Genomic DNA, 122,000 nt, shown 5'->3' with positions numbered 1-122,000 from the left:
AGCTTCTAGCACTGCAAGGTAAGCACCTACCTTTATAAAACAGGCTTTTCGTGTTTCTTGATTCCAATGTTTTTAACCCATTATAACCCAGGGGTTTCAAAAAGTGAGCCAAATGCAGTGATATCTTCAATTCCACTGAAAATTGTATCAAGGATTGTGGGAAAAATAAAATCACCGCTTAAAATGGTTTTGAGAATGAAAATATCTCGTGCAAAAAAATTCGTACGCTTAAATAAAAACAACAAATTTTAAGTTGTTTGACATATTTCTTCGGATTTTCTGATAGACAACACTTCTTTTACACCTGTAGGAACGTTTTGTCACATAATGGAATTATTAGCACGTATTCCAACAATAAAATTCAATTAAATGTATTGCTTACTTTTCAGCCGCCATTTGCCCCAACTATACATGGTTCAAAAATGTAAACAAAATTATAAAAAATGGCAGTTGTCTTGTTCCACAATGAAAAATGAGATGCAATGATCCCATTAGTGCAATAATAAAGCAGTTAGATGCCAAAATTCTGTAGTAAATACGCGTAAAACGATGGATAGTTCTGCGTATGAAATTTCATACGCTAGGATATAATGGGTTAAGGAAAAATAGTTTTGAACCCCTACTTGCACTAGAACAAAGTTGGACGTGAAAGGGTTAACTCGAAGCTTCGCTTGATCCATTTAATTCGCCCTCTTAGCCATTTAGCTCCCAGCTGTCCTTTTGTACTCTATAATTCTCAACCGTGGGTTGGTTGGTTTGACGTTTCCGGAGAAAACGTTGCTTCTGCTTTGCTGGCACCCATACGACCATCGCTAGCGCCTCGACGCTACCTACTCAATCTAGTCCCCGGCGATGGATCTCGCCTACTTATGGGTTTTCTGGTAGGATGCCGAGGTCGGTCCTGCGATTTCTGGTGAAAAGTGAGGTCCGCTACACTGGCACCTTGACAAATCGCAACCATTGCGTCGATGTGAACTACTCGAGCTAGCACCCGGCAGTTCTAGCTCACTCTATGGGGTGTCCGACAAGGGGAGGTTATTCAAACTACCGACTCCGGTCGTTGATCTCTCCTCAATTTCTTCTGCAGCTCCATTAGTGTCTGCTAAACTACTCCACTAGCGTAATTCACGTTATTTTGTATTTGCACATAACTTCTATGGCATTCTCTACGCTTAGAACCCGCAACTAAATTTGCACTTCCTCGCATTCTCACATAGCTCCGATGTTTTCTCTACTAGCTGGAACACCCTATCTTAGAGTCAAGAGACTACCCCAGCCAGCTCATCTGCGCTGTGATTATTTAATCATAGATGATCGTCAAGCATTACTCCTGACAATACAATCACAAATGTTATTGCGATTCCACCGGTGTTGGTCTTTTTTTACAATGGAGAATACAATTTACGTACTAAGCTACCACACGGAGTGTACTGGGGGTATGTCGGGCTCTCATGGTGACGCCGCCATTAACACCGACTAAAATCCATTGGGCTCCACCATTGTTCCCCCCAGGAACTACCTCTCGGTATTACTTCTGGGGGGATGGCTGTACTTGATGTACTCACTCACTCTCGCCACGCGTTCATACGTCCTGTATGAGGCTTACTTGGGTGCTCTCTCTGTCACACCTTTATTCACTCGATAACACTCCAAATGAGGCTTACTTTTGTGCTCACCCATGTGAGGCTGACTCGGATGCTCACCCTTTTGCTCTTCTGCCACGCCACGAGGCATCGACAGTTAAGTCCCAACATACTACGCTACGACCCTCCCATCTTGGCATGAGGCAGTCCACATATACGCCTATGTACTCGCTCTTCTGCCTCGCTTCGATGTGGCTGGGTTTACCCCTTACGCGGTTGCCAGTCGCTGTGCAAAACCTGCCTCAGCATGAACAGACCATTCACTCACTTTTCTGCGCTCGGCCTTTTTTCGCTCCAACTAACCAAACACTAGTTAGTCGTGCCCATCGTCTGTTGCTCGGTGTGCCAAATTATCTGTAGCCTACAGGCAATCTGGGTGGTTGCAGTCGAGACTGCGTTCCACTTCTCCACCGATTGACACATCCGCTGAATAAGGGTATCAGGGGTTGTGTCCCAGCCGCAGACGTCAAACATTGCTCTACCTACCTTTCGAGGAGCTATCCCACTCACGCTGCCATCTGGCGACCGAGGTCACCCTGCTGCGCTCACGGGCTCCTCTGTTTCCACGTAGCTCGAAGCACTCCTCATCTTCCCGAATGACCAGCCCGACTGGCATCATGCTCGCTATCACGCAGGATGCATCGTGTGATACCGTGCGGTAAGCAGATATCACTCAGAGGCACATCACGCGGTAGGTGCTCTCCAGTTTCTGTAGGTAACTGGTTACCCTCAGTGCTCTTGATAATGACGGGCCACCATACCTGAGGATAGATACGGCAACGCCTGCCAGTAGCCTACGTCTACTGGCGCACACCTTTGAGCTGTTGGACATCATCCTCGATAGAGCCGCAACAGCAGTCGACGCTCTCGTGCATGTATAGTCGATGTGGCTGCCGAAGGTCAGCTTGTCGTCTATGATGACTCCGAGAGACTTCAGACTCCGCTGTGAGGTGATCACGTCTTCTCCCACATGGATAACTGCATGTTGTGCCGATTTGCGGTTGTTGACGATAACTACCTCCGTCTTATGCTGAGCGAACTCCAGGCCTCTCGCGCTCATCCATTCCTCCACCGTGTTGATTGCGTGTTATGCAGTTAGTTCTACCTCAGGGATTGACTTCCCATAGACCTCCAAGGTTACGTCGTCGACAAAGCCGACGATCTTGACCCCAGGAGGGAACTTTAGTCTCAGAACCCCGTCATACATGAGGTTCCATAGCACCGGGCCTAGGATCGAGCCTTGCGGAACTCCGGCGGTAATGGGAACCCTTTTCTGACCGGCATCGGTATCGTATAGCAGTACTCGTTTCTGGAAGTAGCTTTTCAGGATCCGGTACAGTCCCACCGGTAGGCTAAGCCGGTGTAACGAGAGCGCGATGGCATCCCAGCTTGCACTGTTGAATGCGTTCTTTACGTCAAGTGTCACTAACGCACAGTATCGAATACCTCGCCTTTTTCGTTGGATCGCTATCTCGGCAGTCTTTATCACTGAGTTGAGAGCGTCCACCGTGGACTTACCCTTCCGAAAGCCAAACTGGTTGCTTGGCAGGCCGTCCGTACCTTCTGCGTACAGGGTTATCCTGTTGAGGATGATCCTCTCGAGCAATTTGCCAGTCGCGTCGATCAGACAGATTGGTCTGTACACCGATGGGTCGCCTGGCGGCTTCCCGGGCTTCGGCAACAACACCAATTTCTGCCTTTTCCATCTATCGGGGAAGCGGCACTCGTCAAGGCATCTCTGCATACCTATGCCTGAACATGTTCGGGTTCGCTATGATGTTTGGAACTCCATCCGGCCCTGGAGCTTTGTACATTGTTAGGGAATTAGCCACTGCGAGTAGTTCTTCATTCGTCACCGGAGCCACCATTTCAGCCGCGCCCGCACTGTCTCGTGGTGCAGGTGGCCAGGGGCTTGTGGTTCGAGACGGGAAGAGTGCTTCGATAATCGTCGCCAACCGGTCCGGAGACCGTTGTGGGGGTGAAGAGCCTCCTTTGGTCTTGGCTATCACGATTCTGTAGGCGTCACCCCATGGATTCGCGTTGGCACTCTTACACAGGTTGTCGAAACACGCTCTCTTGCTGCTTTTAATGGCCTTGTTAAGGGCCAATTTTGCAGCTCGAAACACTTCACGGCGGTTCTCTTTTGCATCCTCGGTACGGTGCTCTTTGCATCCTACGTCTAGCTCTGAGACAGGCTGATCGTAGAGCTGCAATCTCGGCACTCCACCAGTATACCGGGCGTCTTCCGTTTCTTGGCATGGTTTTCCTCAGCATAGTGGCGTCGCACTCGCGTGATAGAACGGCTACCAGCGCATCCCCGCTCAGACTGTCGGTGTTGGCCTCCAGTCCCAGGGCCACGGTGAAAGCGTTGCTGTCGAAGTGATTGGACTTCCACCCGCGTACCTGACAGGGATCTCCCGCCCTCGGATGCTGCACACCATAGTTAATTCTAAAGCGGATTGCTAAATGATCGCTATGGGTGTAGCCCTCGTCAACCCTTCATTTCATGCCTGGAACCAGACCCGGGCTGGCAAATGTTACGTCAATCCATGCCTCCACCCCGTTTCTACGGAATGTGCTAGCGGAGCCATTATTAGCTAACACAGCGTCGAGTTTCGCAAGCGCCTCCAGTAGCCGGTGGTGGTCTGAGCCGGATGAAGTGGTTTGCAGTTGCTGACTTTCGGCTACCGCAACTCCCAAAGGCAACTGTAGCACTAGAACGTCATTATACATAATCTTCCAAAGCTTTGAGTCAAGTATAAAAACTTGTAGCACTCCCGCTGTGATCCTAGTCGATTTCTGCCCCGAATTCGTGTCGTAGTCTATCATTCGATTCGAAAATAGTTTTTCAGAATATAGCCTAACTATTGGTGTACTTGCATTTCGTGCATTGACGGATCTATATTCTCTTAGCCGTGGACGTTAAACGCATTGATAACGGGTGTTCAATAAAAATGAGAATTTTTTCGGTCATGTAGTTGAAAAACCAAAAGTTTTTTAAACGATTTCAGTATTTTTTATTAAAAACATAATGTTTATTCTTCAAAAAACCTTAATGAAGATTGAAGAAGAAATCGCTGGTCAGCCGTACGACGCAACTTAGTCGCGATGCTCTACCCTAACTTATATATTACTTCGAGGGGTGTTGCCGACTTGACGCTGGAATAGTAGCTGTCATTTCCTGGAATGTGGGTCTTTGAGAGCGGAAAGTAACTTTCGTCGTCCAGCACGAACGACGTCCCGCGGTATTTCTTCGTCATCCACCGGCACGATCGTATTTTGTTGAAATTCCCCAAAATTGATTTCAAATAATCATTGCTTGAGCTTCAGAAAACTTTTCTAAAATGTGTTGTTCTACAACTTCGTTGTAAACAGTTAAATTCAATCTCTAACCGTTAAAAAGTTCAATTTTAGATCTAAAAGCTTAGAAGTGCTCTACACAAAAAAAAATGAATTTTATCATTGACGTAATTACAAACATGACATAATTTAACAAACCGTAATTCATGAAATGACGAAACATTACCGTGCTTCGTTTAATTTTACATGAAACATATACTTTATATGCGCAATGACAAAAAATTAAACTTGCTGCCATTCAGAACAAACGCCTTATATGGAGTAAAATAACATTATTTGCGCAATTCAATCTCATGTAAAATTGAAATCAAACGTAAAACTTTGTCATCTTTGATGCTCGTATACGTCAGGGTCAGGAGACGCAAATTTGCACGATTTTTTCTAGGTGTGTAGCTAGTTAAAATATTTACGTTCTGGACCATTGTTCAGTGTGTACACTTTGAAAAGATGGCGAAGAACACAGTTAATCACAGTATCTTGCATTGGCTTGCTCAGTCAAACTACATGTTTCGATTTCACTTGCTTTCATCAGTTTGAAAATGAACTCCTTTTCTAACTCCTTTCTTTTAGCCTGTTACTAAGTTAATGTCGGATTCTGATGAGACGAGATCGAAACGCAAATTACATAACTAATTTAGGGTGGATGTACCAATAGTCGCATACTTAAGGAAAACTTTTGCTAAAAAATCGATGAATAGACCTATGGGCAATGTTAATACATTAAACGAAAGCTTTCAATCCCTACTTCATATAAAAACAAAAATATAAATATGGTTTAATAACTAATTTATGTATTCAAAACCGCTTGTACCACTATAGGAACACATGTACCAATAGTGGTGCAAATCCCATTGATTTCTTATGGGACTTGCAACTATAGGTACACTATATCAACTATAGGTGCAAGGGAGCTCTAAATTCAAAGAAAATCTTTTTTTTTCAATAGTCATTTGAGCAAATTTCAAACATAACAGTTTTTTTGTCGCATAATTTCAGTGCGATGAATCGATCAAAAAATATTTGTTGATGGTTGGTACCTTAGAACTCACTATAAAATGAAAACGGTTTGAGATACAAAGTTAGTATCTTCAACAAAGTTGCTCAGAATTGATTATTCTAGAATATTGCAGAAGAAAGTATCATTCTCTCTGAACTATAATTTGTAATAATGTCTACAACTTTGACATTTTAAGGACCACCCTAAAACCGTTTCAGCCAAACGATGTAGTTTGTCACGCACAATAAATGTTCTAAGACACCAAATCTCTAAACCTAAAGATGAATGCGTTAACAATTGTTTCCCGCTAATTTCGCTTCCTGCACCACTGTGCATTGTCAAACCACGAGTATAAATCAAAATTGTGAGCCACATAAGAAATAGATTTTTTCGGCTTTTAAGCTTAAAATACTTGTTTAATGAATAAAATTATAGAGAGTTATGGAGCCGCTATTGTTTATATAGTAAACCAACAGTCTTACAAATATTGAAGGAAAAGAGATAAATTTTGCTTCTCATACCAAAGAAATACTGCATGAAACTTGCTGTTTTATTATTTCCGGGCTGCATTTCACCATTAAAGGGTTAGCGATTATAGTTACTGAACTTGCGTACAACTAGTGATCAGTTGGCGGGAATGTAGCATATTGAAAGGCGTATTCGGTATATTGTTTTGAAACGTTTCCTGCCGGGCGTTTAAAGATTGGGCGGGCTTTTTTGGAATTTGCTTTTTGGAATGGCATGTTTAAATGGATACAGATGATTTGTCATAATAGATCTTTGGACGCGTATTGATAAAATGCTTTTGAACAATTTTTAAAAGTGATCGCAAATAAGAGAGCAATTTTTTTTGAAAGTTTGTTTTGCTTAGGAAAAATTGATTGGAACAAGTGTTATTATTATCATACAACATTTTCTCTTCGAGGGGTTGGTGTCCACTAGAACGTTGATAACACTATTATCTTTCTTCAGACAAGCCTTGCCCCTTTTTCATTTCATGCCTTTTCAAATTTTAAACTTTTTAACTTTATGTTTAAGCTTTTTAACTTGTGTTAAATTTGTAATTTCTCATCATTCTAATTTGGTAACAAACATTATTGAATTATTTGTTTGAAAGTAACGACTCGCCTGTGAGTATAATAGTATGTCTGTAATAAGTTTTTCAATGTATATTGTCAATATTTAAGAGTTTGTAAATTTATCACTGAAGTGTCGATCGCCCACCTCGCCTCATCGGCCGGTTTTACTCCTAGTTGTGATTGGTCCCATCACAACTAGGAATAAGACCGACCGATGAGGTAGGTGTTTGAATTATAAAAAACTGATTTAATCCACCTAGCAGTGAGATGAGACATTTCTTACACATTTCACTATTGGATTAGTTTGCAGAACACACGAGAAGTAGACACCCAATTAGAGGTGGGATGAAAACAGTTTCTAGTCTTGCACGAATAAAATCTTGAATAAACTGAATAAATTATAGAAATCAACAAAACGACTGAAATAAAAAAGTAAAGCAAAAAATGAAACAATAGGTTTTTAAATTCATAAAATGAGTAGAAAAATTAATGGAAATCATTATAATTTTGATCCAAATCCATGAATCAAGTTAGATTAGGTTATTACATAAAAATTAAGATTATATTTAGAAATAGTTATAAGATTAATAGAATAAATTGACTCATACTAACAAATTGAATGAAATAAAACGAATGACTGAACATGAAATACATAAAATTAAATATATGAATAAAATGAATCAGATAAATCAAATGAATCAAATCAATCAAATGAATCAAATGAATCAAATGAATCAAATGAATCAAATGAATCAAATGAATCAAATGAATCAAATGAATCAAATGAATCAAATGAATCAAATGAATCAAATGAATCAAATGAATCAAATGAATCAAATGAATCAAATGAATCAAATGAATCAAAATAAACCAAATGAATCAAATGAATCAAATGAATCAAATGAATCAAATGAATCAAATGAATCAAATGAATCAAATGAATCAAATGAATCAAATGAATCAAATGAATCAAATGAGTCAAATGAATCAAATGAATCAAATGAATCAAATGAATCAAATGAATCAAATGAATCAAATGAATCAAATGAATCAAATAAATAAAATGAATCATATGAATCAAATGAATCACACGAATCAAATGAATTAAATGAATCAAATTGATTTAATTCATCAAGTGAATTCAATGAATCAAATTAATGAAATGGATCAAATGCAGGGGTTGTAATTCTCTCTCACTCACGCGAGAAGTAGCTTATCCGATGTCCAACTTTTCCGAGATAAGATGAGTCGCAAAATTCTCCGTCTCCACAAATAGCGTGAGAATGATTTTCCGGATAAAATTTATTTGACTTTTTCCTTCTCACCGGAGAAGGTGATAAAATTTTAATTTCGTGGAAATCAATAAAAACTTCAAAAAATACACTTAATTACAAAGAAAAGCGGCAAAGAAGTATGATGGACTTGTTTTATCGTGTTTTGGAATAACGACAGCAAAGTAGGGAACGCCAAAAGGATACCGTGATAAACTCATTCACTCATTCTCCGGCTGTTTTATTTATCCGGAGAAGTTGTGTGAGTGCCAATAACTTTTCGTGTGAAAATGTGAGTTTTTATTGTCGCAGTAGCAAACTATCCGGGCGCATTTACTCATATGAGCGATAAATGCAATGCCTGCACATGTGCTTTCAAGCCCCTAGAACAGAGAACGACAGAGGGAGAATGCGATTCGTGAATGAGACAGGTAGATATTTCAAAGTTTTTATTTGCATTGAAGTAAATAGTGTGAAATGTCTAGGCTATGTGGATTGCATAAAAGCCGTGTTTGTATTGTTTCGTTCGGAATTCTCGTGCAGGAAATATGGATAAATAAGTCCTATACAGACCAATATTGTGAAAAAGAAATGGTTCAAACTACTCAGTATATCCAAATATTGACGACGATAAGTTAGAAGACACATTGTAGTTGCATCCCCCATCGAGAGTGGGTACTTTGGGGACTTCTTTTCTTGGATCTAATTTGTGAATATTTTTGGTCTTTGATCCGCTATTTTTCATGAAAGTTCGTACCAATACAACGAATGTGCAGCTGATACAATTCATGGTTCATTCGCCTGCGCAATGTTCCGTCTTCCATCTGCACGCCACCATAGATGGTACGCAACACTTTTCGTTCGAAAACTCCAAGGGCGCGTTGGTCCTCCACGAGCATAGTCCAGCTCTCGTGGCCGTAGAGGACCACCGATCTAATCGGCGTCTTGAAGATAATCAACTTCGCGCGGCGGCGAATTTTGTTCGACCGGAGCGTCCTCTGGAGTCCAAAGTAGGCACGATTTCCCGCTATGATCCGTCTCTGAATTTCTCTGCTGTTATCATTGTTGTCGGTTACCAGTGAGCAATACATGAATTCGTCGACCATCTCGATTTCGTCACCGTCAATCCGAACTCGGGTGGGAGGTTCACATTGTCGTCTCTAGAACCTCTTCCTCTCATGTATTTTGTCTTTGAAACGTTGATGGCAAGACCAATCCTGCTGGCTTCAGCTTTCAGTCTTTGAGTATATATTTCATTCAAAATTCAATAGAGATACGAATAGTTTAAATATCGCACGTGGAATGTCTCTTTTGAAAATTTCCATCGTCAAACTTACATATTACCCAGTTAAGCCAAATATTTTTCTGATATAGCCATGAACTTCCTTAATTATAGTGTAGATACAAAAAATAGTTTTGTTTTCTCAAACCTTCACCCAAAACGTACCCGGTAAGATTCGCTTACATTAATGCAATAAATACGAGCAAAAATTGCAAGCGTTCTGGTAATGTGCGAAAACTGCAAGAAGCTTCCTTGCGTGCAATGCAAGAAACAGAAAAAACGAATTTTGCCTATGTATTAGCGATGTATGTGTATTGGTGACCAATATGCGTTATAAAAAAAGACTGTTGGCATTGAAAAATGAACCCCGCACAAACAGATAGCTAAGCAATACTTTATCCACCCAACCATACTACCAGATAGTAATAAGTGGATAAAAGTCATATATAAACACTTGGATGATTTCACGATTAATGAAAAAAATAAAACACCCACCCTTATTTGAACTCAGGCTCTTGCGCATCATAGCTCTAACTATAAGCACTGATCTGTCCTTACACGTAAAAACAGGACGTTAAAACTCGTCACATCCGCCATTTGATGCCGTCTCGTGTGTAATGAATAAACCACAAAACTGCGTTTGATGATGTTGATGAGGAATGAATAAAAAGTAGACGGAAAATAAAAACTCGCCCTGCGTTGCTATACCAACCAGCATAGGCACGTGAATGTGGTGGTAATCCTTTGACAGTGAGTTGAAGAAAAGTATGTACGTATAGAGAGAGATGAAGTGGTTTTATATGCTTGCAACAATTGCCAGCGGCTTTCACTGCGAAATTGCAAGCGATGCTAACATTATTTGCAAGTGATTGTCGCTTGCAATTATTGCAAGAGATTTTTGTTTTGGGTGTTCGCAATTACAATTAATAAATATTTCAGATTGGCAGAAGATCTTACCACACAACTTAGAAATTCATACAGAAATAGCTAGATAGATGCGATAGAAGAGAGACAGAGAGAGAAAGAAAGAGCGAAAGAGAGAGAGAGAGAGAGAGAGAGAGAGATGGCGGGGGGCCTGTGAGGAATGGCAAATGATGGTTAATGCAGTGACATTATTTTTATAGGTATATTATTATGATATATTGATTCTTACATTCTTATCATAAATAATGTAAGTAGTAATTTTTGCTCCATAACCAGTATAACCTAAATCTTGCAAAAGAGCTAAATTTTCGCTAGATTTTTGGGCTTCAAACATACAGTTGCTTTCGGTGACGCCACAAGTATAATTATATTAGAAATCTTTTATCTCACTACTAGGTAAATTACTTGTTGATCTGTGTATTGATATACCATCCAACATTTACCTCATGATTGAACGCAATGCCTAATCCAAGGAATAAATACTAGAACTCAATGTTTCTTTATCAACGCATTATTTTGTCTTTGAAGTGAACTTATATATTGATTTTTGAGAAATAGCTAATTTATTATAAAGATGATACACAAAATGTTCTCAACATCGAATTCCTTGAATCACGTAGATGTGTTTTCATACCCCGATATTCAAAATCGGTTTAGTTTTGCCCCTAAAATACCAGTAAAGCAATACTCTGTATGTAACAATCTCATTTTTAATTAGTGGAAATTGGTAAGCGAGGACTAAAAATACAAAATGTTCAATATCTCCGCTGCTCGTGCACGGATTTAGACAATCTATAGCTTTTTAGAAAGGTATTTTTACAAGCTTTCTATTTATGTGCAGTTTGTGGGACAAAATAGTATTGCTTGAAAGTTATTTGCGAAAAACCTGCTGTGTTCTGACAAAATCGCCCATATCTCAGAAAGTAAACAACATATCGAAAATCAAAAATAATAGTGTCAAATGGCAACGTTAGGCCTTTCATTTGAAACTATTTTCATTAAGATCGGTTCAGCCATTGCTGAGATAATTACATGACATTTTGTACATACATACATACACACATACACACACACACATACAGACATTGTCTCAATTTGTCGAGCTGAGTCGATTGGTATATGGGACTCGGCCCTCCGGGCCTCGGAAAAAGTTTTCAAAGTTTGAGCGAATCCTATACATTTCTTTTGTAAGAAATGTAACAATTACGACATCAAGCTTCTAGTTACATAAATGTTGAAAAAATTATAAAATCCACAGCCTCTACTGTATCAAAAATAAAATGTGTTGATTAACGGAGTTGATTCTGTATGCTCTGGCTTTATTGGCGGCCGAATATCTTTTTAGGCGCCATAGCCCAGGAATACCATAGGGATTAGTGCATTGGGCAGAATAACCAAATATTTTTTCACATCCATTTAGCCTTTTCATATTCCTAATCTTATCTAATCCGTTGGACATAACCAAACATTTGAGTGCAGCATGAAGGACAACCCTAAGCAATTTGTGTCTTACCTGCAAAACAAAACTTCCTCCGGTGGTATCCCGGAAAGCGGGAACCATCGAAACAGGACAGCAACGTCCCCTGCGGAGTCAGCGAATCTATTTTCGTAATTCTCTCAAAACGTGCTAACTCCGACTTTGCCTTCAATCCAATTCCATACATCGGGCGTTCTTCAAAGGAGACATCTCGGACCTCTTCTTTTTGTGCTATTTGTGAACATTCTCTGCAGTGAATTGTCGTCTTCTAAGTGGAATGAGTGTAAATATTCAAAACAATCAGTTTCAAATGAGTACACGCTCCGATTGAGTATTTGTTTTTTTGTTTAATACATCAACAGGCATATCAAAGACCTAAGTATGTTGGCCTTAATATTAATCTTATTTCTAACAATCAAGTCGTACACAAAAGTAATAATCACACAATAATTAAAAACAAAGAATAAAAAGGTCAAGTGTTGTTAACGGATTGATTAAAAAGTCTGGATAAACGTATACGCAGAGTTTGTCGAGAAACGTTGAAATCGAATGCTGGTTAACCTGGTTAAAAATTCGTTGCAGACCAGTGATGGCTACATACATACTATAATTAGTGCGTCGGACTGGTAATCGGAACATACTGTTGTTGCTTAGTGCTTAGGTGCGACGTTTATGTTGATTTGTTCCAAAATAGCTGGGGCATCTATACGACCTTGCAGAGTGTCAGCGATGAACAAAGCTCTTGCGGTATTCCTTCGAACATGTTGAGGTTCTAGTTGAATCAGCTGACACCGGTTTTCATAGCTAGGTAGTCGGACAGGTTCTCTCCGCGGTAATCTACGGAGCGCGAAACGTAATAAACAACGCTGCACACTTTCAATTCTCTCAACGCCATAATTATAGTTTGGGCTCCACTCTTCAGGGCAATATTCTAGAATTGATCGGGATAAAGAGCAGTACAGCGATTTGAGACAATAAACATCCGCAAAGTTTTTGGCTATCCTGAAGATGCATCAAAGTGCTCAAGACGCTTTACCAACTGCATAGGAGATGTGTTGTATAAAAGTAAGTTGAGAATTCAGAATCACTCCCAGATCCTTTAAGTGACTGACACGCTCGATTTCTGTTTCTAGTTCGTATTGCACCAATCAGCAAAGACTTGAATCAGCTGTTGGAGAAATCTGCAATCTTCAATTGAAAGAATTAGGCGAAAGATCTTGAGGTCATCCGTGAAGAACAATCGTGGAGTCTTTAGAATTAGATGTACGTCATTGAAGTAAATCAGAAACATCAACGGTCCCAAGTGGCTTCCTTGAGGTATTCCAGACGTAGAAGTGAATGTAGCTGCCTGGCATTCTCCTAACAACTGCTATCTCTCGGTCAGTGAGGTAGGATCAAAAACTGCAAAACACTACCATTTATTCCAAATATCGCAATTTTTGCTATTGCGATATCGTGGTTTATCTTGTCAAAAGCGGCAGATAATTCGGTGTAAACAACGTCGGTTTGAGCGCGACGTTCCATACGCTCTGTTATGTAGGATGTTCAACATAACAGGTTGGACTCAGTTGACCGTCCAGGTGTGATGCCGTGTTAATCGTCACTTAGGTATTGGGATTGTGATTGAATACTCGATGAGTTCTACTCGCGTAGAACGAGTTGCATCCGTCAAGAACGTAGATGTAATTCTCGACCGTAAGCTACGCTTTGCCGCATATGTTTCTTCCGTTATTGTTAAAGCTGTAATTGGACTTATCAAAAGCAACATTCGCGATTTCAATGATGTTTATTGTCCAAAAACACTATATAACATACTGGTACGTAGCTTTCTAGAATGTGGATTTACTATTTGGGCTTAGTACCACACCCATCACATTAACCGTATCGAACGGGTACAGAAGCACTATATCAGGTTAGCACTTCATCGGTTACTGCGTTACTGCGAAACAGGCGAATCTTTCTGTAACGACTTTTTATTTTCGACCTACTAGCAGACAACATAGACTCTCCTGTGCTTCTAGCAAAACAAGACATCAACATTGTGGAAAATCTTTCCAGAGGATTGATTTTTACGACGCTCAACTCATCGCACGCAGTACGACCTGAATATCTCATTGGATGTTTGTGTAAACTCTTAAACATTGTTATCATTTGTTTGATTTTAATCTTAATAAAGAATCGCTTAAATTAAAAATAGGTTTAAGTTGTTTATGTTTATCGTTATTGATTATTTCAAAAAATAGTTACAGTTTATGACTACGAAAATACACATTCAATCGTTGTCATGTCACACAATAATTCGTCCTAGAGCAAAGGTTGCGTTTATTGCCTTTCGTGTCAATGCCTTATCAAAAGTATCACAAAAATTTGTAGAGACCGAACTGCCGAATCACTCGCCATGCCTTGGCTTTAACGCTGCGAATAAACTGTTATGCTATACTCACTGGTTTGAGAGAACGTTATTGAAACAATCTTCCCCATCAGACAGTGCCATCAACACAACAATCAATATGCGAATATTTGGCATTTCTTTCAAAAGGAAGATAAATTCAAACCAACATCTGATTTTCAACCTATCGTTTATTATTATTCTAACATTCTCGGAACAGAACCTTCAAGTATGGTAAGAGTCAATGCGAATCTAGACGAGCTAGAACGAATCCAGCGACCTAATTAAAATAAGTTACTAATAAATTATTATCGTTCTGCGCTCAAGTCTTTGAACCGAAATGTTTCCAGAACATGCACTACTATCGGAATAGGGAATTCGCTTCAATAATAGCGAGAATCGACATATTCTCGTCACTGTAGATCAATCAACTAGCAACTAAATTCATGAACCTTAACCCTAAGACTTCTAATAGTTTAGTTCTCGTTTCTACTTGACTATGTACACGGCACCCCCTGCGAAACGTCAAATGGCAGTTCGGCACTAGGCAAACTCCTTGCCCATCACTTTCTCGATCCAAGGCACAAATTTCTGAATATTTGTGTACACTCCGGGAAGATGCTCCCGACCGCAACCGATTCCCCACGACACCAACCCGATCAGCGTCTTTCTGCCATCCAGCGTTAGCGTCAGCGGCCCTCCCGAGTCTCCCTGGCAGCTGTCGCGACCACCTTCCTTGTAGCCGGCGCACAAGAACACCTCGTGGATGGTTTCCCTTCGTCCAGCCGCTCGGAACCATCGTTGACAGCGTTCGTTCGGAATCACCTCAACGTCAACTTCCTAAAAATGAAACGAGCAATTATTAGGGTGCGGTATCTGTCGAGTATCGTCAGGAACGGAACATACCTGTAGAACCGAAGGAACTGTACTTTGGCCGTGCCTCGTTCGACCCCAGCCCGCAACTGTGGCCATCTTGCCGACCAGTTTAGTTTGCTTCGGGGGGAGACAAACCGGAAGGATGTGCTGCCGAAAGACCACCTTGCGGTCAAGTTTTACCTGGAATTGAGAGATTTAGTACGAGTTGGTGGAATTTTGATAGCTTGAATATTAACATTAATTATTTATAATCATGACTTTCAATAAAAACGAAGCCTTAGTACTACATTTCGTTGCGAAATTTTACCTTCTTTTTCAATAGACTTCGCGATTCTTACTGTACAGGACAATTGCAAGGTTAGTGTTATGTATTAAGGGGAGGGTAAGAGTTTCAGCGTTAAAAAAAACAATTCTTTCACGATTTTTTTTTGGAAATTTGAGTGAAGAGAATTGAACAAAACTTTTTTACATTATACAGTTCAATAACATTCTGTAATTTTTACATACAAAAATTTCAACAAGCGACTCGGTGACAAAGCTTTTTGTGGAACGTCTCCGGAAAAAACACGATTTGCGGTGTAACTGTCGTTCAAAAACTGCTGAACCGATTTATTTCAAACTTTGCATACACTTTTTATGGAAAAAAACCTTACCTCTACGTTGAGTTTTTGAGATAATTTTTCATAAAATTGCGGAATTTTCCATGAAAAAAGCAGTTTTTATTTGAAGTTAGTAAAAAAAAATTCCCTCCTTTTGTAGACGAAGTTCAGTTCGTTCAGAATAATTTATAACATAATTACAATTTTTGCCCATAGTGGAAATATAGGGATTAAAAAACAGGCTAAAATAACATCAAAATCCACGCTAACTCTTTACAGGGTATTCACAAATAGTTCTTCGGGTAAATTGCGTTTTTTGTGACTATAAAAACCCAGAAACAAAAAAAAAGTTATAAGTATAAATAAGAATTTAGGGAGTTCATTTTAGAAAACGTCGCATAACTTGAGAGCTATGAGTAACAGAGACGATTTTTTTTTGGCAAAATTTCTGAAAATACTCTACTCTACAATTATGCTGAAGCCCGTCAAGCGCTATCTCTTTTGATTTTAAAGTTAAATTTTATATAGCCTACTATGATCAAGTTTCTTAAAAATATATTATTGCCAACAGATGGCGCTTTTCACGCACGCACACAAACATTGTAGAATATGAAAAATCTCAAATAGGGACAGTTTTAACCTCAAAACAGTGTTTTGGACCACTGTGTGTTGGGAACAGGTAGTTGGATCGTGTTTCGGGAAGAGACCCTCGACGATTATTTTCAGATTACCTTGGCACATTTCGGCTGGCGTCGACATTTTCGCCCTCACGACTCGGTACACTTCGGTTCGAGGATTGGCGTCTACTTCTCGGCACAGCTCCTTGTGGGAATCTATCTTGTTAAGCTTATACTACCCTCGGCCCTAGTTTGCCGAAACATTGCCTTGCGCTCCTCTCAATCTCTCTCCGATACTGTTCTCTGAACCCGCCTCTTGGCTCTGAGACAACCAGCGCGTACCATACTGGGCGTCTTGTTCCACCAGTAAGCTGCACGCAGTCTATTGCGAGGCTCAAGTTTTCGCGGCATTGCGGCGCTAAAAACTGTCTCAATCCTTCTTGTTAGTTCAGCTTCATCCACGTTCTTCGTCTCGCTGACCGGTCGAAGTGCCTCAACGAAGACGTGGCTTTTTTCTTCTACTTTTTCTCACCGATCATCCTCCTCCGTGCTGCAACAGAATTCCGTTGGCCAATACGCTAACCGTACCATCATTGCACAATCGTACGACTAACTTCGCTACTTGCACGATACTCCCTCTTGTGTTGGTTACTCTATTGCCCCACTCCACAGTCCAGGCATTGAAGTCACCACCTTTAACCGGCTTTCGGTCAATCAACTGCTCGGTTAACTGCTCTTGTATAAGTACTCCACCATCTATCTTGAAGGAGCGTAACAGTTGCACACGAAGACGCCGTTGATTTTGGCAATCACGAAGCCTGCGTATGATCATTCTACTACTTTGTGAGTGGGGGATCTGTCCATGCAACTGTTCCCGATCAATTCGCCACCCAGTTACCGTTATTACGGGGGACTTGATGAGGCTATGCAATCAAAGCGACGTCACATATAGTTGCTGTCATAGACTTCCACAACAGTTGCTGAGCGATATCACAAAGATTCAAATTTATCTGGGTTATCTCTATTAGGGTAATAGGGTATAATACGCCTCTTAGATTCCCAGGATTCCTAAATTATCTAAAAAGTAAAAAGGACTGATAACAGTATCGTGTCATGAAATCAACGTACTAAGTTAGTTTGGTATTTTTAATATGTTGCAAAACAACAATATACACAAAAGTTTCAAAAGAGCTACTACTTTTATGTAATCTTCCACTTTTTCCAATAGCATTACAACCAATTAGAAATAGTCGGATTCGATAGAACTATTTCAAGTAGCTTACTAGAATGTTATAGTTACTCTCTTAATTTATAGCTTGGCTTAAAACTATGTGTGTGTGTAAAATTATTCATGTATTCACAACAGCTCATCACCGGCCAAAACGCCCCACCCATTGTTGTGGGGCATACTCACCGATTGTTGTGGGGCATACCGTCCTCTTGTTGTGGGGCATATTACACTTTCACCGGGGGCATTTTGCCCTGGGTGAAAGAAAAAACTAGAATTTAGGCATCTTTGAAAAATGTTTAATTGTACTTGTATCGGGATGTTTTTTAATAAAAAATGAATCGGGTACTAATTTCTAACTAATATAACAATAAATTAGAGTAGTTAGTGAGAAGATCATAGCGTCGAATGGTGAAATATAGCTATTTTTGCTTAAGGGGGGCGTATTAGACCTGTTTACCCTACAGTTGGCCTGCAGTCCTTCTCTTGTAGGCAGGGCATTTTTAGCCACCCGCCCGTTGGTCTTTTCCGTCCTCTGGAGTTCAAAGCATACACTTCGGCCTCTGCGTGCAGTCTCTGGCAAGATGACACCTCTCTCCGTATTTCCAGCACATCCTGAATCTATCCGGGGCTTTGCAAGCCTCTGGCAAATACCCAACGCTCAAACATTTGCAGCATTTTTCCGCTTGTTTGTTGACTCGTGGGGCGACTCTTAGTGGTCATCTCGACCATCCGACTGTCACTTTGCCTACCTCCAGCGCCATGTCAGCAGCGATTACCGATAGACGAGTCATCGTTGTCTGAGTTCCTCCCTACCGCTTCTTTAACCGGATAGTCATGTGCACCTCGCCCAGGTTGCTCGTCTACCGTCGTTATCTTATTCAGGTCCTTGCATACAATTACCATCTCCGGGTTTAAGACTTTAACTTCTACCTCTTCAGCTATTTATTTTGGTAATAATCTAATTTATAGTCCAGCTGTTAATCGTGGGATCCTTCTGTAACTCGAAGAGCATCTCGCCTTATTGGGTATGCCTGATTTTTTACCACGGTTTCCCCCACATCCCTAATCTCCGGATCCTCTCTCACCTTCTCGAGAAGCGCTGTATACGTCGTTGCGTTATTGAATTTGACGAGCACGACTTTTCCTTTTGACAGCTTTGGATGAGCTGGGGGATTTCCTTTCCACTTCTGCTGCACTTTTCGCTCTTTCTTCCGTTTTTTTCTGTTTCCCGGTTTTTTCTTTCCGACCTATAACGGCACTTCAGCTTTCTTCTTGTTAAGTGTCGCCCTTTCCTTCGGCAGTGAGTGGTTGGTTCGATGAAGAGTTCCAGATAGTGACGAACGAGAAGAATACAGCCAGAAGCCGGATGTTAGTGGATGGTACACGCCTCAACATTGGTACGAAGAAGCGAGAAGTGCCGAGAAACGAATCCACCGCGAAAAGATAGGCAGCATGAAGAAACTGTGATTGCTGAAGCGCAAGAAAGTATGGGTCGGATTGATATGCGGAGATTTTATGAAACTGTCAACAATGGCCGAGAGGGCAATTTGCTGACAGACAAAACAATGTTGGCTGCCTGGTGGAAGAAGGATTGTGGTTTTGTTGTGTGGCGGAAGTGAAAGTGTATCTAGGAACAGGATAAGCATTGAAAATGACGAACAAGCTGTGGATCCACCAAGGCTAGACGAGGTTAAGAACGCTATACGTGAGCTGAAAACCGGTAAAGCTGCTGGGAAGAACGCGATCCCGGTTGAACTTCTCAAACACGGTAGTGAGCAGCTGAAACAAATAATCTACCGCATTATTCTAAGAATATGGGCGGATGAAGAATTGCCTGCTAGTAGCTAGATGAACTCAATTGTCCCATCTACAAGAAAGGGATTTTGCAGACGATATTGATGTAATTGGAATCGATCGTAGATCATGCCTTTTTAGAGGGAGATAGGCATAGTCATCAACTCAGCCAAGACAAAGTACATGGTCGTAGGTAAAGAGAGAGTCTAGCGGTGTTGGTTCCGAGGTGGTGTATTATGGTGACGTGTTTGAAGTGGTCGAAGAATTCATTTATCTTTGTTCACTTGTGACTTGCGACAACGATGTTTCTCGTAAGGTAAAAAGGCATATTGTAGCCAGGAATCAGGAATCAGAATATATTGGCTTAAATGGCACATTCGCCGTATATAGTCGGGGATTTGGGCCTTGCCGTGTGTTTTCATCATTTCGTAAGCGGAAGGAAAGGACAAGGAGGTGTGGGGAAGTAGAATTGAAAGGGTGGAGCAAATATCAACACAAAAACAAAAATAAACAACAGGTAAGTTAAACTCTCAAGTAGTTCAACTTGCCTGCGAATAAACCTAAAGCTCTTTACCACATTGGATGAGAAACTATAGTATGTCTCTGAGTTTCAGTCGTCCAAATATGGTTTCGTCTATATAAAGACGGCCGAAAACTCGAAATCGCAATTGCAATACCGCTGGACAGTTACATATCAGATGATATGATGTTCCGTAGTCGGATTCACAAAGATCACATGAAAAAACTAAAAACTAGTTGCCATGTGATAATTGAGTTTGCAGTGGCCGGTTAAAGCCCTGATCAGCATGCCGCAGTGGAGCTTCGAAAAATGTAGGAGAAATCACTGGGCACGGTTGTTCTAGATACGCCTTTGTTTGGCGACACGTTTGTAGATTTCTCTAGTAATGGCGGTGATCGGAAGAAGCTCAGGACCGTATTTTACCTTTATCCAACTTGTCGAAATTGGCAGGGCGGGCTCAGGACCAACGAAGTCAATCGCTGAACCTGCCCTGGCCAATTCGTCAGCCCATTCATTTCCAGTTTCCGGACACCCAGACAAGGTAGATAGTGTTGGCAATGCTTAGTTCTTTAATTTGGATTCAGCACGCGATCACTAGCTTGGACCTTGATTTGTCTGAGCTAAGGGCCTTGAATGCAGCCTGACTATCGGAGCAGAAGTTTATAACTGTGCCGGACAAACTCAGTTGGAGGGCCGATTGTACCCCGCACATAATCGCAAAGATTTCTGCTTGGAATTCAGTACAGTATCTACCTAGTGAGTGAGATTGTTCCAATCTCATTTCACGACAGTAGACACCTGCATCAGCACGTCCCTCCTTCAGAGAACCGTCAGTGTAACAGACCACTTGCGTTTGTTGTTGTCTTTCCATTGTATACCGTATTATAATTTAAGCCTACACACAAAAAATAATGAAATTTAAGCGCCATGTAAATCAATACGAATGTAAACATACAAAGCTTGCATCAAAAAGTTGATTGAAAATTACATTAAAATCAATGCAATCAATTGGGGCATCAAAAAGCATATAATTTTACACTCGCATTCGTGTAATATTACATGTCATTCGTTTTACAGAAATATTCGAGTAAAAAACATTGAAGTGCATTGGTTTTCCGTTTAATGGAACTGTAGTTTTCAATTCACGTGTGAAATTATAATAAAATTCGTTCAAGAAAGAACGTCAAATCGTGTGTATTTGTGGGGGAACTAATTTTACATTTATATTCATGCTCCAGGTATGTGCATGAAAACAAACTTAAAATTACAAAATATTTTTTTCTTTGTAGAATAAAGATAGCTTAAAAGCCGATTGCAGATACATACAAAAATCTACTAACGAACATTTGACTAAACGTTGAAAAACACAATGGTGGCATACCTAAATGTCGAAAAATCATGGTGTTACAATAAAAAATTGGTCAACTTCTACTTGACTACAAACACTTTATACACAGACTAGCGAAGTGTCTAAAATTGCAGCCAAACGGACTGTCAAAAAGTGCAGCCAAACGAGCATGAGGGTGTTGAGAGGGGAAGTACAAGAGGAAGCCCATGCAAAGCTTATGGGAGCTTCCGTGATGCCAGCTTACATTCATGGTTGCTAGTTTTACTGTTTTTCTCTCCGCAAGTCTGTTATATAATGTGTCTGTATACTTGACGCATTTTTTTATTCGTGCATTAAAAACCTGCGCACCTCTCATTTTAAAAAGCGACTAAAAGAGCCGCCCTGAAGAAGTACTCCAAGATTGGGAGCTACTTGCTGCGACAACACTACGTTCATGTTAACCAAGTCTATAAAAGACATCGAGGCGTTGCCATGCCGATTACTAGCGAAACGAGCAACGTAAGTTGAAGTCAGAACCTTAAACATTCTGGAAGCATGTAAATGAGCAAAGAAAGGAATCCGGGTTGCCTTCAACGATGAGCTATGGAGGACCTATGAGCTCTAGATTACAGGAGATTTGCCAACTATTCTCTGAAAAGTTCGCGAGTGTTTTCTCCAACGAGAAACTGACACCGACCCACGTTTCACGCGCGGCTCTCATTGTACCTCAATCATACCAGTCTTTGAACTCTATCAATATCGACACTAATATGGTACAATTGGCGATTGCAAAATGAAGGCTTCAACCTCGGCAGGCCCAGGTGGTATACCAACTATTATTTTAAAAAAATGCTTTGCCGGTCTAATTGAACCTCTTTGTCATCTGTTTCAATTGTCACTAACAACCGGAGTATTTCCCGAACTCTGGAAATCCTCCTTCATGTTTCCAGTTCACAAAAAAATGTTAAAAAGGTTGTTGACAACTACCGTGGTATTACAACGCTAAGCGCAGTTCCTAAGATATTTGAAATGGCTGTGTTGGAACCCATCTCCAGCCACTGCAAACAGTATATCTCCGAGACTCAGCATGGATTTATGCCGAAACGTTCAACATCTACGAATCTTCTGTCGTTCACAACATATGTGACAGATGCCATGTCGGACGGCTTTCAAACTGACGTTATCTACACGCACCTTTCAGCTGCTTTTGACAAGATTAATCACGCTATTGCAGTGGCAAAGTTGGATAGATTTGGCTTTGGTACTAATATTCTCCGTTAGATGCAATCGTATCTCAGTGAACGTCGTCTAGCAGTCAAGATAGGTGATTGTGTATCCGAAGAGTTCTTTGCTTCATCTGGTATTCCGCAGGGAGCCATCTCGGTCCGTTGATTTTTCTTCTGTATTTCAACGACGTCAACTTTTGTTTAGAAGGACCACGGTTGTCTTTCGACGACGACCTCAAGTTATACCATAGAATCCGGAATACTGATGATGCAGCTTTCCTTCAACGCCAACTGGTAACCTTTGTGGAATGGTGCGAGATCAACCGAATGACCCTAAACCACAAGAAATGTACGGTCATTACGTTCTCGAGGAAAAAAAAACGCCAATTCGATTCGAATACTGTCTAGCTGAATCCATGATTGACAGAGCGAATTGTGTTCGGTTTTTCCTTCGTCGATTGCTTTGGAGCAACCCTCACCAGCTGCCAAGTTACGAAAGCCGGGGTTTGCTTATTGGACTCGATACATTGCAAGTGCGGCGGGTTCTATTCCATGCTATGATGATTTGGGATATTTTGAAAGATCGAATTGATTGCCCCGAGCTTCTCAGTGCGATAAATATGAACGTTCGCCATGGCGCCCTTTGCAATAATTTATTCCTTCGATTACCTCTTCGCCGGACTAACTATGGAGTTAACGGTGCCATCATTGGTTAGTAGCGGACCTTCAACAGAGTGTCATCCGAGTTTGATCTTCATATTCCACGTAGCAGATTACAATTTGACTTTTTAAAAAGATTAAGAAATTATCATTAGGACCACACTGTGTCTGTTGATATTAATTATAAATAATTAAATAAATAAATAACCAAATAAATAAATAAATAAATAAATAAATAAATAAATAAATAAATAAATAAATAAATAAATAAATAAATAAATAAATAAATAAATAAATAAATAAATAAATAAATAAATAAATAAATAAATAAATAAATAAATAAATAAATAAATAAATAAATAAATAAACAAATAAATAAATAAATAAATAAATAAATAAATAAATCAATAAATAAAGATGTATGCGTGTAGCATCATGCCTACTGTTTGATTTTGACATTTACTCTTCAGTTGTGAAAATGGCACCGAAGCAAGAGGAGTAACGAATCAAAATTTGATTCGCGCATCGCGAAAATCCGAACTACACGCACGCCAACTTGGCAACATTGTTGAATGTGACCACGCACGTTTGTCGACAGCCAGGAAAGCTGGATTGGAGAGAATTCGAAAACCGAAGCCCGTAACAACGCCGAAAAGAGTGGCTAACTGATGCATCAAGAACCCCAACCTCTCCGTTCGAGATGTCACAAACAAACTGAGAGTGTCGTCGACAACCTGAGAATATGAACCCTCCCGCCCAATAGAATATTATTCGACAATTGTCAAGCGAAACCTCATGAAGACGCGAAAGACAGTAATCAGCGAGATGCAGTTCAAGGCAAACTGTAAACTTGACACGCTACGACGTTGAATGAAGTGTGTAAATGATTAAACAAGACTTATTGATCGCAAGAATCAATTAATCGATATGAATGTAGCGAATGCGTTGTCTAGATTGGTTTCACAGTCACAGCCAAATCTACCGTTTGATGAATCCGATGATCAACATCTTCTATATTTACTGGATGCTGGTACCATGCAGCTTTCGTGGAGTGAGATTGAAAGTGAAGCCGAGCAAGACGCTGAACTTTGTAATGTCCGCTTATCGTTGATATCAGGCAAATGGGATGACGGTCTTCGTAGGTACGAGTCACAAGCAAAAGACTTGCGATCTTTCGGTGCACTGATTTTTAAAGGTGATCGAATCATACTCCCCCATGTGCTTAGCAATGCAGCACTGATTTCAGCTCATCAAGGACACATGGGTACGGCTACGATGAAGCGTATTCTAAGAGAGTATTTTTGGTGGCCAAATATGAGCAAAGACGTTGAAAAATTCACAAGAAACTGTGAGACATGCCTCTTATTATCACGAAGAAACCCTCCAAGAAATACCACTCAGAAGCAGAGAACTTCCTGAAGATCCCTGGGAAAAATTGCAGATCGATTTTTTTACCGACAAGCAGTTTGGATTTGGAGAATTCCTGGTGATAGTTGACACTTATTCAAGGTACGTACATGTGGTGGAAATGAAAAGCATAGATGTAGACAGCACAAATGAAGCTTTGAATAAAATTTTTGCAACGTGGGGATAACCGCTATCGATCCAAAGCGATAATGGCCCCCCTTTTCAGAGTGACAAGTTCATCAGGCATTGGGAAGATAAGAGAATAAAGGTCAGGAAATCAATCCCGTTAAGCTCACAGTCTAATGACGCAGTTGAGAGGCAGAACAAAGGGATTAAGGAATCTCTGGCAGCTTCTAAACTGGATAACATACATTGGAAAATTGCACTAGACAAACACGTATATATGCACAATAAGGTGCGACCGCTCTCGCGGTTGGGAGTTACACCGTTCGGATTGCTGGTCGGATGGAAATTCCGAGGCTCGTTTCCATTTGTTTGGGAGGCAGAAACAAAAGCAATGTTGGATCGAACTGATATCAGAGAACGCGACGCATTATATAAGCTGGAAAACAAGAAATATGCAGATGTTCGACGAGGTGCGAAGAGCTCAAACATAACAATCGGTGACAGAGCCGTTATGGTTCAGCAAAAACGAAACAAATCTGATCCAAAATTTGGGGTTTATCGATTTTCTGTTATAGCGAGAGATGGAGCGAAGGTAGTTGTCAGAAGTGATAGAGGAGCTCAGTATGCACGTAACGTACAGGACTTAAAAAAGCAGTTGATGCAAAATTCACAAACGATGGTCAGATCGAAGGCACAGTAGAGGAGGTCAGTTGATGTAGAGGATTTGCCACAGGTGCTTCCAGAACGAGCTGGGCAACAAATGGAACAACAAACAAAAAATGACAAGCCTAAGAGAGAAATGAAGAAACCAAGCCGGTTCAAGGATATGGTATTGTACTGTATATTTGAATAAAACTTTTTTATTATCATGGGTACTATACGCCAAGGAGATTTGTTATTTACCTATAAATACAATGACCCTTAAGTTTTTTTGTCCATAACACTTTTTCGAGAGTAGGGGTACTGGGAGATGTAGTGAAAGGATGAAGTATTTGAAATGATCCAAATGATGTGTGCTTAAAAAGCTTATTGGAAGTAAACGATGACGTCACAGAATAATCCCACCTTGTGTAAATCTTGAACGCCAGTCTATATGCTTAGAGTAACCATAAAAATACACAAGACAGTTATATGACTAATTTCAACACGAACGGATGTGTCGCGTAAGTGTTCAAATATCCGAAAATATTTGTGAATTTCCGTGGGAGCGCGAAAATATTCCGAAAGATGGTTTGATATCCATTTACCGGTCACGACAACGTTAATTGAATTAACGATTTAAAACTAGATCTAAAAATTTTAATGGCGGCATTCAAAGTGCATATATTTTCACTGTTCACTTGGAACTTGCAACCAGCTACGTTCCGCATGCTAAAACGGGAGACATAACTGCGCCAGTTGTAGTGACCGGGGGATGGATATCATACCATCTTTCGGAATATTTTCGCGTTCTCCCGGAAATTTACAAATATTTTCGGATATTTGAACACTTACGCGACACATCCGTTCGTATTGAAATTAGTCATATAACTGTCTTGTGTATTTTTATGGTTACTCTAAGCATATAGACTGGCGTTCAAGATTTACACAAGGTGGGATTATTCTGTGACGTCATCATCTACTTTCAATAAGCTTTTTAAGCACATATCATTTGGATCATTTCAAATACTTTATCCTTTCTCTACACTTCCTTAAGGGGGTCCTCTTATATAATTGTGGAAGAAAGTACCTAATGTTTAATATTTTTTTTTTTGAAGCAGTAAAATAACTTTGACATGTGCGCTATTCTACAAAATGTCGTCCAAAATGGTGGCTTTCTTCACACAAGATTTTTCGAATCAGCGGGCATTCGCGTTTTTGAACCAATCAACTTCAGGTTTTGCCCTCCTAAAAGAAGACAACATTCTCAGGCGCCTACAAATCTCAAGATTCGGATCATTAACGATTTTTTAGAACCAGCCAAAGTGGAAAAATGATGCGAAAAAAATGCATGAACTAATGGATCAACCGATGCATGATACTATCAAAGCAGGGAGTTTGATCTAGCACGCCTCTCCTACCAGATCGCGCAAATGCCCCGGGCTATATTGCATTGTTCTTGAAATGTCGTGTTTCGTCGGAATAAAGAAACAAGGAATAATAAAATCGTTCACATACCGTTTGAATCAATTAAACATAGGCAACACTCCCGACTTTAGGCTTTACGGAGCTTGTTGCTTATGTTAAGTTACTTTTCTTACAGTATTTTCAAATTAATTCAACAAACGTCAAATCTAAAAAAAAAAACAAAATCTCGGCAGCCGGCTGTCCAGAGCAATAAACACATGATAACACTTCTGAGAATTGCATATATCGCATCATTTATCAAGATGAATCCAGATTTGTGTAACTCTTTACCCCATCCTACTAACAAAAAGTCCTTCGCGTGGCAAACGTGGAGCTGCAGAGAGGTATACGCTGTCTTTATAACAACGTTTGTTACACTAACATTGCTTTCCTCCCCGATGACTGCAAGCACATGGTCGGCGATGTTTTTGGCATTTCAACGTATAGAACTCTCTACACGTGAACATTGAGAATGAATAGCTACACCCAGGCCCTATTCATTGATTCTCTGTGCAATTTCGCTTGTTCTAGTCAATTAGGGCAACTACGAATTGTACGGTCATTATGCTCAAGCTCATGTACAAATGGCATGAACTTGTAAAATGCTCCGTTTCCTTTCAACCGTTTGAGTCAGACCATTGATTAAACATAACAAACCAACAGCTTCAGTTTGAAGTTATGACTATAGGAATAGGGTGAAAATGGGCTCTGAACCCTATATCATTAATTCGAATGTTGTAATAAGTTATTTCCTGTTTAACAATTCGCCTTTCAAAAATTTTAACTCCCGTGTCGTAATCCCAAATTGAAATCCTTTGATAGCGTTTAATTTCACGTATTCGTGAATGACGGTGCATTAATAATTAGTATTGTGTATGCGTCACATGTGATTTAACAAACCATACCAATGCAAGATCGTTGCGAAAATCACTCGGCGAATAGCTGGGGTGAACCTCCTTCCGCTCGATGCCGTACTCTTCGTGGTTCAACCGTTCATCCTGATCCCGAACATCCCACTCGCCAAGCCGCACCTTCAGATTGCTGTTCGGAGTCCTGGAAGAGAAAAGCACTGGTAAATTCTTCCCCAATGTTATCAATCAACGTCAGCCATATTATACGTAGCGACACAGTGAGCAGCCGTCACGACCCAACGATTGGAGACCAGCGCTCCTCCGCAGCTCAGTTTCTTCGTCAGGAATCCGGTTTTGATAAGGGCCGCCTGCCACGGATGCGAACCGAAGCCGGTTGAGTGGCCACCTACTATTCGGTTGGTTCTCGTGTACAACTCACCGCAACCTGAAGAGAGAAAAAATATTTAAACTTACTTAAAAAAGCAATTAACGTCATACAAGAAGCAACTAGAATCTACATATTTAGGATATTATTTAACAGAAAAAGTGAAAATTTGAAGTGCGATAGTGCCATTGGTTATGCTGGTGCTCGATTTTTCAATCGCGGAATAAGCGTGATAGAGTTGAGATAGTACTCGGTGCTGATTGGTATTAGCAGTGTACTACAACTACAATAGATAAGCTCGGCTTGCCCAGAGGATCATAAAGGCTTAAGTGCATCGAAGGAAAGAAGTACAGGAAAGCGGGTTGCTGTGTAACCAACTCTACTGGGTCTAGCAAAGATTAACATCGTGACGGGGAAATACCATTTTCGATTCCATATCCATCGTCTTCATGCAGGTTGGAACCCTGGTAGCTGTAGATGGAAGAAGGTCGCTGTACCAGTGGACCACTACTACCGGTGCCGCTGAAGATCGATCCCACCGTGGTGGGTCTCGTTCCGAAACTGAACGGTCGATCGCTGTAGATAGCGCTGGCCGTTGGACCATGCTCGCTTTCATCGTGTAGCGTTCCTCCAGTGAAATGATGCTGCGGCGGACGATGATGGTGGCCAAATGGTGTGTTCAAACCGTTTCCCAGCTGATTACTATCGTAACCCCATTCGGGTGGAGTTGTGCTGGTAACAGGATAGTGCTGGTGATACGACGGCTTCGGATTGTAGCTGCCGGGGTTAGAATAGAGCGGCGTTTGTGCCGGTGTCGTCTGGGGTGGACGATTCAAGTGACCACCGGAGTGCGGTGAAGTAGATGAAGATGACGAAGACGATGATGATGACGGATAGAAGTCAAACAGATTGATTATGTCACCTAGACGTGGAGTGAAGTATCGGTTCGAAAAGTTAGGTTGTGAGTAAGTGGTTTCCGGAAGAAATGCAATTTCATGATAATTGTTCATGAATAACAAAAATGGTAGGGAAAAAATGCACAAAATTTACTCCCAAAAGGAAAATTGTACTTAAGGGTGGTCCAACATTATATATATTTATATCTTTGTGATTCGAATCATCTGATCAGTAAGTAGTAGAGTGGTAGTGGAGTCAAGTAGGTCAGTTTTCTTTGGCGAGTTCGTGCGATGGTATTTTTGCGCTGATTTTGACAAACAAGCACTCGTTGGAAAGGTTATACATCTGATAACGTTTTTATGCTTGGCTAAATATTTTTCAAGCTATATTCAATAAGGCGATACTTTTTCGATGTTTTTAAAATCTGGGGTTACGATAGGTCACTATATTCGAGGTTAAATAAAACAATATACACATCTACTATGCTATATTTCACCCTAAGGAGGAAAATTTGGTAAAAACCAAAATTTCTCACTAGGGTGAAAATTTGTTGGTAAAAACCAGTCTTTGTACAGGAGGGCACAAATCCTTATTTCATACTATGTTGCGTTTCGGCTTCGCCTCTTCAGAAACCGACACTAACGTATTGTCGGAATAGATTAGCGCCGGCTTGACGCAAATCCCTTAAAACTAAAACACACTATGTGTTTTAATCAAACGACTGATCAAACGTGATGTCCTGTTCGAGCAGAAGTTCTGTTTATGCCGATGAGACACAAGTAAAGCCGAAACTTGTCTTGGCTTAGCAGGCCTATGCGAAAGCACTACGCTATATTTCACCCTAAGGAGGAAAATTTGGTAAAAACCAAAATTTCTCACTAGGGTGAAAATTTGTTGGTAAAAACCAGTCTTTGTACAGGAGGGCACAAATCCTTATTTCATACTAATCTATTCCGACAATACGTTAGTGTCGGTTTCTGAAGAGGCGAAGCCGAAACGGAACATAGTATGAAATAAGGATTTGTGCCCTCCTGTACAAAGACTGGTTTTTACCAACAAATTTTCACCCTAGTGAGAAATTTTGGTTTTTACCAAATTTTCCTCCTTAGGGTGAAATATAGCATAGTGCTTTCGCATAGGCCTGCTAAGCCAAGACAAGTTTCGGCTTTACTTGTGTCTCATCGGCATAAACAGAACTTCTGCTCGAACGGGACATCACGTTTGATCGGTCGTTTGATTAAAACACATAGTGTGTTTTAGTTTTAAGGGATTTGCGTCAAGCCGGCGCTAATCTATTCCGACAATACGTTAGTGTCGGTTTCTGAAGAGGCGAAGCCGAAACGCAACATAGTATGATACACATCTAGAAAAACAGCACTTCAACATTTATTTGAAGAGTATGAATACGGCAGATTATTTCAAAATTAATACCACAAATAATGAATGCAATCCATTGACGCCATTTAGGTACGTACATGAGGGAGAGGCAAATATAAAAAAATCATGAAACCGCGGAATTTTTTTTTGAAAAAAAAACATGTTTTTCCAGCAATTGCGTCTGATTTCGTATTTACAAATTACTTCTTCGGTGCCCTCGTCGTCGCCAGAGAGTGATCACATTTACGCTTCGGAACATAATTTAATTTATTTTCCTTCTCTTTTTCGATCATGTTTTTTCGATTAACTACTTCAGCAATACCTTAAATTATTGTATTGTTAACTCACGCGAAATATCTGATGCGCTTTCATTGATGACGAGCACTTTTCTTTTCAGATGCAATTGCGTTCTTTACGTTCTCTTCACTTCGTTCTGTCGTTTTTCGCACGAAATTACGCACAATATTCCTGTCAAAATAATTCAAATTTACATTATAGTCGTAACATATAGAGCCCCCAAACGGCTGGCCAATCGTGACCCCATGCGTGCGCTCGTATTTTTTTTTTCAAGAACAGAAATATCAAAAGCCAAGACAATACTCGTATTCAGCATTAATTTTTACGTAAGGAAAAACTCACTTGACATTTTTTTACATTGATTAAATTTACTGTATTGAAGACGAAAGGCAATGCGTTTTCGCAGAACAACACGCGAAAACATAAACGACGCCGTAACTAATACAGCTGATCCACGATAACAGCCGAAATGACAGTAGTCAACAATATTCTCTACGATGTATCTAATTCACAAAACACGAACGACCTCTGCAATAATATAGTAATGATAATGCCCTATACCTATTGTATCCCCATAAATATTTGTCTCCATTCTACTCTACCAACTTGGGGCCAGGTAGACGGAAAATATGTCAGTTACTGAGAAGAATTTTTCTAATTTTGCATTTATATCTAGTTGGATGGTTTAAGAATAATTTTTCATTTAGCCTAATTAAACTTTGGGGTTGGAAATCGTTTGATATTAAGGTGGTAAAAAAGTAGGTGGAAAAAAGGTTTTTCTAATTTTAGTGTTAGTTCAATCTGCCAATTTCCATACAACTATTCGAACAACATTTTCCTAAATTTTCATTCCAAACTATTTTGGTAATTGAGCAGTGAATCTTCAGGAGGCACCTCGGAAAAATTCAGTGTACACCATACCTCAATTTCTCATGGCACAATCGTATTGAAATTTTACACAGTTCTTCTCCACATAATTTCCCAGGTAACTACGGAGATTTCACAAAATTATTATTATTATTTTTACTAGAACTTTTTTAGCGGAAATCGATTCTTTGGCTTTGTTTTCGACGAGGCGTTTCTGGAGATGCAGAGCCATTCACTAAATTTTGGGTATGTTGCAATGAAGATTTGAGCATATATTGTTCAATTGGGGCATTATTATGTGGGAATCGACTCAAACTCTCTGTATAGCCACAGTATTTTTTTTAAGATCTGTCTTTTTTTACCAAATTAATCTAAACCCCAGCACGGTGTTCCTAAAACCGTTATTAACAAAAAAATGACCACAAATTTGTCATACGGCATTCGAAAAATACAGTATCCAAGCATCTTCTCAGTGAATTTCAAAATGATTCATCGGGAGATTCGAGAGTTTTTGCGATTTGAAGTTTTATGATACGTTTCATAAGGCTACCAGCAAACACCCACAAAAAATATTTGTCTACACACCAAAAAAATCTGAATTTTATCGTTGACGTAATTGCAAACATGACACAATTCAACAAACCGTAATTTACGATATGGCGGAACATTACCGTGCTCCGTTTAATTTTACATGAAACGTATACTTTACATGCGCAATAACATAAAATTACACTTCCTACCATTCAGAACAAACGATGCATGTGGAGTAAAATTACACGATTTACGAAATTAAACGTCATGTAAAATTAAAATCAAACGTAAAACTAAGTCATTTTTGATGCTCGTATATGTCAGGCTCAGGAGACGTAAATTTACAGTATTTTTTCTAGGTGTGTACTTATTTAGTATATGGCATTCGAAAGATATAGTAATCAAGTATATCTCCTGTAAGTTTGAAAATATTTCATTGGCGGTATCGAAATTTATAACGGTTTGGATGTGGTATGCGGTCATAGTTCGTCGCTGTTGTGCTATCTTATGACAAGCGCCATTTAGCACATTTCGAGAAAAACGATTTTTAAAGTTTGAGATTGAATATCTTGAAACTTATAAATGGTATATACAATCCAAAGAAGACAATTGATGCTTCTATCTATTCTGCATTAATCTCTCAAATATTACGAAGATCGGTTGACTATGTTGCGAGTTTTTACTATGAATGTAAACAAAAGTCGCATTCACACGTGTCATAGGCGTGTATTGATGACAAAATTTGTATGACGTGTCATAATTGTGCATGGAAAATTTTCCATAGAAAAAAATCATCAATTTTTAACTTTTAATCATATCTTTGCGTTCAAATGGTCTATAAGCAATCGGTGAAATGCATTTTGAAGAAAATGAGTCAGGGAATCTAGATAAAGTTGTTATTTTTGATTACAGTGTTGCGAAATATGCTTTATTTCTAGTTTACGTTGCGTTGCGTTGCGTTGCGTTGTGACGATGATTTTGGCGGATTGCACACTGACTTCATCATGTTTGACTGCTGATTATCTAATAAAAGTTGCTTAGGAAGTGGTAAGTAGGAATTCATACCAATCCGACCCATATTAAAACCTCAACAGCATGATAGCCATCATTGCCGGCCGCCCCCATCTCCATCGTTCACGGGGAAGGATAAAGGATAAGGTAGACGGGAAGTGTTGATGCTCCACCTACTTAACGGAAGGACGACGATTCATCAGACTCTTCCATAGGTGTCGCGGAGTTGGTGGTTTGGAAGGGTATCAGGTCTAGGATTCGCTCCAAGCAAACGATGCGACCTGTAAAGCATGTTTTATTAGGTAGTTGTTTAGTTAGTCTTCGAGTGCACGATCACTCGAAAAAGAGATGATCTTGTTTAGTTTTTGGTTATTTTTAAACTCTGGGCAGCCGGCTACCGAGAGTATACTATGTTCCCTAAACAAAAGCAATTTGAACTCCACACGGCCGACCGTGGGAGTATTGCCTAGAAAAGCTGATCTTATCCGCGTAATGGGCCGGATCACTATTTATTGCAACAGTATTTGGACATAATTCGCTACTTCTTCTCTACGATATATTTATTGGCTTGAAAACTACCGAGTGATAACACATTATACAGGCAAAAATAGCGAGAGATGTTATAAATCAAGGAAAGTATTTCTTATTTTCCATATCGGATTGTTTGTGGAATACAAGTATACGAGCGATAATACCGAACACTGAAGGGAAATATAAAGGATTGTTAACCTGATGCACGGGCTTGTTAGCAATAACGGAGCTTTAAATTAGGTTCATAAAAACAGACGCGGCGAATTTTCAATACGTATTGACCCGTGTTCATAGATACTAGTCAGATTAGTCGTATTGGGGCTAATTTCCGATCAACTATTCATTTTGACGGCAATGTTTTCTCGACTAGATCTGTTCGCACCCTCTCATTCTGTTCGCACCCTCTCATTCTGCGGTCTAAGGACCAAATATCATCAATAGACTTAGACTCGCGTGGAGGCATGAGATAGGAAACTTGTAAGAATTTTGCTATCCCACCGTTTGACTACCAGAATGGATGGGAGAACAGTAATACTAGCAAATACCGACTACCATAAGAGCGGTGCAAATTTGAACGAGTGACGTAGAGTACTGCACTGAAAAAAGGACCAGGAGTGCGATTTTACGAAGTTTTAGCTTCCGATGGCCCTACATTTTCTGACAAAGTGAAGTTCTTGAATGTTGAGATTTTTATTACTGTTTAGAAAAGCAAAAGTATCATAAAGCTAGTGTCAGGCCTTCATGAGACCTCAAGGAGTCACTTTTGGAGGTATTCGTAAATGTAGATTTGTCAGTAGACGGTTCCAAATATAATAGAAAAATACCTAATTTAACACAACTACAGATCACTTGCAACATAAAAAGCTTTTTGTGAAATTCGACAGCTCCATCTTAGGCCAATTCAATAAATTTCCTACATGAAAGTTTCCATTTTTTAAAAACGGTTTTTAAACCAAAGCTTTGGAAGTTAAACCTTGGCATGGAAGTGCCGGTATATTAATATATTCTGTTACTTAGTGTAGAATTAGATTTCGTCATTTACGGCTAATATACAACCGCCAGAAGAAACTTAAAACGTTGGTACACAATCAAGAAAGGCGAATCAGAAAAGGTGAGTATATGTCAGTGATTCACTAAATACAGACTGGAAAGAGGGTAATATGGAAAACCTTAAGGTCCGTCCAGATTAAGTCTTCGGTACGGAGCAAAACGTCGGCCTAGGAACTCCTAGCATGTTGTTAGTCGCCTCTTACGACATGGGAGCAGTTCCCAGAGGTTCTATTCTTGGTTGAAATAGTGCAAAAAGATTTCAGCCCGCCGGACACCACACGGCTTCGAAATATGCTTTATTTCTAGTTTAAAAGAAAAACTGTGTTTTTCTCACAGCTCGTGTAATTTTCTTTTGAAAATGTTTATGCTCTTGTATTCCTCAGACATTTTCACACATAAAAACATCTAAAACTTTAATATAACTTGAGCAAATCCCTAGATACAGTGATTTGAAGCAAAAAACTCACAATTTCTCACCATGTTTCTAGCTATATCTAAGTAACCAAGCAAAATTTCAAAATTCTGAAAACGCCGCTTTGTAGAGATTTTTTAAACAAATAATGTGGCATATCTAACTCAGTTTACCCCAAAATGGCGTTTGTCATAAGATAGCACAACAGCGACGAGATGGGTTTTCTACCAAACTTCTAGCGTGAATCCATGTTTGTCCATTGACTACTTAGATCGTTTATACGTGTCGCGGTTTTTAAAGGAAAACCTTACCATTTAATTACATAAATATAATGTACAAAAGGTGTTATTTATCCCAGTCAAAAAGGGCAAATTGCTGGCTAACGGGGGACTATTTACCAACTCGAATGAGCTAATTGCCCGTCATTTTTTAGCCGCTCTACCCGCCCTTAAATCGCCCCCAAATCGCCCAGGGAACGCGCCATTTATTCGCCCTTAATTGCCTAATATGAAAATTACAAATATTACTTATTTTCGGATTCATTAGCTATTCACATAAACTTATCACTACACTAGGTAATCACCACCAAACTATAGGAAGAATCAATGGTGAAACTGACATTGCACACCAAAACTTACCACAATCTGACTTTTATTAAGAGTTTAGGTCAGATATCTTGTTCCACTATATTTACACACTATTCCATAATTTCCCACATTTGTTGGCTAAATGAAGTGCACTAGACAAACAAAATACAAGCGAGAACACGTCAATCGTTTAAAAAAACTATTTTAAGCTTAAGCTAAACATGAACCGCCATGTTTGAAAAAACGCAAAAACAACCAAGTCCTTTTCAGCCGCCAGAAAATTTGTCTAAGTGTTGAAATTGCCTTTAAATCGCATTCGCAAATTGCATTTGTTCCTAGGGGCAATTAGCACAGGCGAGTTGAGTTAAACGTCAAGCTGTTTAAATCGCCTGACCATTTCGTCCGCATAATTTTTGACAGGGATATGGTGCACTGAAAAAATATGAAAATAGGGTTGTCTCCCAAACATTAAATATAATGCGTAAATTTAAAAAATGGATAAAAGTTGGAATGTTTACTTCAAAAGGCCGTATCTCAACGGTTTGTTCACCGATTCTAGTTATTTTCTCATTATTGAACAGGTAGACGTTTCATCGTTAATTTCATTAAGAAGAATATAAAATAGAGTTGCTTACTTCAAACAATAGACAACATAGTTATCCTCAACTATATGTATCACTATTTAGTGAATATCTTTATATTCAAAACGACGACCTATCAATTTCTATACATTAGATGAATGCAACGAACGCAAATTACAAATCATGGAAAAATAAAACCATAAATTTAAAAAAATCTGAAGGTATTTGCTGATTCCGATCAATTTATGTTATGATACGGTTTTTGTTGGAAATTTTATACAATCGTGATTCGCTGGTTGGGTTGATAGATGTCAAAACTGATCAAAGGGGATGTTATTAGTACAAATTCATCTGCTCATATCTCTAACTATTGTCAGTTTTATTGTCGGATTGAACTTATCATGAGAATTTGACATTTAGATGTTTATACAGCAATTGCAATGTATATAAAAATGGATGGAAAAATGGATAGGCCACTATTTTTAATACAAAAATATTCACTAAATAATGATATAACATATAGTTGAGACCAATTATATTATCTATTTATTGATGTAGACAACTCCATTTTATATTCTTCTTAATGAAAATTAACGATGAAACGTCTACCTGTTCAATAATGAGAAAATAATTAGAATCGGTCGACAAACCATTGAGATATGGCCTTTTGAAGTAAACATTCCAACTTTTACCCATTTTTTAAATTTACGCATTATATTTAACGTTTGGTAGACAACCCTATTTTCATATTTTTTCAGTGCACCATATAAATAACACTTTTTGTTCATTATATTTATGTAATTAAATGGTAAGGTTTTCCTTTAAAAACCGCAACACGTATAAACGATCTAAGTAGTCAATGTCACGCTTGAAGTCTGGTAGAAAACCCATCTATGACCGCATACCACATCCAAACCGTTATAAATTTCGATACCGTCAATGAAATATTTTCAAACTTACAGGAGATATGCTTGATTACTATATCTTTCGAATGCCATATACTAAATAAGTAGACAAATATTTTTTTGTTTATAGAGATAGGGCCAAACCCGTGGGTGTTTGCTGGTAGCCTTATGAAACGTATCATAAAACTTCAAATCGCAAAAACTCGAATCTCTCGATGGATCATTTTGAAATTCACTGAGAAGATGATTGGATACTGTATCTTTTGAATGCCGTATGACAAATTTGTGGTCATTTTTTTTGTTAATAATGTTAATGTTTAAGGAACACCGTGCAGCCTCGGATGACATAAAATCACGTGTATAAAACAAAATGATAGAAGTAAATGTAAAGATTTTTTTTTGCCTCCTGCTTGCTAGGAGTCGGGCTTACCACCCGAGTCTAGCAGCATGACCGGTAAGAGATCATTACCTTCGTTCATGCTCATATGAGACTGCTTAGAACAAGTTTTCCATTCTAAGTTCTAAAGAAACATGTTCCAGGTGTAATGGAGCACATAGAGCAACTGAATGCTCTTCAACGGGTTTTGAATGTGAAAATTGTGTAAAAAAGTATAATTCTCATAAAATGAATTTGGACTAAAACCATCCGCATTTAGTCAGAAGTGTTCAGTATATCGATGACTGCTAATAACGAAAAAAGCAAAATTTTGTCAAGTGAATACCAACTAACAAAAGGGATGCTGCTAAAATGTTGTATCTAAATAGGAAAGGGTTATCCACAAACTTTGTTGTAATGCGACATAACGTAGAAAACTAACGTCCATCGACGAAATAAGAAACCGAAATATTACTGAGTAAAGTTTGCTATTCCGTTGGACATTACCAAATATCTCAAATAAAGGTACGACAATTACGTCAAAAAATCAAATTAATATTGTAACATTTTTGAGAAAAACAGAACATGGAATAGTTCAATTTTAAGACGATAAACTCAGCAAACCAAATAAATTTCAACCCTTCATAATATTTTCGCTTCTAAATAAAAAGGTCCAATTGAAGTTCATCGTCTCAAAAATGAAGAATGTTTCAATATTTAATATTACAACGATAAATATTACTTAAAAATATCATGTCTATAAACCATGTCTCGACAAACATATGATTACGGCCTAAAAGCCAACTGTCAAAATCCACTTTGAATGGAAATACCGCACAAACCGTTACATGCCAATCACAGATGTTGGTAGTAAACGAAAGAGAAAAGTTTTCTCTTTCATAAACTGTTGTGAACTGTGTTCAGCTAGTAACGGTTTGCTCGGAATTTCCATTAAAAGTGGATTTTGACAGTTGGCTTTTAGGTCGTAATCATATGTTTGTCGAGATGTCATCTATTAATGCTTCTTTTTCTCTATTTCTGACAACTGAAGAGCTCGATAGGCTCTATGAACGATATGCAAAAAATTGCAAAATTTTCTTGTTGAGAGATATAAAAGAAATGTATTGGAAAAAACAGCTCATGTTAAAAAGAAGGAAAATATCCATAAAATGTTTAGACCAATAATAACAAATATTGTAAATACAAGAATCAATCAATAGTATTCAATTTTAAACAAACACATCACATTCGTTACTAAGTAAGTCGTAACTACATGTATAGGGGGCCCGGGGCTATTAAGACAGTGGGGGTAAGAAAATGGCAAGGCTTTCTGACTATCGTACGGATTCTTGGAACCACTATTCTGAAACATTAATTTTAGGATTTACAACGTGTTTCTTCTATTTGCCATTTTCAAAACAAAAATCATTGTAATGGAAAAACCGTGTTTAGCAACAAATAAAAATGAAAAAGTAAAAGGAATTGGAAAGCTTGAGGCTCCTATTTTATGGAATGATTTTTGTTTCGGCGAAAAAACAGGTATTTTCGAGACGCTCACCACTTTTGCGCGAAATGAACGTACGGGGCCATTCAGACCCCCTATTCCGTCAACCACCGTTCAGCAGCTTGCGGCTGCGTACACCATTGCACACGCCACAGCAAAGAAAGTACATGGGCTGCCATTCGACAGCTGTGACATACCAGATTAAGTTTTTGTAAGGCTATTTATTTATTTTTTTGCTTCTTAAGGAGTGTCTCTTATAAATATTTCATAGGTAAACATAATTCCATTGTAAAAATATTAAAGAAAAATGACGGTCTAAATAGCCCCGTAGGGAGGTCAGAATCGCCCCTACATTGTAAAAGGAGGGAAAAACCCAGATGTTTGCATATCGTCGCCTAGCGCTGCCATTGAGTGGTGCAAATGAACTTTTTATGGCACCAACATGCAGCTAAGGTTTCAAACTAACAATTAGCACCTTTGACAGGTAAATTTTTTCACATTTATGATGTGCTTAAGTTGGTCCGAATAGCCCCGGGTTCCCCTATCTATTACGGTTAATCAATCAAATCGATTGGGCTTCTTGTAAGTAAGTGCATATACTTTCGAAACAAAACCTTTCGGTCCAATGACATTTGGAAACTCGGCATTCGGCCAAATGGCAGTTGGGCAAATGGCAGTCGGCCAAACTGCAGTCGACCGAAGAGACGCCTGAGCATCCAACGGAATGAGCGGTTAGAATGGTCAGAACGAATCCTCTATTAGTGATCAGGATCACAAGCGTGTAGTGAAAGTGTTTAAGCGGAAACACAATGCTTCGGTCTGTGATAAGGCCGAAAAGTTGAACCTGTCCAAGTCTTTTCTTCAGATAGCCAAAGACCGGGAGGGACAGCCTACGTACAATGGGCAGAATGATCCAAATCGTGACGAACGGCAAAATACGGTGGGAAAGTCATGGGCCTACACCCAGATGCTGACGAAGCCTTCCGGGGCTACTGTTCTTCATCGCCCAGCACAAGTTTGATATTCCGGAGGAAGTAAGGAAGCAGAAAGTTTCAAAGTTTGCTAATAAATACATGATTTGGCAAGAGATCTGCTCATGTGGCAAAATCTACCTCAAGGAGTGTCCACACAAGCGTCAGCATCCTCTAGGACCCCCAACGCACCGGAACCAAGGCCCATCTAAAAATGCTGTGCAATTATGAAGCAGGTACTACGGAAGCATCCTAAGAAGGTCAAATCTGAGGAAGACATGAATAAAAAGTGGGTTTTTGTACAGAAGAAGTTGCAGCCAGATGTTGTACAGAACCTAATGAGTGGTGTTAAGCGGCTATGGCATTGAAGTTGAATGAAATAAATATACCAAAAGCTTACTAATGGGTTATATTTTATTGTCTGAAAGTTTGCAAAGGATCGGTCCACTAGGTAATTTTTACAGCGTTTTTTTCCGTGATGCAATTTTATGTGCGACACCCTTTATATTCAATGCAAGATCGCAAAATCCTTAAGAAATTTATTAAACCTAAAGCTAATTCCTCGTAGTCCATAACTTTTCAAGTTTTAGAAGAGCAGCCTGAACAAATTTCTGAAAAATTTAACAGTTTTTTCGTGAACCGTGTGCAACTGATCAACCAAGGTATTGAGCTGGTCAATATATAAATCTGTGGAAATAACCCAGCCGAATAATAATAATTGTAGATTTGCGGAATTTCACCCAATCACTTTTGAAAAGTTGACAAATATTTGTTTTTTTCTTGGGAAAATGGGTTTTTGTCAACGCAAAAATATGTAACCCGTCAGGGTAACAATTTAGCACTGGGTGGAAATATACCTACTTGTGCGTTCTCTCTCTCCTTAGAGTGTTTTGTTTATGTAACATAATGCTGACCACTGTTCCTTATGATCTTTAATTTTTTATTGTAAATGTTGTTTGTTTTAGCTTTTGTGAACGATTCTGTTGGTCTAATTATGTGTAGAAAATTTTGTTTCATACTTCTGTATAAGTAGCATAGGGTTTAGATAGGTTACCGCTCTCCTCTTGCTAAATTACGTGTGCGCTGGTTATGCTGACCATAGCGATGACAGCTATGCGGCGGTGCGTTTTTTTGTGTTTGTTTTTGTGGAGTGAAGAAGGCTGCCATCGTAAAAAATAGACAATAGACAGACGTCTGTTTACAAGGTTTTTCGTGACAGTTTTCCGCCTAGAAAACCGTTTAGGTTCGCGCGTGTGACGGCAAGCTAAGACCGTCGAAATGTCTCGTAGTTCGGGTTACGGTGTCGGTTCGCCAACAGGTAGGTTAACGGTTGAGGAGTGTATTCGCTTCCCCGGCTAAACAATAAGGGACCGTGACATCGGCCATTCTCGCTGCAGAGGATAAGTCAAACGAGTCAAGCTCTCCTTCGTCAAGGAGAACGAAGCAAGGCGGACAAAGGTTCCTCCTGGGAAGTACACTGCGGTGACTTCCGGGATCGTTTACGGCGAGTAGACGATCCGGTGATTTATCACCACCGTCGCTAGGGAGGTTCCAAGTAGGGTTCGTCGTGGTGCGGATGTGGGCGGTAAATGGATAGTCCGCACCGCAACCGCAAAGAAATAACCGCACCGCGCGGTAATGCGGTAAAATTCAAGTATTTTTAAAAATTGTGTTGAATTTATTCATTTATTGTTGATAAAATGAACAGGGGGGGGGGGGTAAAATGAACAGGTAGCCAAATCAAGTCAATGTTAGTTAAATTTAGAACAAACTTCACAGAAACGTGACCTGCCAAGTATTCAAAGGATATTGAAATAATTTCTTTTGATAAAAAGCTGTCGAATATGAAATAAATATGATGAAAACCAAAATCGGCATTCATGTTTGTCGCTGATGATTCGGCATGTAGAATATAAGGTTTTTTGTGGTGAAATTTTAATTTTAATGTGAAAATGGTGTTACATGACAGTAGTTGAACCTCTTGCAGATATTTCACAGCAATAAGTAGGGATCAGGACAAATCGGCTCAATCGGAACGGCTGTTTGAAAATAAAATGTCTTAGGGGGTAAAATGAACAGGTTGTAGTGCGGGTAATATGAACCATCTTGCTGCTCCAAGTACCAAGCCTCAAAATTAATCGCTAAGTTCAAGTTGCTATATCTTCACTGTTCTCCAAAAGATCCTTAAAGTATAAACACCTATGGATAACCCCAAGTTTATAGATGTGTTTCCATGTCACAGAATTGTAAATTGGTTAGTATTACATGAAAATTTAATTTTTCCGTGACAAGTTTTTTTGCCTACAAAATGCCCTGTGTGTATGCAATGCTCATGAGCCGCTGGGACATTAGCATTGCTCGGAAATTGCTTTTCAACGCTAAGCATTGCATACATACAGAACATTTTGCAGGTCACTAGAAGGTGTTCATTTTACCCACACGCTATAAACATGTCTCTTTTTTGGACATGTTTTGAAATCAAGAATAATGTTTGAAAACTTGTGTTTATGTCGACATATTTTCACCAAATATGTACAAAACATGTCTAACAAGAAACGTATAAGGTGATTGTAGTATCTCAATCACTTATAAGTTAGAAAATAATGACTGCTTAACGTGTTCATTCCACCACCAGTTCCCCTATAATAAAGTGTTATTCTTATTTACACGAAAATTAACTTTAATGGACTCCTCAGAATGTAACATTTATGAAAAATTCAACTTTTGCGACTTTTATAAATAAAATGCCCTACATTTTAAGACTAATACTTTCGAAACAAGGTAAAACATTGTCATTTCTCTAAATATTAGCATAGCGCTGTGTCCTATGAAATGTAGCTGTATTTAATCATTATGCATACAAAAACGTTCTTCCACAGCAATTAATAGGAAAACTTTTAATTTAGTTTTAACCCGTTTATTGAAAAAAATGGAATAATGCAGTTGTTAAACTCGAGCGTTCTGACAGAGGAGTTTTCCTAATAATAGCATTGCTAAGCTTTATTAATTATTTTTTAAAGTGAGGTTGCGGTAATACCGCGCGGTAAAAGCTCATTTCCCACACCGCATCCGCCGGAAAAAAGTGTCTCTCCGCACCGAAGCTTTTGCGGTGCGGGTGCGGTAAATACCCTATCTTTGTTGTGTTACGAAAATCCGAAATTCTTGTAGAGGCGCTTAGGCCGCCGTGAAAAGAAGGGTCCGCTAGGAAAATTTATATAAGAACCCGAGTAGTGGGCAAACCCCTACTTTCAAATGATACTGCATTGCTTTCATGTCATCGGACAGGATCTGCTAGACCTTGTAAATGAATCGCCACACCCAAAATCCGACGAGTATGTTTCTATTACTTTTAAGTAAGATTCTATTGTTTCTTCGATAACAGACCACGCAATTGCGCATTGCGGTTTTAAACTCATATTCCCGCAAAGGTAGTAAACGGTGGAATGACGAATTTCGGTTGCTGTTCATGTATGTTCATCACACAACCAAACACTCTTTCAGTATGTGTCAACTTCGGCTCTGTTCGTATGTAGGGTAATTCGGTCGATTTCTATGATAGTATTAGTATCAACTAGAGAAAATCGAAACTCGTCTTTATCCATATTGTGTTTACTTCGCATGATGCGCAATACATTGACAAGCGAAGTGTTACACACTTTCGAACAATCCGACGCGGTAATATCTGTAGTATAAGAATTGATGAAACATGAGTGCGGCATAGAGAAGATTTGAATCTGTTGGTATAGCCGTTTAGGGAATTTTTTGTTTGTATTAAACGTCTTGCTATTAGAGCATTTTTTTCTTATTACCGTAATGGTATTACGGCCGAGTTTTGGGTGCACAAACTGGGCACGTGTCGAAAGTTTGGAAGGGATAAATTTAACGTGAAATTCTGTGTGAAGTTTTATGCGGAATTTTTGGCGAAATTTTATTTAAATGTCGTAAAATTTCACGTTGAACTACACTTAAATTTTCGGGCGAAATTTAACGCAAACTTTCACATGAACTTTCACGTGACTTTTCGCACGGGATTTCTCTTCAAATTTCAAGCTGAGTATCACGTGAAATTTCAAACGCAATTTCACGTCAAACTTCAACCAAAAATCTCACGGGAAACTCCACGTGAAACTACAGGTGTAATTTCACATGAAATTTAACGTGAAATCTCCAATCACTTCGCGTAAATGTCGTGAAATTTGAGGTTAAATTTCATTTTGAATTTCATAAGAAATTTCACGCGGCCTTTAGGTGAAATTTCACGCGGAAATTGATCAGCGGAAGATCACTGTGAAATTTCGCAATAGATTCCACGTAAAATTTTGCAAGAAATTCCAGATGATCACTCATGAAATTTCTCCTAATCTTACATGTAATTTGCACATTAAATTTCGCGTGAAATTTCGTGTGAAATTCAGCGTAAAATTCCGTGTCAAATTTCGTGCGAAATTTAACGTGAAATCTTCTGTCGTTTCACATCAAAGTCTACGTGGAGTTTTACACGGAATTGCACGTAAAATTTCGCGTTGATGCCATAGAATTTCATATTTAATTTCACTTCAAATTTCACGCGGAATTTTACGTAAAATTTTTCCACTGAATTTTGTGGGAAATACTGAATTAAAATTTACGCGAACATGCATTATTTCGTAATTTCTCGCGAAATTCCGCGTGAAATTTTACGCTGAATTTTGCGTAAATATCGTAAAATCTCAAAATAAATTTCAAGCGGGTTTTCACGCAAATTTGCGAAATTGCACGTTAAATTTCACGTGAAATGCTGCATGAAATTTCACGTGAAATCGTGCAGGAAATTTTTCGTGAAGTTTCACGTGTAATTCAACTCCGAAGCTCCGCGCGACATTTAACTGAACCTTCACTAGACTGTCCAGAAAAATAATGAATTTTGGAAAACTCAATCCGCCCACCCCTAAGTCGATTTCTAGACCCGTTAGGAGTATTTGCTCCAAATTTGAAGCAAATCGGGCAAGTCTAGCTACCGGACAAACATGCCTGAAGTTTGTATGAGATTTTTCGACAATTTATATGGATAAAACCCACTAGATCGCATTTTCGCCGCTAGGTGGTATTGTATGCATCGTAGTATCACTGTAAAGGAAAATAGGAAAGATAATTTTATTGTCTACAACTTTGTCGATGACTGCTGGTCAATCCGGCTTTGTTAACAGAAGTTAGTAAACTTTTAACGAAGTGATGTCTGATTAACCCTTAAATGCGCAATGTTGTTTTAAAACAACATTGCGAAAACCATCTCAAAATTATCATAGTAACGTATTAAAGCTGTGAGATAATTTTCAGAAAATTTGAAAAAAAATTGGTTTGCGCTTTTAAGGGTTAAGTTTTGCATGGGGCCTAGCAGTGCATGGTTGTGTATCAGCACTTGATTCCCACGAACTATACATGGTTGTTAAATTATGGTTAGATTTAACTGAATAGTATTTTCAAAATAATTATAGTACATGATACGAGTTATGTCTTGGTCAGAAAATTTTAGTTCTACTTGTAACCGCATAGAGGTCGCCAACACTAACTTTTCATTGAAGAGAGATGGAATATCGAGATTTTCGGAAGAATTACTGAAAAATCCCTGTTCTACAACTTTGTAGAAGACACCTAATTTCTATCTCTCTCCGCTGACAAGTTAGTGTTAGCGACAAGCTATTGTGCTAAACCGAACCATTATTTCACAAAGATGTTTAGTTCGTGAGAATCGAGTACTGAAAGACAACCATGCACGGCCAGGCACCTTGCAAAAATGACTCAGACATCACTTCGTTAAAAGTTTCTTTTAACAAACCCGGATTGACTATCAGTCTTCGACCAAGTTGTTGACAGTAAAATTATCTTTCTTGTTTTCACTAACAGTGATACTACGATGCATACAGTGCCACCTAGGGGTATAAATGCATTCTAGTGGTTTTTTAATTGTAATCGCCGAAAAATCTCATATAAGCTTCAGGCACGTTTCTCCGGTAGCTAGATTTGTCAAATTTGCTTCAAATTTGGAACAAGTACTTCTAACGGGACTAGGAATCGACACAAGTCATCTCGATAGGAGTATTTTTTTCTTGTCACTCTAGCCTTCACGCTAATCTCCACGTAAAATTTGACTTGAAAGTTAACGCAAAAATCCACGTGAAATTTCACGAGGAATTCCACATGAAATTTCACGTGAAATTGTACATGGCATTTCATGTAGAATTTCACGTAAAATTTCACGCCGATTTCCACGCAAATTTTCACGCGGAATTTCAGTGAAATTTCTTGCGGAATTTCAGTAAAATTTCAGGCGGAATTTCACGTTGAATTTATCGCCAAATTTCATATAGATGATTTCATATAGATGATTTTCCGAAACCTTTGATTAGGGGTTTGCTCCGAAACACAAATCGTGTCTCCGTTTTTAAAGTTAGCGTCAATCCGATGCCAAGATCCAAGAGCCAAGTCGAGTTATATCATCAACGTCCAACCTAATAGCTAACTCAAGACAATCAGAGATATTCCTATCTGGTAACATCCAAGAATTCAACCCGTTATCTTGCTATATCAGAAAGAATCACCAAGCAACATACCCAACGAACCAACTCCGTTATTACCACTATAACTGACGATAAACGAAATATGTCCTATTGTCGAGCAAGGCCAACACAACTCCATCATCAGGTCCTGTTCACTGCAAAAGTCTAAATGCTTCGATTAAATCTGATAAGCTCTTAATCCCTTTCACCATGTTCAATTTCAAGATAGTCTCTGTCTGCCTAGCCCGCATGTTTCAGACTTCTGTTGACAACTCGTTCTTTTTTAATAACTTTAATAAACAAGTATCCCATAATTATAGAAAACAATAACTTGGTGTGAACCGATCTTAACAAAAGTAGTTTCAAATGAAAGGCTCAACATTACCGTTTGACACTATTATTTTCGGTTTTCGATATGTTGTTTACGTTCTGAGATATGGGTGATTTTGTCAAAACATAGCGGGTTTTTAGCAAATAACTTTCGAACAAAGCAATGCAAACTCACAAACTGTACATAAGTAGCTTGTAAAAATACCAACAAACTATAGATTGTCAAAATCCGTTTACGAGCGGCGGAGATATTGAACATTTTTTATTTTTATACCTCGCTTACCAATTTTCACTAATTAACTCATTCATGCCCATGTTGTTTGTGGACAACAACCTTTTTAAACAGCTATAACTTTGCTGATTTGCTCACAAACCAAGTAAGGCTAATAAATATGACTATTGCCTTTCAATGGAGTATTAACAGTTACAAGGATCATCTCCAGAATTGAAGTTATTGCAATTAGTCTGATTGGATTCCAATGAAGCGGTGCTGCCAGGGACAGTTTACGTTGACAATGGGAAATGAAGTTTTCATATATCGTTGTTATGTTACAATATTATTGAAAACTGATAAAATATCAATTTAGAGTGTCTTTGGCTACGTTTTTCACGTAAGTGGACAATTGTAAATATTCTAGGTGAATTGCATTGAGCATTGGATGGTAAAAATTGAGCAGCTTCCAGCACTGCAAGGGAAGCACCTATCTTTATGAAAAAAGACTTTTCGTATTTCTTGACCCCACCGTTTTCAAGGAAAAATGGTTTTAAAACCCTACATGCACTAAACTCTGATCAGTTAATTTTTTTCATGCATCTTACTCAGAAAAATCATTTAAATTATTTCATTCACTTTTTTCATACTATGAATTCAATATTAATTCGTCAAAAGGGCGAAAGTGTTTTTTGCAAACAAACTTGTTTCGCTCATTAGTCTGCTGCAGAGTGAAATTTCATGAAAAATATGCGTTAATGTAAATTTTTACCCTTCGTAGAAGTAATTTCAATTGCTTTCTGCTTTGAAATTATAGTAAATTAAGAGAAACCATCAAAATAAAAGTTTGTTTACAAATCTTATTCGCCCTTTTGCAAATTTAATATGGAATTCTATTCATTTTATCCAGTTCATACATGTTATTCAGTTTCTTGATTTTTTCAGTTTCATTTATTTCATACAAATTATTTATTTGCCACAATTTATTTTTTCTAATAATTTATAACCTTTTATCATCGTTTAATTTTTCATTTTATTCAGTGCGTTTTATTCTGCTCATTTTCTTATTTTTGTTCATTTTATCAATTTCGTTTTGTTTATTTGATTCGTTTGTTTTATTTATTCATTTAATTTATTTTTTATTTTAATCATTTCATTCGTTCCATTTATTTAATTCATTTGATTCATTTGATTCATTTGATTCATTTGATTCATTCGATTCATTCGATTCATTCGATTCATCTGATTCATTCGATTCGTTTGGTTCATTTGATTCATTTGATTCATTTGATTCATTTGATTCATTTGATTCATTTGATTCATTTGATTCATTTGATTCATTTGATTCATTTGATTCATTTGATTCATTTGATTCATTTGATTCATTTGATTCATTTGATTCATTTGATTCATTTGATTCATTTGATTCATTTGATTCATTTGATTCATTTGATTCATTTGATTCATTTGATTCATTTGATTCATTTGATTCATTTGATTCATTTGATTCATTTGATTCATTTGATTCATTTGATTCATTTGATTCATTTGATTCATTTGATTCATTTGATTCATTTCATTCATTTCATTCATTTCATTCATTTCATTCATTTCATTCATTTCATTCATTTGATTCATTTGATTCATTTGATTCATTTAATTCATTTAATTCATTTGATTCATTTGATTCATTCGATTCATTCGATTCATTCGATTCATTTGATTCATTTGATTCATTTGATTCATTTGATTCATTTGATTCATTTGATTCATTTGATTCATTTGATCCATTTGATTCATTTGTTCTTTTCTTTAATTTTACTCATTTTGCGATCAGACACCACTTATTTATTTTATTGAATTTGTTAGTTTGAGTCAATTTAATTTATTCTATTAACTTTAAAACTATTTATAAAATTTTTTTTTTGCCAAATCTTCCTTTTTTATGAGCTAATGTAATTTGATTTATATTAATCATTCTATTCATTTTATAAATTTGAAAAACTTTTGTCATTCTCATTTTGTTTATTTTTTATTTCGTTCTTTTTATTGATTTTTTATAAATTATTCAGTTTATTCGAGGTTTTCGTGCAGGACTAGAAATTGTTGTGTGACTACTTCGAATGAGTTCTGCAAACTAAAACATGATCCAACAGTGATATGTGCAAGAAATGTCTCATCTCACTGCTAGGTCGATTAAGTTGGTTTTATTCATTGAATTCACGTGCTACATTTCTACTTAGTGCATCCTACTTTGATTCTGTCCAAACACAGCTTAAATCAATGTAAATATGTGCCGAATGCTCTAGCGCCGCGGTTCTCAACCTTTTTCGTCCCGCGGACCCCTTCGTAATCACCCAGAGATGCTTATCTCCACGTCCTTAAATTCCATTTTATGTGCTACCTAAATATTACTTTTAGTCTTCTAAAAAAGCTTCTTCCGGGATAAAAATTCTTATTCGCGGACTCCTGGTAACTATTTCACGACCCCTAGGGATCCGCACACCCCAGGTCGAGAATCGGCATATCGAGGACACATTGCAACTCGGAAACTCTCTCTATTCTGTTACAGTGCACAGTCATAAATGATCTAGTAATCTGGCACTACTGGGAAACGAAAAAAACAATGGATTTAACCTAGTGCTAATTTGGGTACTAGTTTAGATACATCGTCTAAGCTGGACTCAAGTTAGTGCGAGTTACTGACGAGATGAATTCGAAAAATAAAGTTCCAATATTAACTAGCTTATCTTTGAAAATATCCAAAACAAGGAAAGTTTTTGATTCACATTTTGTTTCAAATCGTATACGACCGAAGGTAGAAACTTATTAGCAAAAATTTGTCGAAATCAGAGACAATGAGAATTTCGTGTTTAAGCCGAGGCTGATAGCATTGAACAACAGCGATAGATTACTGCATTCACCAAAAATTCTTTTCACCCAAACTAGTCAAGATCAAAAACTCAACACAATGTTGACAATGTGACAAATCGGTTATCCGTGTATTATTCTTCGATATCTCAAACAACTTCCAAAACCATTCAATTCAATTTCAAGAGAGCTCGAGGCTATTTTTCTTTTGATTGCTTATTAGCATTATCATCGCACATAAGACGAAATTACCCAACCACAACACTTACTCGTAAAATTAACAATTCTTATGTTAATAGAGACACGCATCCGACTCATCACTTATATTTTGGTGCTTGTTGATTCAGTTGTCAATAGCAACAAGATTAGATCACTCATTCATATATGGTGTTACTGCAAGGTTGTACTTCTTGAACCGAATCCTGATGCATCAATTAGCGTTGATGTTCAGTGTTCACGCTTTGCCCATATGTTTTGACATTTGCTAACCATGTTGTGCGTGTGTTTTGATGAATTATGCATTACTATTATAAGCCATCTCGATCACACCTTTGCTGTAGATCGACACTTGTACAATTTAGAAGATACTTGGCGATAACTAGGGCGTGGAACTTATGAATACTGCTAAATGTTGTAACATTGTCATTGGAATGGTTCGTGACCTTCAATAAGTAGGAGCTGTTCCGACATCACAGCCGTTGAATAAGCTTACAAAGATTTATAGAATGCAACAAGCCGCATAAGTATTTCATACATAGTTAGTGTAGGACATTTTGGAAAATAAATTTTGAGTATGCTTAAGGCTCAAGTTACCTCAAGGCTTGGTAGTATGCGTAAGAAAAATTTGTGTTCAGCTTTGCCACCGGATTATCCATTTAAACCTTTTTAAAACTCTAAAAGAAGAATATCAGTCGATTTATTAGATCATCACGATTCAATTCATGCAAAATACCTGCTGGAAAAACCATCGGCTTAGCTGGATGGTGCTTTTGAAAAAGTGGCTGTGATTTTTTATCACACTACCACACCGAGCTGGGGTACGCAACACAACTGCGCAATGAAAAAACCACAGCCACTTTTACAAAAGCACCATTTAGCTAAGCCGATGGTTTTTCCAGCAGGTATTTTGCATGAATTGAATCGTGATGATCTAATAAATCGACTGATATTCTTCTTTTAGAGTTTTAAAAAGGTTTAAATGGATAATCCGGTGGCAAAGCTGAACACAAATTTTTCTACGCACACTACCAAGCGTTCAATTCTAACACATGCTTAAAAAAGGTAACTTGAACCTTAAGTACTGTATAAAAGAAAAAAAGCGGGAGAAAGAGATTCTATCGACAAACAGTTGTATTCTGATTTACTTAAATTATTTCTATAATCAATTTCACGGTCACACAGTTATTTCCGATTCATTTTTTCCACCAATGCTGCAACAGCCAGACTTCTTGTTATGCAACGGTTGGAAGTGGGCCATTGTTTTCCATCTTTCGCTCGCAGAAAAAAATGCGTCGTGCTACGAATTCAATTGTAGACGCTTTTCACACTCACTTTTAAATCAAAAGCCTCAATTCGCCGTGCTCGTGCATGGAAGGTTGAACAGACTGCGTCGGTGAGATTTGGTGCAGCTCCAATTTCCGCCTTTTTTGCAACCAACCGTAATAATCATCATCATCTCAATTTTCATAATCATGATTAAATGCGGAGGCATTTATTATTATCATTTCCATGTTGCTTAATTTGTTTTACTTTTTATTCTTTCCCTGTGGCTGGAGAGAAGAAACCAACGCAAGGTTGTTTTTTTCTTGAAAAGAAATACGAGAAACGAAAACTACGGCGAAAAGAAATGCACCGAAGTTGTGGTTTTCTGCCCGCCAGCCACCCCATTTGACACGGACGACGAACTCGAAAACTGCGTCGTCTGCGGCTGCCGAAAATTTCCCTTTCGTTTCTGGGCTGCTATTGCAACGGTGAATTGCATCGGTTAATGTCAATAATTTGACAAAATCACGATTACCTCATGTCGTCGTCGGTTGCGTCAAGTGGCTGCTTTCTTTGTGTTACATTTTTTCGCCATTGTGTGAGGCGTGTCGTCGCAAGCATGTTGAATGTGTGGAACTTCCGCCGTTTGAAGACAGACCCAGTGGAGCGGTGCATCAGCGGAAACCACCCATGACCATGACTATGATCGAGCCTGAAATAGCATTCCTCTTCTCGAACTAAAATGTGGCGAATTTGATAATCATTATCGCCAGTCATGCCTAGTTGGTCGGTGGGAAATAGATGTTGCGATAGTGGATTGTGTGCAGATGAACAGCGATGTGCAGCCATCGGAAGTGACTGCACGTGAGTTGGAGAAAAGAAATTATTTATTCTTAATCATGAACCTTAGAACGGGACGTTCAACTTTGATGTCTGTTGTAGAATATGTAGCATCTTTGCATAATGCGTTAGGTTAGGACCAACACGTCAAACGCCTCATGAATTGGGAATCCCACACAATATAGACATCATAATAACAAAATAACTAGCTGTTAAACTCCAGGAGTAATTTATCGATTACATTCCTCCTCTACTTGTCTGCGTTACCAGCTGTGCTCGTGCTTTAAAATTTTAAGATACTTAACGAAATGTCTTATATTTCGTGTTTTCTTATAGGTTATTCGATTACTTAAAATGCGATTTCCACAACAAGCAATTGCTAAAACACATGCATTGGAATTTTTAAGATATTGAAACAGGTGAAGATTACTATGCAAATACAATTTGGAACCATAGTACTCGTTACTAATATCACTCTGTCTACGAAGTATTATCCTTGAGGCCAACATTTGCTTCTGCCGCTGCGTTTAGACTGTAAGTTGCGGTAAAAATAAAACAACAAATAAACAAATAACGGGCCCCGTGGTGGTGGAGGAACGCTATGTGGGAAGCTGAGCTGCAAGCACCCGGGCGGGTCATAGGTGGTGGATAATGCTTAGTCGCGATAGCAACTAGTTGTGATTCGCGACCCGAACCTGGAGCGGGGGCTGACTGCGGGTGTGGTAGGACGAGGTAGTGGACTCTACACGTTCTAGGCCTAAATACCACATGCCCTAAAGCAGCCCTGACAAGGCGAGCCAGCGCCGCCTTTAAATAAGCGCTTAGCTCAAATCTCTCTCTTCCCGTGATCCTTCAGCGTTACTGCAAGGTTGGCGTAGGCCTAGCTAGCCGCCCATAAAAATTGGCACAGACGTACGCAACGGAAACGGACAAGAGACTGGAAACTTGAGACATGGAACTGCAGGTCGCTTAACTGTATCGGGAGCACTCGCAAACTTGCCGATATAGTGAAAGACCGCAAGTTAGACATTGTGGCGCTGCAGGAGGTGTGTTGGAGGAACCACACCATCTACCAGAGCTGCGGCATTTCACACGAGCTGGGAACAGCTTTTATGGTGGTGTGGGAGATGCAAAAGCGTGTGATCGGATGGTGGCCGGTCAGCGACAGAATGTGCAGTCTGAGGATCAAGGGCCGGTTCTTCAACATCACCATAATTAACGTGCATTGTCCCCACCTCGGAAGTAGCGATGACGACAAGGACGAATTCTACGCGCAGCTGGGGCGTGAATGCGATCGCTGCCCAAGACATGATGTCAAGATCGTCATCGGCGACCTTAATGCTCAGGTTGTCCAGGAACAGGAATACAGACTGGTAATTGGAAGGTTCAGCGCCCACCAGCAGACGAACGAGAACGACCTAAAACTAATCGATTTAGCCGCCTCCAAGAACATGGCCATAATAACCTTCTTCCAGCACCTCCTCCTGCACCGATACACCTGGAGATCACCGCAACAAACAGAGACGCAAATTGATCATGTTATGATTGATGGACGGCACTTCTCGGACATTATCGACGTAAATCGGGGCGCTAACATCGACTCGGATCACTATCTGGTGATGGTTAAACTGCGTCCAAAACTATTCGTCAGTGAACAGTGTAAGATACCGGCGCCCGCCGCGGTATAACCTGGACCGACTGAGGGAAACCAACGTCGCGACAACGTACGCGCAGCATCTTGAACCAGCGCTGCCACCGGAGGAGGAGCTCATCGATGCTCCCCTTGAGGACTGCTGGACCAGGCCCAAAGCAGCCATAAGCAGCACTGCGGAGAGCGTGCAGGGATACGTACAGAGGAATCGACGGAACGATTGGTTCGATGCCGAGTGCCAAGAGATATTGTACGAGAAGAATGCAGCACGCGCAGCAATGTTGCTTCAAGCCACTCGTCAGAACGTGGCGTCATACCGACAGAAACGAAAACAGCAGACTCGTCTTTTTCAGGACAAAAAGCGCCGCCTGGAAGAGTCTGAGAGAGAGGAGATGGAGCTGCTGTATCGCTCTCAGGAAACGCGGGCGTTCTTCAAGAAGCTGAATGACTCTCGCAACGGTTTTGTGCCGCTGGCCGAAATGTGTAGAGACAAGGAAGGTGGCATCTTGACGGACGAACGTGAGGTGGTCTAAAGGCGGAGACAGTACCACAATGAACATCTGAATGGTGCACAGGTGGACAATCGGGCGTTCGAGGAGGACGATTATGTCAGTGTCGCAGCCGACGGGGATGTACCGGCGCTCACTATGAATGAGGTTAACGAGGCTATTCAACAGCTTAAGGACAACAAGGCAGCTGGTAAGGATGGGCTAGGAGCGGAACTCTTCAAGGTGGGTCCGGAGAAACTGACGGAATGCAACGACCGAATAATCGAAAGAATCTGGGAACGGAACAGCTACCGGAGGAGTGGAAGGAAGGGGTCATCACCCCGATATACAAGAAAGGCGACAAATTGGACTGTGAAAACTACAGAGCGATCATAGTGGCAAATGCCGCTTACAAATACCGACACATCACCTGTTCATCGACTTTAAAGCCGCATATGACACGGTGGACCGTGTGGAGCTATGACAAATGACGGACGAGAACGGCTTCCCTGGGAAGCTGACAAGACTGATTAAGGCTACGATGGATGGTGTAAGGTGTTGTGTCAAAATGTCGGGCAGTCTCTCGGGCCCGTTTGAAACACGCAGGGGACTAAGACAAGGCGATGGGTTGTCCTGCCTGCCTGCTGTTCAATATAGCGCTGGAAGGTGTAATGCGAAGAGCGGGGTTCAACATGCGGGGCACGATTTTCACAAGGTCCGGACAGTTCGTGTGCTTCGCTGACGACGTGGACATAATCGGTAGAAACAAGGAGACGGTAGCAGATCGGTATACCCGACTGAAGCGCGAAGCAGCACGAGTAGGACTGAAGATAAATGGGTCTAAGACGAAGTACATGCTGGCTGGCGGAACCGATCGCAATAGGGAACGCTTGGGCAGTAGTATTACGATCGACGGCGACGAGTTCGAGGTGGTTGACGAGTTCATCTATCTAGGCTCATTGGTGACTGCGGACAATAACACCAGCCGCGAGATCAGAAGGCGTATTATCTCTGGAAGTCGTGCAAACTATGGGCTCCACAAAACTTTGAGATCCATGAAGCTTCACCACCGCACGAAATGCGCCATGTACAACACACTCAGTAGACCGGTGGTCCTCTACGGACACGAAACGTGGACAATGCTCGAGGAGGATCTGCAAGCACTCGAAGTCTTCGAAAGAGAGGTGCTGAGAACGATCTTCGGTGGTGTGCAGAATGATGGTGTGTGGAGGACCACCATGAACTTGCACGACTCTATGGTGAGCCAATTATCCGGAAAGTAGGTCAAGCTGGAAGGGTACGGTGGGCGGGGCATGTTGTGAGGATGCCGGGCAACAACCCCACCAAGTTGGGTTTCACCTCCAACCTGGCACACAGTGGCACGACTTAGAACAAAAAGTGGACTAAAGTCCAAACTTTGCCGTATCGGTTCAAATTGAACGGTTCTATGTAATTTTGGTATGCTGAATTCGTTTTTGATATTAAAACATTTAAAAAATAAACATTTACTATTCATTAGGGTGTCTCAATTTTTTTTTTTTGAAATCGTTCTTAAAATTTGTGTATATTAATTTTCGTGTGCTAAATCGGTTATGATATTAACACTTGTAAAAAAAGTCATTATGCATTAGGGTGGCTCAAAAATAATTATTTTGCTGTTAAAAGTGCAAAAAAACGTTTAAAGAAATTTTTGTGCGTTGAATTCTTTTTTGGTTATAAAAATAGAAATTAACTTTAATACTTATTAGAGCGGCTCAAAAGAAAGTATTTTGTTTTCTATAATGATTTTTTCAATAGTAATTTTGGAATTTATTTTCCATATTGAAACGAATTGATTGTCATCTCATTATGGTGCTTCAGAAATGACTATTTTGTTTCTACGGATCAAATAAGATGTGTTTGACTAATATTGAAACGTTTAATTCATTTGTGGGTTACTTGATATGGAAACTAAATTTTCTTTCATTTTCAAAACAAACATCTTGAGCGTCTTAGCGGAATGTTTAATTACATTCACTAATCGTAGGTATGTTTTAAGTTACTTAGGTTGCTTATTTCTTATCTTAAACCAAAACCTTTTTCGTGTATATGGTACATTTAAAAATGGTCTAATTTTATTTGGATGATGTTGTTTAACCTAACCATAGCACTAATCAAAATAGTCTCATCAAATGACTAGAACTGTGTTCACTCAATTTGACAGCTATTGCGTAAGTTGGTAAGAAATAGTTCCAAAATCATTTTATGAAATATTTCAGATGATTGAAAATATTTACTGAATTTTAAAAATTCTTAATACCTTTACCATCTAAAATCCATACTTCCACTCCGCTCCTTACTCTTGATCACTAGTAAAACTCTTGTAGATCATGCTCTCAATGCTATTTGAAAGTTGTGCATGTATGTGTGTCATTATTCTAGCTAAAAGTGATTATTCAAATTCAATATCTGTAATAACCAAGCGTCTCCATTCACAGTTTTTAAAATTTTGACTGCTTATCGCAAATTTTCGCAAATCTAGCAAAAGCTCATTTTAAAGAGAAAATTAAAAGCTTTCGAATGAGTATAATGTGATTGCGGGCATCGTTGTTGATATCGCATTAGAAGTTCGAATTCAATAAAAATTCATGACAAACAGTTATCCAAACACTAACTAAACCAACTAGTGACTTATTTTTTTGGCGATTTTACGATGTAATTTTATCACACGGACAATTTTGGTGAAGTAATGCTATGCATAAAAACAACCGTTTCTTTGAAAAACGAAAATAACCGTATGTAGTTTCTATGTTTAAACATTGCAAAACACTTGAGTTATGCCTTTCAAAAAACTGTCAAAAATTCATTTTACTTTCAAATCACATAAAATCTCGTGAAAATGTCTCTGATAGCTCAGCTGATACGAGAAAAATACTAGTGAGAATATCGCATAACCTTCATAAATGGACTTAAGTCCGGGCTCGTCCCACTGTGCGGCAGGTACAAGACGGAGATGAGCGCAGCGTTCCCGTTGGCTGGACCAAGTCGAGCAGAACCTGGCGAGTATCGGGCACCTGAGAGGTTGGTGACAAGCAGCAACTGACCGAGTGTCGTCAAAAGGATTTGCAAATCTGCGATGTCTTAAGTTGTATTGATGTTGAATGCCCTTGCTTGCCTTCGCCAAATTTTTGACCACAATCTCCTGGATTTTGTCTAACTGTTGGTATCTTGTTTCTAAGTCATCTCCACCGGAAATCCTGCTGAAGTCATCGGCAGATGCCATGTTGAAATGAGGACTAAACCCAGTGGAGGAATGAATGCTGGTGTTCAGGATGCGCTCCACATCGGTGATGTGGACATCCCAGTTGCGCTGCTCGGTTCGAACAAATGCCCGGATTGCGATGTTTATCGAGCGATTTGTTCGCTCCACTGGGTTAGCCTGCGAATGATTGCGGGAGTTCAGGCAATGTTTGACTTTAGTTTCTTTTATGAATTGACTCGCTCAGCAGAATTTCTAGGCTGTCATGGCGATTGCACCACGATTGCTTTTTGGAAGGGGACCAATGTAGTGCACAGAAACCATTCGCCATGGTGCACGCGACTGACCCATTTCATGCTGGACTGGGACGAAAGGAGCTTTTATCTCTTTACGCGTCCCGCATTCTTGAATGTACTTTAGTATTTTCGATCCTATACGAGGCTAGTAACATCGCAACTGTACTTCGTGGATCGTTTTATCGTATCCCACGTGAAGCAAATTTTCGTGGGTACGTTGGATCAAATCTTGACGGAACTCAGGTACTGGGACGAGTTTCCAACTGAACCGCGAGTCGCATGGAACAACTTTCGAGTTTACATACTTGACAAGTTGATCATTTACTACATTGAAGTCGGCATAGTCGTCAGGATTTTGGAAACGGCTGCTAAGGCTCGAGATAACGTATCCATCACGACATTGTCTATGCCTTTCCGGTGCTCAATAGACATGTCGTACAGGTGCAATTCTGAACTCCAACGACTCAGACGCGAACTGATTTTCCATTTAGTCTTCAGTATCCATGTAATCGCTGACGAATCAACAAACTGTTCCGACTCACGCGGTACTTCATCTTCTTCGTTGTCTTCCGATTCCTGACCTGAGTACAGTTTTGTATCTCAGGAGAAATACCAAAGGTGCGCCAAAAGTCCACACCTTGAATGGAACTGACGGTCAGATACTCTACTACAAGAGTGCATAGGACCACTGTCATATTTTGAAAAGTATACGGGAGATACGCATGTCCAATGCTTGTTAAGGATTGACCGTTTGCGGAACGTAGTTCGAATGGTCGTTCCAAATTTTTTAAGAACTTTCAATATAGCTTTTCAGTTATAATCGTGGCATTACTACCACTGTCGAGCAAGGCTTTGAAGATTATGCCATACACTGTGACTATTGCAAATGGACGGTTATCGAACGGGTCGTCAAGCATGATGGTTTCGACAGACAACCAATTTACATAGTCCTCATCACGAGCCGGTCGAAAACTGTCGTAAATTTGTGGATTAATTGTTAGTTATTGCTGCTTTACTGCCAACTACGACTTCAGTTGGTTCAGATATCGTTTTTGGCAGTAAGGGCAACGAGAAAAATCAAAACCATTAAACTCGCACACTATGTAGAACATCAATTGAGGCTAAGTTCTGAGTTTGGTACGGGGCTGTGAATCCGGGATTCTGCATCAGTTTCGTGATTGGAAGTGATGGACATAGATTTTTTTGACCCAAGAATCTTCCATTCAACACAAATTGATCGGGCTGGGCACCAGTGTTGAGTGTGGAATCTCTGGTGCATCATGTATCGATGCGTCCATCAAACACAAATCGTTCAGATCGGTCTGAAGATTCATCTCGGGAGCACTTTCTTTCTGATGTACTAGTGCCCGAAGTTCACTGACATTTTGCACCCCACAATAGTTCACTTCTTATAACCGACGAAATTGTTGCCTGTGAAGCAATCCCACCCATTAACGTTTCAGTAGATTTTGAAAAAGCATCAGACTCCTGAGACGCTATGGCTTTATTATCGTCGGATCGCTCTCGCAATTGCCGAATCTCGTTCCTCATCTTACACAAGACACTCCTACGAGCTGTTCGGAAAGAGATCCTTGATTGTCGGAAGTATTGGATTTCTGTGGATTCGCGGGTACGTTTGTACTCAGCAAATCTCCCCAAATTTCTCCATCCTCCCCTGGTGGTTGTCGGAAGGAAGTGCTGAAATGACTGGCATAAACTTCAAGAACTTTCTGCAACAACCCGGAAATTTCCTGGTTGACCTCTCCTGCCGTATAATTTTGGATTATCTGGAGCCGAGAACCCAAATGGGGCAACCGTGTTCGGTAAACCTCCTTGTGTGGGCACCGGTACTGGAGATCTTCCTTGATTGTCAGTAGTTTACTAAGTCAGATTTTGTTTTCTTCACCCCCATCATCGTGCGGACTAACGGGTGTTCAATAAAAAATGAGAATGATTTCAATCTCAATACCTTTCTGTAATTAAAGTAAAGAGTGTAAATTTTTGTCTCTCCAAGAGAATTGTTCTCTGGACTCCCTAGAAATGGGTTGAATGTTTCTTTTCGCTTGGATGCTGTCAGTTCAATCGAAGATGGCGTCGAAACAGCAAGCACTCCACGAGCGTGTTGTACGGTTTTACGAAACGTATGGTCATCGTGGAAAAAAGTTTACGGTAGACCACTTTCGAGACGAGAACGTTTACCGGATTCTCGTATCGCTGAGCGAGGAGGCGTCAGTCCGGCGAAGATAATGACGAAGAAGTAGAAGGAAGCGTTGAAAAAGCTTTTCGACAACAAGGACGGAACGAGCTTGCGTGACGCCGACCGAAAATATCACTGCTCACATACCTTGATTCACCATACCCTCAAGATGGAGGACATCATCTGTCGGAAGCAGAGCAGAGAGCAGATGGCGATTGTGAAATCGCAGTGGCGGTGGATGACGAAGAACTACCGCGGGACGTCGTTCGTGCTAGACGACGAAAGTTACTTTCCGCTCTCAAAGACCCACATTCCAGGAAATTTCAGAGACAAGTCGGTCACACCCCCCGAAGTAAAGTTATGCTGAACATCTCCATATCGGACAGAGGGATGGCAAAGCTGTGGTTCAAGCCGAGCGGTCTGGCCATCAATCAACAAGTGTACCAGGAGGTGTGTCTTGAAAAAATTCTTCTGCCGTTCTTAAAGGAGCATCAAACGGATGTAGTACGTCGTCTGGCCGGACCAGGCATCTTCTCATTACGCAAATATGACGCTGGAATATCTTCAGCAGAAAATGTGCCGAAAGAAAAGAACCCAACCAATTTGCCCCAGTACCGTCCCATTGAGGATTTTTTCGGCTCCCTCAGTACCCTAGTGTACAAAAATAATTGGCGGGCAAGGATACCAAGCAGGATCCAGAATTGTATGCGGAAGATGGACGTCAGTGCCGTCCAGCGCTCTTGTGAGAGCATCGTGACTACGTTGCGTCGCACAACTGACCAGGGCTACTTCTCCAATATTCGTTGACGTTTTTTTGAAGAATTCTCGAGTACTTTTTCAAATGGACGTAAGTAACAATGAGAGATTCTCTTTGAGGTCTTTCTCTTCTGTTCATTACTCGGCCATTTCAACATTTACTACTCTACTCTTTGCATAATATTGTAGTAAAAACCGTCGGCTTTCGATATGTACTGGAAAATTAGTACAAAGTGTTGTAATGACGTCGTAATAAACGAAAGAGAAAGTAAACAAAGAGAGGCTCTCAATGTTACTTACGTCCATTTGAAAAAGTACATGACAGAAAAAATTTTCAATTTTATTGTACACATTGTTATCACAGGAATCGGGATGATTAGACTTTTTTATCAAAACAAATTATCAGATCAGTGAAAACGAAACGTCTAGAAGCTTCGGCTCGAACCTTCGACACCAGTACAATTCACTGCCTAGGGGCTTCGCAGGAAAAACGGCAATATAAATGGTTCCAAACCACTAAACCTAGGCAAAACATTTAGCAAATATTACATGTTCAAAAGATTATTGAATGAAACGTCATTTATTTTGTCCAATCGGTTTGCTGATTAGATTTGCCGCATGGCATCGTTGACTTAACATAAGTCAATATTATAGATTTCTTTTGTGGTTATAAACGCATAAGATGCTCGCAAGAAATTCAACTGGCTAACATAAGCAATACTTATTCATATTTCATTGTTAAGATAATCACAGAGGTCGTATGTTTACACAATAGCCATTGAACACATTCTTTTATTATTGTTCTATGCATTATAAGATCATTATTGTTAGTTTCACTACACGTTTTACCTAATTATATTTTACGATTAAAATAATCAGGAAATCCGCAGAAATATGGAAGAGGCGTGGAAATAGTCATTGGTCACTAGCGTGTATTAAAATTAGTCATAGGCAATTCATTTAAATCGAAGAGGATCGTGACTATTTTTGATTTTTTCTGTTTGATCTTTTCTGCTAATGTCTTACAAAATATGTTTTGTGTCCATGGTTTTCTATTGGCAATTATAGATATTCAATCCTCAATTGGTTTTCACTATAATTTTCTTTGTATTGTGGGATCCAAGCTTGAAGGAGAGAGGCCACAAGTAGTTATAGTACATTATCATCAATTAGAAGTTGCCTGTTCCATACAAAGCAACATCGCATACCTGAGGGAACCCAAAGTGAGACAGTCAATTTTCACAGCATCAGGTACTGTTTTCTTCGTTTCCCGCGCATTCGGCGAGAAGCAAATTATGTTCAATCATGTAATCTGCACCCCGTGAAAAAGAGAAACTTTCAATAAACCATTCATACATCAGTGTTATCATGTGACTGGCTTCATGCCTAAGATGTCACGCGGTGGCAGTTTTCGCTGAGATTGATATACTCACTGGCATTATGGACGGCACCCTGTTCCGGATCAACATCCGGTTGTAGATCTCGATCAATGCAGCAGGACCAGATCATACCGCCGGAGCAGAGATCGATCGGTTTGCCACCTCCCAGCACGCACGAGATCGATAGGCCACACTCGAACTTACGGCCCTTGTAGCGGCACGTCTGTGGGATCACTGCAACGAAAGTAAAATGGGAAACAAAATTGACCATGAAGCAATTTGATCTTCGAAGGATTACGATTCAGTGAATAAGCGAAGCGTTAGATTAGTGAATAATGGAATGTATTATTATGCAGTAGCCTTCCGTACAAATGCGATGGATCGGCTACACCTAGTGACCTACTGAGCGCACGTTGGCAAGTGTATGTAACCATCATTCGGAAAGCTTGTGAAGTAAAACTATGAACCGATTTTTTGATCGCTACATGTTTCGTAGACAATAGAAGGTAATTATTTCTGATTGATTGGTTTACCAATATATCTCTGAGCAGTCTGTACGAGATGAAGGTAATTATGTTACCAATAATTTACTTGTAAAGAATGCGGGCAAAAGTTCGGTAGCCCGATTTCAGTTTTCTCGATCAGAAGAGGTTTCGACAACTGTCTACATTGTTTGAAATTTGCAGTGATAAATGATGGTAAATTAAACTGATTTAGGTTGTACTCTTATTACTCTGAATAACATTTCTTATTCGTTTTGCATATTTTGGTACAAAAATGCTGTTGGTTTTCTGTATCGTACCGAGTTTAAAATCAAATCAATGCATGTTTGATTTAGAGCAGTACGGAGTCACAGTGGTGTGATTATTTCTGAAATTGTCCTCTACACTAAGAATCGGCAGCGAAGTCTATTGGAACAGAAAAACAAAATACAACAAATGATTTGTAGTGCAAAGGCAATCCTTTGCTTAGCTTAAGACAAATTATGTAGCTTTTTCGGTACATCGTCGCTGTTGTGCTATCTTATGACAAGCGCCATTTAGCACATTTCGAGAAAAACGATTTTTAAAGTTTGAGATTGAATATCTTGAAACTTATAAATGATATAAACAATCCAAAGAAGACAATTGATGCGTCTATCTATTCTGCATTAATCTCTCAAACATTACGAAGATCGGTTGACTATGTTGCGAGTTTTTACTATGAATGTAAACAAAAGTCGCACTCACACGTGTCATAGGCGTGTATTGATGACAAAATTTATATGACGTGTCATAATCGTGCATGGAAAATTTTCCATAGAAAAAATCATCACTTTTTAACTTTTATTCATATCTTTGGGTTCATATGGTCTATAAACATTCGGTGAAATGCATTTTAAAGGAAATGAAACAGGGAATATAGAAAACATTGTTATTCATGATTACAGTGTTGCCAAATATCTTTTATTTCCAGTTCAAAACTAAAACTGTGTTTTTCTCACAACTCGTATAATTTTCTTTCGAAAATGTTTATGCCATTGTGTTTCTCAGACATTTTCACACATAAAACCGTCTAAAACTTCAATATAACTTGAGCCAATTTCTAGATATAGTAATTTGAAGCAAAAAACTCACAATTTCTCATCATGTTTCTAGCTATATCTAAGTAACCTAGTAGAATTTCTAAATTCTGAAAACGCCACTTTGTAGAGATTTTTCAAACAAGTAATGTGGCATATCTAACTCAGTTTACCCCAAAATGGCGTTTGTCATAAGATAGCACAACAGCGACGACATCCGGCCTCAAATCCAAACACTGGGTATCAATTAAAATTGATAATGATAATTACTCTCTACTTGACAAAGAAAATATTTGGAGACTTGAGAAAATCAGTAATATATTTGTATTATGAGAAAACGAATTCTTGTTCAAATCATGTGCCCAAAAGATGAAAGGATATTCCTTCGGAACTTTGCCCATTTGATGCAATAAAAAATATATGATCGGGGAATATGTGAACAAAGAGGCATTTTTTAATTCTTAAACAAATTGGACGCTACAGTTTTTTGCTAAACTAATTAGGTAATTCAATAAAATTACAACATCAGGTAAACTTTTCCAAAGCGGATTAAAACAATTTCAACAGTGCTAAAATGAAAACACCAGGTAAATCAACTTTTAAATAATAGGAGTGTCAACAATATTTCAGGAATATCTGAACGAAAATCATCCTATTTGTATTAATTTAAAAAAATAACTCTTTAAATTCACTTTTTTCTTTGTATTCATTTTATGCATTTTCTTACGTTATCCAGTTCAACCATTTCAATCAATTTTTTTAGTTGATTCAATTTGATTGTTTTGCCTTTCTCATATAAAGAAAGGCTATGCAATCACTGTAAAAATCGACTTTTAAACCGAGGCCCGGAGGGCTGAGTGTCATACACCATTCGATTCAGTTCGTCGAGATCGGCAAATATCTGTGTGTATGTGTGTGTATGTGTGTGTGTATGTGTGTGTATTAGGGTGGGGCAAAATGATCGTTTTTTCAGCACAGCACTTTTTTGGTTCCATTTGGGGTCCCAAACAACTGTGCAAAATTTGGGGTCGATTGGATTTGACCCGGCGTAGCGCATTGCGTTTGAAATTTTTATGGAAATTAGTATGGGAAAACCTACTTTTTTGCATTTTCAATTTTACAGACTACAATTCTTCCTGCAGTATACCAACAATTAAATAGAAGTGTAGTCCAGGATATGCTGAACAACTATGCCGAAGGATGCATGGTGCTAGAATGTATCTACAACAAGTTATAGCTGTTCAAAGTTCGATAGATCGAATTAATTACCAAAAATCATTTTTTTTGCCAACACTGCGGGTGTACCAATCACATTTCATATAGCATACCAAAATAACATCATATACATTAGATTTACCACATTGGTATGTTTGGATGAATTAATCATAACCCTTAGCTCAATTTCATGCACATAGGTAGTTTCGCAATAGCTAAGGCTTTTGATTAATTCATCCAAACATACCAATATGGTAAATCTAAAGTATATGATGTTATTTTGGTATGCTATATGAAATGTGATTGGTACACCCGCAGTGTTGGCAAAAAAATGATTTTTGGCAATTAATTCGATCTATCGAACTTTGAACAGCTATAACTTGTTGTAGAGACATTCTAGCACCATGCATCCTTCGGCAAAGTTGTTCAACATATCCTGGACTACACTTCTATTTAATTGTTGGTATACTGCAGGAAGAATTGTAGTCTGTAAAATTGAAAATGCAATAAAGTAGGTTTTCCCATACTAATTTTCATACAAATTTCAAACGCAATGCGCTACGCCAGGTCAAATCCAATCGACCCCAAATTTTGCACAGTTGTTTGGGACCCCAAATGGAACCAAAAAAGTGCTGTGCTCGATTGATGAGGTTATGATTACGTTTTGCCTTTCTCATATAAAGAAAGGCTATGCAATCACTGTAAAAATCGACTTTTTAAACGAGGCCCGGAGGGCCGAGTTTCATACACCATTCGATTCAGTTCGTCGAAATCGGCAAATGTCTGTGTGTGTATGTATGTGTGTGTGTATGTGTGTGTGTATGTGTGTGTGTCATTTAAACTCACATAATTTTCTCAGAGATGGCTGAACCGATTTTCGCAAACTTAGTTTCATCTGAAAGGTATAACGCTCCCATAAGCTGCTATTGAATTTTTAGTTGATCCGACTTACGGTTCCGGAGTTACAGGTTGAAGAGTGCGGTCACACAGCAAATTCCCATATAAACTGGTACCACCATGATGTTAAAATGATGTAAAACATATTAAAATTGATGTAACATTACTCCAGTTTGCGGGTCTGGATCACTAATGATCAATTGAAGCAGCTTTGACCACATTGGCCACCTATGACGGTTCATGATGCCCCCGGGGAACCCGCCAAGTTCCTAAGCTAATATCACACCCATTCCCCAACGAATTCTCTACCGATTTTCAAATGAAAGATACAGTAATACCATTGACTGCTGCTGAATTTCATTCGGTTCTGACTCTTGCTTCCGGAGTTACAGGGGTGTTAGTGAACATACACTGGAATTTCCCATGTAAATCGGTACAATCGTAATACCTCAGAGGCTAAAAACTATTGAAATGGTCACCAAATTACTTGTAATCGCAGATCTAGATCACTGATTGCCAATCAAACATTCTTTGAATATATTGTTCACTATCGACGATTCCGGAAGTCCGAAATTCCGGGCATATTCCACAATTAAAGTCACATCGGCTCTTCGGTGATGACTGAACAGATTTTCTCAAATCAAGCCACAAATGGAAGGCAAAATATGCAGTTGAGTATTACGTCGCCGCCTCTCCCCCTCCCCGCCTTGCCCTTACACCTCCCTCCTTCATCACTCCCCTCCCCTTGGACAACCCTCACGCCCGCATTTCGTTCATCCACCCCGTATACCGAAATAAGATGAAGGATTTCTGACGCATCCTCCACTCCCACTCTACTAACCCCCCATTCCCTCCACTTTCAAAACCATTCCACCAACGTTTCAAAATATAATCACATGAAGATAACATTGAACTCATGCTGATTAAGCTAATTAAATATTATTCTTTTGCCTTTCTCATATAGAAAGGTTATGCAATTGCTCCAAAAACCTACTTTCTAACCTAGGCCCGGAGGGCCGAGTCTCATATAACATTCGACTCAGTTCGCCGAGATCGCAAAATATCTGTGTGTATGTATGTGTGTATGTATGTTTGTATGTGTGTGTATGTGCGGATTTGTTAACAAAATGTCCACATCGGTTTCTCGGAGATGGCTGAACCGATTTTTACAAGCTAAGATTCAAATGAAAGGTATAATATTTCCATAGGTTGCAATTGAATATCATTTTCAACCGACATCTTGTTCCGGATTACGAGTTGAAAAGTATGGTTACAAAACAAAATGTGTTGATTTGTCCACATCGGTTTCTCGGAATTTTCTGAACCGATTTTGACAAACTTAATTTTAAATGAAAGTTCCATCAGCTGCTGTTGAATTTTGTGTGGATCCGAGTTCTGGTTCCTGAATTACAGGGTGATACGTACGATCACGCAGCAAATCCCGATTCTAGCGAATTCTGCGATGAATGTAAAAAGGTGATTTTTTTTCCAAAATGTAAATACAACTGTTGAATTTGTAGATTTAGGTCACCAACAGTCATTCAAAGTCTCTTTGGCCACACTGGCCACCATCGACGGATCCGGAAGCATCCAAATTCAGAATAACGGTTATATTGGTTTCTCGAAAATGGCTAGACCGATTTGATCCACTTAGTCTCAAATGAAAGGTGTTACGGGTTGTGGAGTGCGATCACATAGAAAACTGCGATTCAAACCGATACCGCGATGAATGCAAAAAGGTGCTCTTATATATATTTACCAAGTGCAATAAGAATGAAAGACATTTCCATAATGTTATATTGTACGAACCAGCTATTAAATCATAGTTTGGAGAAGTGAGAAAGGCACAATTGCACCGCTAGGTGGATTAAAACAGGTTTTTAGGATTATATTCAGTTATTTATGATGCTCATTTTCCCATTTTTACTTTCCGTCAATCTCTGTCCGCACTGCACTGTTACTTTTTTTACAAATAATTTGTTCATTTTATTTAATTTATTCATTGTAATTCTTTTGTTCCTTCTTGTTCATTTTTCATGGAATTTATTTTAACATTTTCGCAGATTTTTCATTTCATTTGTTTCCATCATTACAGCGATATACGTTCGCATTTCTATCATTTCATTAATTTATTGCACAGTATTCATTATGTTGATTTTCTTCGTATTTATCGTTTTTCTGTTGTTTCTTGCATTTGTATTAATATTGTTTTATTCATTTTATTAATTCTTAGTTTTTGTTCATAATATTCATTTAATTTGTTTTATACATATTTTGAATATAATTCATTAAATAAATTCGATTTATTATATAACTTTTTTCATTTCATGCTTTTAATTCAACATTGACATTTTGTTCATTTCATACATTTTTGCTCATTTGGTAGATAGTATGTGCAATTATTTCTAAAACTAGCATCTTAATCGAGCCCTGGAGTGCCGAGTTTCATATGCCATTCGTTGAGATCGGCACATAGTGTGTGTGTATGTGTGTATGTTTGTGTGCACGCATTTTATAATATCAGTCACTTTTCTCAGAGAGGGATTCCATGAGAAACCGGCCGACCGCAATATATGACCATCGTCGATTCGAACGAAACTTTGCAGGTGTGTTCGCTGTATGAATCTCCATGATATTCCCTGGCAATTGGAATGTTTTGATACAAGAGTAATTTTTCAAAAGGGCGTAAACGTTTCTACGTGTATGAATTTCAAAATATTTTTGTTCGATTACTGTATTTTATACAGCAAAACTATCTGAGAACAAGTTACAGGGAATGAATACTTCTATCCGAAAAAAATATGCACTGAAAAAAATGTGTCATTTTTCAAAAAAACAAAAATTTATGATAAATATTTAAATTGCGAAAAAAAACCATTTTTTTAATTTTTTTATATTTTGTTACCAAAAACCTAAAGAGAAAAGAAACATTTTGATTGTGATTGCATGATGGAGAAAAAATCGGTAAAAAAGTTTTTTTAACAATAACTTCGTACATGTTTTTAAATTTCATACTAATTGACATACAAAATTGTAATTTTATTACAGAATATGATTCTAAGCACCATTTAAAATCAAAATGCATTTAACAAAAATCTTCCAAAATGCGATAGTTTTCGAGATATTTGAAATTTTGCTCCTTCAAAAACAATTAATTCGTGTAATTATGCTCTTTTTAAAAGTTATTCGCGTTACCCCATCAAAAAATGTCAAAAAATTAATGTTTATCGTTTTAAAGACGTAAAAGCAACTTTTTTAGTGTATTTGGATCCTGGAGAAGCTTTCAATAAAAAAGTTTTCCTAACAACATTTTTTTATAATTCTTACTATTTGCAGTCAAAAATACAATTTTCTTTTTGAATATGATTCTAAACGCCATTTTAAATCGAAATGCTCTTAACAAAAATTTTCTAAAATGTAGTAGTTTTCGAAATATTTTAACTTTTGTTTTAACAACGCAATTATTTTGTTTTATTACGACCTTTTCATAAGTTAGTCGCGTATCTCCATCAACAATAATGGGTCTTTCAAAAGGCCCGTAAACTTTCGTGCAACTTTCTCTTTGACATCAAGGCAATATTGTAAACCATTTGAAAGTTACATGAAAGCAACCAAAATATATTTCAACCATAGGGTCTGTTGATTAAACTATACAGGGTGTTTGGTTCATGGTTAAGAATCTCTCGGGGGGTGATAGACTGCCATATTTGGAGAAAAAAATTGTTCTACACATACCATCAAATCTCAACCGTTACAGAGTTATTGAACTTTTTGTGTAAAAAACTTATTTGTCTTAAAATACCTCTAACTTTAAAAGTATACTTTGTATTTTAAATATTTCAGTTCCATTCGAAAGGTGAGAAAATTTTGCATTGAGTGATTCCCTCATATGTTTCAGTTAATGAGTTTAAGTAGCCTTTTCAAAGTAATTTATTGAAAATTAAACAATTTTAAACGATTTTTCGTTCATTTCTTGAAAATCCTAATAGTTAACCTCATCATTTTAATAATTCAGATTGTTAGTCTTGATGAGCTGCTTAATTTGTTCTTTGACCTGATACACTTACCTTTGCTTATTTTCACGATTTTGGGTTATTCAACTTGGATATTTTTATCTCATTTTCACTAGTACCAGCTCTAATTGAAAAATTATGGCACTTATTGTACTTTTTTTCTTTTTATTCGAAAGCCAGGAAAATTTTACAGTAAAAAATGTGTTAATACCTTTCAGTTAAGTAAATTTAGTATTCTTTTAAAAGTAAATTAGTTTAAAGTTAGTGCTATTATTAGCATTTTCGTTAATTTTCTTTAAATGGTAAATAATAAACATCACCATTATTATCATGGAAATAATGCATCTCAGCAAGTTCTACAGTTCTTTCTTTGACTCCATTCAATTATCTCTTTTGGTTTCGACGCAAAATCGTTTTTATCACATCGTTTCATATGCAAAAATAACGATTTCGAACCCACTACATTTGTGGCGAGCTCATGCTGTGTTAACTATTAAATAGCAGCAAAATGAAAAGAGATATAGACAAAGTGTCAAATAAAAAGTTATAGAGAACATTAAGGGGCATCAAATGAACAATAGTAACGATAAATAATTGAAACTAATTTTCAAAAATAAAATAGGAGAATTTTTAATATAAACTTCGTTCACCACCAATCGAGCTTATTCCTTTAGCTATAATTGGTTAACATTTTTTTTAAATAAAAACAATTGATAAATGCATTTTTTATAGCAATAAGTAATAAATAAATTTAAATTATTATGAGCTTCCTGCAAAGCTACGATGAGACCCTTAAAAGGATTCTTTTCCGCTGGGTACTCGCCGTAGCTTCTTGTCAAATTTTGTGTTTTGTCGGTCTCGTATTGTTTTTTTTTTGTTCTCAGCGTTTCCGCGATTCGTAACTTTGTTTTGTTGTGCTGACCCTTTTTTTGTACGCTGAGAACTGATGTGTCCACTACCAGGGGGCTCCGTTTGTGAGCTTTTTGGTGTGGGGGTGAGAGGCGGGCTATTAAAAAAAAAAACAAAAATTTTGTTGATTACTAATTAGATTAATTAAAAAACTCAAAAAAAAACACAAATTTTGAGTTATTTCGTTAGTAAAAAATCATTTAGTACAATTAACTAAAAGATATTTGTACATACACTGATAGGACATTTTCTCAGCTTTCCAATGAAATCTTGTAAATAACGATATAAAGCATATTTTTTAGATTAGAGTCTTTTAAGCGCTTGCAAGTCGGTTACAGGAAAAGTATAGTAATGAAATTACAAAGAAATGAGAAGAGATAGAAATATGACGTCCAAGAACAAATTATGAATTGTCCTAAAACCCAACTTTTGGATAATGGATATTGCTATAATCATACTTCATTATTTCGAGAACATTAGCAAAAACCTCCTCAAAAACACCAACTTTTAAATTCTTTTACAGCTAAAAGGTAATTAAAACTAATTACTTAAAAGATATGAGAACACCATTCAATAGAAAATTTTCTCACCTTTCGAATGGAACTGAAATATTTAAAATACAAAGTATACTTTTAAAGTTAGAGGTATTTTAAGACAAATAAGTTTTTTACACAAAAAGTTCAATAACTCTGTAACGGTTGAGATTTGATGGTATGTGTAGAACAATTTTTTTTTTCCAAATATGGCAGTCTATCACCCCCCGAGAGATTCTTAACCATAAACCAAACACCCTGTATAGTTTAATCAACAGACCCTATGGTTGAAATATATTTTGGTTGCTTTCATGTAACTTTCAAATGGTTTACAATATCGCCTTGATGTCAAAGAGAAAGTTGCACGAAAGTTTACGGGCCTTTTGAAAGACCCATTATTGTTGATGGAGATATGCGACTAACTTATGAAAAGGTCGTAATAAAACAAAATAATTGTGTTGTTAAAACAAAAGTTAAAATATCTCGAGAACTACTACATTTTGGAAATTTTTTGTTAAGAGCATTTCGATTTAAAATGGCGTTTAGAATTATATTCAAAAAGAAAATTGTATTTTTGGCTGCAAATAGTAAGAATTATAAAAAAATGTCAAAAGTTGTTGTTAGGAAAACTTTTTTATTGAAAGATTCTCCAGGATCCAAATACACTAAAAAAGTTGCTTTTACGTCTTTAAAACGATAAACATTAAATTTTTGACATTTTTTGATGGGGTAACGCGAATAACTTTTAAAAAGAGCATAATTACACGAATTAATTGTTTTTGAAGGAGCAAAATTTCAAATATCTCGAAAACTATCGCATTTTGGAAGATTTTTGTTAAATGCATTTTGATTTTAAATGGTGCTTAGAATTATATTCTGTAATAGAATTACAATTTTGTATGTCTATTAGTATGAAATTTAAAAACATGTACGAAGTTATTGTTAGGAAAACTTTTTTTCCGATTTTTTCTCCATCATGCAATTACATTCAAAATGTTTCTTTTCTCTTTAGATTTTTGGTAACAAAATATAAAAGATTTAAAAAATGGGTTTTTTCGCAATTTAAATTTTTATCATAAATTTTTGTTTTTTTGCAAAATGACACAACATTTTTTTCAGTGTATATTTTTTTCAGACAGAAGTATTCATTCCCTGTAACTCATTCTCAGATAGTTTTGCTGTATAAAATACAGTAATCGAACAAAAAAAATTGAAATTCATACACGTAGAAACGTTTACGCCCTTTTGAAAAGTTGCTCTGGAGTCAAAATAATCTTATTACCTGTGGAAAATATTTAGTCTTGCATGACGGTGAAACGTGTAAAGTTTCATTGGAATCTAAGATGGTCGGTCACGATTTTAAAGATTTTCGGACGGAACTTCGTGGAATTCATGGCTGAGTCGATTTGAGCAAAATTAAGCTCAAATGGAAGGTGTAACCTTGCCATAACCTGCTATCAAATTTCATTTGGATCGGAGTTGTAGTTCCAGAATTAGGGATTGAAAAGTGCCACGCAGTAAATTCCTAAAAAAGCTTCCACCATGATATTAATATGAGACTAAACAGGTGCAAAATTACTTGAATTTGCCTTTATATATAACTCAAGGTCAATCAAAGTTGCGTTGACTGTATAGGCCACTTATAAAGGTTCTAATGGGGGGCGTCTGTTTCAGTGGGCAAAAAACGGCTTTTTATACGCTTAACCTATTCATGCCCTTGTTGTTTGTGGACAACAACGTTTTTAAACAGCTAAAAGTTTTGATTGAGGCAACATTTGCTTACAAAAACAAGTAAGGCTAATAAATGTAACTATTGCCTTTCATTTGAGTATTAACAGTTACAAGAATCAGCTCTAGAACTGACGTTATTGAAATTAATCTGATCGGAATCCGATTGAGCAGTGCTGTCAGGGGCAGTTTACGTTGACGACTGAAAATGATTTATTCACATATATTTGTTATGTTGCAATATTATTGAAAACTGATAAAACTTATCAATTTAGACTTCTTTGGCTACGTTTTTCACGCAAGTGGACTATTGTGATTATTCTAGGACAATTGTATTGAGCATTGGAAGGTAAAAATTGAGCAGCTTCTAACACTGCGTGGCAAACACCAATGTTTATGAAGAAAGACTTTTCGTGTTTCTTAACCCCACCGTTTACAAGGATAAATAGTTTTGAAACCCTTGATGCGCTAGAAAAACGTTGGGCATGAAAGGGTGAATTGTTTGTATTGAACCTCTAGAATAGCCCCGCGTAATCTCGGTGGCCACACTGGGCTTCTTATGTTTTAACCCTCAAAAAGGCAAGCCGAGGCCCGGAGGGCTGAGTGTTTTGTACCATTCGACTCAGTTCATCGAGTTCGGAAAATGTCTGGGTGTGCGTATGTATGTGTGTGTATGTGACTAAAAATAAACACATCGGTTACTCGGAGATGACTGAACCGATTTTCTCAAACTTTGTCTCAAATGAAAGGTACAACGTTGTCATAAGCTGCCATTGAATTTCATTCAATTCCGACTTCCGGTTCCGGAGTTACGGGTTGAAGTGTGCGATCACGCATGAAATTTCCATATACATTGGTATCAACATGTTATCTAAAAGATGCAAAAATGTGTTGAATTTATGGTTTTAGCTCACTGGTTCCCAATCAAACCCACATTGACCACTTTGGACACCTTCGGCAAAACCGGAAGGTTCCAGAAAGTGGCTTAGATCCTTAAGTGAATTCACATCTGTTTCTTAAAAATGTCTGGCTCTATTTTCTCAAATTTAATCTCAAAGCTACAGCTACAGCTACAATATCCCTATTGACTGATATTAAATTTCATTGCGATCGGAGTTCTGGTTCCCGTGTTACAGGTTGAAGTATGTGGTAACATGCGAAATTCCCATACAAATCGGTATAATCATTATATCTAAATCACGCAAAACTAATTAAAATGAGTTTTAAATTGCTTGAAATTGTTGGTCCAGATCACTAATTGCCAATCAAAGTCTCTTTGACCACATTGAGAACTGTTGAGGATCCCAGAAATTACAGGAAATGGCCAAGTTCCAAAATTAGATTCACACCTGTTTCTCATATATTGCTAACTCGATTCTCATAATCTCAGTCTTAAATGAAGGGTGTAGTATTCACATTGATTGCTACCGAATTTCATTTGAACGAAGTATTGGTTCCGGAGTTGAGTAAAAGAATCCGACAACACGTGAATTTCCCATATAAAACAAAATGTGCAATCACACTGAAAAACGACAGTTTGCCTAACAGAGGCCCGAAGCTCATACCGTTCTGTGAAATTTCATGAGTTCGGAAGAAATAACTTGACACCAGAGACACAAGAGCAAAACTGCATAACAAGGATGAAGATGGACTTTGTCAATCATATTTGACATCCACTGTGCAATGACAGTGCTGCCAACACAGCAAGTATGCCATAAGCAGCATTAGCGAGGGGTAAGAGACCAGGTGATTAAATCTTCACTTCACACGTTCGACTCAACTTGTTGAGTTCGGAAAATGTGTGTGTGCTTATGAGTGTGTATGTGTGTATATATGTTACCAACAATCACACACTCCATACTCCAAGATAACCGAACCGATTTTCTCAAACTTAGCCTAAAATGAAAGGCATAGGGTGCAATTGAATTTATTTCTGATACGGCATCCGGTTCCGGAGTTAGTGGATTAGAAACGCGGTAAAACAGTAAATCCCCATACATTCTCGTATACTTGAACGGTTCCTCTTTCATAAAAAAATTCGATTCTTTGCAATGTATTTTGGTTTATAATTTTGAACACAACAAAACTCAATTTTTGGTCAACATGTTTTTTTATGCAAGAAAAAATTTGTTTATTGGGAAAACGATCCATTCAAGTACACCACAATACATTTTTCTTCAACAATCTTTTTAGTTTTTGGATTTCAGTTGAGCTTTGTTCGGCTTAGAGACGCCGGTGGTTGAGTGGTAAGCGTGACCGCCACTCATTCCAGTTTGCCTGGGTTCAATCCCAGCCGAGATCGTTGAGATTTTTCTGAGGTGAAAAAATTTGTGGTCACGTCTTCCTTCGGAAGGGAAGTAAAGCCGTTGATCCCCGGTCCATGAAATTGGTGGATCGATATCTAGTCCAGGTAGTGGAATCACCTCTCTGGCGTCGGTAAAGAAGAAGTATATCCAACTTCTATACTCTACTAACAAAAATATGCTCCTCCCGTGATACTTGTGGAGTGCGCAGTAGTATATACGGCCTCTAGCAAAAGCAAGTATCGGACTAACAATTCCTTCCCTTTCCTTCCGCAATCTACATTCGGGCCTGGCCGGCGCCTGTATTGATCAAAACCACTTTAGGATTACCATGAGTTGCACATTGAAAGATGTTTCGCTAATCCCAAGCATAATTATCTACTGATTCCCTGTGCAACTTCAGCTAGTCCCGATCGATAACGGAGTAGCAGCCAGGGGTGGTCGCACAAGCTTTAAGCAATGATGTTATCCCATGCTAATTGATCGATGTAATATCCGAACAGGGAATTCTAGGAGTTATAATAAATATCTCATCACACTGTTAGGTGGATTAAAGCGTGTTTTCTCAGCCTTTGTATGATAACGACAAAATAGTTGAACGAATTGTGATGAATTAAACATAAATCACAGCTTAATTTATGCCCTGTTTAGTAAGGACAAGGACCACTTCGAATATATTCACGCAAACTATTGCTATAAAATTGCACAGTCCATGTCTGGTGATGCAATATGGCATCACACGCGGGCAATGGGTTAAGTTAATACATCAACTGAGTCATCAAAAAATTGCAATCACAAAAAAATACTTTCCAATTTAAAGGCAAATAAATTGTTAAACTGTTGTAGTAAAAATTATATTAGATTACTACTGCAAGTTGCAATTTTTTCAGCTCGCTCAATCTGAGCTACGTTAGTAATTCAACTTATATACACCTAGCCTTCTTCTATGAACTCGTAAACCCAACAAAATTTATAGGGACGGAAAATATGTATCAAATGCAGATGAAATTCGTCATGCCTGACTAATGAATAAAGTAAATACCAGCCGGATTTCAATTTTAACATAAACCTAGATGCTAATGTTTTATCTAACCCGACCATAACTGATGTAAAAGTTCACAGACTTAAAGGATATAAGAAAATAACACATACTTCTCCCAAGCAGCTCCATTATAGAATTTGGTCCATAATCCACATTGTTGTTGCTGAAGGTTTGTCGTTTACCGAGCGCTTCCAGTATCAAGATATCCTGCTCCTGCCGAGGCGAAGGAGTCCTTTCGGCCAGTATAACCCCTAAACACAATAACACAAGCACAGAAATGCAACCAGCCACGCTCCCTCGTCGTCGACAGCAAATAACCCGTTCCTGTCTTCCGCTGACATCATGATTACGCGAGCATATCGCCTGAGAGATCTCACTGCAATGGTGCTTCAGCGAAAGACCCGCCATTCCTTCGCTCTTCATGACGAGCTATTCTTACAAAATTACGAACGCGGATACACGAGTAGCGGCAAAAACGGTAAGGCCCTACTAAAACAGCATAACAACCGAAACTGGGTTTTGTCTTTCTTCTGCTGCAAACCGGAGGAGGCCGCCAATCGAAATACCCCCCAAAAAAGCACTTCACGCTTTACCACTTGCTCCCTGTTATGCAACTAGGTCATATTTTTGGTGCCGTATCTTTTCACTTTTATTCACCTTTGCACGAAAAAACATGCCATTTACATCTGCTTGCGCCACTTCGGACTCGCACACTTCTTTGCTGGAAGGTTTCACATTATCTTTTTATAACTACCATTACTCGATGCACTCAAAAGAAAGCCATACAAAGGTTGTATTTTTCGCTAAGGTTCCTCAATGTAATAACTCGACAAAGGTCCCCCAGCCAGTGGTTACAGCGATCAGGGAGACAATGAACCCACCGAGACCTCCACACTGGAGCCGCAGTCGATGAGAATTTTACCCCCTTTCTCTCCACCGTCCAACCGCTCGAAACGGACAATTTCACTTTCGATGCGAACAAGAAATATCAATGCGGTTTCTGCTGCCAGTATAGAGGTCCGGATCGTGATACCAGGGTAAACTGCGAGCGGGGTTTTGGTCGGACGACTCCACCGTAGGTTCCGGTTCTTTGTTTCTCACTCGTGCTATCCAGCTTGGGCCAAGGGCAGCACCTTTCTTTCGATGGCGCGAATCCCCACCCGCACAGTGACGGCGGTGAGTCTCAATGCTGAACCACAAAACGCCACACGCGATCAACCCTTGAAGACAGTAGACAACAGACGAACGATCGCCTTGGTAGTTGATACTGAACTGAAGCAAGTCTTTTCTTGGGGCCAAAGACACCCACCGAAGTCAGTCGGTCTCCTTTCGCGTCGCTGTTGGCTGGATTGGGTTGGGAGAAAAATAAAAACAAACATTCGAAGGTTCGGCGGAAAAGTTGCAGCGCGTGTGGTTGCTGTTGGTGAAATTTACTATATTGAGACAGCTGGTTGGCAGTGTTGCCGGTAAACCAACACATATGACTTTCCGTTTGAAATTCCAAAACATACAACTGAAAAAAGGTTGGAATGCAGTTAACAGCACTGGCAGCTGAGTTTCCTCAAACACCTCGGAACTACGCCATTTAGCTAACAAGAAGGAAGTGTAGGTTGATCGCCTGCCACAGCAGGCAGCCAGCAGAAAGAAGTTAGATGCCCCACAATTGATTTCGCACTATAAATTACCTTCCCAGCCCGGCGATGCCATTACAAATAGAGAAAGACGTAATTGCTGTGACGCGATAGTTTGCTTGTTTGTTTTATAAAGCAAAACAAACCATTGTTGGGCCGTCGCTGCTGCTGGCTGCCGTGTGCTGGAAGAAAGGGATTATATTTCGTTCCTCGCCACAACAGTTACCATATACCGAACCTACCAACTAATGTGTAGATTGTTTGAAATAATGATTTCGATGCTGGTTGCAACGGGTTCGTCGCTTACTTCCATACTGATGCGGCACCGCCCGTTGAATGGGAAGTGATTGAAGTCGCCCGAGTGTTTTTGGCATTTGTTTTACGGTAAAATTCTATCTACTGCTTAGTATGAAGAGTTTATATTCGTGCTCCCGTTGGTAGCGGTTTGTCCCAGTTCACAGTACGGGATAAATCCACACACGTTCTTTTTGGGGGTGCAATATTGCATGCGGTACTTTGGAACATGGAACAAGTAGGACAGCTGACTTAATATAGTATAACATAATATATATATATATATATATATATATATATATATATATATATATATATATATATATATATATATATATATATATATATATATATATATATATATATATATATATATATATATATATATATATATATATATATATATATATATATATATATATATATATATATATATATATATATATATATATATATATATATATATATATATATAATAAGACATTTATAAATTTCATAGTTCTAGTATTACTTAGAATACTACATGAATTTACACAGTAAATGTATCAAATGTCTGCATTAAATACTTTTTCCTTGCGGATTCCTAAACGACGATAGCGCTAACTATTTCACTAGCAGGAGCATGTTGTTTTTAAAAGTACAATTATGTTAAACTCAAAATCCATGGGGTACATTTTTACATATGCTTTCTTATAATAAGATACTTTCCAATATCAAAAGCTATAGTTTAGACTATTTTTGCCTAAAAAGATGTAGCACAACTGTTTGGTCAAGAGAGCCTGCCATGTTGGTTTAGTTGCGTTACTTGTTGACCTTAGTTGTACTGTAATTTTACGTTCATCCCAAACTGGTACGGATAGATGTTTTCTTTTTCGTGTTCACTACTGCTTACATTAGCCAGGCCATTTTTGAAACATTACTCGATTTTAAAGAGCACCGGGCTGAAAAAGTTTCCTTTTAGCCTAACAAAAACACCGGTAAAATTTGAAGCCAAGAAAAAATAATGGACACGAAAATGGATTGAAGTGAACCAAAGCAATTTTATTAAAATTTTGCGGTTTTCGCTTTTTTCCTTACATAAACTATTTTAAAACCACTAAAATTAATATGAAATTGCACATATATTTTTTTGATGCTATAAATACATTTCAATATTAAAATTTAGCACGGGGTTAATCATTTCTAGCCAGGAGGATGGCATCCCGTATTTGTCGAAAAAATTTCATGTCGTCGGCCAAAGAAAGGCTGGGTCCTTGTAATTTGATATTGACGTCTTTAAAGTAGAGGAGGAACATTACTGGACCGAGATGGCTTCCTTGTAGGATGACGGATGTAGCGAAGAATGGTGTAGATAGACAATCCATAATGCTTATTTGGAGTTGCATTCCGTCCAGGTAGGAACGCAGCGCAAGAGTTGTCAATGAATACCGAGTTTGTCCAGCTTCGTTATTGCGTTGATTTTGTTGAAGGCCGTTGATAGATCCATGTAAATAGCTCCGTTTTGCAATCCGTCAGTGAATCCATCGATTATATATGTTGTGAACGAGAGCAGGTTGGTCGTTATCGATCGTTTAGCCATTAAACCGTGTTGGTCATCTGCAATGTAGTGTTTGCAGTGAAAGAAAATAGGATCTAAAACAACCAGCCATTATGAGATTCCCCAACAATTATTATCAATGTTCGATTTGTTTCCTTATTTATAAACTGGAGATATGTGCGCTGCTTTCCAGCAGGAAGGGAATGCTCCAGTAGTGAGTAATAGCACGAAGGCTCGTCGAAGTGGTTCAAGAAGCCCTCTGATGCACTTTTTAACAAAAATCGACCATCAGGGCCCGGAGAACTAGATATCTTTTAGCTTGGAATTTTCTGCAAGGAGGCATGGGCTTTGAAGCGACTGGGCCCACCATATGTTCACTACTGCCTACGTCTGTACATCAACATAGTGATGCCACCCCCTTGGAATAATCGATTCCGCGCGAAATTTAAATTTTGTTTTTTGTTACTCGCATCAAGAAAAACATTATATATGCAATTTCTTATTAATTTTGATGGTTTTAAAATAATTTATATACGGAAAAAACAACTTAATCCACCTAACAGTGAGATGAGACATTTCTTACACATGATCATTCATTAGTTTGCAGTTTTTAGTCCTGCACGAATAAAACCTCGAATAAAATGAAAAAATATAAAACATCAATAAAACGTAAAAATAAAAAAAAAATAAAGCAAAAAATGAAAAACAAATTGTTTTTCAAATTCATAAAATTATCAAACTGGATTAACTCATTAAATATTTAAAAATAGTTATAAAATTAATTGAACAAATTAAATTTACGCAAACTAAAAAATAATGAAATAAATTAGTGGAATGACTGATTATGAAATGAATATATTTAAAGAAATGAATAAAATTAATCAAATACATCAAATGAATAAAATGAATCTAATAAGTCAAAGGAATCAAATGATTCGAATGAATCAAATGAATCAAACGGATCACATCAATTAAATCAAATGAATCAAATGGATAGAATAAATTCAATACATGCAGTGAAAACAATGAATCAATGGAATTAAATACAATAAATAAAATGATTGGAATGAATGAAAAGAATAAAACTAACAAAAAATGAATTGAATAAAATGAATAAATAAAACAAACGAATCAAATAAATTAAACGAATAGAATTGATAAAATGAATGAAAAGAAGAAAATAAATTGATAAAAATGAAAAATTAAGCGATGTCAAAAAGTTATAAATTAATAGAAAAAAATAAATTCAGTCAAATAAATAATTTAGATGAAATGAATAAATCTGAAAAAGTTAAATTAATAAAATGAAGAAATTGAAAACACGTATGGACTAGAAAAAATAAATAGGATGCATAGAAAGAAATGAATAAAATGTCCCAAAAAAAAAAATGATCAGAGTGAATCCAAAGAATGAAACAAATAAAATAGATAAAATGAGCCCAAATGAACAAAATGAATAAAAAGAATGTTGAGTGAAATAAATAATTAAAGAGCAAAGATCAGTCAAATATTCAAAATAAATAAAATAAACAAGACCAGTAAAATCCGTGGAATGAAGAAACTGAAAAAATTGACAATTTAGAATAAAATATAAACCACTTTTGAATAAAGTGAATGAATAAACCGGAACGAATTTAATCATCGTCACAACGCAACAACGCAAACCGTATTTGAGAACTGTTGTATCCGAAAGTTATTTTTGAAAGTCCCATCATCTGAAAAATGTCTAATTAATATGCAATGAGCTTTCTAAAGGTTTCATTCTTTTTTGTTTTCATCTTTTCGTTTTCGTTGTTCTTTTCTTGGCTGCGTCATTTAAGCTTATCTGGTGTTTCTACCTTATTGATGGACCTTAATTAGTTATTAGGAACCTAAAACATACAATTTGTATTGAATTCAAAGTTGTATTTTTTGGATGTTTTTGTAGAATACGTAAATACGCGCAATTGGAAATAGTAAAGTAAGACAAGGTCACATGTCACGGTGTATTTGGTAGAACAAAGTTATTCGAAAAAAATCGGCATCGCTAAAACTTCAACATGTGATAGAATGGGCTGTTCCCTTTCATTTGAAAGTAAAATAAAAATATTCCGTCGGGTGCTCCAGAACAACTTATTATTTTAAAGGTTTTTTGATTGAAAACTTGGGTTTTTCAATAAAACTGGTTCACATTTTGCCCCTAGGTAGTACTTTAGACATTCAAATATTACCAAAAGTGAGAATCTGATGGACAATTTCATTGTGTACAACTTTGTAGAAAACTACATCGCGATCTAGAGAAAGCTATTAAATTTTTATCAAAGTTTCTAGATTCGCACGGGGCCTATTGGTTCAGAAGCTTTATTCCAAAAACATTTTTATTTGTAAAAAATGGATTGCCTTATTTTAACAGTGTTCTCAGAAGAACCTGAATGTTAGCAAAGTCCCATCTTTAAGCGTAAAAAGCATAATTCCGTTTTATGCGCCCCTATGATATTTTAGGAGCATGGAGATACAGAGAAGAGTAGATAAAATTTGAACGAAATTAGTACTCGCTTGAAAGATGCTGGGTAATACAGCAAAATGAAACAGTTTTTTTCTGTCACAGATATATTTGTTTCTTCTTTTTATCTTCACTTATTCTGGAGTATGCTTGATGTAATCTTGAATCAACCTTTTTGCTCAATACCATCTTGTGGGATATATTTGGCCTAAATTTTAACTTTATATTTGATCAAACTCGATTAGATATTCAATCATTTGATTTGATTTCGATTGAGAATCCTGATTGACAGTATCATGAAGGATAGAAAAATAATTCGATGAGATTTATGTTTAAGTTTGTTAACTTTTGGGAATGGCTGTACATTGAACAGAAATTGCAATAGTAAATTAGAAATAAAGGTTTTGTCTATTGTACGAAGATAGCGATCTGAGTATAAAAGTAGATATAGAAAGTATCACCTTTACCCGAAAGAAGTGTTGCTGTTAATGTCTTCAGATTCTGAACTGAACTGGCAACTCTGTCTTCTTGATATGTTGTCTTTGCTCTTATCCCATATTATGAGGGAAATCTTCAATAAACAGACTTGTATTATTTTGAGAATTTACTGAATGTATGGTCCAGCCTAATATTTTCTTGTTCGTTTTCTGTTGTGATCCGTGTTCAACGGGTAACTGCTCCGGAACTTCTTCTTAAAGGAAATTATGAAACTTGGTTTTGTTCTTTTTTTCTAAGATTATGTGAAGTGTGTTCGATTTGGAAATACAATTTGAGGACAAGCAAAAATTTGCATCTATAAATTCCGATGAAATGAATTTACCCCAAAAGATAACAAACATGGATCCAAAACTCGAGCTTTTTTTCTCTTTTAATCATCTTTCTTCTAATGTTGATAAAGACAAACAGGATTCTCAACCCAAAATTGCAATAAAATCCGTTGTTTATTACAATGACTCGAACTGTCTACTTTAGTTCATTCAAATATAGAGCTTTGAATTTAAGAGCCAATTGTATTTTTCCAGGCAGGATAGGATCAGGAAGAAGGGTCATTCTAGTGTACATTAGATATCCCCTAGAGCGAGAAAAGAAATGAAAAAGGCATGATAAAGTTCGTTACTACATTAATCAAAATAAATTTGGCCAACACCTTTCCACACCTCCTTATTCATAAAATGTCATTTTCGCCCAAGACCCGGAGAAATCTGAAAATATATTTTTTCGGCTGAGAATGGGACTTTGTATACATTGAAATTTATCTGAATTGACTGTTCATTCAAACCCAACTTTTATTTGTAAGTCCTTGTTAGTCGACTTCTTGATCCATGGGCCCCGCGCACACCTAAAAACTGATAAAATTTTGATAACTTTCTCGGGTGTTTTTATATCGATTTATAGCATTCTACGAAGTTGTAGACAATGGGATTTTTCATCAGATTCTCTCTTTTAGTATTTTTTGAATGTCTATAGTACCAATCAGTAGCAAAAATGCGATTTAATTTCTTTAAAAAACTTAAGTTTTCAATTCAAAAACTTTAAAATAAAAAGTTGTTCTAGACCTCCCCACAAAATATTTTCATTTTACTTTCAAATGAAAGGAAAAAGTTCATTCTTTCATATTCTGAAGTTTTACAGATGCCGAATTTTTTTGAATAAAGTTGTTCGACAAAGACACCGTGATGTGCTTTCAACCCCCTTGAACAGCGAGCGACAGATGGAGAATGCGATTTGTGAATGAGACAGGTAGATATTTCAATGTTTTCATTTGCATTTAGGTAAATAGTGTGAAGATATGCTATGTCGATAGCAGAAAAGCTGTTCCGTCGATTATAATGCAGTCTCTTTCCAGTAATCTCTATAGCTTGCATATTGTTTCGTTTGGAATTGTTGTTCAAGAAATATGGATAAATGAGTCCTATACAAACCATTACTACGAAAAAGAAATAGTTCAAATTTTCAGGATAAGTATTTAATTTGATGGAAACGCAAGCGGCCATTGAAAGTGGCACTTAACATAAAACTGCTCTGGATGGATAGACATGCTTGACATAACAAGTCTTAATTTACTGCGAATAAATATGTTTCTAGTTACATTGAAGGTTTCAGCGTGAAAATGAAACTCTTTTTTGCGAATTTTTTAGAGCTTTACGTGAAGCAAATTGATCAAAATATTTGTACATTATAGTGTAACATTTCAATAATATGCTCTAATTTTTCTATACAAAAATATCGACAAACGACTCGGTGACGAAGCTTTTTGAACAATGTCTCTGGAAAAGATATGATTTGCGGCGTTACCTGCCATTCAAAAACTACTTTACCGATTTCTTTCAAACTTGGCATACACATTCAATGTTAAAAATACCTAACCTTTACGTAGAGTTTTTGAGATAATTTTTCAAATAAGGGGAGTGTTTACTCATAAAAAAGGCGGAATTTTTCGTGAAAAATAGTGGTTTTCATTCAAAATGATTACAAAAAGCTTCGTCACCGAGGCGATATTTTTGCATAGATTATGATTATGATATACTATAATGTACAAAAGTTTTGATCAATTCGCTTCACGCAAGGTTATAAAAAAACGCAAAAGAAAGTGTTTTTCTTATCGCTGAAACCCTTACCCTCACCCCTTAACAGAGTAATGGCTGGAGCGAATCCGCCATTCGAATTAAATAAATGATTCTTTTTTTTGGTTTTTGACGTAAGTGCCAATACCTTATTTAATACTTTTTTATGGTATCCAACGGCGGAAACAGATCGAAATGATGAGTTAAGCGAAAGATATTGTTTAAAAAAAAATCCCCCCACAGGTAGGATTTGAACCTGCAACCCTTGGAACTCCGACCCAATGCACCATCTCTTTTGCTATTCCTGGCATAAAAAGACGTCCCAGGAAGTACACATTATTATCGCATTGGTGACAGTGGATTCTGCATCTGGGGGATTTTTCACATAATTGCTTTCGCTTAATTCACCATTTCGACCTGTTCTCTCCGTTGGAAACCACAAAAAATATTAAATAAGGTATTGGCACTTATGTCAAAATCCAAAAAAAAAAGAATTATTTGTCCCACTTTACCGCGTCACGATTCATCCTTCATTGCGATAATAAAAAATCCCAAACATGCCTAATGTCTTATGTTATACAGTGGTGCAATCCCCTAATTATATCAAGTTCAAAATTCAGTGGTTAGGGTGGTGCTGTTATCAACTTTTTAGTAAAACTAGCAAGTAGGACGGTGTTTTCGACAAAGTAGTAGGTCATGTCATTACAAATATATCTTCTGAAGCTGCCAAGGGCGGAACCAGTAAAAATATGGGAGTGGGGGTCCCGGAACTTCGATTTCGTAAAGAACACTTTACTGTGCGTAATACATAATAACAGCATTTAGTGAAAATCTAGGATAAACTTGATTTGGAAAGTTTTCGAATTTGAAATTGATTTAAAATTGAAACAAATTTAATATTCCTTAACAATATTTTCGGGTAGTTTCGGCCTCCTGGATCCGCCTCTGGAATATTTAAACTTCATAGTTATGAAGTTTAAATCTTCCAGAGACGAATCCAGGAGTCCGGAACTACCCGGAAATATTGTTAAGGAATTTTAAATTTATTTCAATTTTAAATCAATTTTAAATTCGAAAACTTTTCAAATCAAGTTTATCCTACATTTTCACTAAATGCTGTTATTATGTATTACGCACAGTAAAGTGTTGTTTACGAAATCGAAGTTTATCCTGGATTTTCACTAAATGCTGTTATTATGTATTACGTACAATAAAGTGTTCTTTATGAAATCGAAATTCCGGGACCCCGGGAGTTATTTTGAAAATATGATCCTCATGGTTATTTTTTACTGAAAGCTAACTTACTTAAATCTAACTGTGTATAATACATTCTTCACTTCATCCTGAAGATTAAATTACAGTGCTAAAAGAAAAGCCTTGATAAAATTGTAGAGCAAAGCAGTTGTAGAGCAAAACAATTTTCCAAAACTCATAAAATCATAAGAATAATAACGAATGGTTTTTATTTCACCATCTTCCTGCCCAGATTTCTACTGGTTCAAAATTTTTAAGTTTCACGATAACAATCCAATACATATTTGATTACAGAAACTTACCGCAACTTTTTTACGGGTTAAGTAGTGAATACATTGGACTCTAGACACTCCTGGGGTTACAACAGCAACAAAATGTCAAAACCCGCAATTAGTTCTCATTAAACTTAGGAAAACACGAACCTCTACCTGTTGTATTATACAGTTCTGGCGAACGATTCATTGTGCGGGTCATTTTTGGATATAATCGGCATTGCAAGTAAAATAATGGACCTAAAAATTTTCGAGCCTAATTTTAGACAACGTTTGATGTCCGAGAGTGGCGACCCAAAATCTAGCTACCTGTAAAACCGCATTTGTTTTTGGTCATGATCCGGACCAGCACTCGGATTTTCGGTTGCAATTCGTATTAAGAATATTCCAGTATTCTGGGGATTATATTGGAATTTATACCGTATTCAATACAAACAATTCTTCTTTTGCTCAGAGACGTTTTTGTAAATCTTTAAATTAACATCAATAACAATTCATATTTCATAAGAGCAATATTTTTTTTGTAAAGCTACTAAATAGATACACAATTATGTTAATATTACTACGTTGGGATGAAGGTTATGTTTCAGATGAATTGTAGTGCCAAGAATAAGACTGCTAACTACTATTTTTACTTCATAAACCCCGATATATTCTTTTATCTAACTTATATTTTGGATACTATTGACATGTCACACGTCTTACAAAGAAGTCAAAACCTTTTGGAAATAATATAAATATGCAAATCAATCAAACATATACTACCATTCAAAGACAAAAGCAACAGTGTATTTTTGTCTAGTTCTGTCAGTTAGGCATTGAACAACCATTACTGATTCTGTGTTCGATGCCTCACCAATACAATTTGTATTGAATGAATAATTCTCCGGGCAAATCCGATCCGAAATCTTCAGAATCTGCTTTACTTCTCAGAATTGACCCTACGGTGGACGGATCCACCTTGTCCGAACTATTCGACAAATGGAGCACTGGCAGTCCCGGGAAATTACTCTCCGAAGTGACAGAACAAGAAAGAAACAGGACGAAATATTTTTTTTTTTTATTCAAATCGTTTATTTGATAAGGCACGTTGCGTTAGCTTAAAGGTGCCAATTTTGTTTTGTTTTACATTTTAAATTGCTTAAAACTAGGGGATTACATATTGATTTTTAAAAAATGAAACTAATGCGATTTTATAGCTATCTTATATATCTACACAAGGGGATAATATTGTTTTCGTAAGATTAGGGGGGTCATTTAGTTTTTGTGGCAATATGGTTTGACATTTTTATCAGTGAGATTATTGGAGCAAATAATGTTTAATTAAGGGGGACAATTTTTTACGACTAACTTAAAACTAGGAATAACTAGAGGGCATGATTGAATTTTGTAAAGATTCGTAATTATAGTTATTTTTGTGGGTAGTAGAGTTGGGCATTTTCAACGAGATTATATAATATAATAGTTAAAACTAGAAGAGACAAGAAGAGCTAAATGCTTCGTGATGATATTGGGGGGGGGGGGGTGGGTGTAGGGGTGTTACTTCTGGGTATAAGAGTCAGGAGAGGGAGGGTAGACAAAGATGGCAGGGAGAGAAAATTAATTCAGTTTCAGGCATCGTGAGATCAACGGATGGATTACAAACTCGGGTGGCCTTCATCAGGGGAATCATGTACTAGGACGCCGGGTGGTCCTCCTCAAGATGGCAGGGGTTTTTCCAGACGATTTCGTAGTACGGCTCAGATGTGGATCGGCTACATTTCGAGTTAAGCGTGTTATGTTCGTGCCGTAGGTCCCGTGTTTGTTGGCTCATTCGATACAGATGGTTTGATACAGGTGGAAGAGCGTTCTGAGAATGATAAGGAGATAACAAGGGGCAGTTAGACTTGTATATTGATGGTTTTCACAAAGGTGTATATAAGGGACATATAGAGAACATCGCGGCTTGCCAGCACATCTCGAACCGGGACGTTGGTTGGTCTTCCTCGGGCCCGCAGGGTATCCATTAGCCGAGACCTAGCGGAACTGTACTCGGTGCACGCCCAGACAATGTGCTCGATGTCGTGATAGCCGTCGCCACAAGCGCAGATACCACTATCCACGAGCCCAATACGCCGGAGATGTGCATCCAGCGTGTAATGGTTTGCCATGAGTCGGGACATCACACGAATGAAGTCACGACCCACATCCATCCCCTTGAACCAAGGTTTCGTCGATACCTTAGGGATTATCGAATGTAGCCACCTTCCCAGCTCTCCACTGCTCCACGAAGTTTGCCAACTTTCGAGGGTTCTCTGATGAGTAATACTGAAAAATTCGCTGAAGCAAATTGGTCTTTCGTAAACGTCTCCTTCTAAGGCACCCACCTTAGCTAAGGAGTCTGCCTTCTCATTGCCCGGAATGGAGCAATGAGAAGGGACCCATACCAAGGTAATCTGGAAAGAGTTGTCAGATAAAGCACTCAGTAGCTCCCGTATTTTCCCCAAAAAATACGAGGAGTGCTTGCCTTGTTTCATCGAGCGAATAGCGTCAATGGAACTGAGGCTATCCGAAACGATGAAGTAATGGTCTGCGGGTAATGTTTCAATGACTCCAAGGGTATACTGAATGGCAGCTAGTTCTGCGGCGTAAACTGAAGCAGGGTCACTGAGTTTGTAGGAGGCGGTGAACTTTTGATTGAAAATACCGAAGCCAGTGGATCCTTCGAGGTTTGATCCGTCAGTATAAAACATCTTAGAACAGTCGACTTCTCGGAATTTATTATAAAAAATGTTTGGAACCACTTGTGGGCGTATGTGGTCCGGAATTCCACTAATCTCGTCTTTCATGGATGTGTCGAAGAAAACAGTAGATTCAGAAGTATTTATGAAATGCACACGGTTGGGATTGTAAGAAGAAGGGTTAATATTCTGCGCCATGTAGTCAAAGTACAGGGACATGAAACGGGTCTGAGAATTGAGCTCAACAAGCCTTTCGAAATTTTCAATCACGATCGGGTTCAAGATATCGCATCGAATGAGCAATCGATATGAGAGTTCCCAAAATCGATTTTTCAACGGGAGAACGCCCGACAGCACTTCGAGACTCATCGTATGGGTCGACTGCATGCACCCTAAGGCGATACGCAAACAACGATACTGAATTCTTTCGAGTTTGATGAAATGTATGTTCGCGGCGGAGCGAAAGCAGAAGCATCCGTATTCCATTACCGACAGTATCGTTGTTTGATACAACCTAATTAGGTCTCCTGGGTGGGCACCCCACCATGTTCCGGTTATTGTACGAAGAAAGTTGATCCTTTGTTGGCATTTCTGTTTCAGATACCGAATATGGCATCCCCAAGTACCTTTCGAGTCGAACCAGACCCCTAGATATTTTACTGTGAAGACCTGAGCGATAGTTTGACCCATTAATAGAAGCTGTAGTTGTGCTGGTTCACGCTTCCTTGAAAATACAACTAGCTCAGTTTTCTCCGTGGAGAATTCGATACCCAGCTTAATAGCCCAAGCAGACAAATTGTCCAAGGTATTCTGTAATGGTCCTTGTAGATCGACAGCTTTGGGTCCCGTAACAGACACCACGCCATCGTCTGCAAGTTGCCTTAACGTGCAGGAATTGTCAAGACATTCATCAATGTCGTTGACATAGAAATTGTATAAAAGGGGGCTTAGACATGAGCCCTGGGGAAGGCCCATGTAGCTAAATCGTGATGTCGATAAGTCACCATGCGAAAAATGCATGTGCTTTTCCGACAACAAGTTTAGTAAAAAGTTGTTTAAAGTCGCTGAAAGACCATGCTGGTGCAGCTTCTCTGAAAGAATGTTGATCGAAACTGAATCAAAAGCCCCCTTAATATCTAGGAACACTGATGCCATCTGCTCTTTGCTAGCATAGGCCATTTGAATTTCAGTTGAGAGCAACGCAAGACAATCGTTCGTCCCTTTGCCTTTGCGAAAGCCAAACTGTGTATCTGACAGTAAGCCATTTGCTTCGACCCAATTGTCGAGGCGGGATAGGATCATTTTCTCGAACAACTTCCGGATACAGGATAGCATTGCGATCGGACGGTACGAATTGTGGTCGGAGGCTGGTTTTCCTGGTTTTTGGATGGCGATGACCTTCACTTGTCTCCAATCGAGTGGGACAATGTTAGCCTCGAGAAACTTATTAAATAAGTTCAACAAGCGTCTCTTGGCAGAGTCAGGCAGATTCTTCAACAAGTTGAATTTGATTCTGTCTGGCCCCGGAGCTTTATTGTTACACGACAAGAGAGCAAGTGAGAACTCCACCATCGAAAAAGGTGTTTCGTTCGCGTTATCGTGACGGGACGCGGCGTGGTAGATCTTCTGTGCCGGGGCGGAATCCGGACAAACCTTCTTGGCGAAATCGAATATCCAACGGTTTGAATATTCCACGCTCTCATTAGTACTGTTTCGATTTCGCATACGTCGGGCTGTTCCCCAAAGAGTGCTCATCGATGTTTCTCTCGTTAATCCGTCGACGAACCGGCGCCAATAATCGCGTTTTTTGGCTTTCATCAAACTCTTCATTCGCTTGTCTAACGTCGCGTACTGTCGAAAACTGGCGGGTAACCCGTCGTTCCGGAAGGTCTTAAACGCGGCGGCCTTCTCTGCGTACACGTCTGAGCACTCTTTATCCCACCAGGGATTGGGAGAACGTTTTTGTATGTTCGCGCCGGGTACTGGCCTAGTCTGAGCTTGATTCGCGCTGTCGAGAATCAAGCCAGCCAAAAAGCTGTACTCTTCCTCCGGAGGAAGTTCTTGGGTAGATTCGATGTTGTCGGATATCGCGGCAGCATAGCTCTTCCAATCGATATTTCGTGTGAGGTCATACGAAATATTGATTGATTTCAATGGCCTTGAACCGTTATTGATTGAGACTACAATCGGCAGATGGTCGCTGCCGTGGGGATCAGGAATTACCTTCCACGTGCAATTTAACCGCAGCGATGTTGAGCAAAGGGACAAGTCTAAGGCGCTCGGGCGCGCTGGAGGAGCAGGAATCCGTGTCATTTCACCCGTGTTTAAAATTGTCAAATTGAAGTTATCGCAAAGATCCTGAATTAAGGAAGATCGGTTATCATCATAGAGGCAACCCCATGCTGTACCGTGAGAGTTAAAGTCTCCTAAAACTAGTCGCGGTGCTGGCAGGGATTCTAAGATGTCTTGTAGCCGTCGGTGCCCAACCGCGGTGTTGGGGGGAATATATATGGAAGCTATGCAAAGGCTTTTGCCTTTGGTTGTTACTTGACAAGCGACAACTTCAATACCTGTTATCGAGGGAAGGTTAATTCTGTAGAAGGAATAGCACTTTTTGATCCCCAAAAGCACTCCTCCATAGGGGGTGTCTCGATCCAGGCGAATAATATTAAAGTCGTGGAAGTTGAGTTCTATGTCGGAAGTTAACCAAGTTTCACATAATGCAAATGCATCGCAACTCAAATTATTTATTAAAATTTTGAAGGAATCGATTTTCGGGATGATACTTCTGCAATTCCACTGTAGAACAGTGATCAAATCCGTGACCTCGTTCGATGAGTTAGCCATCGAAGGATACAATCGCTGAGAGGAGGGGCCATTTAGCAGTCAACTGCTTCAAAAATGTTCTCACTGTAGGGAGAAAAGCTAACATAAGACTTTTAATAGGATCAGTAATATTGAAAGTTTTTATTATCCAGTCCACTATGTCCGAGAGTTTTATAATTCCAGTGCTGTGATTACTCTCGAACTGAAACAAAGGAACACTTGGGATTTTTGATGTTCCTGGAAGTGCTGGGAACTCCTTCTCTGAGCTTAATCCTCCGAGACCAGGAGGTAATTGCTTCGGTTTGGTTGCAACACTTCCAATAGATGTGACTTTCGGAGCCCCCTCAAGGGACACCTTCTGGCCTTTACAAGGAACTTTACGAGAGGAAGTGTTCCTCCTCTTCCTATAAATTCTAGGCACCCTAGTAGATGTTCCCTCTTGTGGGTTATCAGCCTCGCCCTCGTCAGGAGGCAAGTGAGTATAGATGTTTGCTGAGGATGGTGGCGTAGCATTCTTTAACATTTCTGCGAAAGAATGTTTAGATCGTCCCGCAAGGGAACGTTTCAGTTTATCCCCGCGTAGTTTGTACGCGGGACATGCCGAGATATCATGCAGACTCTCCGCACAGTAAGGACACTTTTCGGCTTGCTTACTGCACGAATCATCTAGATGATTCTCCCCGCATTTTCCACAGCGGGCCTTGTTGCTACAATGGGTGGCTGTGTGACCCAGTTGTTTACACTTTGTGCAATTCATGACCCGCGGCACAAACAGACGCACAGGCAGACGAACCCTGTGCAAGAGGACGAAATTTGGCAAAGCGGTACCAGCGAAGGTCACCCGATAAGAGTTTGATTGGGGGTACGTTTTTGAACCATCCCCCGCAACTACTACTGAGTGCAAACGTTTGCACTCAAGTATTTTAACTGGCTGAAGTAAGCGGTCTCTGAATCGGCCAACCCCGTACTTCAGCAGATCCTCGCACGTCAAACTCTCATCGGTTACGACGCCTTCGGATTGTACTCTTACAGCCGGAATATACACGTTATAATCCCGCGTAAAGTGCTCACAGCAAGCAATATCGTTTGCCTGCTTTGAGTTGGCTAGCAACACCCTTATCTTGTCCGAGCGGACCTTTGAAATTTCGGTCACAGCCGAGAACCGTTCCGTCAGGTCTCTAGAAATCTGAAGAAGATTCAGTGATTTAGTCTTGGGCCGAAAGAAGACCACAAATGGACCAGTTGAGAGTTCTGGATAGCATTTGGGCCGGGGGGGAGCCTTAGAAGTTGAACCCGATTCAACTTCCATTTGACCATCCGGAGAGGGAACCATAGAAAACGTCAACGCACGGGGTCAGCGCCCGCGCAGACGGAAGAAAGCAATAAATGTGTTACAAAAGACAAAAACCACTTAGCTTTAAACTGGTGTCCAACGACGAACCGATCCAGCTTATACAGCTGGCTATTGTTTAATCCTCACACGCGAACAAAAGACTGAGGACCGAACCGAACTGGCAAAATAACCTTGAATGCGGATTAAAACTATTCTATATCGCCTCACACAGCACTACGGACTAGAAAAAACAACCTCTGTCTCGATGGAGAGCTCGAAAACGAATGTGGGGACGAAATATTTCTTAGACAATGTAAAGTGTTACACCGCAAACAAATGAGGAGCTCTTCAATTCTGCGATTCATTTGTTCACTGGCAATGATGTGACGTGCTACTAGGCCTTTCAACTACAGACTAACAGACATAACACTATGAGGAAATTCCTTCGATCCACGAATTATATTAAAGCACTAGCTCCACCTTTTATACACAGTCCCAACCACTCATTTGCAAAACGGTTATCCCTCAGGCTCAGGAACAATTTTTCACTAGTGTTCTATCCCCCGTATACTTGCGCATATAAAGGGCGAACACGAAATTATTGCAACACCGAAAATGTCATGCCAATTTTCTTATAATGTTTAAAATCAAACCAAAATTTTAGGGTAGTTTTATACATATATTTACTTCAAAAATCAAAAGAAAAGTTAATCGAGCCTTGAGTGTAAAATTGAACGCATTTTCGCTTGATGCCTTCCATCAAAGTCTTTACAGTGTCATCCGGTACCAGTTTCTCAGTTTTTTCCATTTTCTTAACATGTCCTTCTCGTCTTTGACTGTCTTCTTGCTCTTCCGAAGTTCCCGCTTCATCATTGCCCAGTACTGCTCCACCGGGCGCAGCTCCGTACAGTTTGGCGGATTCATGTTCTTTGAAACAAAATGGACAGAATTGGCCTCATACCACTCCAGGACACTTTTAGAATAGTGGCATGATGCCAAATCTGGCCAAAATAGCGGAGCTTCGTCGTGCTGCTGCAAGAACTGCAAAAGGCGCTTCTCGAGGCACTCAGATTTCTAGATCTCGCCATTTACTGTGCCCTTTGTCACGAAAGGCTCACTCCTCAGTCCGCAAGAGCAGATGGCCTGCCAAATGAGATATTTGGAGGCGAACTTCGACATTTTCTTCTTCTTAAATTTGTCGTCCACATAGAACTTGCTCTTGCCGGTGAAAAACTCCAACCCCGGAATTTGCTTAAAATCGGCTTTTATATACGTTTCGTCGTCCATCACACAGCAGCCATATTTTGTCAGCATCTTCTCGTAGAGCTTCCGTGCCCGAGTTTTAGCCGTCGATTTTTGCCGCTCATCACGGTTTGGGAAGTTCTGTATCTTGTATGTATGTAGTCCAGCTCTCTTCTTTGCATTCTGTACGTAGCTCTGCGACATGCCGATCTTTATAGCCAAATCACGGCTTGAGACGTTGGGATTTGCTTTAATCATCTGCTATACCTTTCCCTTTGTCTTTTTGTTCTCCGATCCCGGTTTTCTTCCAGCTCCTTTGCCGTGGTCCAACGTCAACCGCTCTTGGAACCGCTTCAACACTCTGGAGACGGTTGAATGGTGAATGTTCAACATTTTTCCCAACTGCCGGTGCGACAGGTCAGGAAATTCCAGGTGTTTGGAAAGAATTTGTTCTCTCGACTCGCGTTGGTTCACCTCCATTTTCGTTGAATCGAAAAACACGACTTCGAGTTTGACAGCATGTAAACAATACACATCAATGAGAAAGTGTGCAAAATTTGGTTGATTTTTACCCAATGGTAAAAAAGTTATACCCTGTTGAATTTGTCGTGTTCGCCCTTTATCAGTGGCGCCATAATTTTAAATGCGGCGCAGTCCCAACTAAAATACATTTAAAATGACCGTTGACGCGGGCGAAGAATTATTTTCGAGTGTTATTTATGAAAAAAACACTATTTTGTAAAGTACGATTACGAAAATAGTTAAAAAATAACAATTTTTAAGTGAAAATGTGCATTTCGTCTCTGTTTCGCAATCTTATGACAAACGACATTTTGGGGTAAACTGAGTTAAATATGCCACATTACTTGACTGAATAATCTCCAGAAAGTGGCGTTTACAGAATTTTGACATTTTGCTTGGTTACTGAGGTATGGCGAGAAACGTGCTGATTTTTTTTTTAATTTTTTGATTCAAGTGACTGTGTCTGGGGATTTGTTCAAGTTAACTTGATGTATAAGTTGGTTTCATGTGTAAACCTATCTGAGGAACACAATGGCATAATCATTTTCAAAATAAAAAACAAGAATTGTGTGAAAAATGCAGTTTAAGTTCTAAACTGGACATATAGTATGTTTGGCAACACTGCAACCAAAAATTTTTTTTCTAGTTTCTAGATTGTTTATAGACCAAATTAAGCCAAAGATATAAATAAAAGTTAGTAAAATTATTTTGATTATTTTGCAATTTTGATGATTTTTTTTCTATGGAAAATTTTCCTTGCATGATTATGACACGCCATACAATTTTTGTCATCAATACACACGTGTAAGTGCGACTTTTGTTTACATTTTTAGTAAAAACTCGCAACATAGTCAACCGATCTTCGTAATATTTGAGAGATTAATACAGAATATATGAAAGCATCAATTGTCTTCTTTGAATTGTTTATAAAGTTTATAAGTTTCAAGATCTTCAATCTCAAACTATAAAAATCGTTTTTCTCGAAATGTGCAAAATAGCGCTGGTCATAAGATAGCACAACAGCGACGATTTTTGATCGAATTTTCTTAACGAACTAAGCTTGGGAGCAGAACAAATAAAATTTTGGTTTTAAACTGTGCACTTCCGCTCCATTTTTTTTTCAAGAAGTTCCTCACGATGATTTAATTGGAACCCTAAATCCATGTCATTCTTCATTTGTTCTGCTCCCAAGCCAAGCTCGCTTGGAATTTTTTTTGAAACCATAATGCATTACAATAAAACTTTTGGTTTTCGAATTAATGTAATACTTTATGCGAAAATTTAAGATGACCATTTTCATTGATATCTTCCCTTTTGAACGCCCCTAGTTCTCTATATAATCTTTCGATTTAAATTGTGAAGCCCCGTTCCAATTTCTTTCAAAAATTTCTTCACCTGGTTTTTCCTGGGACCCCAATTTTTCGCCATTTTTTTCGTTCAGCTCCCCGATCTTGTGTTGAACAGTGTAATACATCAATTATTAACTTTTATTCATATTCGGTGAGGATTATTTTGAAGTAAATTGTTTAAGAAATCTAGAAAAAATATTAGTAACAGTGTTGCCAAATATGCAATATTTTTAATTTTGAAACTAGAACTGCATTTTGCTCGCAATAGTTTCATTTCCATTTTGAAATTTTTTATGTTATTTGTGATCGTTAGACATTTTTACGCAGAATAATATTTAAAACATCAATATAACTTGAGCTAGTACACTGATTTGAATCAAAAACTCACAATCACGTTTTTTCGCTTTATCCGAAAAACCAAACCGAACTATTTTTCCTAAAAGTAAAAAATGGATGTGTCAATTTGTACAATACCATACTTAGAGAATTTGAATTTGAATGTTTCGTGTTCCTCTCGTCAGTAACTGACACCAACTTGCTGCCCGTTAGACGATATATCCAAACTAACACTAAATTGACCAGTTCAATTCCAAAAGTTCACCAAACAACTGGCTGGTACCGAGTAATGTCTCGGTTAGCCAAGCACAGACACTCTGGGTCGCTGACGAGCCATTTGCTCTAGGTGTTCACAAATGGTGTGTGAACTATTTGGATTCAGTGTGTAACTGGCGCAAATTTGGTGTTGGTTTGGATAGATCGTCTAAATGGCAGCAAGTTTGTGTACGTTACTTTCGCTGGGGTGTCTTAATTTGTTGTACAAAATACAACGGTGCCTTTACTGGAAGGTTAATAGGGTTCTAACTGGCTGATCTATTGAATTTCATTTCAAAGCATGCAATGATATATTTAAACCTTCAAAATTTTACAGTTGTGTTTGGTTTATACATCTTCATATTTCCCACGTGCAATAAAACCATTCTCATTCAAGAATATTGGTTTTTAATTTCTCGTATTGGAAAATATGTTGCAGTCGCCATTTTCTGGTGAGACCGAGGAAACATGCTAGTTTTAAAAATCAGTCAACACAAGTTTAAGCAACGACAGGAAAGGATTCCTAGTTCCGGTAAGATAGCACTATTCCTATATTTTCAGGATAAAATCTGTAGACACTAAAGGCCATAGAATGAAATATTAATACTTTACTTCGTTTATTGCTTTTAACATTCAAGCCTAAGCCAAGCCCCACATAACTGTCAAACCTTAGCACTTTAAACTTGTCACAGTGGACTAAAAACGTCACGATCATGTTCAGTGCACATCAGCAGTAGTGTTGAAACGTACTCACGAGGGTAATTTATTATTTCACAGAGGGTTTTTCATTAGCCATAAACTATAAAGCGTGTTGCTGCGCTCCCCTTCATACATATGAACAGGTGATGAGCGCAGAATACCACCGAATGCGACCGCGTACGACGCGAGTCGTGAAATACACTTTCTCCAGTTTGGCGACGATGGCTTAAGTCGTACCTACGTTATCCTCGCACATACCCAGTATTGTAAATTTCGCGATAATCTCTAGGAGAAAATCCGAAACGCGGAGGAAATAAAAATAGACGGGCTCACATATATCTCTCTCACATACATTTAAAAAAAAAATGGCGCGTAATTTGGCGCACATCTCACTCCTGGCTAAAAAATCAAGCTGCAAATTTAAGAAAAAATCGCAATACCAATGATAGGTTCCGTTTATTCACGGCAAGTGTATGTCGACTAGGAGTTGGGGTGGTCTTAATTTGCTCAGAAATAATCGTGTTTTTGCTCACATTTATTATTTCAGATTTGATATTTTACAGAAAATAACAGCCGACAAAGTTGTGCCAAACTTCTTATTTCAAAGTAGAGATGGTCGAACATGTTGATTCGATTCGAACCAGGACTATCTTATGTTTTCCAAATTTGCAACAAAAACCACTATATGGATTGAAGGCATGAAATAATTAATTAATTCGAGTTTATTCTTATGTTACTTTCTAGTTACGGCCGATATCGAATCATGTAAAAATTAAAGGCAAAAGTAAACATTGGCTAAATATTTGGGATAGGTTTTCGATAACACTAAGCTCGAGTTCCACCCATTCCCATTTATAAGAAAATCGAGTTTTTTATTTGTGATTTTCGATTTAGTTCAGAATTGAGCAATAAAATATATTTCGATCAAGAACGACGGAACCAAATCCGAGATAAACCCGATCCACCCTAGCAAAAAAAACATGTGACAGACAGTCAAACATGCTGCGCGATGGACTTTTTCATTTCTTCGCAATTTCTGTTTCATTACTTGCTCAATTTCGCAAGGTTTTACGCCGATACACCACGTGACTGCTAAGTGCAAGTTTATACATAACACATAGGATAATAACAAGCTGCGGCATGCTGCACTTGATTACGGCACGGCTCAGCTTTTTAATTGAACGAGTTTCTACGAGGATGTAAACTTGAAACCCGGTGTCAGTGACGACTGGGTGAAAAAATATCAACCAAAAAAAGGGAATTATCAAAACCATTCCACGGTCCAGATGCACTCAGCAATTATTTATCTCATGACTGTGTGGGAGCCTAAATTGCTGCTAATTTGTTAAACGTTGCGGAAAAATGTTTCTGGAACGATTTTGGAAAGTGTTGATAGTGTGCTCAGCAGCAATTTTCTAGTAAACTGAAGATCTTCGTATCCGGTTCACATGCGAGGGTTTAATAGCTTTTGTTGGAAACCTTTCTCTGTGTTCTAGATAAGTTTTTGAGAAAATTTGTTTATGCAGGGTAAGTTTAACATGGGTGTTGCATATAATGTTTAGACATTCATTAGGATCCAATTGCGGACTAGTCCCCATAACGTTCATTCATTGACTTTATTTCAATTCCTTTAACTGATATGATTCAATGCGTGAGCTGAGCGAATTCAATTAATCCTTCAAAAATAGCATAGTGTAAACATTCCGCTCTTGCAAATACAGTAGATGGGCTGTTACATCTAATTTCGCCTTGATCTTCATAGACGTAGATGCACTCAAAGTGCGCTTACCATGTTCTGCAAAAACGTAAATACCATCATCCCATTTCATCTGATCATGTTTCCATAAGTGTTATAAGTCTGTGAAAGTCCTACAGTCTACAAGCGCTCAGTGTTCATTGGTCAAAAAGAGAAAACATGGGGGCATTCGTTCTGTGATTCTTGGACCAATTGGTCGATATTTCCAGTCCGTACAGTGTAACGTTAAAAAGAATAGTGCTAATCCGCTGCCAAGGTTATCTTGCACATTCTCCGCCTCGTAGAGGTTACAGTATTTTTCCCTTCTTTTGTGTTTCTGTGCGTTTACGGTTATCCGGCAAATGAGCATTGAAGCAATGTTTTTTTATAGCAAACCGTCTGTATACCGTTGGGGATGTCACATTAGGTATCTAAAACAGATGTTCCGATCAACTTTATTCGTACAATAACCGGAACATGGTTGAACTCCCACCCAGGAGACTTGATCAGACTGTACCAAACAACGATATTGTCGGTGATGGAGTACGGGAGTTTCCGTTTTCGCTCCACTGCTAACATACACTTCATCAAACTATCGAATCCAGTCTTGTTGAAGTGCTCTTTCCGCTGAAAAATCGATTTTGGGACCTCGATTGCTCACCCGATGCGATATCTTGAACCCGCTAGTAACTGACAATTTCGAGAGGCTTATCGAGCTCAATTCTCAAAACTGATGTATGTCTTTGTACTTCAATTGTATGGCACGAAATATCAATCCTTCTTCATATTATCCCATATCTTCGACACACCCATGAAGGATAGTGGAATTCTAGATTACATACGTCCGCAAGTGATCCCAAACATCTTTTATAGTAAATTTCGAGAAGTCAACTGCAACAAGATGATTTACGTCGACGGCTCTGGACAACTCCACTAACTTCGGTGTATCAAGACATTCATTCAAACTCAATGATCCAGCTTCAGTTTACGCGCAGAACTCGCTGCTAATCAGTATTTATCTACGAAAGACCAATCTTCTTCAATGAATTTTTCAATATCTCTCATCAGAGTACGCTACAAAGTTCTTGGTTCAGAGAAATGGAGGTGGGGCGGAATTTCATTCGTGTGATGTGTCGGCTCTTGTCCAATCACAACACGCTAGACGCTCATCTCCGACGTATTGGGCTCGCAAATAGCGGCATCTGTGCTTGTGGCGACGGTTACCACGATATCGAACATATTGTCTGGGTATGTGCCGAGTACTGTTCTGGCAGATTTCAACTATTGGATTCTCTTTGGACCCGAGGAAAAGCACCCAATGCCCCGATTCGAGATGTACTGACAAGCCACAAGCTCTTCTATATGTCCCTCATAAACACCTTCCTAAAAACCGTCAATATACAGCTTTAACTGCTCCTATTATTTTTCTTGTCATTCTCAGAAATGCCTTTTTGCCTGTATCATGCACCAATGATGGTTTGATGCGCCTTTAAGCTGCCACGAAACATCTCAGAGCTCTGTCGAATCTCTAAGTTATCAAACACGGGACCTACATCACAAACATCACATGAGCAACGCGGTGTGTTGCTGATCCGCATCTGAGCCGTAGTACTAATCGTCTGAAGGAACACCTACCGATTCGAGGGGGACTACCAGGCGATTATGCTTCCTGATTTTTTACTCGGAGACAATATGACAACATGAACTGGATCAAAAAAGTATGACTAATTCGTGGTATCTTTTGTGAACTATATCACGAACACGACTTGTGGCTCTATAGTGTATTTTTGGTGCTCAGCGCACTTTTCGTTTTCTGTCCGGACATTGAACATTATTAAATGAATAACGATGTTCGAGGTCCTGATACAAGGTGATTCATCATGAGCTTTTTTCAAACTAGCAAAAACCTTTAAAAATGAATTAAATCGTGATATTTTTATTATTTGCTCGAAAGAACATACTTTATCGTTTGTAAATATTTTTTTTTAAATATTGATCATAGTAGCGCGTGGGTGGTTTATTCGAGTGGTCCGATTTTCGAAGACGCGTTCGAGTATTGGCTGGTCAAATGGTATTTGGCTAATTTACAGTCAATCGCCGAATCTATTGCTGCAAGCCAACATAAATGTCCAGTAGACACCCTTGATACTATCTATTCTGCTCCTTTACCCGATGAACACAATACACTTGATGGAAACGATCCCGCTTTTCTTCTGCCAACTTACCAGCCCGGAGAACATGCAGCATTCGTTCCTGTTTTATCAGGTAATTACAAAGAGTGTATATGTACCTCCGAAGTAGGGCATCCAGATGCTGCCGTCAATGCAAATCAACCCCTCTTGTAGGTCGATGCTAATACAGCTATCAGCCCGTCACTTGATATCGAGTCTCACATCGCCAGCTTCAAATATATTATCAAAATGTTAGAGGACTGCGCACAAAAATCGATGAGTTCTTCATCGGGGTTTCGGATGTTGAACAACATCATGTTGTTGTTCTAACAGAGACCTGGCTGAATGATGAAATCAACTTGCTTCAGTTGTGCGGCCCAAGGTATACGGTTTATCGCAACGACCGAGACCCAACCAGTGCAGGAAAAAAACGTGGTGGGGGTGTTCCCATCGCTGTTTATAATCAACTATCGTCTCAACTAAAGCTAGGCAGGAGCTGAGATCGAGAACAACTTTGGGTGAACATAAGTACTCATGATACTAGAATCTGCGTGGGTGTTGTCTATCTTCCTCCCGATTACGCTGATGATGTAACCACTACACAGAAATACATTGACTCTGCACTTGACATCGCGTATTCTCTTGATCCTAAATCGACTAATTTGATTTTTGGAGACTACAACCAACTTGAACTTCTTTGGTGAAACACTCATTCAGGTTATACTATCCCCGACAATTGCGAATCAGCCTTCTGGAGATCTAGCGTTGCCTTACTTGACGGGATGTTTTTGTCTGTGGTAGCAAACCATAGAAAAAGGTACCCTAGATCTTGTGTTCGTGAATAAGGAAGCTTCAATGCAATGTCTCGGAAGCATACGAGCCGTTAGTTGAAATTGATTCCCAAAACCCTCCTCTTCTAGTTGCTTATTCCTGCCCACAGCGAATAGTATTTGACGAGTGTACCGAAGACAAAGAGTTAGATTTTTCGAAAGCTGACTTTACTGGACTTTTCACAGCACTCCAGACAATCTCTTGGATGTCTCTTCTGAATCGTGTAGCTGATTTTGACGTTGCAGTAGAAAGATATTCTTCGGTCTTAAACCAGCGTTTTTGGTGTTCCCTCGCCTCGATCACGACCGAATTCACCATGGCCTAATCGACGATTACGTGAACTGAAGCGTTTAAGAGCTGCTTCACTCCAACATTATACCAATCGATGGGACCCCATGCTATCGCGGTAGCTCAAAATCGCTAGCAAAGAATACAAGTCGTACAACTGTTACCTCTACACCAGGCATGTGCTACGAACATAAACTGATCTTAAGCGGAATCCAAAACGTTTCTAGTCTTTCGTGAACTGGAAGTGTACGGAAAATGGTAGGGTGACCAATGGTCCTGGTCCATACGTCCTGGTTTCCCAGGACATGTCCTGGTTTTTGACTGACTGTCCTGGTGTCCTGGGAACTCGAGGAAAACCCTAGATTTGTCCTGATTCGGAATCCTGAATGGAGTCAGTATGGATTCCAACTCAAACGTAACAACCGATTCTGAAACCGATTGAGTCGGAATCGGTTGTTGCATTTGAGTTGGAATCCATACTGACTCCATTCAGAAATCCGAACCGGTTCCGGAATGAGTTTAACTGGGATGGGTAGAGCGCACGACAAATCCCACTGAGACGTCCAAAAAATGGTTTCAAAATCGTTCAACACGGCTCCAACGATGGACGTTCGTTGAACGGTTATTTGGACGTTGTCCAAATTGGTCCAACGAACGTCCTTCATTGGACGATTTTGAAACCAACCGTTCTTAGAGGGATATTGCACACAGCAGTGAGTGCCGTATACAAGCGAAGCGAAACTGCAAATCGAAACAAAACTACAAGGGGCAGCCCTATGGGGTTGCACGAACTGTAGACGTAGGACTATACTACTTAATGTAAAATATTTATTTTCTTAGTACTTAGTGTGTGGGAAAAAAACACCCGGACCGGTGAAGAAAAATCAAATTTTAGACAATATAATCATATCTCATGTGTAGAACAAGCTTTCTAGTTGCTCTCAAACAGATCCTAAAAGTTCAAACACCCATGGATAACCCCAAGTTTGTAGATGTGTTTCGATGTCACAGGATTGTAAAATGGTTAATATTACGTCATGAAAATTCAATTCTTCCGTGACAAATTTTTTTGCCTGCAAAATGACCTGTGTGTATGCAAAGCTCATGATTTGTTGGGATATTAGCATTGATCGGAAAATGCTTCCCAACGCTGCGCATTGCATACATACAGGACATGTTGCAAGTCACCAGAAGCTGTTCATTTTAACACCGCCACATGTTCATTTTACCTACTCGCTATAAACATGTCTCATTTTTGGACATGTTTAGAAATCAAGAATCATTTTTTGAAAAAATGTTTTTATGACGAAGTATTTTTACCAGATATGTACAAAACATGTCTAACAAGAAACATAAGGTGATTGTAATATCTCATTCACTTATTAGTTAGAAAATAATGACTTTGCTTAACGTGTTCATTTTACCGCCAGTTCCCCTACCTACCAACACATTGACGCCAAACATTGAACCCAAGCGTACAATGCAAAATGAGTCAACGCTGATGATGATGGGTAGAGCGAAAGAGACAACTAGTACCACCACTATTAGCGCATTTCACCAAAATTCTACGCGGCCTTTCCCGATTGAAAGGAACGGCCACGCTTAGCCCATCTGTCATAATATCGTGATTTTGCATAGCGAAGGGCTGAATGATAACACATAATTTTGTTCCAAAAAACAGCCCCTGTGTTATGCAACACTTTGTGCAGGTTGATTATACCAGTTGCAAGTGGGGCCAAATTCACCAAGTTCCGTAAAATTCCATTTAAATCACAGAAAAAAAAATTGCCTAAAATTGCTTAGATGAGCTAAACTAATTAATCAAATCCTGTTTTAAAAATTGTCCTTGCGTCTAAACCAAAATGGGAAGCTTATTACTACCACTACATTACTTAATTTCAAGCGCAAATAGCAAATACATGTGCTAGTTAAACCAAAAATTTACTGGCAACATTATAGCGGCATTTAGGAAGCAGTTGGAGCGGTCGCCTGTTGGACGACACATGGCAGCGTCCCTCCACAACCAGTGTAACGGACTTCCAGCTCAGCTACACTGGTTGTAAAAAACAGAGCGCAGTGATCTGCTTCGCCAGCCGTTCAACAGGGAACTGAGCGTGTCTGGCCAAGTCCGTTCTTTAAATAGTCGATGATGACGTCATTCATAGAAGCGTTGCGCGCTAGGTATACCAATCCGTCGTACAGGGCTTGGGAAGCGCTATCTTCTGTGTGTTAATGCGCGATATTTTGACAAGGTTGTATATTATTTAATTTTTTAATGCTATGATATCAAAAATCTTTGGGTTTATCTATTGGAATCTATTCTTAGAAGTATTTCGGGGCGATTTGTGCAAAAAAATTGAAAATTTATCGTGAGATGGCTGAATTATATGCGTTTAAAATTGGACCACTTTTCGTTACATACCATTTTTGTAGAATTTGCAGAGCGCACCCCCATATCGAAAACAAAGACGTAGTCCTACGTCAAAAAACTGTGTCATATTTTGCAACCAAATCGAGCTTGCATACAATAAACCGTTCGTTTCATCCCAGTGACAGCCCAAAATATTGGTGCAACATCGTCCAACATCGGTGCAATAATTTGCATCTGTTGGACGTAAAACGGCGGTAGTTCAACGAAAGGCCTTCGTTGGACGATTTTGCACCATCATTTATGAAAAAAGGATGCTCTGTTTTTCTGGGTTTGTGATGCGTTTTGTGCGGTACAACAGGTTTGTTCCAGTACACACTTCTTGATCCCAGTTGCTACGGAGTACTTCCAGTTTTTCTTGGTACTGGAACAAATCTAATATTCATTGGAAACCCGAACGGGCGGGCAAACGAGTTCGGTGCTGTACGCGTAGCCAATATTATTACACGCCATGGCACAGTGGGACGAGCCCGGACTTAAGTCCATATGCGAAGGTTATGTGATATTCTCACTAGTATTTTTCTCGTATCAGCTGAGCCATCAGAGACATTTTCGCGAGATTTTAGGTGATTTGAACGTAAAATGAATTTTTGACAGCTTCAAGTGTTGCATTATTTGACCATAGAAACTACATACGATTATTTTCGTTTTTCAAAGAAACGGTTGATTTTATGCATTGCATTACTTCACCAAAATTATCCGTGTGATAAAATTACATCGTAAAATCGACAAAAATAAGTCACTAGTTGGTTTAGTTAGTGTTTAGATAACTGTTTGTCATTAATTTTTATTGAATTCGAACTTCTAATGCGATAACAACAACGACGCCCGTGAAAGCCCGCGATCACACTATACTCATTCGAAAGCTTTTAATTTTCTCTTTAAAATGAGTCTATGCTAGTTTTGCGAAAACTTGCGATAAGCAATCAAAATTTAAAAAAACTGTCAATGGAGACGCATGGTTATTCGTGATATTGAATTTGAATAATCACTTTATAGCTAGAATAATGACATTAATATATGCACAACTTTCAAATAGCATTGAGAGCATGATCTACAAGGGTTTTACTAGTGATCAATAATAAGAAACCGAGTGGGAAGTATGGTTTTGTAGGTGGTAAAGAATGTTTAAAAATCAGTAAATATTTTCAACCATCTGAAATATGTCATAAAATGTTTCTGGAACTATTTTTGCTAACTTATGCAATAACTGTGAATATGAGTGAACACAGTTGAGTTCTAATCATTTGGTGAGACTATTTTGATCCGAGTTTGCATAGCACTGATATAGCTTAAGCGTATGCCATATTATCCATATAAAATAAGACCATTTTTAAATGAACCATATACGCGAAAAAAGGGCTTTGGATTTATTTTTATTTAAGATATGAAATAAGCAATCTAAGTAAAACACACGTGCAAAAAAAATCTTGTTGATTAGTGAATGTAAATCAACATTCCACTAAGACGCTGTTTGTTTCGAAAATGAAAGAAAATGTAGTTTTCATGTCAAGTAACCCAATAATGAATTAAACGTTCCAAAATTAATCTAACACATCTTATTTGATTCTTAAAAACAAAATAGTCATTTCTGAAACCCCATAATGAAATTTCAATCAATTCGCTTCAATATGGAAAATAAATTCCGAAATTAGTATTGAAAAACATTATAAAAGACAAAATACTTACTTTTGAGCCACTTTAAGAAAGTAGTAAAGTTAATTTCTATTTTTAGAACCAAAATAGCGCACAAAAATTTCTTTAAAAATTTTTTGAATCTTCACAACAAAATAACAATTTTTGAGCCACCCTAATTTATAATGAATTTTTTTACAAGTTTTAATATAAAAAATGATTTAGCACACGAAAATTAATATACACAAATTTTAAGAACGATATCGAAAAAAAAAATATTTTTGAGACACCCTAATGAATGGTAAATGTTTTTTTTTTAAATGTTTTAATATCAAAAACGAATTCAGCGTACCTAAATTACATAAAAACGTGAACCGATACGGTAAAGTTTGGACTTTAGTCCACCTTTTGTTCTAAGTCGTGCCACTGCATGGAGGACTGTTTAGTGCATCCAGCATTTTCGAAAAAGTGTTCAGTGGGAGAGCGGAGTGTACTTTATTTTTAAATTTATCATGGGGAAAAGGAAGTGTACATTCACTGACGAGTTAGCTAAAAATATCCGTGCTTCCGAAAGGGAACAAGTGCTGAAACTGCCTAATGTAATATTTGTAAAAGTAGCATTTCTGTTGCTAATAGCGGTAAGTTTTTTCAAATCCTTTATTAAAGTAATAATTTGATGTACAATAATAATAGTAATAATTTGTTGGGACGATTTTCACAAACTTAGTCCCAAATGATAGCTATAATATCCCCACAGATATTTATAAAATTTTGTACGGATCGCTTATATGGTTCCGGAAATATAGACTAAACCGTCCGGTCACATATGAAATTCCCGTGTAAGCCGGATCTCAAATTTTTTTTCAAAGGGCGGATCTCTTGAAATTTCAGAAATCGAATTCGTATTTTTGATGCCAAACATCTTTAAAATGCATGAAACGTCAAGATTTTATGTTACCTCGAAAAATTTTTTTTTAAGGAAACCGACTTTTTGGGACCCGATTTCGCTTCTTTTTTAAATTCAATATTACCGTGGCTGGTTTTTCTTTTGCAAAATTTTAGAACTCGAATAATGATTTCTTTTCTTGTATATAGTTGTCAAGTCATATATAATAAAATTGTAATACATTTGAAAGCTTTTAATAAATATAAGCAACAAAAATTCTCGTGTTTATGATTGAGAAAGGCACAATTGAACCGCTAGGTGGATTAAAACAGGTTTTTCTTATAGTACTTGTCACTGTCTTTGTCATAGAATTGAAATGTCTTCCACATATTTCAACATCTCTTAGTAATTGACGTTCAAAATGGCGGTATTTTTAACCCACTTTATTTAATAATTCTTAAGTTTTGAAATAAAAACTACAAGGGACAGCCCTATGGGGTTGTATGAATTGCAGACGTAGGATTGCAATACTTGAAATATATATTTTCTTATTACATTTGGATTGATAATTAATCAATCATTTCTTTCTACAGTTCACTTCATGAATCAAACCGTCTTGCTCATCAGGTCATTTTATTTACAATGAGCGATCGAATCCGATTAAAGAAAGCAGACAGAAAACTGCGATGGAAAACCGAACTAGTATCTGGAACTGCTTTAAAATTTTAAAAAAGTTTTCTATTGTGTGCGGTAAACAACCAGACCGATGCTTAAAAATCATGTTTTAGACAATGCAGTCAATACTTGTATAGGACAAGCTTACCACGACGCTAGCCTCTGCTACACTGGCTGTGGGAGCATGCAGCGCAGTGCTCTGCTCTGCCTGCTGTCCAAGAGTTAACTGAGCTTGTCCGACCAAATCTGCTCTTTCAATAGTCGATGGTGACGTCATTCATAGAAGAGTTGCGCGTTAGGTACATAAGTCTTTCGTGCCAGACTAGGGAAGCGCTGCCTTCTGTGTGCAAATGCGTGGTATTTTAACTATGTTGAACATTATTTAAAATTTTAATGCCATGATATCAAAAATCTTTGGGTTTATCTATTGGAATCTATTCTTAGAAGTATTTCTGAGCGATATGCGCAAAAAATTGAAAATTTGCCGTGGGATGGCTGAATTATAAGCATTTAAAATTGGGCCACTTTTCGTTACATACCATTTTTGTTGAATTTGCAACGTGCACCCCCATATCGAAAACAAAGACGTAGTCCTACGTCAAAAATCTTGACGTCTTCGACAAATATCTGTAATTTCTTAATTTCAACAAATTCATGGAACACTTGAAGAATTGCAAAAATCTCAGAAAAAAGTTATAATGAAAAAATGATTTTTAGGTGCCTCCCACAAACAACGCGCTTTATCTCAACACCATCACATTTTGGAGAGTTTGCATGTTCAACAAGTTTTTTCGCAGTAGAATTTTCTATAACTTTGTTATTGACATCATGACTCTATCTCGAAAATTAATGGAAATAAATTTTCTATCTCACTTTTAGGTGGATTAATCACAATTCAGTATACATCAAAAGAGGGCTTCTATTCTGAAAAAGTATTCCGGACACACCAAATCGCTAAAATTTTCTCCTGGAGCACCATTAATTAAACGCACGTTTTGGTACCACTGCGACCACTGTGCAGGTGCGATATTGTCATGTGTGTCCCAAATGAGTCCCAGACTGGTTGTAGTCTCCAAACAATAATGCGCAATCATTACTTCCAAGGTAAGGAAAAACAGCATCAATCGATCGGATATGGTTGTTTGCACTGACTAGGTCACTCTTTCGATCTGGTGGTAAATAAATAATATCGATGCTGACAAAACGGCCAGGTAGCTTCAGTTTAACGAACAGCTGTTCTAGCGAAACGTCAACTGGTGTTGGATCGACGAAACTATTCAATGCAGTAGATACGGCGATGAGTACGCCCCCTCCGCGTGATTTACGGCTATCGACAAAACTTCGTTCCATAAATAGCATATGTATCGCCAGTTTTGTAAAGCTCAGACTTGTAATTAGTCGATGAACCACAAAACTAGAAAAAAGTTTTAGTTTCGGAAAATGGCTTCATGAAAACCGGAAAATTTCATATTTCACTGTAAAATTCGCTATTTTTTCTTCAAAATAATAGGGAGAAAAAAAATTATTCAGTTTTCTGTCGACAGGCCACACATATTGTGCATTCTCATAAAAAATCAAGTCAATTCGTTGATTAGTTTTTGAGTTATCGTGTTCGCTCATTTGAAAAACACGGTTTCGAGAAAAATACTGTTAAAGGATGAATTCACACATCAAATTGCATCACGGAAAAATCACTATAGAAAATGACCCATTTGGTATTTTCTCTTGAAAACTTGGGTAGCAGTAGTTTAAAGTATATTGTTTTCACTGTATTTTTATCGCAGTCGGTTTTTCGAAAATTGTTGCTGATAGATTGATATCTGTGTGTGTTATAGCAAATATCCGCGAGGAATCCATGGCTGTTTAAAACAAAAAAGTTCAATGTGGCCACAAAGATTGCGAGAGACCATTATAGAGGTTCAATACTAAAATTAAGCGGATAAAAAAGAAAACGATTTTTTTTAACACTACACCAGACGCCCCCCTTAAGAGATATTGGTGTTTAAAATAAAACATGCAATTAATTTTTAGAAAACGCATATATGCTGCAAATTTACTCTGCGGTCACCATAGAAGCTCATTTGCTGAAAACTTTTGCATTGACCCACAAGATGGGTATAGTTAAATTGTACCTAAAACCTAATTTCTTCAGCACTTGTATTCTCATCTTACCAGCTGCGACCACAACAGATGGAGCACAAATATATTATTCAGTCAGTACCGAACCGACCAGCGAGCAAAACTTTTTGCGATTACACAATTTACGTCGACGCAAAAGTTGCGTGCGGCCTTAAGCCTCAGACATCTCGCCGCTGCAGATACCATTGCATAATGACTGCCACCAGCAATCTTCACCTCCCACGAAAACGTTTGCGGTCAACTTCCGAGCGTGGCAGCCATCAGTTTCCATTTAATTTCGCTTGTGCGCTACGCTGGTCCGGCTGATCTACTGACACAGCGTGGCGGGCGGCACGCAAAGTCGGACGAAATATTGGAAGCGGTGGCTGCCCAAATTTGTGTGTCATAGCGGGGCGGTATGCATAACCACCAGCGTAGGAGCAGATAGGTAGCTGGAAGTGGCTCTACACAAAGTGTTCACAGTTCAATTTGCACTACCCAGCTACTTTCGTTTTCGTTTGCCTTGCGTTCAAATTGAGCAGTTGTTGCGTGGAAATTTACACCTGTTCCGTAAAAAAATTGCCTGGTCGTATAAGTGTTTAATACTGTCTAGTTGACGATTTCTATCTCAGTTCGGAGATTTGATTAAGTAACTGCATGACTGGAAAAATAATTTGAACACTTTTTCATTTGTTACGCATTGTTTTCGTAATAGTAGTGAAACATAAAAACAAAACTAGTCACTATATAATTAGCAATAACAAAATCATATATTGATATTAATGTTTTTATATTGCAGAGCTATACTGCCCATAAACGCATAAGAGTCCCATGTGGATTTTTGTCGAAAATGAGTTATCCGTTGGATTGTATTCTGTATCACCACTGAATCACACTGCACAAATAAAATTACCGAGTTTGTTCAGAAAATATAAAAAAAAATACCAAAACATGGCTGTCCCATCCATTTGGCTCAATGGATGGGACAATCTTGAACAGCGTTTTTCTCGGCTTGCTGTTTTTCAACATGGGACTCTTATGCTGTTATGGGCAGTATAATTGATCTTCTCATTGAGTTTCTCGTTTGTTGCTCTAGTGATGATAGATAGAATAAAAAAAACGAAAAAGCGTTTAGCTATCTCCATAACCCTTTAGTCTTTTCTATAAGTTTAGTTTGTATTTAGCAATTATCATTTTCACTACCATTTATTAACACCGATTTGTTTCGTTGGTTCAACAGTCCAGTGTTATGCAAACGATTTCAATCGAACCGTACCAGATAGCAACAATTTGGATTGCATACAGCTAGGCGCATTTCTTTTCAACTCGAAAGCTCTTTACTGCTCGACAACAGAAACAACATAGCGCATACTGCACATTCCCTTTACATTAAGTAATAACACGAGCAGTACATTCCTCTTGTTTCCAAAGTGACTGCGAATGGAGTCATCTTCGAACGCATAAGGCCCACTAATAATTATACAAGACACTTTGCGAAAAAGGGCCTTACGTCACGCACCGAACACAATTCGTTTCGATTAACGTATTTGGACTTCAGCTTACTCCAGATACCGGATTTCGGTTCAAGGAGAACCGCTGCTGGAGAGTTGGTCCGATTTTCCGATGCTCATCGTTGCATAATGTGACTCATTGAATGGTTGCATGGTTTTTGCAGTAGGTACGATTGCTAAACGCCTGCTGTCGCGTCCAGCTGTCTATTTTGAGTCAAGCAGACGAGTGATTCACTGGAAAGTACGGCTTGTGTGCTGCTTAACCAAACTGCAGTTGGTGAGGATTGCTTCATACTCTGACTGGAACGACGCAATGTCATAAATGCTAGGGATTTTTATGTAAGTAGTACAGAGTGCGCGTGTTGACTTTTGGAGGAGCTGCGTGGTTTTTGGTTCGTTGTTATTTTTTGTAGGAAATGTTGAATGTCGGTAATATTATCGGAATATTACATACGACAAAGGTATAAACCTTCGGCTACCCTGAATCTATTGTTAAACGCACGATTCTGATTCAACTAAAACTAACGATTCTCTAAAACAGGACATTTTATAGAAAACAAACCCGTCATTAGTGCGATGATTTGAAGGAGCGAACAACGACGGGTTTTTATTATCGTCTGATGTCTAATTTTTAGTTCATTACCCATCGTACTTCGGTGGGTGACAGCGCTAATGAAGACTGTCGATTTCTGGTCCCTTGCCCAGTGAACAGAAGTATGACGGGAGCGAACCCGCCCGTTCGAATTAAACTAATAATTCAATTTTTGGTCTTTTGACCCGGGCCTTGGTATCGAAATTTCATTTAGTGGGTAAATAACGTCGAATTCTAAGGGATGATTTATACGTTTTTATACACCAATCGATTGTAATTGATGGCGGCTACAATTTCTGAAAGAACACATTTTTATATTTTCTCAAAAAATAGACAAAATACGTAGAAGTACGGAAATTTGATGTAGTTGGCAAATAAGGTCAAATTCAAAGTAATGGCCTACACTTTTATATATACCAATCGATTGTAATTGATGGCGGCTACAATTGTTGCAGGATAAACTTTATGTTTTCTTAAAAAACGACAAAAATACGTAGAAGTACAGAAATTTGATTTGATTGGCAAATAACTGCAAATTAAAAGGGATGACCTACATTATTTATACACCAACCTATTGTAATTGATGGCGGCTCAAATTTCTGAAAGAACAATTGTTTATATTTTCTCAAAAATTAGCCAAAAATACGCAGAAGTACGGAAATTTTTTTATTTATTTGGATAAAATATAAAAATTGTTTTCTCACAAATTGTAGCCGCCATCAATTACAATCGATTGGTGTATAAAACAGTATAAATCATCCCTTAGAATTCGACGTTATTTACCCACTAAATGAAATTTCTGTGCTTATACGTATTTTTGGCTATTTTTTGAGAAAATATAAAAATTTGTTCTTTTAGAAATTGTAGCCAAAATCAATTACAATAGATTGGTGTATAAATTGCATAGGTGATAGCTTTGAATACTTGAAGTTATTTGTCAACTAAATGAAATTACTGTAGTTCTACGTACTTTTGTCTATTTTTTGAGAAGATATAAAAATTGTTATTCCAGAAATTGTAACCAAAATCAATTATAATCGATTGGTATATAAAAAGGTATAGGCCATCGCTTTGAATTCGACGTTATTTGCCAACTAAATGAAATTTCTGTACTTCTACGTACTTTTGGCTATTTTTTGAGAAAATATAAAAATGTGTTTTTTTTCAGAAATTGTAGCCGCCATAAATTACAACCGATTGGTGTATTAAAATGTATGGGTTATCGCTTCAAATTTAAAGTTATATGACGTATATTTTGAAATTCTGAACTTCTTCGTCCTAACATACTCTATTATTTAGTAACTTGTGTTTCTCCACGTTTGTGCAAACATTTTGGTATAATAATATCCATGTATAATATGTAGAACTATTGAGTAAACAGGTAATTTTCAAACCGTAAATCTAACAAGCCGCAAAGAATTTCAATCAACCGTATGCCAAGTACATTGTAAAAATCCTATCTCCTAAAAACTCGAAAAGTATAGTAATTTTTGAAAATCTACTTTTTATTGTATATATTACTAGTCTAGATGCTCTATGGATTGCATTGGTGTAAGGAAAATTGAAATTGGTTGACAAACGGTCGATATACGATTGTTTGAACAGGAAAACTTATTTCGTCTGTACTGACTCTCAATTACTGTTTTTACAATTACTTCGGTTATACAAATTTGTTTTCCATCATTCTTCATTCACTGATTTTATAAAAGATTTACCTATCCAATGGTGAAGAAAGAATTAAATTTGGTGAGCAAACAGATAAGATATGGCAAGTCAAAGAAGCGTTCCTATTTTTTTCTCAATGACTTTGTTATACTCTTTTTACTGTAACTTACGGTAGACAACTTTTATTTTTTTAATTCGACGTGTTCAGTGACAGATTTAAAATCGATTATGTAACGGCTGAGATATGACCGGTCAAAGTAAGCATTCCCATTTTTTTTACCCCCTTGTGTTCTGAAAATGAGAAGAAGAAAAATAAGACTGTTTAGAAAAGAAACCCCATGTGAAGAGTAGGGCATTGCAAAAAAAATTTTGTTTTGAGTTCTCAAAGGCTCCCCCTCTCATATTGGGACAAATATCAAAGTAAGCTCAGATGCCAAATTTCACATCATTTGGACAATTTTAGACCCCCGCCCACTTCGCTTGAATTTTTTTGAAATTGGTAGTATGGTAAAATATGAAGAAAAAATACATTAAATGCTATAACTTTTGAAGTAGCAATCAGATAATTACAATTTATACTTTTTTTGAAAGAAAATAATCTTAGTATTTGAATGGAGATATATTTGTTTCTAGGAAAATACGGGAAAGTAAGGTACTGGGTCATTTTGGTTCAAAAATCCCATATTTTTAATGTTTTTTCTGCTTCGTGATACAATTATACATCTAATATGAAAAAAATCTCAAAAATCCATCGGAGCCTTTTTGACCTTTGTCCAAATACGAGAAGTTGGGGTTATATGGCCTTTTGTCATTCATATTAAACTTCATCATTTTCTCGTGCATATATATATCTATTATTTTTCACTCAATTTTCATAAACTATACCTTGTTGAACGTGGAAAATCCTTAGGATTATAACAAAAACAGATTCGTTACCGGTAAAAGTCAGGAACATCAAATTATTTGACATATAGTGTCGATTTCACATTTTTATCATAAAATCGCACATATTAACTCCATTTAACAACAAAATTCTTATTTGATTTACTACTTTTAGTGTAAAATATGCTTAGGGATCACATGAGAAAAGTTTCATTCCTGGAAAAATAGGGGAAGTTGAGGTATTAGGACAAATAATGAAAAAATGAGATTTATAGAGTAAATATCAAAAAGTTTGATGTTTCTGAATTTTAACTCTAACGCTTTTATTTTTGTTGTATTCCTCAGAATTTTACACGTTCAACAAGATACATTTTATGAAAATTGATTGAAGAATAATATAGATATATGTATGAGAAAATGATAAAATTTAATATGAATAACAAAAAGCCCTACAACCCCAACTTCTCGTATTCGGACTACGGTCAAAGGGTTCTGTTCGATTTCTGAGATTTTTTCACATTAGAAAAACTACAAAATATGTATGATTTGCGTCACGGAGCAGAAAAATCATTAAAAATATGAAATTTTGGAGACAAAATGACCCAGTACCCCACTTTCCCGTATTTTTTTAGAAACAAATATATCTCCATTCAAATACTAAGATTATTTCCTTTCAAAAGATAAATAAATTGTAATTTTCTGATTGCTACTTCAAAAGTTATAGGATTTAATGTATTTTTCCTCCATATTTTCCCATACCACCAATTTCAAAAAATTTCAAGCGAAGTGGGCGGGTGTTGTCCAAATGATGTGAAATTTGGCATTTGAGCTTATTTTGACATTTGTCACAATATGAGAGGGGGGGCCTTTGAGAATTCAATAAAAAAAATTTTACGATGCCCTAGTGAAGAGGGATGATCTTTGTACAAAATAAGAGCTACATATGGAATTGACTCAAAAACTCGGGTTAATTGTATAGGAAAATGTTCTAGCTTGCTCAAGTAGCAGTTTCATGGTACACCTGGTATTGAAAAACGTATTTTTATATTTGCTCATGTCAGATACATGGTTAGGCAGGAGAGAGTTGTGGCTCGCATGTATAATGTCCTTAAAATGACTAAAAATAAACAATAACTAGTTTTTGGAACAGTACTTCTGTATAGTAGCGCATACACCCATACAGTGATATAAAAACACGTTGAATTTCAGCACTAAGAACGACGCCATATTTGACAAAAAAATCGTTCTACGTATAACTCTAGTCAGGAATCCATCCAATCTCCACCGGCACAGAGTTATTGAACGTTAGAAAACTGCAAAAAACGTAAGACTTGCAGCATACAGCGGAAACATTATTAAAAATAGGGCTTTTAGGAACAAAATATCCCAAAAGCCTAACCTCGTATTTTTCAAGAAACCAGTATTTCAAATAAACCACACATTTCGCTCCAAGAAGCCTGTTTCCAAAAGAGCGATGGAAACCAATCATTGTTATGCTGGAGTAAAGAAATCCAACAATTTGGATGCATAGTGAAAGGATGCACAGGTGTACTATTTATTACTGCAACAGCCGTGTACGCTAACCATTGAATGCTAACCTGCGAGGTCTATCGAAAAAGAAGGTTTCGCCATGAACTGTACCAGCGTTCTGTTTTGCTTTGGTGCTTGATAAAAATAAAGAATAACAATCTAAATTGAGCTAAACTCAGGCTTTTAAACTGTATGCTGCAATTATAATCAAGTAACCTGTTTTCACTCCTTGACGGTTTTCACTCCTCAGGAGCCAAAAAACCATGAGTGATTGAATCATGGATTCCAATGATTCGTCAAACTATGGTTTTTTATCGCATGGTGATTGGAGAGATTTTTGAAACACTGCAAGAAACTTACGTATTCTTATTCAAATACTAAGATTGCACCCTTAAAAAAATGCATGAACTGTAATTTTCTAATAGCTAGTTTGAAAGTTCTAGCATTTTATTTATTCTTTGTCTAATATTTTTCCATAATGTCAGTGGCAAAAACTTCAATTGAAGTTAGCAGGGGTCATAAATTGTTCAAACTATGCGAAATTTGGCATCTGAGCTAACAGTAAAACTTGTTACAATATGATGAGAGGCTTTGAGAATTACAAAAAAATGCAGTTCCCTACACTGTAAAAACACTAATTTCGAAAGCTTTACTTTCAAAATAGGAAATATCGGACGAACGCGAAAAAAGTTATGTAGCATACTTTTTGAGAAAGAGTCTTATAAAACGGACTGCATAAAAAATTCAAAATGAATTTACACAAATATAAAAAGAGATAGAAACACGATGTTTAAGAACGAATGAGAGGGTAATCAGCCTAATTTGGACCCCTCCTTATTTTGGACGCTTTTCATACATTTGTCTTCTTTACTACAAATTCCTCCAAATTCGTTTGGTTTGATGAAGATAATTACCTTCTTTGGGTTGTTTTTAAGTCTCAGTATTATTAGTTCATCTTTGATTTCTCCAAATTAATCAAATTTCACAGTTGAAAAAATGTCATCGAAAACGATTCATAATTCCACGGTTGCCAAGAGGAACAGGGAGAAGTGATGCATTTTTATTTAAATTGGGTTTGACAGTACAGTTCAATTGTTCTTCATAGATTGGATTGTGCGTTTTATGCATTTGAAAAGGTTCGTTTGTAAATTTTTACTTTCAAGTATAAAATAAATAGTGTTCAAAATATGTCGTAAAAATAATGGCGCCAAATTCTATTGGACACAGCTTATAGATTCTTTCCTTTCTTAGTAACAGTAGGGGAACTGGGGGTAAGACGGACATATTAAGCATATACTGAAATATAACATAGTAGAGCATGTTTTTGTCAACATGTAATACTCTATGTTGTAGCTCCATATATTGGCTTTGGAGTGCCCAGAGGAATTATATTACAAAAATAAATAACTAGCATTTTTTAAAGAACTGGAAAACGAAGAAATATCTGCAATTTTTCCAGACTGCGGGTGAAACGGACTTATGGTGGGGGTAAGACGGACATGCTGCAGAAAGGATGATCACAATGCAAAATATTAAAATTTACTGTTTCTTGCGTATGTTTAGAATGGATTGTGGTTCTTCTTAATATATATGTTCAATTCGAGGTGAAAAATGACGTTTTGTGGTTCGATTTAGTGTTGAAGCAAATGATGTATTTTCTAATATCGTTTTTGCCGTTGTCATAAAGAGAGCTAGACAATCAATTCCAATGATCAGTCACAATCACTTATACAAAACTGGAAAGTTATATATTAATTGGTAACATTAGTTCCTCGATTACACACAGCCAGAGTATGGGACCTGCACAAAATCGTCTACCAGGTTCTAGGACTTCCGTATTGAGCCTCGGGCACATTAACGTACATCCTGCAGTCTACTGCATGTGAGACTTCAGCTAACTTGAAGGTTCTTCACGTTTGACTGCTTTAATTTCGTTTCTACGGGCAAGACATTCATAAAAAGGATGAATCAATAGAATTAATCAAGACTGTCCGTCTTGCCCCACCAGTACACATATTTTTTAAACGTTTGTACTTATTCACGCATAAATAAACTTACCTGTTATTTTCCACGAAGGTGTCACTTAAGAGTTACTTTATCGAAATAAAGGAAAAAATCCGCGAAAGAATTGATTTTTTCATCGCTAAACCTTAAAATCGGAAACTTGAAAATTACATCCGCACGAAACTGCACTACTGATTATCAATATTTGCTTAAATTGTATACGTTTAGCAGTATTCAAGGCCTACTAAGTGTTTCATAATTCAAGGTTACCCATAATGATAGGGTACACATACAATGCAATTGAAGTTTTAATGTTATATCCCTAAAATAACCATGTGTCCGTCTTACCTCACCTGTCCGTCTTACCCCCGGTTCCCCTATATTTTATTATATTAGAAACGAAATGTAAAAAAATCAGGAAGCGAATGGTTAAATACAGATTATATTCGGAGTTCTTTTCAAATCATTGACAAGTCTATGGAAATTAGGACAATTCAATGTCTTTTATGTTTCTCTATTGTAGGGTAATAAGTAAAACTCAAACGTTCTGACAGAGTAGTTTTCCTAATAATGACATTTCTAAGCATTCGTTAAGAAAATAAATTTAATTGCGTCCTTCTCAAATTATAAAAATTCTAGTTTTAATTCACTTTTTATTGCAGACTGCAGACTTTATCAATCATTTTTTGAAGTGCGGTTGCGGTAATACTGCGCGGTGATGGGTCATTTCCCGCACCGCATCCGTGGGAAAAAGTGTCTCACCGCACCGCAGATTTCGCGGTGCGGTAAATACCGCGCAGTTGCGGTAAATACAGCTGGGTACGCCTGATCCCACTTTTGTTTTTTTCTCATAACTTTTCAATGAAATAAAAATTTCAATTGGGTCATTAAGCTATATATATATATATATATATATATATATATATATATATATATATATATATATATATATATATATATATATATATATATATATATATATATATATATATATATATATATATATATATATATATATATATATATATATATATATATATATATATATATATATATATATATATATATATATATATATATATATATATATATAGTTTTCCATTCCATTCGATAAATTTTAGGTCCAATATACATAATAAAATATTATTTCAAAAGAAATTTCGTTGTAATACGTAAAAACGATTTTTTTTTTAAATAAATCCTATGTAAACTTGGCAACCATACATAGGAAAACTGCGGTTGTTTACATCCGGCCTATCAGGACAACACCCAAAATGAAAAAAAAAAAACTATATGCAATGGATGGTGTTTATGTCAAATAAAAATAACCCTCCGGGAAAACCGAGAAAACATGCCCTAATTTTGTCTGACAGGGCATCATTTGTCGTGAAATTCGATATGTCAAATCCTTCCTATAGTGTCAAATCCAGACTGTCAACATATTTCTTTATTTTAAATTTTAATATTATTTTCACGTTTCCTGCGTTGGAAAAAACATTGTTGCAATCACGAAAATCAGCTTTATCGATGTAAGTAATAAAAAACGACTTTTTTCTCATTTAATGGCCGAAATTGTGAAATTCGCCATCTTGTAGCTATGAATAATGTGTAAATCCGAATATTATGCCTTGTCAGTAATATGAACAGTTCTGAAAATCATGCCAAAACGAGGTTTTTGTAAAAACGTGTGGTAACTTGATCCCCCGCCTACTAGGGATAAAGAAACAAAGCACACTATGTCCTATAGACACGCAAGTTCAGCTAGCCACCTAGCCTGACAAATTAATTATTAAGACTACCTTTTTAGATAGGGTAATTTGGGGAGAGATGCCGCACTTTTCTAAAAATCGATCCTGCATCAAAGTAAACTATTCAATATTCGATGAAATCATTTTTGTCAATTGCGACAAGCTTTTAAAATACTGTGAAATGGTTTTTGTCATGAAAAAAAATGCATCAAATTTTCACGAACATTTAAAAAAAAGGTCATTGCCGCATTTGCGGGGGAGACGCCGCACCGTGGTCACAAACTGAAAAATGGTGAACAAAAGTATTTGTTAGCGCTAATTGATGTTTTTTTGTGATTAGGTGTCCAGCTGAGTTTCTTGAAGTTTAATTATACCTACGAGCAGCGAAATTTCACATGATTAAACCAACAAAATTAATTTTTGATATCAATCGACAGTCTATTTTTGAAACTCTTTGATTGTTCAATATACAATATTTTATTATTGAACTAACAATATTATGTTCATTCAAACCAAATTTAATTTAATTTTGGTTTTGACTAGTAGTAAATCAGTGTGTATTGAAAAAATGTTTGTGCGTGTTTATGTACCATATTTTTCATTTGTTGATGAAAATTACTATTTATTAATAAAAAAAAACAAAATGTATACATGCTCCTACAAATTTTAGAATTCCGGTTTCAACAAATTTTGCAGTCAAGTCAACACAAACTGAACATTGTGGTAAGCGTCAATGAAATGTTAAAATAATTAATAACATTGGAAATAACATAACCTTTGAAACTTTCAGAACAACCTCAAAATGCTGACAATGAATAGTTGGCAAATCATCCTGCAACGTTTTAAAATTTACAGTGAATTTAAAAATAAAACAATAAAATTATTAAAAAAAATTTATCATACATCAATGGTAAATATTTTCTTCTATATTCGTTGTTGTTACAACAAAATAATATTGCTGGACCAATCGTGTTTACAACATTAAATCAATAATATTGGCAATCGTTGCAACAATAATATTGTTGATTCAACGGATGATGTGATTGAAATATAGAAACATCAGAAAAATAATCTATTGTAGCCTGAGATAATAATAATTACTGTTGCGTTTAAACCAGAATATTGTTACATCTGCAATTCATTTTTCTGCGTGTATAGATCGGCTAACACCTACACTTTTCTTAAGGGGGTACTACCATTTCTAGAAACATTTTTTTATTCAACATTTTAAAACTATTTTTCTTTCGCAGCATTGTGTAACGGTTATGTTTGAGTAATTTAATTAAGGATACTATTTATCTATATGTTTGTACAAGCGATATATATCTATGTGTTGGTAGGGGTTCCTTAAAAGCAGTTTTTGGATGTTTCTTCCAACAATAAATTTATATAACTTAGGTTTATTCTTGAAAAATGCATTTTGAATAAAGCATTAATTCCTTGAAATTTTCGTTTTTCTCTCAAC

General features: G+C 37.9%; 1 protein-coding gene across 1 annotated transcript; it reads right to left on the bottom strand.

The window, feature by feature from the left end:
- Positions 1-14,651: 14,651 nt before the first annotated feature.
- On the bottom strand, positions 14,652-77,695 carry LOC131681649 (serine proteinase stubble). The gene is made up of 7 exons (XM_058962575.1): positions 76,631-77,695; positions 62,374-62,553; positions 28,569-29,069; positions 28,030-28,207; positions 27,817-27,964; positions 15,329-15,478; positions 14,652-15,262 (listed from the first exon to the last, which is right to left on the bottom strand). Exons 1-7 carry the CDS (start codon positions 76,941-76,943, stop codon positions 14,966-14,968), a joined length of 1,767 nt encoding a protein of 588 aa, XP_058818558.1. The 5' UTR covers positions 76,944-77,695; the 3' UTR covers positions 14,652-14,965.
- Positions 77,696-122,000: the final 44,305 nt, after the last annotated feature.

This window comes from Topomyia yanbarensis, chromosome 2 (genome assembly GCF_030247195.1).
Source record: "Topomyia yanbarensis strain Yona2022 chromosome 2, ASM3024719v1, whole genome shotgun sequence".
In the NCBI taxonomy this organism is placed as follows: domain Eukaryota; kingdom Metazoa; phylum Arthropoda; class Insecta; order Diptera; family Culicidae; genus Topomyia; species Topomyia yanbarensis.
The sequence above is the reverse complement of the archived record's forward strand: the minus strand, read 5'-3'. Positions and strand labels throughout refer to the sequence as shown.

What these genes read in the sequence shown, in the direction of transcription:
- LOC131681649 (XM_058962575.1), bottom strand. Translation starts at nt 76,943, where the DNA reads ATGAAGAGCGAAGGAATGGCGGGTCTTTCGCTGAAGCACCATTGCAGT. An exon ending in TGGATATGGAATCGAAAATG is followed by an intron (nt 28,208 to 28,568) that starts GTATTTCCCCGT and finishes TTCTCTCTTCAG; the next exon opens with GTTGCGGTGAGTTGTACACG. An exon ending in CAGTTCCTTCGGTTCTACAG is followed by an intron (nt 15,263 to 15,328) that starts GTATGTTCCGTT and finishes TTTCATTTTTAG; the next exon opens with GAAGTTGACGTTGAGGTGAT.